At 34.8% G+C, this 125,071-nt stretch overlaps 2 protein-coding genes across 2 annotated transcripts; one reads left to right on the top strand and one right to left on the bottom strand.

Annotated features, from left to right (window-relative positions):
- Window positions 1-31,393: 31,393 nt before the first annotated feature.
- LOC132551004 (phospholipid-transporting ATPase IF-like) lies at window positions 31,394-97,028 on the top strand. The gene is made up of 29 exons (XM_060215108.1): window positions 31,394-31,475; window positions 38,768-38,893; window positions 45,057-45,146; window positions 45,565-45,645; window positions 47,590-47,697; window positions 51,857-51,985; window positions 58,119-58,225; window positions 65,555-65,705; window positions 67,337-67,418; window positions 68,039-68,154; window positions 68,807-68,965; window positions 70,177-70,352; window positions 71,413-71,555; window positions 71,777-71,880; window positions 72,726-72,839; window positions 73,766-73,888; window positions 74,554-74,702; window positions 75,102-75,258; window positions 75,582-75,684; window positions 76,361-76,506; window positions 76,689-76,748; window positions 77,181-77,308; window positions 81,334-81,392; window positions 83,728-83,807; window positions 84,323-84,388; window positions 85,129-85,235; window positions 85,981-86,146; window positions 91,966-92,063; window positions 96,051-97,028. Exons 1-29 carry the CDS (start codon window positions 31,440-31,442, stop codon window positions 96,076-96,078), a joined length of 3,192 nt encoding a protein of 1,063 aa, XP_060071091.1. The 5' UTR covers window positions 31,394-31,439; the 3' UTR covers window positions 96,079-97,028.
- A 2,027-nt stretch (window positions 97,029-99,055) lies between these two features.
- On the bottom strand, window positions 99,056-111,934 carry LOC132551003 (stimulated by retinoic acid gene 6 protein-like). Its single transcript, XM_060215107.1, has 18 exons — window positions 111,852-111,934; window positions 111,374-111,431; window positions 110,141-110,226; window positions 108,711-108,844; window positions 107,310-107,479; window positions 105,849-106,084; window positions 105,427-105,509; window positions 104,722-104,783; window positions 104,400-104,541; window positions 103,682-103,757; window positions 102,956-103,034; window positions 102,412-102,460; window positions 102,030-102,144; window positions 101,380-101,481; window positions 100,420-100,583; window positions 99,850-100,002; window positions 99,350-99,558; window positions 99,056-99,112 (listed from the first exon to the last, which is right to left on the bottom strand). Exons 1-18 carry the CDS (start codon window positions 111,932-111,934, stop codon window positions 99,056-99,058), a joined length of 2,058 nt encoding a protein of 685 aa, XP_060071090.1.
- Window positions 111,935-125,071: the final 13,137 nt, after the last annotated feature.

The following is a 125,071-nucleotide window of genomic DNA, read 5'->3' as shown; positions in this document are numbered from 1 at the left end:
ATATACAAGGGGATTATGTACAAGAAAATTATATGTAGCTCTTTCCGCAATGTATGGAACTGTTGTATGATGATCATGAAATTGAATTAATGGTTTGGCTGATACTGTATCTACACAATGTAATACCTTGTCTAGGTGAAATGGTATTTATCACATGTGTGTCTTTTGTACGATTCTCTGAGCACTAATTGTACTTCAAACATTGATAAAGAATTAAGATACGAATGTAACTGTAGGACAGCCATGTCGTCAGTGACGCATGAAGCCACGATATCTAATGATCGTGATTGAGATTGTACTGGTAACGGGCAACTCGTACAATAACACTGATTGTTCAACACAGGTATTGATATGATCTGAAAAGACTGCTAAATTTAGATCAAGTGGCAGAACCCAAAACCTTCCTCACTAAAGGCCAAAAGCAAGGTAGGGTGAAGGGAGACATTTGTGTTTTGGATGTCAGATCGATTTTCAGAGGGAAACATGCGTGGTACCATTGAAAAATTGAGATCCTGGCCCCAGTGTCATAAAAATATATTTGTCAATCAGTTTGTTATTTACTCTATGATTAAAACCAATAAGAATGGTCTGACACTTTATCGCAAACTGTTAAAAAACGACACTTCCACAAACCTACAAAGTTATGTGACCGGTTTAAATACATTTCCACAAGAGATCCATTTTGAGAACAATTATTCTTGGCTGACTTTAACACAGATGACCTATAAATTTGTTTCGATATTTTGAGACGTATTATGTCATCAAATGTTTAAAATCACCAACGTGTGACTGCTTAGCGTTTGCAGATCAGAATACGTACATGTGCTCTTTTTCAATGATTATTTTCAACAATTTATACCCATAGCTTCACAAGGACGAAACTTATGAAATTTATAGAAATATGAGGCTAGTATACCCTTTAGCTAGAACTTGAAATTTTGATTTTCGGTATTCATCTCTAGGGTTTCTGTCCTTAGCATCACTGACATTCCTACAAGGACGAAATAGATGTATGATGTAGCATCACTGACATTCCTACAAGGACGAAATAGCTGTATGATGTAGCATCACTGACATTCCTACAAGGACGAAATAGCTGTATGATGTAGCATCACTGACATTCCTACAAGGACGAAATAGATGTATGATGTAGCATCACTGACATTCCTACAAGGACGAAATAGATGTATGATGTAGCATCACTGACATTCCTACAAGGACGAAATAGATGTATGATGTAGTTTATTATTTGACTATGCGTTATATCATATTATATTTCTATCATAAGGGGCAGTGATGTTGTGTAGGTTGTACAACCAGCATTAAGACAACAGAAATTGCTAAACTAACAGATGCATTAAATATTATATTTCAATTCTCAAAACAATTATCTAGTCTCCAAGAGCAAGCTGAACAACATCCCGATCACCTAGATCGTGTTATGATTCTTACGATTCCTTATCCTCAATGATAAAAATGGAAGTTAATCTACATCTGGAATCTGGTAACAAAGTCTTAATTCAGAGTCAAAATCTTTGAAACAATATGTGAACAAAAAGATAGAAAACAAGAGTATTCACTGTGTTTAGCAGTTCTTGACTTAAACTTTCCATCTTGGTTATTCCAACTGTTCAGGAAACGGTTACTGTTCTGCTGTGTTTCGCTATTTATAAATGTTCTATATATAAATCTTTCTTTTTTAGGCATCTACACCAATGATGACGGCCTCTACATGTAGAAAGATGTCGTTTCATTTTGAAACTTCGCAGATTTGGAACAATTCGGGTTAGCTTTTTCACGCGATGTGTACGACTCTTTAAACGAATTATTTTCACAAGAATTGTAGTTTCTGTTACTGTACCTGACGCCATTGTCTGCGTTTTAAGTTTCTTCTTGTAAAACCAGTAAGATAAACAAGCGTAAATTTTAAAGGACATTTTCAAGGTTTTCTAATTTATAGACTGTAACTATGTGATAAACAGGGAAATGGGTATTTAAAAGTACTGTTATTGAATGATACAATTGTTTGTCAAAGCTCTTTACCCCAGTGTTATTAAGTGTTAGGTCAATTAACAAATCTTTTGGATCTTGAGTAAGAAGCAGATCATGTGAAAAGATTACCCTCAGTGGACAATACAAACAGACACCGACAAAAATAATTGACGAGTTAATGGTAGAATGATACCTCATAATTATGGACTGAAATGTGTCCGCACGGAATGCTTTGTCTACTGTCGGCCTTTTGTTATCAATAATTGTGTATGTGTGGTGTTTACACTCATTTTGCGTCAAGAGATAAATGGTCAGTAAGATTTCTTCAGAGGGGGATTTGACGTGATCTTGAGTTGGTATAGTTAGGGGAAGTCTTTTTAATCTATCTCTGGTTGTTTATATTCACTTCACGGATCACTGACAGTTTGTTTCCTCTACGTTGAGAAAGCCTAATATTTCCATTATACCGATCTCTCTCATGAAAATTCACTCTAAAGGTACATCTTGTTACACTTAATTAAGCAATTTTCGTGCTAAGAGCGTTTAACTAAGATTGCTTATAAGTAGTAAATGTATTCTGTAAACTAGCTAAAGAATTCACCCAGGTTAGTATCAGACGGTAACAAGTCAATAATGTCGAAACGAATATTATAATAACTCTCTTGTCGTATTATGTACAACATAATGGTGATGGAGTGTGACAAAATCCTTGACAATTTAAGAAATTCCTGTTTTTACCGTAGTGAATCATAGTTAGATGTACACTATAGATGAAATAGGTGAATAAGAGAGCAAACATCCGTGAAATACCGCGAAATAGGGGGAAGAGAATTGGGATGAGGTTAAGTAATGCCATTTAACAATTATTAGTACAAGGGAAACAACTTAAGTTAAATTGATAGGAAACTATAACGTATATGAATGTGGTTGTGCAATTCTGATCAGCAAGTTACACACGAAGATATATATTCAGATAGATATATAACATAAACAACAATAGAAGGGTTACGATTTCCCGTCCTAATGTTTAATTTCTCGTATCAGGAATGGTTCGATTAACATAACTGAGTCTCAGGTAAACATATGATAAAATCTTGTAAAGCAAGTGCGACACTTCTACAATCATCGAGTCAGTTGATAGTGTTTATAACTTTAGTTTATCTCTTGTGCCGTCATAGCTATGACGTACAAATGTATAGAATTGGTGACGCAGGTATGTAGATGAATGAAGATTTGTTTGTATAAAGCATATAGTGACGTCACAACTGCTATAGTAGGAGTCACATGTAACGAAAGTAGGTTCCTGCCCTCTTTTTATGGGAGTCTTCATGCGTATCAGGAAAAAACAAACAATAAAATGCCAACATGTAAACATAGATATAATTCCGATTCAAAGTCAGTACAACAAGTGGAAAACATGAGCAAGAGAAGGATTTACGCGAAGACTCCTGAAATAGTACAAGGATAATAAGACCAAATGTTTCTGACCAGCAAGCGTCTTATGCATCATCGACGACAACCGCCATGTCAACACATAACTAGAAAAAATATATTCTCTCGTATATATTTATTAATAACTTCTGAATTCAACGAACGAAATTAATTTCCATTGTTACTCATCGTTTGGTTATTCGGGACAATTATTTCCCTTCATTGGCATTTTGTTCATGTACGCGTCGTGTATCCAGATACTGTTTAATAGTATATTGCTGAAGTTACTGAAGTTGCCGATACTTTTCCTTGTAAAGTTGTCTAACCGCTGTCTGCTTCTTTACCTGTGTGTAAAAATGCTTACTTTTGTGTGATTTTGGTGTCATCTAGTGTTGGCGGCATTCTTCAGAGGTAACGTACAGCTGCAGTCGAGTCGTCTAATTAAGTCTCCCCGATGAAGTCAAGTGCTCAATAGGGGAAATGTCGGGGCTGTATCAAGGCCAGTCCAGTGGGTGGATATTGTTGTTAGTGAGAAAGTCACGCCGTCCTCGTTACATGTGCCGCCACCCAAGCCATACGGCGCTGACGAGAAACAGCGGTAAAGGCAGACATACAAAAGGTTGACGTGCCCGCATGCCAACTTCCCGCAATCATTTCCTTACAGTTTTTATATGGATAGAGACGGTTATGGGTACCTATAGTATGAAGGGCAGATTCAGTGGCAGTAAAGTGCCGATTGCTCAAATGTTCTGACGTTGTGACGTTGTGTGGTATGACGAGCAATGTAACTCAGTGTCACAACACTGCTGTATACGAGATTTTTCCGTTTCGTGCTTTCACCGGAAGACATCGTCACGCAATAAAATAATGCAACATATGATACAGGACCACGTACACTGTAACCTAGAGAGTTGCTTGACCGATTTGCATTGTATTTGAATATTTTGCAAAGATTTTGCAAATAATGTCACCCTCCGCTTCTTTATCTCTTGAGTATATGTCATACATTTTTGACACATTAACTACAGTCCTACACAAATAATGTACTTACAATTTTAATAATATGTATACAAATGCAGGGATAGATTATTCGCACAAAGGGACATAACTCTCAAATATCAACTCCCTTTATACACTCTCAGTAATCTAGAAAAATATACATTAGTGGCACGGTAGAAAATTGTATTTACTTTAGCGTGGATTCCGGGTTGAAAGCACACGGAAGTACACGTTTTAAATCTTCGCTATGGTAAGATCTCAGAACAACACGTGTGTGTTTACATGTCATTGTTGTTCTGTCTGATGCGATGTTACATCGATCCTGTCACGATCGCATGTAATTATGCTTGTCCTCCATTACACATCCGATAACTCCCTCTATATAATCACACACTTGATTTTTTTTACATCATCAATAAGTCACTTACACATGCAGTCATACAGACAATAGAACGCCTATACAACAGACACATTCAATCATCCAGAGACACCTATACTACACACACATTCAATCATCCAGAGACACCTACATTACAGACACATTCAATCATCCAGAGACACCTATACTACACACACATTCAATCATCCAGAGACACCTGTACTACACACACATTCAATCATCCAGAGACACCTATACTACACACACATTCACTCCTCCAGAGACCTATACTACACACACATTCACCTATACTACACACACATTCAATCATCCAGAGACACCTATACTACACACACATTCAATCATCCAGAGACACCTATACTACACACACATTCAATCATCCAGAGACACCTATACTACACACACATTCAATCATCCAGAGACACCTATACTACACACACATTCAATCATCCAGAGACACCTATACTATACACACATTCAATCATCCAGAGACACCTATACTACACACACATTCAATCATCCAGAGACACCTATACTACACACACATTCAATCATCCAGAGACACCTATACTACACACACATTCAATCATCCAGAGACACCTATATTACAGACACATTCATATTACACACACATTCAATCATCCAGAGACACCTATACTACACACACATTCAATCATCCAGAGACACCTATACTACACACACATTCAATCATCCAGAGACACCTATACTACACACACATTCAATCATCCAGAGACACCTATACTACACACACATTCAATCATCCAGCATCCAGAGACACCTATACTACACACACATTCAATCATCCAGAGACACCTATACTACACACACATTCAATCATCCAGAGACACCTATACACACACACACATTCACACACATCATCCAGAGACACCTATACTACACACACATTCAATCATCCAGAGACACACACACATATACTACACACACATTCTATCATACATAGACACCTATACTACACACACATTCAATCATCCAGAGACACCTATACTACACACACATTCAATCATCCAGAGACACCTATACTACACACACATTCAATCATCCAGAGACACCTATACTACACACACATTCAATCATCACACACATACTACACACACATTCAATCATCCAGAGACACCTATACTACACACACATTCAATCATCCAGAGACACCTATACACACAGAGACACACATTCACACACATTCACACATAATCATCCAGAGACACCTATACTACACACACATTCAATCATCCAGAGACACCTATATTACAGACACATTCAATCATCCAGAGACACCTATACTACACACACATTCAATCATCCAGAGACACCTATACTACACACACATTCAATCATCCAGAGACACCTATACTACATACACATTCAATCATCCAGCATCCAGAGACACCTATACTACACACACATTCAATCATCCAGAGACACCTATACTACACACACATTCAATCATCCAGAGACACCTATACTACACACACATTCAATCATCCAGAGACACCTATACTACACACACATTCAATCATCCAGAGACACCTATACTACACACACACATCATCACACACACCTATACTACACACACATTCAATCATCCAGAGACACCTATACTACACACACATTCAATCATCCAGAGACACCTATACTACACACACACATTCAATCATCCAGAGACACCTATACTACACACACATTCAATCACACACATTCAACACACATCCAATCAGACACCTATACTACACACACATTCACTCATCCAGAGACTCCTATAGTACACACACATTCATTCATCCAGAGACACCTATACTACACACACATTCAATCATCCAGACTACACACAACATTCAATCATCCAGAGACACCTATACTACACACACATTCAATCATCCAGAGACACCTATACTACACACACATTCAATCATCCAGACACCTATACTACACACATTCAATCATCCACACACACACACATTCAATCATCCAGAGACACCTATACTACACACACATTCAATCATCAAGAGACACCTATACTACACACACATTCAATCATCCAGAGACACCTATACTACACACACATTCAATCATCCAGAGACACCTATACTACACACACATTCAATCATCCAGAGACACCTATACTACACACACATTCAATCATCCAGAGACACCTATACTACACACACATTCAATCATCCAGCATCCAGAGACACCTATACTACACACACATTCTATACTACACACACATTCAATCATCCACAGAGACACCTATACTACACACACATTCAATCATCCAGAGACACCTATACTACACACACATACAATCATCAAGACACCTCATCCACAAATTCAATCATCCAGAGACACCTATACTACACACACATTCAATCATCCAGAGACACCTATACTACACACACATTCAATCATCCAGCATCCAGAGACACCTATACTACACACACATTCAATCATCCAGAGACACCTATACTACACACACATTCAATCATCCAGAGACACCTATACTACACACACATTCAATCATCCAGAGACACCTATACTACACACACATTCAATCATCCAGAGACACCTATACTACACACACATTCAATCATCCAGAGACACCTATACTACACACACATTCAATCATCCAGTGACACCTATACTACACACACATTCAATCATCCAGAGACACCTATACTACACACACATTCAATCATCCAGAGACACCTATACTACACACACATTCAATCATCCAGAGACACCTATACTACACACACATTCAATCATCTAGAGACACATACAATTGAGAAATGAGTCATTCTACACAGTCCCAAGAGTTATCTATAAACTTGTTAGCGATTTAAAAACCCGTTTTGCCATTACGTCAATTTTATATCAAGAGGTCATGAGCGAGCATTTGAAATAGTATCTGAACACAGAAGTTTTTTTTATTCTTGCCGAAAGTGGAAGAAAGGAATGAAATAATTTCTAAAATGGAGAGAGTGGAATGACTGTTATATTTGAAACAGATGAAATATCTTCATAACAATGAAGTCCTTTGTGTTTCTACATCGCTGATGTCAGCACCGTTATTCCATTGATAAGCTGATTCCCTGTGTCCTTTATACATTACGTACCTATATCATCAACGTTTTTCGAGGACTACTGGGTAGTTATCTACACATTTAACCTCGATAGTCTAGTGAGAATATTGATAAAACTAAATACTTTGTTTTGTGATGGCGGCGACGTGTAAGAAACATGGAGGACAACCTTATGTAATGGTGTGTTACTCGTGAGATAAAAGTTACCAATTAATATGTTGTGAGTTCATCGCCAAGAACCACAAAGGACACAAACTAGTGACATTCGAAACTGGTGCAAACAATGTCTTAGAAAGACATCTTGTAAAAGAATTAGTTTCACAAACATCCCTCAATCTGTCAGGAGACATACGCTGAGGCGTAAGGAAATGCTTGATCGGCGGCTGGTTAGAGAGATGAATTAAACTTCATCATACAGCTGTTTCTTTCTTCTAGGATTCGGCATCGGTCATAAGTGATCGAATGAAAAATCAAAATCTAGACGAAGCGATGCAGCAGTCCCATTATTTTGGACCGTGCCACTATTCGAATGAATTAAAACGTGGCATGTAGGTTACGGCAAATTTCGGGGACTAAACGTCTACCACCTGAAGTCTCAAAAAATCTTTTATATCGATTAATGTGAATATTTCCCGACTGCTCAACTACATAAATATAAAACTACGGATTTATGAAGTAAGGTATCAAATGTGTATTTTCAAGAATTTTATAACAGGTTTCAGGAATATCATATGTTACTAAAACGAAGTAGTGGATACTTTAGACTAGGTAGCAATATAAAACATATATATTTGGAATTATCCATCCTAATGCTAACACTGTAGATAACGAAATTTTAATTCTCATTAAACACTATGTTTATATGTCAAGATGTCTACAAAAATCTCTTAATTTAAATGCTCTTATAAATAAGATTAATAATCATTTCCATGTTCAAAAGTACAACATTTCCAGCAAAAACACTATTATGAAAACAAATTTTGAGAATAATTGGAAAAAATGGATGCCCATTTTGGAACTATAGTATGTATGCTAACAAGTCTGTTCCCAATGGCCATGGTCTTGACTTTACTAAACTGACTTTAAATTTATCGAATTTCCACAAAATTAGTGCTATTTTTATTTAATAATGATTATAACCCTCCCATTTTTCACTCTCTCTCCCTCTCTCTTTTTTATTTAGGATGTATGTTTTTTTTTGTTTTATAGATATATATATATGTAAATGTATTCATGAGTGAGTATGTGTGTGGGAGAAAATATCTTTGATAAGTGTAAGTGATATAATATTGTGTGTGTGTGTGTGTGTGTGTGTGTGTGTGTGTGTTGTGTGTGTGTGTGTGTGTGTGTGTGTGTGTGTGTGTGTGTGTGTGTGTGTGTGGTGTGGTGTGGGTGTGTGTGTGTGTGTGGTGTGGGTGTGGGTGTGTGTGTGTGTGTGTGTGTGTGTGTGTGTGTGTGTGTGTGTGTGTGTGTGTGTGTGTGTGTGTGTGTGAGTATTTTGTTAAGTACATGTAAGTTTGCTATGTGAGTTGAAGTGGGTGTGAATGTTGATGAGTGAGTTTGGGTGCAGTAAGTAGTAGATACATGTGCATGGTGATAAAGATGATGATGATGATGATGATGATGATGATGTGTAAGACATATTCAAGTAAGAGCACACAAGTGTGAGAGTGTGGGTGTATGTTTTTGTGTGGTTTCTCTTGTATATTGTGTATTGTGTAATATGTAAAAAAAAAAAAAAAAGTAGCAATATAAATTATATAAAGAAAAGCATTTGAGTTTTGCATTTCAAAATAGTAGATATGAAAGCAGGAATCAGAATGAAGAAATGATGTCTAAATCAGATACTGTATTTGCTTTCTATTATATCATTTGTCTTCTAGGTTCTTTATTGACAAAACAATCAAAAACAATATGTCCTGTTGACATTCTAATGTCATTATTGTTACGATAGAAAACTGCAGCCAATCATAACTGCTGTTTTTGTCTTCATCAGGAAACTGCACCCAATCATAATTTCTGTCTGTGTCTTCATCAGGAAACTGCACCCGGTCATAATAGTATGTAGCTGCAAAATCATCATCATCATCATCTCTAGTATCGCCGTATCAAACAAAACCAGAAAACTCACTTCCTCCATCACCTGTATTCCCGCGACAATACTCCGAAGCTATGGGAATGTGTTATATACAATAACTCGTCTACATCTAAACTGTATCAATACAACTCTCTGTATTTTAATTATATATGGAATTTCTCTTGGTACACGAGTTTTGTTATGAAATAATTTTATCAACTCTGTTTTCCAGTTCTGTATAACGCAACACACTCATAGTATACGGATGAATGTTATGAAACAGCATAATAGTGTATGTACATTTCTAAAGATACCCTAGAGAAACACAGAAGTCCTTGAAGATTTCTGAAACATGAGCAGCCAAGTGTGTAATAACGAAATAGTTGAAAAAAAAATTCACAACAAGGAAGTATTTCGCGTTCAAATATCAATTACGTCGATAACTTACGTTTTCGTGTGACAGCATGGAACAAAACCTACATCGTCTGCCTTCCGGTCCAGATCTGAATATTTATCTACACAAATTTGGATTATGTTTTAGAACAAAGAAATAGTTCAATTTTATGTGATCTGTATTCTGAAAGAGAATATTGATAAAACTAAATATTTTGTTCTGTGATGGCGGCGACGTGTAAGAAACATGGAGGACAACCTTATGTAATGGTGTGTTACTCGTGTGATAAAACGTACCAATTAATATGTTGTGAGTGCATCGCCAAGAACCACAAAGGACACGAACTAGTGACATTCGAAACTGCGGCAAACAAAGTCTTAGAAAGGTTAAGGAAAGAGAAAGCTAATATTTCACCCAATCTGAAAGAGTTACATGTCGAATTGAAGAATTTCGCTACACTTCAAGAAAATGAAAGGAAAATATCGGCAAACACAAAGCAATATATACAGAGAAGACGCGATCTATTAAAACTAGCGATTGATGAAGCTGCTGAAATATTGACAGAAGAACAAGAAACTTCCGAGAAGAAAATTATGGAAGTACTTCTCAGTGGGAAACAACATGCAGAAAAACAGGTGAGAAACATTCTTGAATTTCAAAGCAATTTGGCAGTTCTAGAGAATTCAACTGACCAACAGCATGTTATTCAATCTTGTAAAAGAATTAGTTTCACAAACATCCCTCAATTTTCAATACCATCTGTCAGGAGACATACGTTGAGGCGTAAGGAAACGCTTGATCGGCGGCTGGTTAGAGAGATGTTTGGAGAAGTGCTGGAGGAAGATATCAGGGGATCTTATATACTGTTTACATTCGATGGAAAGGAAGAAGATGACACTGACAGTGTTCATACTACAGATTTATTTGGAGAATCGACAGATCGTTATAAAGAGGATATCGTAAGTGAAGATGAAGAATCTGACGGAAACGTGGGTTCATTAAGGAACCATCGCCAGCGTAACACGTCAAATCTTCAGAAACAAGAAAACTTCCACAATCGTCCTTCTTTGACATGGTCGTCTAAGCAAACACCAGGTTTCAGTTCATCGCCTTATTCTAGGTCAGGTCCGGTAGTTTCAGCATCACAAAACGAATCACAAGTCGTTGCTGATAGAAAATATGGAATTTCGTGTCCAACTCTTTCACAGGAGGATACAACTGTTTTCACTGTGCCTGTTGACCAAACGTCGGAATTACGTGCTTCGGCGAACCATAGATTGAACTTTCCAACTTTGGATAGACGTCAATCTGAAGAGTTCACACAAATCTATGTTTAGTTATTCATCCCTGATATTGTTTGCACGGCATCACGATATGAGCTTAATACATGTAATCTACTGCAGTTTGTAACCTATATAGCTTCAAACGCTGCTTTAATAACTAAATATCATTTACCAGGTATAGAGTAATTGACCGTAATAACCCCGCTCTGTTTGGTATGGTGTGGGCATGATGGGTATTTCATGGAAGTGATGTGTAGAGATCGCATCTCTAGTTTCGGCGATCGGGATTCTTTTCTAATGGAACGGTAGAGCGTCGGGCTAGAGACCAAAAGGGTCCCTAGTTCAAACCCCGGTGGGGCAGGCGTAGATGGCAAAAAGGTGATATCTAGACAGGTTGACAGTATACAAAGGTTATATGTAGACATTACAGAAATGAATTATGAAAAGTACTTATTATATTTTATAAAAACAAATTTCTCCTAACAATTGTGTGTATTTAACTCACCAGGTTTCATGAATATGAAAGATTTGTTTAAAAAACAACAACGGTTATTTGACTCACCCATTCAATACTTGTGGCCTCAGTTTTAAAGTTAAAGACTTGGGAAGTATGAATAGAACATGATGTCATTATTGTATTGGGTAATCCTGTACCTATATATACAGTTTATAACACCGATAATGTGGCACATAGCCCAGTAGACTATATAGCACCCTTACTTATGTGTCATCAGTAAATTGAAAGTAGAAAAATAACATTTCATTTTTTAGATAGTTTGAATTGATTTATTTCCTTTCATCATGTATATATAAGCCGACCACAGCTATCATATATAACACAAGGATAATCCTAGTGTACCTGGCCATTTTGCCTGACAACACAATATATCTGAAGTATTTCACTACTGATACCTTATCTTACAACCTTGATGTGCTCCTCTCTCGAATATACTGAATTACTTTTTAAATACATATTACAATACATATCTCCGAGCTCCGACATTCTAATCAGTAACTCAAGGAATGGATATATCTAAATACAAAAATTAGAACAAGTCAAATTAGCTGTCAACATTATAAATCTATATATAGTACTGAAACGTGACAGTAAGAAACAGCTTTAGAATTATTATTTGTCCTAGTAAATTTGTTTAAATGTGACAACAATAATGAAAAAAGCACTTATAACCAGAGGCAAGGAGCAAAAGACTGGTCAATGAATTTCTCCGATAATGCGAATGAATGTACCAGATTGTGTATAGATTATAGATCAATTTAGAATACTCATCACTTTGTATAGATTATAGATCAATTTAGAATACTCATCACTTTGTATAGATTATAGATCAATTTAGAATACTCATCACTTTGTATAGATTATAGATCAATTTAGAATACTCATCACTTTGTATAGATTATAGATCAATTTAGAATACTCATCACTTTGTATAGATTATAGATCAATTTAGAATACTCATCACTTTGTATAGATTATAGATCAATTTAGAATACTCATCACTTTGTATAGATTATAGATCAATTTAGAATACTCATCACTTTGTATAGATTATAGATCAATTTAGAATACTCATCACTTTGTATAGATTATAGATCAATTTAGAATACTCATCACTTTGTATAGATTATAGATCAATTTAGAATACTCATCACTTTGTATAGATTATAGATCAATTTAGAATACTCATCACTTTGTATAGATTATAGATCAATTTAGAATACTCATCACTTTGTATAGATTATAGATCAATTTAGAATACTCATCACTTTGTATAGATTATAGATCAATTTAGAATACTCATCACTTTGTATAGATTATAGATCAATTTAGAATACTCATCACTTTGTATAGATTATAGATCAATTTAGAATACTCATCACTTTGTATAGATTATAGATCAATTTAGAATACTCATCACTTTGTATAGATTATAGATCAATTTAGAATACTCATCACTTTGTATAGATTATAGATCAATTTAGAATACTCATCACTTTGTATAGATTATAGATCAATTTAGAATACTCATCACTTTGTATAGATTATAGATCAATTTAGAATACTCATCACTTTGTATAGATTATAGATCAATTTAGAATACTCATCACTTTGTATAGATTATAGATCAATTTAGAATACTCATCACTTTGTATAGATTATAGATCAATTTAGAATACTCATCACTTTGTATAGATTATAGATCAATTTAGAATACTCATCACTTTGTATAGATTATAGATCAATTTAGAATACTCATCACTTTGTATAGATTATAGATCAATTTAGAATACTCATCACTTTGTATAGATTATAGATCAATTTAGAATACTCATCACTTTGTATAGATTATAGATCAATTTAGAATACTCATCAATAATAACTATATATTGGTTTTCTTTATAGTTATATTGCGCCTTTGTGATAACTAATATTGTACAAAAGACCCACAAAAAAATTTTGATACTTAAAATTAATTAAGATTTATAAGATACGGTGAAATAAAATAATGAATTTAACATTAGTGTACAGATGATTTCTCCTTATAGAACCTGGCAGTAATCATTCTGATTCCTCTTAGGCGAATGACAAAATTCAGAATTGATCGCAAGAAATGACAAAATATGGATGGGGAGTTGCACTTGCGCCATAATGCAAAAACGTACGTAACCCGTCACGTGACAATTTTCCACATTTGCTGATATAGCAATTAGTTAGTATGTGCTAATTTGTCAAAGGGTCAAAATGCGTCAAAATTTCAATCCAGTAAATTCAGCATGTTTGTAGCAAACAAACGTTACTGTTTCGGCTGTAAGTGCACAAAACACACATTCACAGCGAAATATTTCAAGTCTATCATGAACGTCCTCTCACGGGAATCATTAGTGAATAGGAATCAACTGGTTCACATAGTTCTAATTTGACGTAGTGCTAGCACGGCCCTTATTAGAAAAGAACAATGATTTTATATATCATTGGACAATTGCAATTTCACTCTGCGTTATAAATTCTCTGTAGTTGAACAGATTCTATTACATTGTACTTCACTACTGGGATGAACCTTTCGAAAAACGGCGGCGTCTAAAATTTGATTAAGCTTTGATTCTCTTTTTGCGAAGCAACATTTAGGAGATGACACGGCTATAAAACTATACAGAAAACGCTCATTGATTCTTAGGGTGTAAACTCCATCCATCTTTTTACTAAGATGTGATATACATTGCCGTACTGTTTGAAGCTTCCGATGTGGGTTTCGTGTACGCATCGTGTAATGACTAACCTATCTATTTTCCCTAAACATGATAAATGTACCACCAATTAATGTTTTCAATTAAAGCCTTTTTGATGTCACTCACTATATATTTATTTGTTATGTTTTGGTTAAATCCGCAGTGTACCATGATACGCAGGACTAGGATCTTTAAAATGTTCCAACTACGTTAAATGTTTTTTTAGTAATTAATTCCTTATTCATACTGACTTAATTTTGTCAGAGAGATTCAGATAAATTTCCCGACTTTTATAATTGGTCCAGAATCCTAATTATTCACCAACATTTCTGCGATAAATGAAAGATACAATGGGAGAGGACTCCAAATAAATTAAGTGACGGCATGGAACCCTAAAAGATAGGATTTTTTTCAGATATATGATTATTATTAGTGTATCACTCTGATGTGGCGAAATATTGTTTGTATGATGGATGATATTTGTCGCAATGAAATAACGATAACTATCATTTTGCCACTATTCGAAGATGAATGCAAACTCTTTTCGGGTCAAAGAAGTGTCTCGTTTTGATACTAAAATACCTAAGTGACATATGTTTATTTAGCAGCCAGCGCCAATTTCTCACATTAAGATTTCTTTGTGAAAATTGAGATGGCAAATTTTCATCGAGAAAATATTACATTATACATTTATAGCTTGGCCAAAGAACGTACAAATGACACACAAGTCAATACTCAATACCACAGAGCCAAAAAGTACAGATAATGACATAACCTGAACATAGTTCTACTTTTGAGATATGTGGATTGATTTGAAATATGTTGGGCACAGCTTCGCCATGATATCGACATCTCCTGTCAGTTAGATACCCGACTTGCTGCAATAAAAGCGCTGACTGCATTCAACTGGGTGCTGAATATTGGCGATCTCAGTTGCTGCTTTTATATCCTTAAATGTTTGGAAGATGGTTAACGTGTCAGTGCATCACATTGTCTGTGGTGGGGATCCCGCAGTGTCATGCTAGAACCGAATGACCTGGACACTATTTATCAACTTGTAACAACATAGTCTGCTAATCCTGTTTCTCTAATGGTTGTTGTTTCTCTAATGGTTCCTGTTTCTCTACTGGTTGCTCTAATGGTTTGTCTAATGGTTGATGTTTCTCTAATGGTTGTTGTTTCACAATGGTTCTGTTTCTCTAATGGTTGGTTTCTCTAATGATTGTTAAGTTTCTCTAATGGTTAGTTGTCTGTTTCTATAATGGTTGTTGTTTCTCTAATAGTTGTTTTTATGCACTTTAACAGCCATACAGTTTCTCTAATGGTTGACAAAACGAAAGTGTTTCTCTAATGGTTTATCTAAAAACAATGGTTAAAGCTGTTTCTCTAATGGTTGTTTCTCTAATGGTGGTTGCTGTTTTGAATTTGCAAAACGAAAGTGTTTCACTGGTTGCTGTTTCTCTAATGGTTGCTGTTTCTCTAATGGTTGCTGTTTCTCTAATGGTTGTTGTTTCTCTAATGGTTCCTGTTTCTCTACTGGTTGTTGTTTCTCTAATGGTTGTTGTTTCTCTAATTTGTTGTTTCTAAATGGTTGTTGTTTCTCTAATGGTTGTGTTTCTCTAATGGTTGCTGTTTCTCTAATGGTTGTTGTTTCTCTAATGGTTGTTGTTTCTCTAATGGTTGTTGTTTCTCTAATGGTTGTTGTTTCTCTAATGGTTGTTGTTTCTCTAATGGTTCCTGTTTATCTAATGGTTCCTGTTTCTCTAATGGTTCCTGTTTCTCTAATGGTTGTTGTTTCTCTAATGGTTGCTGTTTCTCTAATGGTTGTTGTTTCTCTAATGGTTGCTGTTTCTCTAATGGTTGTTGTTTCTCTAATGGTTGTTGTTTCTCTAATGGTTGTTGTTTCTCTAATGGTTCCTGTTTCTCTAATGGTTGTTGTTTCTCTAATGGTTGTTGTTTCTCTAATGGTTGTTGTTTCTCTAATGGTTGTCTCTCTAATGGTTGTTGTTTCTCTAATGGTTGTGTTTCTCTAATGGTTGTGTGTTTCTCTAATGGTTGTTGTTTCTCTAATGGTTGTTGTTTCTCTAATGGTTGTTGTTTCTCTAATGGTTCCTGTTTCTCTAATGGTTCCTGTTTCTCTAATGGTTGTTGTTTCTCTAATGGTTCCTGTTTCTCTAATGGTTCCTGTTTCTCTACTGGTTGTTGTTTATCTAATGGTTGTTGTTTCTCTACTGGTTGTTGTTTCTCTAATGGTTGCTGTTTATCTAATAGTTGTTGTTTCTCTAATGGTTGCTGTTTCTCTAATGGTTCCTGTTTCTCTAATGGTTGCTGTTTATCTAATGATTGCTGTTTCTCTAATGGTTGCTGTTTCTCTAATGGTTGCTGTTTCTCTAATGGTTGTTGTTTCTCTAATGGTTCCTGTTTCTCTAATGTTTATCTAATAGTTGTTGTTTATCGAATAGTTGTTGTTTCTCTAATGGTTGTTGTTTCTCTAATGGTTCCTGTTTCTCTAATGGTTGTTGTTTCTCTAATGGTTCCTGTTTATCTAATAGTTGTTGTTTCTCTAATGGTTGCTGTTTCTCTAATGGTTCCTGTTTCTCTAATGGTTCCTGTTTCTCTAATGGTTGTTGTTTCTCTAATGGTTGCTGTTTCTCTAATGGTTGTTGTTTCTCTAATGGTTCCTGTTTCTCTAATGGTTCCTGTTTCTCTAATGGTTGTTGTTTCTCTAATGGTTGTTGTTTCTCTAATGGTTGTTGTTTCTCTAATGGTTCCTGTTTCTCTAATGGTTGTTGTTTCTCTAATGGTTCCTGTTTCTCTAATGGTTGCTGTTTCTCTAATGGTTGTTGTTTCTCTAATGGTTGTTGTTTCTCTAATGGTTCCTGTTTCTCTAATGGTTGTTGTTTCTCTAATGGTTGCTGTTTCTCTAATGGTTCCTGTTTCTCTAATGGTTGTTGTTTCTCTAATGGTTGCTGTTTCTCTAATGGTTGTTGTTTCTCTAATGGTTGTTGTTTCTCTAATGATTGCTGTTTCTCTAATGGTTCCTGTTTCTCTAATGGTTGCTGTTTCTCTAATGGTTCCTGTTTCTCTAATGGTTGCTGTTTCTCTAATGGTTGTTGTTTCTCTAATGGTTCCTGTTTCTCTACTGGTTGCTGTTTATCTAATGATTGCTGTTTCTCTAATGGTTCCTGTTTCTCTACTGGTTGTTGTTTATCTAATGGTTCCTGTTTATCTAATAGTTGTTGTTTATCGAATAGTTGTTGTTTCTCTAATGGTTGTTGTTTCTCTAATGGTTGCTGTTTCTCTAATGGTTGTTGTTTCTCTAATGGTTCCTGTTTCTCTAATGGTTGTTGTTTCTCTAATGGTTCCTGTTTCTCTAATGGTTGTTGTTTCTCTAATGCTTGCTGTTTCTCTAATGGTTGTTGTTTCTCTAATGGTTGTTGTTTCTCTAATGGTTGTTGTTTCTCTAATGGTTGTTGTTTCTCTAATGGTTCCTGTTTCTCTAATGGTTGCTGTTTCTCTAATGGTTGTTGTTTCTCTAATGGTTGTTGTTTCTCTAATGGTTGCTGTTTATCTAATAGTTGTTGTTTATCTAATAGTTGTTGTTTCTCTAATGGTTGCTGTTTCTCTAATGGTTGCTGTTTCTCTAATGGTTCCTGTTTATCTAATGGTTGTTGTTTCTCTAATGGTTGTTGTTTCTCTAATGGTTCCTGTTTATCTAATGGTTCCTGTTTCTCTAATGGTTGTTGTTTCTCTAATGGTTGTTGTTTCTCTAATGGTTGTTGTTTCTCTAATGGTTGTTGTTTCTCTAATGGTTGTCTAATGGTTGTTGTTTCTCTAATGGTTGTTGTTTCTCTAATGGTTGTTGTTTCTCTAATGGTTGTTGTTTCTCTAATGGTTGTTGTTTCTCTAATGGTTCCTGTTTCTCTAATGGTTGTTGTTTCTCTAATGGTTCCTGTTTCTCTAATGGTTGTTGTTTCTCTAATGGTTCCTGTTTCTCTAATGGTTGTTGTTTCTCTAGTGGTTCCTGTTTATCTAATAGTTGTTGTTTCTCTACTGGTTCCTGTTTATCTAATGGTTGCTGTTTCTCTAATGGTTGCTGTTTCTCTAATGGTTCCTGTTTATCTAATGGTTGTTGTTTCTCTAATGGTTGTTGTTTCTCTAATGGTTGTTGTTTCTCTAATGGTTCCTGTTTCTCTAATGGTTGTTGTTTCTCTAATGGTTGTTGTTTCTCTAATGGTTGTGTTTCTCTAATGGTTGTTGTCTTTTCTGTAATGGTTGTTGTTTCTCTAATGGTTCCTATTTCTCTAATGGTTGTTGTTTCTCTAATGGTTGTTGTTTCTCTAATGGTTGTTGTTTCTCTAATGGTTGTTGTTTCTCTAATGGTTGTTGTTTCTCTAATGGTTGTTGTTTCTAATGGTTGTTGTTTCTCTAATGGTTGTTGTTTCTCTAATGGTTGTTTTTCTCTAATGGTTGTGTTTCTCTAATGGTTGTTGTTTGTTTCTCTAATGGTTGTTGTTTCTCTAATGGTTGTTGTTTCTCTAATGGTTGTTGTTTCTCTAATGGTTGTTGTTTCTCTGTTTCTCTAATGGTTGTTGTTTCTCTAATGGTTGCTGTTTCTCTAATGGTTGTTGTTTCTCTAATGGTTGCTGTTTATCTAATAGTTGTTGTTTCTCTAATGGTTGCTGTTTCTCTAATGGTTCCTGTTGATCTAATGGTTCCTGTTTCTCTACTGGTTGCTGTTTCTCTAATGGTTGCTGTTTCTCTAATGGTTGTTGTTTCTCTAATGGTTCCTGTTTCTCTAATGGTTGTTGTTTCTCTAATGGTTGTTGTTTCTCTAATGGTTCCTGTTTCTCTAATGGTTGTTGTTTCTCTAATGGTTGTTGTTTCTCTAATGGTTGTGTTTCTCTAATGGTTGTTGTTTCTCTGTTTTGTTTCTCTAATGGTTGTTGTTTCTCTAATGGTTGTGTTTCTCTGTTTCTCTAATGGTTGTTGTTTCTCTAATGGTTGTTGTTTCTCTAATGGTTGTGTTTCTCTAATGGTTGTTGTTTCTCTAATGGTTGTTGTTTCTCTAATGGTTGTTGTTTATCTAATGGTTCCTGTTTCTCTAATGGTTCCTGTTTATCTAATGGTTGTTGTTTCTCTAATGGTTCCTGTTTCTCTAATGGTTGCTGTTTCTTTAATGGTTGTTCTTTCTCTAATGGTTCCTGTTTCTCTAATGGTTGTTGTTTCTCTAATGGTTCCTGTTTCTCTAATGGTTGTTGTTTCTCTAATGGTTGTTGTTTCTCTAATGGTTCCTGTTTCTCTAATGGTTGCTGTTTCTCTAATGGTTGCTGTTTCTCTAATGGTTGCTGTTTCTCTAATGGTTGTTGTTTCTCTAATGGTTCCTGTTTCTCTAATGGTTGTTGTTTCTCTAATGGTTCCTGTTTCTCTAATGGTTGTTGTTTCTCTAATGGTTGCTGTTTCTCTAATGGTTGTTGTTTCTCTAATGGTTCCTGTTTCTCTAATGGTTCCTGTTTCTCTAATGTATCATCATCTTTGCTTAATTTCTTATCGCCATATATGAGTAAATCTAATTAAATTCTCAACGAGAGGCTGTAACTTTCTTATTAAAAGATTTCGATTATGAATGCATAGGGGACAAATATCAAAGTAGTATTATAAGTCTTCACATGAGTTGCTGCATCTACATTCAGCTGTATTACCAAAAAAATGAGTAATAAAGAGATATGGCAGGATTTCTCAAACGGAAATGAAGTATGTTTAAATTACGTAAATCCCAAACTAAAAAAGCATTTGTCATGTATTATTTCTGTCTTACTGATAATTGATTTACATGTATTGAGAGAATCAGAGTTCCCTATAGAAATATCTATGTCATACCACTTTTTTGTTGTAGATGAGAAAAAGAATTTCGCACGATTAAGAGATAACCTGAAGTTCTAGTGATTGGAAACCATTTGAGAATTAAAAGATTGATGTTAAGATTAAATTTCACATCTCAAACAATCAACGATTTAATTGTTTCATTATTTATTTCATAATCTCACCATATTTCAGTTTTTTCGCGAAAATATTGCTACGTAGTTGGTTATTTTAAACATGAATACTTCCTAACATTTTGATTTTATTCGTTGCATTGAATTTTAAGTGAAACGGCACCATGTATGCAAATGAATCTAAACCCACATAGACGACGTCATGACACCAATATAAGAAATGCACCAAAGGGAGATGGTGGGCGTTTCTTTGCTTTTAAAAAGGGGGTCTTTTAAACGTAACTATGCCCAAATTTGACAACATATTTAAATGAGTTGTTTAAATATGCAAATTGGATTTTCCCGATATTTTCGATTTACGCTTGATCAGGATATACTTAATATGTAAGTAATCAACACGGACTAGATAAATTCGATTTTGATTTGCTGGTGATTGGAATATCGAGAAAAGCGGACTTAACTATTACCTTTTCACTTTTGTAAAGGTTTTATCATCACAAAGTAATAAAATGTTACAATGAACTTGATTTGTTTTCATTGAATGATATATGACTAACCAGTAATCATTGTTTGATTCTGAGATGAGCTTATGTATTATACATTAATCATAGACAATCTGAAACATATACTGCTGGCGTCATCTTATAGTGTAAAACAGGTTATCTGTCGTACGACATTAAACGTACACTTACAGAAAAAAACTAGCGAATAGATATTTTGTTTCCTCAATAAAAGATCAGACTTTTGGATTGTATATTATTTGGGTGATTTTTAGTGTAAGGGTAGGGTTGCAGTGCTTGTTGATAAGGAGATATTTGATTATTTGGCATTTTAGCATAATCAGTCATTAATGTACTGACCATATCATTGTCATCTTTGTTTTTCTTGACACGTGTTTTACACATTTCACACAAACATAAAATATGTTTAATAGATGGAGTAAACTACATACTTAATAAGATTCCTAAATTTTCACTTTGTCATGTGTAACGTAATGATAGCACAGTGGTAAGCTCTCCGCTCTCGACTCCAAAGGTGCTTGGATCGAAACATCAGTTGACATCTCTTTTTTTTTCAACTGACAAGGGAAATTACATGATATCGAAACAATCACGACATTGTTTCTATTTTGTTTCGTTAATCATTAAAAATAATGAAACAATTAAATCGTTGATTGTTTGAGATGTGAAATTTAATCTTAACATCAATCTTTTAATTCTCAAATGGTTTCCAATCACTAGAACTTCAGGTTATCTCTTAATCGTGCGAAATTCTTTTTCTTATCAACAACAAAAAAGTGGTATGACATAGATATTTCTATAGGGAACTCTGATTCTCTCAATACATGTAAATCAATTATCAGTAAGACAGAAATAATACATGACAAATGCTTTTAAGTTTGGGATTTACGTAATTTAAACATAGTTCATTTCCGTTTGAGAAATCCTGCCATATCTCTTGATTACGCATTTTAAGGTAACACAGCTGAATGTAGATGCAGCAACCCATGTGAAGACTTATATTACTATTTTGATATTTGTCCCCTATGCATTCATAATCGAAATCTTTTAATAAGAAAGTTACAGCCTCTCGTTGAGAATTTAATTAGATTTACTCATATATGGCGATCAGAAATTAAGCAAAGATGATTATATCTCTTAATTGCAAAAAAGTAAAATAGGGATTTGATTGAATGTGACTCTCTCTCTTCCTCTCTTTCCTTCTCTACATATAAAATATCATTTGATGTAAATTGCATTATTACATTTTGTTTGAAACTGGATACATACCGATTTCCTTCACTCTCCGAGAAGTCTATTTGTATTAGCTGAAAACAAGTACCTGTCATAATCACCTATTTCTCGAGGTTATATCAAACATGTCTATACAGATCAATCTGAATTATATAACCTTGACATTCATACTAAGGGGCCCTAGATCATACATTATATCGACAGGATGCAATTTACAACAATTGATAAAGAGTTAAATAAACGAATTAAAGACTGAACCTTTTGTAATCACACACCTTCAAATATATAAACTTTTTGCATAGACAATAACGGAAATTCATTCATAAATACCATGAAATAAAGACACGGTTAACGTGTACTCACAATAAAACGGATCAGTGTACAAAACCTCAGTATACCGTACCGCATATGGCACGACCGCATTTATAGAAGTGATTAGGAAGGGACACATGCGGAGCACTCTTTTAGGGAGCTTTGTTCATGTGACAACCCATGCTTGACAGGAAAATCACACTTGACTTCTTCTTGAAGACTTGTTCCACACGCTCTTGTATTCTGTATATATACAACAGGACAAAGCTTAATCGCGGTGTTCAAATCTATTCATTACAAATGCACTCATTTCAGAATACCAATGAAAGCAGACAGTGAACTAATGTCGGGCATTGCATTTTGTAAATTGTGGTGATGAATTTCGATCTTCACCTCCGTTTAACTGATTTTATTTCATTGTTTTTACATGCTATCGTTAGGTATCACGGGATAGGTAACGTATACAGAACGTATGTGAAAGAGATCAGCAACACCAGAGAATAATAGCTTCAAAATCTCACCATATTTCAGTTTTTTCGCGAAAATATTGCTACGTAGTTGGTTATTTTAAACATGAATACTTCCTAACATTTTGATTTTATTCGTTGCATTGAATTTTAAGTGAAACGGCACCATGTATGCAAATGAATCTAAACCCACATAGACGACGTCATGACACCAATATAAGAAATGCACCAAAGGGAGTATGGTGGGCGTTTCTTTGCTTTTAAAAAGGGGGTCTTTTAAACGTAACTATGCCCAAATTTGACAACATATTTAAATGAGTTATTTAAATATGCAAATTGGATTTTCCCGATATTTTCGATTTACGCTTGATCAGGATATACTTAATATGTAAGTAATCAACACGGACTAGATAAATTCGATTTTGATTTGCTGGTGATTGGAATATCGAGAAAAGCGGACTTAACTATTACCTTTTCACTTTTGTAAAGGTTTTATCATCACAAAGTAATAAAATGTTACAATGAACTTGATTTGTTTTCATTGAATGATATATGACTAACCAGTAATCATTGTTTGATTCTGAGATGAGCTTATGTATTATACATTAATCATAGACAATCTGAAACATATACTGCTGGCGTCATCTTATAGTGTAAAACAGGTTATCTGTCGTACGACATTAAATGTACACTTACAGAAAAAAAACTAGCGAATAGATATTTTGTTTCCTCAATAAAAGATCAGACTTTTGGATTGTATATTATTTGGGTGATTTTTAGTGTAAGGATAGGGGTGCAGTGCTTGTTGATAAGGAGATATTTGATTATTTGGCATTTTAGCATAATCAGTCATTAATGTACTGACCATATCATTGTCATCTTTGTTTTTCTTGACACGTGTTTTACACATTTCACACAAACATAAAATATGTTTAATAGATGGAGTAAACTACATACTTAATAAGATTCCTAAATTTTCACTTTGTCATGTGTAACGTAATGATAGCACAGTGGTAAGCTCTCCGCTCTCGACTCCAAAGGGAAATTATATGATATCGAAACAATCACGACATTGTTTCTATTAAGAGAGAATGTTTTGACTGTACAATCTAGTAAAGAGAGGGTGTTTTACTGTACAATCTAGTTAAGAGAGGGTGTTTTACTGTACATTCTAGTTAAGAGAGGATGTTTTACTGCACAATCTAGTTAAGAGATGATGTTTTTACTGTACAATCTAGTTAAGAGAGGGTGTTTTACTGTACAATCTAGTTAAGAGAGGGTGTTTTACTGTACATTATAGTTAAGAGAGGGTGTTTTACTGTACAATCTAGTTAAGAGAGGGTGTTTTACTGTACATTCTAGTTAAGAGAGGATGTTTTACTGCACAATCTAGTTAAGAGATGATGTTTTTACTGTACAATCTAGTTAAGAGAGGGTGTTTTACTGTACAATCTAGTTAAGAGAGGATGTTTTTACTGTACAATCTAGTTAAGAGAGGGTGTTTTACTGTACAATCTAGTTAAGAGATGATGTTTTTATTGCACAATCTAGTTAAGAGATGATGTTTTTATTGCACAATCTAGTTAAGAGAGGGTGTTTTACTGTACAATCTAGTTAAGAGATGATATTTTTACTTTACATTCTAGTTAAGAGAGGGTGTTTTTAATGTAAAATCTAGTTAAGAGATGATGTTTTTATTGCACAATCTAGTTAAGAGATGATGTTTTTACTGTACAATCTAGTTAAGAGAGGGTGTTTTACTGTACAATCTAGTTAAGAGATGATGTTTTTACTGTACAATCTAGTAATGAGCGGATTCTTTTACTGTACATTCTAGTTAAGAGAGAGTGTTTATCTTGTCAAATACATCTAGAAGTGCATTTCAAGTCTCACGTCAACAACATTACTTAAAAAACGAAATAATACTAATATGTTAAAAGCATCTGAGATGTCATTACACAATAATGAATATCTAAGTCTGCCAACTCAAAGAAATATAACAATCAGAGCGAGATTGCCAACTCTTGGATTAATGACAAATGAGGACATTCCAAAAAAAGGTTTCTAATTATCAGGAGTTGGTTGAAAACAATTGCCACCGATAACTTTGCTTGCCAAGAAATAATGAAACATCCTGTTTACTTTCAATAATCACTCTCTAATTTCCTATTAATTAACTGTCAACCTCACGAATCAAGTCACGTGACTTTCTAAATAATCACCATACTAATCTTTAAAACAATAAACATCCACCTCACATCACTGGACACTCTCTGATTTACACAGTTGACACTGCTCTCCTGTCAGCCAATTAGATTGATACATCTGACACTCCAGCCGTCCCTCTGCCTAAACGTATTTCCCCCTACTCTCAAAGACTTCGCTCTTTCAAAATTGATATAAATACAAACAATGTGAATTGACTATATCTGTTCAATCTGCAATTTATGATACTGTAAACATCAGCGGTTAACTTAATTTAGCGTTTTCCACTCCCGCAGTATTGCGCCAAAACATGAATTCGTTGATTGTAGTTTCTACATGTTGTTGATATAATACTGAGAATGCACAGATTTAATATATCATTTACATTTGTTAAGGTAAATAACGCGCTAAAATTTGATTTCACCAAATTACTACTTTTACAGTACATGTATATTTTTCAAATATTGGATGGACTTTGAAGAAGTGATTGAGTGATTTTAAAACAAATCTTTAAAAGTATTGTTTGATAGAAATACGTTGTATCTATAACATGTCAGTAATGTATGTCAGTAATTGAGTATATTTGTTTAAGAAAGGCTTTGATTAACTCCATGAACAGTCAAGTATCAATTTCAATTGTTTTAACTATGACAGGTAAATTGGACAAGACGTAAAGATTTTATATAAATGAACCGATTACAAGGCTTCGCTCAGTTAGAATAAAGATGACAGTGCTTTCAATAATTTTGTCCAAGTTATTGTTATCTCTGTTTTAACAAATGGACGGGAAACAAAGAATGCATACACACAAACGAACGTGTCCAATTACAGTCCTAATTGGTTTAATGAATAGAATTCAGATTGTCTATCTACCCCAAACCTGATACAGTAAACGTAGACACCTTGGCCTAAAACTCGTTTAATTGAATGAATGTTTACTCCAGCATGGCACACTCAACATTCCATTATCACCGATACAGTCGCATTAAATTTCCCACATATGGATAAGCCCCATTTCTATATATAGCCGTATTTAAAACAGGCAACCCTGTCGCTACGACTGGTGAGCGAACTTTTAAAAACATAACACGGAAGAAGATAAAAGCAAAATGGCTGACAAACACAGATCGTGATCTCGTCTCCTGTCACATTCAAAAGAAGATGGAAACATGTGATGCTCATTCAGGTTTGGCCTATGCTATGGTATGTTCCTCGTGTAGTGATTTGAAATTCGTGTGTCCACAATGCATTGAAAATGAGCATAAGGAACACACAGTTGAAACATTTGAGTCTGTAGCTCAAAGTGTATTGGAGCAATTGAGGAAAGAAAAGGCAAACAATCTTCCACATTTTAAAGAGGTAAAACTGGATTTGAAAACGTGTTCAACACTGAGAGAAAAGGAACGGATTAAATCAGGGGAGACTCGAAGAAGTATTGAAAGGAGACGAGATCATCTCAAACAAGCTGTCGATGAAATTGCAGACGACCTGTTAGGCAGACATGAGGCGAGTACAAACGACATTTCAAAAGTATTTGATAAGTTTGAAAAGCAAGTGGAAGAAAAGGTTAAGAACATTCTTAAATTTCAAAATGATCTTGCACACTTGGAGAATTCTTCTGACTATAAACGTGTGATTGAAATTGGTAAAGGGTTGACTGCACCATCTCTTTCCTGTTTAAAGGTTCCTTCTATTAACCGGATGACGCTAACACAAGGTATCATAGATCGCAATTGCATCAAACAGATGTTTGGCGAGGAAGTCCATGAGGACATACGGAAGTCGTTCGTAACAGAATCACTGGAGCATCAAGAGAATCAACAACATGGCAATGGCGTGGAAATAGACGCAAACAATTCGAAATATCATCCTGGAGGTAATAGACATAATCTTAGTGAAGAACGTGACGACAACACAGAACAGTCGGCAGACCCGACAGATTTAGACGACCATCTGAGTTGTGATGAATGTGTTCCTCACTCACAGTCACAAAATCTACTAACTGAAACAGCTGAATCAAAGGCAACAGGTGTTACACATAACGTGGACACGGAGATCTCTCCTCCGTTGACAAGCAATCCCGCAGTAGTAAACACGAAACAAACGCCTTCATTAAAGATATCAGATCCTTCCAACCTAAGAAAAAGATATGCCACCTCCAAGAGAGGTTTCAAGGATTACTCTGTAGGAGAGGCTAAGATAATATCAGATTGTTGGAGTCCTGGTGAAGGCAGTCTTCCAGTAGGTTTTCATCCCATCAGAGATAGACCTGTACAGAGTCATATGGATTCATGTTTGCGTCCCATTGAGGATGACAGTTTTCATGCACCTGAACTTTTATCTTCAATGACACAAGAATTTACTCCAACAGCTCGTAAGAGCGGCGGGTTAAAGGTCATGTCCCATGATAAAAATGGTGGGATAGAATTTACATCACAAAGGACAATTCCTGTGAGAAGGAAAAGTTCAAAGGTTACCACACAGGATGAAGCTGGTGTGATACTGTCCACGTTTCAACATGCTACGTGCACTCCAACCGCTATCTGTCCATCTGACAGCAACCATTGCTGGATAGTTCACAATAATACCAACGAAATCAAGCATATCAACAATTCAGGCGTGGTAAAAAGGACGGTCGTAATATCTGGATCAAAACACTTGTTGGGAATGGTGACTTTAGCCGATGGGTCCTTACTTATGTGTAGCCCACACACAAAGTCTGTCAAACAAGTACATCATCCGAGCTGTCATGTGTTCGAAGTTTTTCACACGGCCCCATTGATCACTGTTGGAATATGTGTTTCCGTTACCGGAGACATTCTGATGACGTTAATTGACAAATGGAGTTACGACAAGTCACGAAACAGCCATCGTGTCTTGATGAAAAGCAACTCGAAGTGGAAGATGACGGCAGAAGCTAAATATTCAAAACACGGCGGGAATCTCTTCGTTTTACCGTACAAAGTAGCAGTAAGTAATACCGGTAAGCTTGTTGCTGTCATCAACCAAACCAGCGATATGACGTCACATCTCATGTTATTCGATATTCACTTTACCTTGTTGCTACGTTGTATAGGTCATGAAAACGTCATTCTCGGTGATCGGCCTGACGTCACAATGACCGAGAGATTCAACGTCATGGACGTGAAGTTTGACGTGACTGACAATCTAGTGATCATCGAAGGCTACACAGGGACAGTTCAAGTCCTTGATCCCGTCACAGGTGGGCCTCTTAGGATCCTGGTTAAGGAGCAAGGAAGTCCCTGGACCCTAGCTGTGTATGATAAAAACATGTGGGTTGGATTTCAAGATGGTCGGATCAAGTGCTTAACATACTGACTGACATAGGTGATAAATGGTCTGAAAGTATGTTTTTTCTAGTTTTTCAGCAACCAATCAATTAATTGTGACATGTGTCTAAGATTATATCAGAGTGTATATTGTACTGTCATATTGTGTTTATACTGTACAATCTGCATAAATGTGATGAAACATTCCACAAATATAATTTATGTTATCAAATCCAAAAGTATTTTATAGCATATATGGGATTATGTTACAACGTTACTTTGAAAGATCCCATTTGTAGCTATTTCAAATTATTGTTTTGGAGTGAACTCAGTGTTAAATGCACACAAAGTTGTGGATTATCGTCTTTACTTAGAGTTAGCTCCCTTGCGATAGAAAAGTGATTAGGCCTAGAGATAGATGCAGATGAGTTTTTATTTACGAAATAAAATATAGTTTATTAAGTTTGTTATCGTATTCTATGTTTTTCCAACTTAAAAAGGTATAGGATGTTACATGTGTTTTCATTTCATATGTGATTTATGGAACGAACTGAAGAAATTTTCAAGATAGTAAGAAATTGTGACGAATTTCATAATAAAATCGCTTGCCAAATGGAAACAAACTTGCGTTTTGTTATAGCATGGTCGATTATTGCAGAAAACGTCCAGGTCAGATCGTCACACTATGTAATAAGTGAGTAGGTGACGTCATTTCATCGTCTAAACATGAAGTCACGGTAGTATTCCATCATTAAACAAGGTATAATAACAGTCAAGACAATCATGTGATTTACGTGGTACACACTCACATGTATCCAGGCCTAACGATCTACGGCACCAAATCGCCCAGCCGAGAAATCCTAAAACAGCCTGTAAAAAAAAGTTTGGAAGTTGAAGAGAATAGACACATAACAATTGCCGACATTATCTCTGTGACAAATAGTATAGGAAGTGATATGGTACAAAAACGTATTGACTAAAGGCCTCACCTGTACACACATCGTTATAATTTCTATACAGTGTAAACATCGTGGTCAATATTCATTCCTATAAACCAGGTGTCCGTCGTAATTATCTGTGCTATTTCTAGTTAACATTTCCGTACAGTGTGAACATCGTGGTCAATATTCATTCCTATAAACCAGGTGGCCGTCGTAATTATCTGTGCTATTTCTATTTAACATTTCCGTACAGTGTGAACATCGTGGTCAATATTCAATTGTACGAGTGTGATATTTTTCTGAGTGTTGACCACTGTATATATACAATTAGTATATCAGATAAGTTTACAATATAAACTTGTAGATAACACAGCGATATGAATTTATTTATCAGTTGGTCACAATTTACCAGGGAAATGACGCGTAAGGCAAATATACGTACAAACATATACACATACAATGTACTTCATGTGATTCATTTCAGTGTGTCGAGGAATGACGATTTAATCTCAATATTTCAATGACGATGTAGTATGGGAAAATGAAGCTCATGGTAAAGTGAAACGCGGTTCATTTCATCATTATGGCGAATAAGAAATAGTAAAAGTAGTTTTATTATGTATTGAAGAACATAAGTAAGTAAACTGATAAAAAAATTAAGTGAAAACAGCAATTTTAAACAAAATATAAAGTGGCTTCACTTAACCATGGTGGGGTGGGGGTTCATTTCACCATTATGGTATTTTGACCCCGTTTCATTTCCTCATGCTTCACAATATCATGTTACAACGGTAATAAGGAATTCAAAGGAGTCTCTATACGTATTTTTATTTTATCCAAATCCGTGGTCTTTGTTAGAATTTATTCATTTCTCTTAAAGGTCGTTTTCTTTATAAAGAAGCTAGGCAGTTACAATAACGAATTAATATCTAATTATATATAATTAATTGTACTAATCTCACATACAGTACGCGTACAGTGAAGAATCATTGCTAACTATCAAATCATAAAAAGGTTTTCTAGTGTAAGAGAGAGAGAGTAACGAGGAAGAATGTTAAACTTCCTGGGTAAAAACTACACTTGTCTTTTTTAATCATTATGCACATGGTCTACCTGTCTGAAGTGACTCGCCTGAATCGATAACATAGTTAGTATTTGTTGTGTCCGAATCCTATTCCGCGCCCTGTTTTAGATTTATTCGACATGTATTTAGTGCCCTAACGAGTCCTGCTTAAATTGTATGCTACTTTTTACAACCAGGTACAGAGCAATTCGTCTGGATTAATGTAGGTGAGATTAGTTGTGTCCGAATCCTTTTCCGCGCCATATTTTAGATTGTGTATTCGACGTGGATTGAAGCGTCCTGACGACACCGATTAAGGCAGGTGAATGAACAACATTCCCATGAAGCAAGAAGACGGAACTGACAGGAAAGAGATAGATCCAAACAGGACGTACAACGTCATATTCCTGATACAGATGTGAATACAATATGAAATTGGATATTGAATTTAAAGTTTGACGGGGAGAATGACTGACTGCTGTGCGAAACTGGGACAGAAATTGGTAAAACACGTTACTTTTTAAACATTTTCTGTTTGTTTATCTCGCCCCACACCCTGCCGCACATCAAATCAATAATTCTGTTTAATTCCGACAGACACTGTCAGATAGGAGTCTAATTGGATATGGCTGGTTTATTGCTTACATAATAGCTTGATTAAGCGGTAGAGACGAGTTTGCTCTCATTATTTTAGTAAATGGATATAAACTCCAATGGGATCGATTCAATAATATTGTGTAATGTGTTCGATTTTGGAATACTTAGAAGAGAAGGAAAGTTTATGAAAAAAACTGAATAGGTATTTCGTTATTGTGAAAATGTCAAACTAAGCACATGAGGATTTCTGGAGTCTTTATTAATTCATGAAACTATAAATAGTTTTTAGCAAGACTGAGATGCTTCCTTGGATAGCTTAGGAGTTGTTAATTGTAAGCATAATGTGACCAGGTTAAGTGCCATACTAATGAAAATACTGTGTCCAGGCTATTCAGTGTGATGACACTATAAAACTGCTCTTTAATGGCATTATTTCCGAATGATTTCATGAGATTTTTGAGGACTTCAAACCACAGAGAAAAAAAAAGTTAAAAAAGAGATAAGAAATTTGTTTGATTTTGCTTTGTTAACCTTCCTTCCTATATACATGTATGATGGCTCTGTAATGTTGATGTTTTGTCATCTTTTCTGTTACTACTGCTGTTATTTGCAATATTTCATGAATTTGATGTTTCTTTATGAAGTTAATTAATGCAAAGTTTGGTAAAATATATTTATTAAACATTATAAAAAAAGACTTTCGACTACATTCACATGAAGATAATTGTCATAATATACAATGTATACAATGGTACCATGTAACAACATTTGTGGTACAAGTTGACAATGGAAACAGCACTTTGATTTCTCAAAGTATCATTTATCTGTTAAAGCATTTAAGCATTTTCAAAATTACCATTTTTTCAAAGTCTAATGATAATGCTGATGTACAGACATGAACCTCTATAGGGACTTGAGATGAATTTTATACAGCAGTCAATAGAATTTGTCCCTTTGACATGTGTTAATACCTTATAAATCTCAACAAAACATTGTTCAATTCTTTAATGTATGACATGAACTTTGGGGCATGATTGTACATAAAATATTTTATATTTAATCACCTGAAGCAGTGTATCTAAGCCTTAACTAGGTGTATATCAGGGAGATAAGTTAAAATGTCTGTTTCATGAAAACTATAGTTTTCAGTTGAATCTCAAAAGTCATGGATCACATAATTACATTCTAAGTTATAAGTTTTCAAACCTGGTCAGCGATATAGCTTGCAAGTATGGATGCTTCAATAGGCCCGTTTTTGGATGTGAAATTCTGAATGTCTCTGTATGGTACATTTTCTACTGTATCTGAAGCTCTGCTCACACATGAGAGATCCTCATATCCCTGTGTTGTAACTTCTTACACTTTTGAAGTAAGTGTGTTTGATGATAATAGAAATTCTGAAATGATTTTTCTTGTTCCTGTAATATTTATTGCCTCTATGGTAGATCTTTTTGAAAATTATGATAAGAGATAGATTTTTATACATGTATACACACATTGAATTCTTGTAATAGTTATTTATTAGGAAAATTTACATTCTTGTAATTATTAATATTTTGATCTGAAATGCTGAAAGATTTTTTCATCTATGAATTATGTCCTTAGTTTTTTGAGAGTTGTGATCTCAGTATGCCTGGTCTGTACAATGTAAGTAAATAACCATAATTTGGTTTGAATTTTAATTACAATTTTTATGAAAGGATTTGTCATATTATCACCCTGATCATCTTTAATTAATGCACAAGGCTCCAATGTTTACAAGAATGTGAAGTTTTCCCAATAAATAGTTATTACAAGAATGTGAAGTTTTCCTAATAAACAATAATATATGATCAATTTAAATCAGTCCTCGACTGTATAATGTATTAGTATCTGTGTTTTATTGTGTTTGTTATCAGCCAATGTGTGTACATGATAAATTATATAGATAGATAAATGACATGACTCAACAAGACAAAAGTTCTACTTCTTACATTTTGGTATGGTGGGGTACTTAATATATCTAAAGTCTATTTCAAGGACTTTTTTCCTGTTTTCTGAAATATGAAATACAAGAATGTTTTTTAACATATGTTTGGACTTTCATATAATTTCTTGAGAATCAATGTGAGATATTCATGTGATGGGTAAACCCCAATGTTTATGTAAAAATCTTATAAAATTAATCTAGAATACAAACTATTTCCATAGCCTTTAATTCTAAAGCTTTAAAGGACCCTAGTTATTTTCAGGAAGTCCATTCAAACTATACAGAAGGATCCCATTTAATCTGAAAAATACCTTGCTGATATATTCCTGTGGTGTTACATAATATCCTAGAGTAAGTTCATTCATCCTTAGGCATCTGTGTGCTACATTTTGACCTCATAGCTCAGATGTTGTGATGCAGTTATCAAACTGAAGCTCTTGGCAAAAGTTTCTGCTGATATCCTGGACTGGCCAGGATAGACAATTGGAATTACCAGCAAGTCTATTAAAGATGTGTTACATTTTAGTTTAAAAGGAGTCAATTTAATGAGTCATTTTCAATAATTTGTTTCATTTTATAAATTAATGTCATATCTGGAGGACATGAATATCAATTCAAGATGTCATGTTCAAGTGGAACAGGCTGAATTCTGTTGATTAAAGTGTGCTTGAGTTGCTGGCTCCAGTAAGGTATTTGCTTTGAAGCTGGGAAAGCTTGACGATAATGGATCACAGGATTTGACATGAAGATGTTAGCTTGTGGATGTAACTACTAATTGTGATATCAGATTAAAATCGTAAATGACTGTTCACTAACATGCAGAAGAGAGAGAGCAGAATTACAAGTATACAGATAGTGAAAAGTATTAAGTATTTCCTTTGTTGGGAATCCAACTTACGGCCACACAGCCTTTGAAGAACTAGTCATGTGCTCTACCATAGATCTAAAGAGAAGATTTTTCCAATTAAAGATGAAGATGACTCTGATGTCTTTTACAAATAAGTTTCCCTGTAATCTGTTTTTTTTCCTTCAAATTTTCAACATTACAGACAACATTGACCCAGGCCCTGGCTTCTTATAACTAAACTTAATTTAGACTTCAATTTTGTCAATAATATTCATTGTTTTTTATATATGAAACTAATCAATTACATTACAGAACTTCCTGAAGTTAAGGAAACTTTACTGAAACTAGTTCAATGGTTTCTCCACACTACCCTAAAATTATGTGCCTTTGCTTTCAACTGTTGTCAGTTAACATGGAAGTGCCCTCCAGCTATAAGAGCATGTAATTATACATAAATTTGATACTTTACCTACTGGTAATCTGCATTTAAATGTAGATATTTTAAATCAATTAATGACATATTAGACAACAGAAATGTTCGCCTTCTTTTACAGCTGAATATAGTTTCCTCCAAAAAGCTAGAGTATTTTACCAAACTAAGGAAAAACCAGGAATCTGAGCTGCATCTTTAGGAATATACAGTTCTACTGCCTTCCAATATTCATATCCAGTGTTGTCTCGAGGGCTTGTGGGGCCAAGGAAATGGGACCTATTCTCAGTTGAAATTATTTCATATTTAAGCCAAATTCCTGGTCTTTGCAACTTACTCCTGAAAACTTCCTTAAAAATTCACAAATTTTCTTTCTGAAATAATGCGAGCATGCCTCATTCCCTACCAGTGAAGAAACACTGAAATGAATCTTGACATATTTTCTATATGAAGTGATATTTTTTAAAAAAAAATTACAAAAAAATTTTTTTGCTACCTGGATATGAACAGCTGTTGATTGTTTCATCAATTCTGACAGGATCAACAAAAACATTGTCCAGTCAGATTGCTTACCTTCTTAACAAGCATCCTCAGTCATCAGAGGTACAAGACAAATGTCTAGTAGCACTGATATGACGAATGTGTTTACTGAAGTACTGCCCCAAGTATAATTAAGTCGACAACATATGTCTGTATGTTTACCATGTTTAATTTTTTATGATAATCTCAAACCGTTGCAAAGTTTCGAGTTCAAACCCTTCATTAATTTACAGGTTATTTCCAGCCATTTTTCCAATTGGAATAAGGTTGAAATTATATTCTCTAGGTTACGTTACGCCAATAGGTGGTGTGATGGTCTGAGATTTGTATGTGCAAATTCATACTCCATGTTATCTGTACGTTTCATTCAAGCAACACAGGTAGCAACAGACAGATGTAAAAAAATTAATTTGACGTATGACAACATATGTGTAATACTTCTGTTACATAAATTAACATATCTGACAACATATGTGTACATACTTCTGTTACATAAATTAACATATCTGACAACATATAGATAAATACCTCTGTTACATAAATTAACATATGTGACAACATATAGATACATACCTCTGTTACATAAATTAACATATGTGACAACATATAGATACATACCTCTGTTACATAAATTAACATATGTGACAACATATAGATACATACCTCTGTTACATAAATTAACATTTGTGACAACATATAGATACATACCTCTGTTACATAAATTAACATATGTGACAACATATAGATACATATCTGACAACATATGTATAATATCTCTGATACATTAATTAACATATCAGACAACATATAGATACATACTTCTGTTACATAAATTAACATATCTGACAACATATAGATAAATACCTCTGTTACATAAACTAACATATCTGACAACATATGTATAATATCTCTGATACATTAATTAACATATCAGACAACATATAGATACATACCTCAGTTACATAAATTAACATATGTGACAACATATAGATACATACTTCTGTTACATAAATTAACATATCTGACAACATATAGATACATACCTCAGTTACATAAATTAACATATCAGACAACATATAGATACATACCTCTGTTACATATATTAACATATCAGACAACATATAGATACATACCTCATACAATTAAACATTTACATCAAAGAAACTTTGAAAAGAATGTATTAATATTTATTTATTCTAATCTTTTGTGTTCATTCTCCTGGGGTAGTATTACAACAAAGATATACTGTACTTGTGTTATCCTATATACTTTATATATGCAAGTTCTAATCCTTATAATTGCTCTATTCCTGTCTGTGTATTGTATTTTTTTTTAATCTATTCCACTTAACATTAAACCCAAAATCCATCTTGTATCAGGACTTGTCACATTTGTTTTTTAAGATAACAAGATTTAAACAGACTAAGTACTCAGACAAGGCCCATTCAGCTCAGGATTTAATGATGAGTTAAGTACAGAAAATAAGAGGTTTACTTACAGTGTACTGTAATGAGGCCCTAATTAATATAGTATAAATGAGAAGTGAAAGTTGATGGGACAGGGATGTACTCCACACAGAAGTGGGCACATTGTTTTGTGACGTTTTTACTTCTAGTACATTCAATTTGAATCTATTTAATTTCCCATTGTATTTTTCTAACAATTTAACCCAGAGGGCTTGAATTCACAAAATATTCTCTGCTGACTGTCAAGCCACGACTTCAGTGTCAAGTTAAAAGCATTTGTCGATGAAATTTTCACTGAAACAATAGCAGGATACATAGGAAAGTCTGTTTACAGCAATAAATAGGACTGAGTTTACAGTGGCTGATTAGTAAAGAGAAATATGCTTTCCTTATGTGTATACCTCGCTGGTTTGAATGGATTACCAAACTGCAGCAATGGTAACCATGGTTACATTACTGTATCTGTATATAATATTATATTTCTTTGATGATGTGTTGTTTACAACAGCTTTGTATTATAGTTGTTTACAAAACTTGAGTGTTGATGTGATGTCAGTTATAGTTATATAACTGTCAATACTTTAATGTAATCCCTTATATGAACTTTGTGACTCTTTTGCAATGGTTCAGATTTCACGTAATTCCATAGATCATTCTACTGACTTTTTTCATGTAACACTGATATTTTCTGTGACATTGATATTTCTGGTGATCTAATGCGATTTTAATACCTTTTGTGTATATGATGGTTTTGGATGACTATTGTTTCTGTGATTGATATGTTTCCTGTGACTACAATCTTTCTAGTGACATTGCTGTTTCCTGTGACTACAATCTTTCTAGTGACCTTGCTGTTTCCTGTGACTACAATCTTTCTAGTGACCTTGCTGTTTCCTGTGACTACAATCTTTCTAGTGACCTTGCTGTTTCCTGTGACTACAATCTTTCTAGTGACATTGCTGTTTCCTGTGACTACAATGTTTCTAGTGACCTTGCTGTTTCCTGTGACTACAATCTTTCTAGTGACCTTGCTGTTTCCTGTGACTACAATCTTTCTAGTGACCTTGCTGTTTCCTGTGACTACAATCTTTCTAGTGACATTGCTGTTTCCTGTGACTACAATCTTTCTAGTGACATTGCTGTTTCCTGTGACTACAATGTTTCTAGTGACCTTGCTGTTTCCTGTGACTACAATGTTTCTAGTGACCTTTCTGTTTCCTGTGACTACAATGTTTCTAGTGACCTTTCTGTTTCCTGTGACTACAATGTTTCTAGTGACCTTGCTGTTTCATGTGACTACAATGTTTCTAGTGACCTTTCTGTTTCCTGTGACTACAATGTTTCTAGTGACCTTGCTGTTTCCTGTGACTACAATCTTTCTAGTGACCTTTCTGTTTCCTGTGACTACAATGTTTCTAGTGACCTTGCTGTTTCCTGTGACTACAATGTTTCTAGTGACCTTTCTGTTTCCTGTGACTACAATGTTTCTAGTGACCTTGCTGTTTCCTGTGACTACAATGTTTCTAGTGACCTTGCTGTTTCCTGTGACTACAATCTTTCTAGTGACCTTTCTGTTTCCTGTGACTACAATCTTTCTGGTGACTGTGATTGATTTTTTTCTGTGGCTTTCATGTATATTGTGACTGGTGTTTTTTATGTCTATAATCAATGTTTCCTGTGATTATGATGTTTTTTGTGACTGGTGTTTTTGATGGGATAATCTTTTGATAACCTTTCATCATTTCACAGCTGTAGATTTGTTGTGACAGGTCGGATTTGTATATTTTGAATATTAATTTTGCTTTGAGAGTTTTATTTTTCACAAACAGCAGTTTAACACCTAACACCTACATCTTTAACCTTTGAACAATCAGGACCTTGAGATTATCAACAGTATTTCTTATTACTGGTGTTTCTTAATTGTGAGTATGATGTTTCTGTGACAGGGATGTGTGAGGAAGCCTACTCTATCAGACCGAAAGGTATATGTGGGTAACAAACCATTACCTGGCGAGGATGTTGCTGTGCTCCATACACAGAGGTTTCCCAACAACAGGGTGATATCCTCTAAGGTAAGCTTATTCACTATAGACATGCTCCTACTTATATACCACTGACTTTCAGTCCTCATTCTCCTTATCTATTGCCAGTCATATCAACTACTTCCTCAGAAGTGTACATGTCATTTCATCTGAGCCATCATACGTGTTGACTTTAGCTTCCAATATTTATTAGATTTAGTAATTAACTGTAGTTATATAAATGTAGTAATTAACTGTAGTTATATAAATGTAGTAATTAACTGTAGTTATATAAATGTAGTAATTAACTGTAGTTATATAAATGTAGTAATTAACTGTAGTTATATCAATGTAGTAATTAACTGTAGTTATATAAATGTAGTAATTAACTGTAGTTATATAAATTTATATAAATGTAGTAATTAACTGTAGTTATATAAATGTAGTAATTAACTGTAGTTATATAGATTTATATAAATGTAGTTATTAACTGTAGTTATATAAATGTAGTAATTAACTGTAGTTATATAGATTTATATAAATGTAGTAATTAACTGTAGTTATATAAATGTAGTAATTAACTGTAGTTATATAAATGTAGTAATTAACTGTAGTTATATAAATGTAGTAATTAACTGTAGTTATATAAATGTAGTAATTAACTGTAGTTATATAGATTTATATAAATGTAGTAATTAACTGTAGTTATATAAATGTAGTAATTAACTGTAGTTATATAAATGTAGTAATTAACTGTAGTTATATAAATGTAGTAATTAACTGTAGTTATATAGATTTATATAAATGTAGTAATTAACTGTAGTTATATAAATGTAGTAATTAACTGTAGTTATATAGATTTATATAAATGTAGTAATTAACTGTAGTTATATAAATGTAGTAATTAACTGTAGTTATATAAATGTAGTAATTAACTGTAGTTATATAAATGTAGTAATTAACTGTAGTTATATAAATGTAGTAATTAACTGTAGTTATATAAATCTATATAAATGTAGTAATTAACTGTAGTTATATAAATGTAGTAATTAACTGTAGTTATATAGATTTATATAAATGTAGTAATTAACTGTAGTTATATAAATGTAGTAATTAACTGTAGTTATATAAATGTAGTAATTAACTGTAGTTATATAAATGTAGTAATTAACTGTAGTTATATAGATTTATATAAATGTAGTAATTAACTGTAGTTATATAAATGTAGTAATTAACTGTAGTTATATAAATGTAGTAATTAACTGTAGTTATATAAATGTAGTAATTAACTGTAGTTATATAAATGTAGTAATTAACTGTAGTTATATAAATTTATATAAATGTAGTAATTAACTGTAGTTATATAAATGTAGTAATTAACTGTAGTTATATAGATTTATATAAATGTAGTAATTAACTGTAGTTATATAAATGTAGTAATTAACTGTAGTTATATAGATTTATATAAATGTAGTAATTAACTGTAGTTATATAAATGTAGTAATTAACTGTAGTTATATAAATGTAGTAATTAACTGTAGTTATATAAATGTAGTAATTAACTGTAGTTATATAAATGTAGTAATTAACTGTAGTTATATAAATCTATATAAATGTAGTAATTAACTGTAGTTATATAAATGTAGTAATTAACTGTAGTTATATAGATTTATATAAATGTAGTAATTAACTGTAGTTATATAAATGTAGTAATTAACTGTAGTTATATAAATGTAGTAATTAACTGTAGTTATATAAATGTAGTAATTAACTGTAGTTATATAAATGTAGTAATTAACTGTAGTTATATAAATGTAGTAATTAACTGTAGTTATATAAATGTAGTAATTAACTGTAGTTATATAAATGTAGTAATTAACTGTAGTTATATAGATTTATATAAATGTAGTAATTAACTGTAGTTATATAAATGTAGTAATTAACTGTAGTTATATAGATTTATATAAATGTAGTAATTAACTGTAGTTATATAAATTTAGTAATTAACTGTAGTTATATAAATCTATATAAATGTAGTAATTAACTGTAGTTATATAAATTTAGTAATTAACTGTAGTTATATAAATGTAGTAATTGACTTATAGTAACTGTAGAACTCATTTAATATTATAAAGATTTCATAGATTAATAGTTTAAATGTGAAGTTTTCACAGTGTAATGGTTTACACTAGACCAGTTTAATTACCCATTGATGGAACATCATGGGACGTCATGGAACTGATGAGTTACTACATGAACTCTCTACAGATGACGTGGGACAGGTGTTAGATAAACTCTCTACAGACGACGTGGGACAGGTGTTAGATAAGTTCTCTACAGACGGCGTGGGACAGGTGTTAGATAAGCTCTCTACAGACGACGTGGGACAGGTGTTAGATAAGTTCTCTATAGACGGCATGGGACAGGTGTTAGATAAGCTCTCTACAGATGACGTGGGACAGTTGTTACTTAATTTCTCTACAGATGATGTGGGACAGGTGTTAGATAAGCTCTCTACAGACGACGTGGGACAGGTGTTAGATAAGCTCTCTACAGATGATGTGGGACAGGTGTTAGATAAGCTCTCTACAGACGACGTGGGACAGGTGTTAGATAAGCTCTCTACAGATGATGTGGGACAGGTGTTAGATAAGCTCTCTACAGATGATGTGGGACAGGTGTTAGATAAGTTCTCTACAGATGATGTGGGACAGGTGTTAGATAAGCTCTCTACAGACGACGTGGGACAGGTGTTAGATAAGCTCTCTACAGATGACGTGGGACAGGTGTTAGATAAGCTCTCTACAGATGACGTGGGACAGGTGTTAGATAAGCTCTCTACAGATGATGTGGGACAGTTGTTATTTAATTTCTCTTCAGATGACGTGGGACAGTTGTTAGATAAGCTCTCTACAGATGATGTGGGACAGTTGTTATTTAATTTCTCTTCAGATGACGTGGGACAGTTGTTCGATTAGCTCTCTACAGATGACGTGGGACAGTTGTTACTTAATTTCTCTACAGATGACGTGGGACAGGTGTTAGATAAGCTCTCTACAGATGATGTGGGACAGTTGTTATTTAATTTCTCTTCAGATGACGTGGGACAGTTGTTCGATTAGCTCTCTACAGATGACGTGGGACAGTTGTTACTTAATTTCTCTACAGATGACGTGGGACAGGTGTTAGATAAGCTCTCTACAGATGACGTGGGACAGTTGTTACTTAATTTCTCTACAGATGACATGGGACAGGCGTTACATAAGTTTTCTACAGATGATGTGTGACAGGCATTACATAGCTCTCTACAGATGACGTGGGACAGGTGTTACGTAAGTTCTCTACAGATGATGTGGGACAGGCATTACATAGCTCTCTACAGATGACGTGGGACAGGTGTTACGTAAGTTCTCTACAGATGATGTGGGACAGGCGTTACATAAGTTTTCTACAGATGACGTGTGACAGGCATTACATAGCTCTCTACAGATGACGTGGGACAGGTGTTACATAAGTTCTCTACAGATGATGTGAGACAGGCATTACATAGCTCTCTTCAGATGACGTGGGACAGTTGTTCGATTAGCTCTCTACAGATGACGTGGGACAGTTGTTACTTAATTTCTCTACAGATGACGTGGGACAGGTGTTAGATAAGCTCTCTACAGATGACGTGGGACAGTTGTTACTTAATTTCTCTACAGATGACATGGGACAGGCGTTACATAAGTTTTCTACAGATGACGTGTGACAGGCATTACATAGCTCTCTACAGATGACGTGGGACAGGTGTTACGTAAGTTCTCTACAGATGATGTGGGACAGGCATTACATAGCTCTCTACAGATGACGTGGGACAGGTGTTACGTAAGTTCTCTACAGATGATGTGGGACAGGCGTTACATAAGTTTTCTACAGATGACGTGTGACAGGCATTACATAGCTCTCTACAGATGACGTGGGACAGGTGTTACATAAGTTCTCTACAGATGATGTGAGACAGGCATTACATAGCTCTCTACAGATGACGTGGGACAGGTGTTACGTAAGTTCTCTACAGATGACGTGTGACAGGCGTTACATAAGCTCTCTACAGATGATGTTGGACAGGCATTACATAGCTCTCTACAGATGACGTGGGACAGGTGTTACATAAGTTCTCTACAGATGATGTGGGACAGGCATTACATAGCTCTCTACAGATGACGTGGGACAGGTGTTACATAAGTTCTCTACAGATGATGTGGGACAGGTGTTACATAAGTTCTCTACAGATGACGTGGGACAGGTGTTACGTAAGTTCTCTACAGATGACGTGGGACAGGCGTTACATAAGCTCTCTACAGATGATGTTGGACAGATGTTACATAAGTTCTCTACAGATGATGTTGGACAGGCATTACATAGCTTTCTACAGATGACGTGGGACAGGTGTTAGATAAGCTCTCTACAGATGACGTGGGACAGGCGTTACATAAGATGATGTGGGACAGGTGTTACATAAGTTCTCTACAGATGATGTGGGACAGGTGTTACATAAGTTCTCTACAGATGATGTGGGACAGATGTTACATAAGTTCTCTACAGATGACGTGGGACAGGTGTGAGATAAGCTCTCTACAGATGACGTGGGACAGTTGTTACTTAATTTCTCTACAGATGACATGGGGCAGGCGTTACATAAGTTTTCTACAGATGACATGTGACAGGCATTACATAGCTCTCTACAGATGACATGGGACAGGCATTAAGTAAGTTCTCTACAGATGACGTGGGACAGATTTTACATAAGTTCTCTACAGATGATGTGGGACAGTTGTTACATAGCTCTCTACAGATGACGTGGGACAGGCGTTACGTAAGTTCTCTACAGATGACATGGGACAGGCGTTACATAAGTTCTCTACAGATGACGTGGGACAGATGTTACATAGCTCTCTACAGATGACGTGGGACAGGCATTAAGTAAGTTCTCTACAGATGACATGGGACAGGCGTTACATAAGTTCTCTACAGATGACATGGGACAGGCGTTACATAAGTTCTCTACAGATGACGTGGGACAGATATTACATAAGTTCTCTACAGATGATGTGGGACAGTTGTTACATAGCTCTCTACAGATAACATGAGACAGGGGTTACACAAGTTCTCTACAGATAACATGAGACAGGGGTTACATAAGTTCTCTACAGATGACGTGGGACAGATGTTACATAAGTTCTCTACAGATGATGTGGGACAGATGTTACATAAGTTCTCTACAGATGACGTGGGACAGATGTTACATAAGTTCTCTACAGATGACGTGGGACAGATGTTACATAAGTTCTCTACAGATGACGTGGGACAGATGTTACATAAGTTCTCTACAGATGACGTTAGACAGGTGTTATTGATTAGTGTAATAAATGTGGGCTGATTCACAGGGATGGAAGCACATTAATATTTCATTGATAAATGTCAAAGGAGATATCGTATAGGTTAATCAGCTCACCAGGTACATGTAGTATAGCCCTGCTGAAGGTCAATACATTTTGTTTGTCTGGTCTGTAGATAAGCATTGTTATATCAATCTTGTTAATTAGCAAAAACAAAACAGAACTTAACATCTTTGCTGAATGAAAAAATCCAGATTTATTAAAATTAGATTTTAGAGTTTCAGTCAGCATTATATTAGAGTTTCAGTCAGCATTATATCACAATTACTGTAAAATCTATTATTTTCATGTCACTTTATTTTAGTGGTTGATAATAAAACATCGACATTTTCCTGGACACTTGATTTCGTGCGTGAAGATTTAGCTCAATAAAGCTGCTTATACAAATTCTTTACAGTTTATGGAATAGAATTTGGTTGATTCAGTGAATGCACCAGAAATAACAAAAATATTAACTCCCCGAAAATTTAATATTTCTCAGTATATCATAACCTTTTTTAATGATACTGCTCTTTAATTAGAGAGAACTTTGATTCTCTTTAGCTTGATCAGTAGATCATGAGACTAAACTAGGTCAGAGGTCAAAGGTTTTCACATAATCCCTGCATGAGGTATTGAACTTTTATATTTTTAAAAAAATGTTTTTAAATGTATATATATAAATATTTAGCTGTTTCTAGTGAAGTATCAGTTAAGACATTTTTCTATTTTTAGATCTTTAATTGATAAACAATGTAATTTATAGATCTTGATATATTTTTTTTTTATTTCAGTATACATTACTTAACTTCCTACCAAAGAATTTGTTCGAACAGTTCAGGAGGATAGCTAACTTCTACTTCTTATGTGTAGGAATAGTACAGGTATGTCAGAAAACATAGATACTTTAATGATAAGAATAAAAAAGGAAGAAAAACCAGTACATATTTTGACCTGCTACATTTGTTTTATCTGCTCCAATCGATAAACTCCATACATTTATGAACATCTGATTTGTGTTTACAAGATATTAATTTTTCATCCTGTTCTGTCACCTGTATAAAAATGTGTCACTCATTTTACGTAACTATATATACTGAATGTGTGCAAGGAATAGGAATTTCTTGTTTTGATGTACCTTTTTGACATGATAAGATATATCTCGTGGAATGTGTAAATAAAGCAAATATCTGAGGAATTTTGCCATTTACAATATAATTAAGTAACTCAACTTATAGATGACTTGTGCCTTATTTAACTTTTCTGGTCAAAGTATTTTTTACTTTTTTGTTTTTATTTCAGTTGATCATTGATACTCCAGTCACCCCCATCACAAGCATAGCTCCTCTAGTGTTTGTTGTCTCAGTAACAGCTATAAAACAGGTGAGAATTGTCTGATGTTGACTCACCCCCATCAAAAGCATAGCTCCTCTAGTGTTTGTTGTCTCGGTAACAGCTATAAAACAGGTGAGAATTGTCTGATGTTGACTCACCCCCATCACCTGTACACAACCCTGTAGTGTTTGTTGTCTCAGTAACAGCTATAAAACAGGTGAGAATTGTCTGATGTTGACTCACCCCCATCACCTGTACAGAACCCTGTAGTGTTTGTTGTCTCAGTAACAGCTATAAAACAGGTGAGAATTGTCTGATGTTGACTCACCCCCATCACCTGTACACAACCCTGTAGTGTTTGTTGTCTCAGTAACAGCTATAAAACAGGTGAGAATTGTCTGATGTTGACTCACCCCCATCACCTGTACACAACCCTGTAGTGTTTGTTGTCTCAGTAACAGCTATAAAACAGGTGAGAATTGTCTGATGTTGACTCACCCCCATCACCTGTACACAAGCCTGTAGTGTTTGTTGTCTCAGTAACAGCTATAAAACAGGTGAGAATTGTCTGATGTTGACTCACCCCCATCACCTGTACACAACCCTGTAGTGTTTGTTGTCTCAGTAACAGCTATAAAACAGGTGAGAATTGTCTGATGTTGACTCACCCCCATCACCTGTACACAAGCCTGTAGTGTTTGTTGTCTCAGTAACAGCTATAAAACAGGTGAGAATTGTCTGATGTTGACTCACCCCCATCACCTGTACACAACCCTGTAGTGTTTGTTGTCTCAGTAACAGCTATAAAACAGGTGAGAATTGTCTGATGTTGACTCACCCCCATCACCTGTACACAACCCTGTAGTGTTTGTTGTCTCAGTAACAGCTATAAAACAGGTGAGAATTGTCTGATGTTGACTCACCCCCATCACCTGTACACAACCCTGTAGTGTTTGTTGTCTCAGTAACAGCTATAAAACAGGTGAGAATTGTCTGATGTTGACTCACCCCCATCACCTGTACACAACCCTGTAGTGTTTGTTGTCTCAGTAACAGCTATAAAACAGGTGAGAATTGTCTGATGTTGACTCACCCCCATCACCTGTACACAACCCTGTAGTGTTTGTTGTCTCAGTAACAGCTATAAAACAGGTGAGAATTGTCACACACCTTGGATCTTCACCCAAGAGACAAAGATCTGTCCTGGGTAGGGATCGAATCAGAGGTATAGATCTGTCTTGGGTAGGGAGCAAGTCAGAGGTATAGATCTGTCTTGGGTAGGGAGCAAGTCAGAGGTATAGATCTGTCTTGGGTAGGGAGCAAGTCAGAGGTATAGATCTGTCTTGGGTAGGGAGCAAGTCAGAGGTATAGATCTGTCTTGGGTAGGGAGCAAGTCAGAGGTATAGATCTGTCTTGGGTAGGGAGCAAGTCAGAGGTATAGATCTGTCTTGGGTAGGGAGCAAGTCAGAGGTATAGATCTGTCTTGGGTAGGGAGCAAGTCAGAGGTATAGATCTGTCTTGGGTAGGGAGCAAGTCAGAGGTATAGATCTGTCTTGGGTAGGGATCAAATCAGAGGTATAGATCTGTCTTGGGTAGGGATCAAATCAGAGGTATAGATCTGTCTTGGGTAGGGAGCAAGTCAGAGGTATAGATCTGTCTTGGGTAGGGAGCAAGTCAGAGGTATAGATCTGTCTTGGGTAGGGATCAAATCAGAGGTATAGATCTGTCTTGGGTAGGGATCAAATCAGAGGTATAGATCTGTCTTGGGTAGGGATCAAATCAGAGGCATAGATTTGTCTTGGGTAGGGATCAAATCAGAGGTATAGATCTGTCTTGGGTAGGGATCAAATCAGAGGCATAGATTTGTCTTGGGTAGGGAGCAAGTCACACACCTTGAATGTTCCCCTGAGGTAGCAGCAGTTAGATGCTAAGGACTAGCAGAACAATAATCAGAGCTGTGTATCTGATGGTGTTGATTTGTTGGTGTTTCAGGGGTATGAAGACTATCTTCGACACAGAGCAGACAATGAAGTCAACAACAGGACGACTCAAGTCATCAGAGATGGTGAAATCATGGAGATCAGATCCAAAAAAATCAAGGTTTGTCACAAACTGTAGTTCTAGCTGTTTTATAAATCTGGATAGCTGATGTAAATGCCTTTGACAGAATGGAAGTCACTTAAACAATTAACAATTCTCCCATGAGATTGACATTATAAGCACTTAGATGTTGGGAATGTTTTAAATTTCGGTTAAAACAGAGGATATATATTCCCGTTCACTGGAGTTATGTTTCAAGTGCTGCTTCATATAGTATACATGTGTAAATATGCATTTACCAGCAACAAGGTCATCACATTTGAGTACTTTCAGTACTTTGATTCTTAAAACTACTATAAATCATTCTTGTTACTCTTTGGCAAAGAAATGAAAAATAAATGAGAAATCTTTGTTTTGACAACAAATTGAGAAATCTGTGTGTCAAGAAAAAACTTTTTGTTTATTGTAGTAAAATAGTCTCCCACAATGCTGTGCACGGTAAACATTTACTGTAGTAAAATAGTCTCCCACAATGCCATGTATGGTGAACGTTTACTGTAGTAAAATAGTCTCCCACAATGCTGTGCACGGTAAACATTTACTGTAGTAAAATAGTCTCCCACAATGCCGTGTATGGTGAACGTTTACTGTAGTAAAATAGTCTCCCACAATGCCATGTACGGTGAACGTTTACTGTAGTAAAATAGTCTCCCACAATGCCGTGTACGGTGAACGTTTATTGTAGTAAAATAGTCTCCCACAATGCCGTGTACGGTGAACGTTTATTGTAGTAAAATAGTCTCCCACAATGCCGTGTACGGTGAACGTTTATTGTAGTAAAATAGTCTCCCACAATGCCGTGTACAGTGAACATTTATTGACAGTTTTACAGAGAAATTTATTTTTAAACAAGCTAATGCAATGATGAATAATGGAGTAGTGATCAGATATATGGAGTGGTTTTCTAGAACAACATTGTAGTGTGATATTGACCGGTCTGATAACATTATATTATGGAGGAAGTCGGGAAATAAAACAGAACCAGTTCTATACATGTATAAGGAAATTACAGCAGGGAAATTTACATATTCCTGTTGATTTCCTGGTGAATTAGGACAGGAAATCAGTGTAGGATTTGTAATGTAGTTTTAATATAGGACTCTCCTTTATAAGTCAACATTCAGAAATATAAAAAAATAACTTCAGAAAAGAAATAAGTATGTGTTTGTCTTATTTCAAAATTATAACTCCTTTTCCAAAAGAGTTCCAACCTCAGAAATGAATCAAACTTCAACTGCTTTCAAATATTCAGACTGACAATGCATAGCTGTGTAATGAAGCTTTGAGGATGCTGTGAAAACATTGAGGAAATAAAGGGAGGATCATTTGTGTTACAACATAGCAACTGCCTAGGTGTTAAATCTAGGAAATATATGTAACTCTGGTAGAATCCTTCACACGAAACATTGCTCGGCTAGAGAGGGGTCTTCATCAGCTCAATCATTTGAGCACTAGTAAGCCAGAGGTCCCTGATTTGATTCAGAGTGAAGATGATAAAGTAAATTACTGACCATTGTTTATTTTGTATCTTTATTTAATCAGAACAACTGAAGTATAGATTAAACACGAATAAAAAGGGAATAATGTATGTATGTGTATATCAAATTTAGAATTTTTTTTAACACAGATTAGAGATCTTTGTGGTGTTAAATAAAAGATTGAAAGGAACACTAAGGGTTTCCATGCTTTTCCAATAGTATAAACCTTCGAATTCCAAGGATACTTCGGAAAATCCAGGTAGAGAGAATGTTACTGCATAACCTGTATTTAGAATAGTTTTTTTTAGTAGGATATAGAATTTTTATTACCCTGCTGGTAACTTTAATTAAAATACAGATTTATTCTAAAGTGTGTATTTTGTTACACTACTTAACTTATCAGGTATCTAGTTCACATTTCTTTAAAATTTGATAGAAGAAAAACTATATCCCTGTTTCCCTTGATATTTTGAAATTGTCAGTACAATGGACCACTTATAATATTTTTCTATAGAAAAGTACTGGAAAATTAAGGTGTTTTTTACCCTCAGACATAATGAGAACTACTGATATATGTAGTATCATGTATCTGCTGTCTAATGGAACATGTATAGACATAGACAGTTGATGAGGTAGCATCTGTCTGTTCATGTTTATTTAAGATAACCTGGTTTGTCTGTTGGTATCAGTGTTATGCATGGGTATATAACTATAAGTCAATATAGGATTGCTAGGTTACTGTCACACAGTTGTACCATCAAAATAATGAGATACCTTACTCCTGTAATTGAGATCTATTTAAATAGGCAGGAAGGAACAAAGATATTACCTCACATTTAATAAGTAAAGCAACAAGGGTATATTCTCCTAAAAGTCAACTATATTAATAGCTGAAATCGTAAGATGTAAATGTGCCACCATATCTAATGAGTTTTTTTTCAGAAATTCATAACAATCTTTAATAATCCTATCACCAACTGTTTGTCAATTTGTGAATTAATATGATATACAATAATGGGTCCATGTCTGATATCTATAGCCATTTTATTGGATTTTATTTTGAACTTTTATGTTGTTAGTTTCTACAATAAATGATATGTGTATGTAACCTTGGTATAATACTAGCTGCTTCCTATCAACTCGGCTATAGAAAATTCTCATCAGTTCAGTGCTAACATCAGTTAAAGTGATGCAGAGGTCCAGGGTTCAATTCCTAACATAGAATTTGGAAAAAAATGATGACCTGCCACAAATGTTGAGTGACCTTTTAAATCATGTTAAATTTGATTTATGTATAAATCTTAACTATCTTTAATTTACAACATATGAAGAATAAGCTTGTAGCTTATAGTAAAACTCTTGTTTATACCTTGATCAAAGCAGGTGATTTGTCTAGTGGAAGGAAACCGACAGTAAAATAGGGTAGGTGATAGGGACCCACTCTTTTTAAGGTTTGATCAGATAATCAGTTTTCTCTTTCCCTTGACCTTTTTACGAATATGTGATTTCCTTGTCTCACCCTACGGGATTACCCTTTCCTTGTCTCACCCTAGGGGATTCCTGCCTTGTCCCACCCTAGGGGATTCCCCTGTCCTTGTGTCACCCTAGGGGATTCCCCTGTCCTTGTCTCACCGTAGGGGATTCCCGTCCTTGTCTCACCCTACGGGATTCCCCTGTCCTTGTGTCACCCTAGGGGATTCCCTATCCTTGTCTCACCCTAGGGGATCCCCCTTTCCTTGTCTCACCCTAGGGGATTCCCCTTTCCTTGTCTTACCCTAGGGGTTCCTTAGTCCTTGTCTCACCCTAGTGGATTCACTGTCCTTGTCTCACCCTAGGGGATTCCCCTTTCCTTGTCTTACCCTAGGGGTTCCTTAGTCCTTGTCTCACCCCAGTGGATTCCCTGTCCTTGTCTCACCTTAGGGGATTCCCCCTTTTCTTGTCTCACCCTAGGGATTCCCCTGTCCTTGTCTCACCCTAGGGGTTCCCCTGTGCTTGTCTCACCCTAGGGGATTCCCCTGTCCTTGTCTCACCCTAGGGGGTCCCCTGTCCTTGTCTCACCCTAGGGATTCCCCTGTCCCTGTCTCACCCTAGGAGTTCCCCTGTCCTTGCCTCACCCTAGGGGATTCCCCTGTCACAACAACAACATGATGTTACACTTATAATTCTCTGACATCACATCAACAATTCAGTCATATCAACAATGCAAATCACAGGTTGGTAATGTCAATAGAATAGAAGTTCTGAAGAAACAATCAGTCGAAGATTTAATTCAGTGTTTCAGTGATTATAAACTCTAGTTCATCAGACAGATTATTAGTGTGAAGTGTACTTACCATTTTGTACGCTATGTATGTCAGTGCTAGTACACTCCACACTGGTCATTTGTCTGATGAAGGTGGCCGTGTAGATCTCGTACACTATGTATGTCAGTGCTAGTACACTCCACACTGGTCATTTGTCTGATGAAGGTGGCCGTGACTAGTACACTCCACACTGGTCATTTGTCTGATGAAGGTGGCCGTGTAATCATTGAAACATCACACTTTATCAAATCTTCTGTGTTATAAGAACTTTTATTCTACTGGGTACCTAACTTAAAAGTCAAGTTTGTTTTTACAGCACCACCATTTTAGATGTTTTATGTGTATATCCGTTTAATCATGTCTTGTTTCACATTAAAGGTCGGTGATATTGTGATGGTAGAAAAAAATCAGGAGTTCCCATGTGATCTGGTTATGTTATCGTCGTGTGATGAAGAGGGTCAATGTTACATCACTACAGCCAATCTGGACGGCGAGACGAACCTCAAGGTACAAATGGCTGCAATCAAACATTACTAGCCAACACTGTATAATGGGAAATGTTCTTTGTGTGAAAAATGTCTTTGTGTTCATCGTTTAAGACAAATTACAAGATGAAATGACTTTTCAGTGGAAAGAATTACATGTATGATAATGTTACCCAAAGACACTTTTTTTTACCTTACTAGTAATTGAAATTACAGAAGAAAATTCCTACAAACATTTAACGATATTTAGTAATTGATTCATAGGTTTGTCAGGATTTTATTTCCTTTGCTTAAGATAGTTTCAATTTCTGTTTTGCCAAGCTTGGAATTTTTTTAATTGTATGCATGCCTAGGCATAGAAGAGGAGTGGGGGGAACATTTTATATAACCCAGGGGATGGTCTTATTACAGGACAATGAAATAGTGAACAACAATAAGTGAGCAGCAACAGACATGGGTGGGCTTATTACCAGACATGGACTTAATGATGGACAAAATTTATTTATAATTCTAATAAAAAGCAACAGACATGGATGGGCTTATTACCAGACATGGACTTAATGATGGACAAAATTTATTTATAATTCTAATAAAAAGCAACAGACATGGATGGGCTTATTACCAGACATGGACTTAATGATGGACAAAATTTATTTATAATGCTAATAAAAAGCAACAGACATGGATGGGCTTATTAACTAACATAGTCTTATTGATTAACATACTAATTTGTTCTTCTAATAAAAAGCAATTGCTATTGCTGGGCTTATTGTCAGGCCTGGGTATTAACATGTATCCTAGGTTGGTATGGTACCTGTTTATCTATTATGATAAATAATAAACAGGTGAACATTGGACTTAAGCTGATTAGAGTCGCAGATGTTGTAAAACTTTACGATAAGTCTGACTTACACAAGCTTTCCATCTTTACAGGCTAGATATAGCAATAAAATTTCAAATGTTTCTCATACAGGTATTGATACAACTATAAAACTCCATATTACACAAATCTCATTCCCTATATATATACCTCTATGTAACATACACAAATCTCATTCCCTATATACCTCTATGTAACATACACAAATCTCATTCCCTATATATATACCTCTATGTAACATACACAAATCTCATTCCCTATATATCTCTATGTAACATACACAAATCTCATTCCCTATATATATACCTCTATGTAACATACACAAATCTCATTCCCTATATATATACCTCTATGTAACATACACAAATCTCATTCCCTATATATATACCTCTATGTAACATACACAAATCTCATTCCCTATATATATACCTCTATGTAACATACACAAATCTCATTCCCTATATATATACCTCTATGTAACATACACAAATCTCATTCCCTATATATATACCTCTATGTAACATACACAAATCTCATTCCCTATATATATACCTCTATGTAACATACACAAATCTCATTCCCTATATATATACCTCTATGTAACATACACAAATCTCATTCCCTATATATATACCTCTATGTAACATACACAAATCTCATTCCCTATATATATACCTCTATGTAACATACACAAATCTCATTCCCTATATATATACCTCTATGTAACATACACAAATATATATACTCATTCCCTATATATATATATACCTCTATGTAACATACACAAATCTCATTCCCCTCTATATATATATATATATATATACCTCTATGTAACATACACAAATCTCATTCCCTATATATATATACCTCTATGTAACATACACAAATCTCATTCCCTATATATATACCTCTATGTAACATACACAAATCTCATTCCCTATATATATAACTCTATGTAACATACACAAATCTCATTCCCTATATATATACCTCTATGTAACATACACAAATATATATACCATTCACAAATATATATATATATACCTATGTAACATACACAAATCTCATTCCCTATATATATACCTCTATGTAACACACAAATCTCATTCCCTATATATATATACCTCTATGTAACATACACAAATCTCATTCCCTATATATATACCTCTATGTAACATACACAAATCTCATTCCCTATATATATACCTCTATGTAACATACACAAATCTCATTCCCTATATATATATTCCCTCTATGTAACATACACAAATCTCATTCCCTATATATATACCTCTATGTAACATACACAAATCTCATTCCCTATATATATACCTCTATGTAACATACACAAATCTCATTCCCTATATATATACCTCTATGTAACATACACAAATCTCATTCCCTATATATATACCTCTATGTAACATACACAAATCTCATTCCCTATATATATATACCTCTATGTAACATACACAAATCTCATTCCCTATATATATACCTCTATGTAACATACACAAATCTCATTCCCTATATATATACCTCTATGTAACATACACAAATATCATTCCCTATATATATATATACCTCTATGTAACATACACAAATCTCATTCCCTATATATATACCTCTATGTAACATACACAAATCTCATTCCCTATATATATACCTCTATGTAACATACACAAATCTCATCTCATTCCTATGTAACATATATATATATATCTATGTAACATACACAAATCTCATTCCCTATATATATACTCTATGTAACATACACAAATCTCATTCCCTATATATATACCTCTATGTAACATACACAAATCTCATTCCCTATATATATATACCTCTATGTAACATACACAAATCTCATTCCCTATATATATACCTCTATGTAACATACACAAATCTCATTCCCTATATATATATATATCTATGTAACATACACAAATCTCATATATATACCCTATATATATACCTCTATGTAACATACACAAATCTCATTCCCTATATATATACCTCTATGTAACATACACAAATCTCATTCCCTATATATATACCTCTATGTAACATACACAAATCTCATTCCCTATATATATACCTCTATGTAACATACACAAATCTCATTCCCTATATATATACCTCTATGTAACATACACAAATCTCATTCCCTATATATATACCTCTATGTAACATACACAAATCTATGTAACATACACAAATCTCATTCCCTATATATATACCTCTATGTAACATACACAAATCTCATTCCCTATATATATACCTCTATGTAACATACACAAATCTCATTCCCTATATATATACCTCTATGTAACATACACAAATCTCATTCCCTATATATATATCTCACAAATCTCATTCCCTATATATATATATATATACCTCTATGTAACATATATATATATATATCTATGTAACATACACAAATCTCATTCCCTATATATATACCTCTATGTAACATACACAAATCTCATTCCCTATATATATACCTCTATGTAACATACACAAATCTCATTCCCTATATATATACCTCTATGTAACATACACAAATCTCATTCCCTATATATATATATATATACTCTATGTAACATACACAAATCTCATTCCCTATATATATATATACCTCTATGTAACATACACAAATCTCATTCCCTATATATATACCTCTATGTAACATACACAAATCTCATTCCCTATATATATACCTCTATGTAACATACACAAATCTCATTCCCTATATACCTCTATGTAACATACACAAATCTCATTCCCTATATATATACCTCTATGTAACATACACAAATCTCATTCCCTATATATATACCTCTATGTAACATACACAAATCTCATTCCCTATATATATACCTCTATGTAACATACACAAATCTCATTCCCTATATATATACCTCTATGTAACATACTCAAATCTCATTCCCTATATATATACCTCTATGTAACATACACAAATCTCATTCCCTATATATATACCTCTATGTAACATACACAAATCTCATTCCCTATATATATACCTCTATGTAACATACACAAATCTCATTCCCTATATATATACCTCTATGTAACATACACAAATCTCATTCCCTATATATATACCTCTATGTAACATACACAAATCTCATTCCCTATATATCTCTATGTAACATACACAAATCTCATTCCCTATATATCTCTATGTAACATACACAAATCTCATTCCCTATATATATATACCTCTATGTAACATACACAAATCTCATTCCCTATATATATACCTCTATGTAACATACACAAATCTCATTCCCTATATATATACACCTCTATGTAACATACACAAATCTCATTCCCTATATATATACCTCTATGTAACATACACAAATCTCATTCCCTATATATATACCTCTATGTAACATACACAAATCTCATTCCCTATATATATACCTCTATGTAACATACACAAATCTCATTCCCTATATATATACCTCTATGTAACATACACAAATCTCATTCCCTATATATATACCTCTATGTAACATACACAAATCTCATTCCCTATATATCTCTATGTAACATACACAAATCTCATTCCCTATATATATATACACAAATCTCATTCCCTATATATATACTCTATGTAACATACACAAATCTCATTCCCTATATATATACCTCTATATATCTATGTAACATACACAAATCTCATTCCCTATATATATATATATATACCTCTATGTAACATACACAAATCTCATTCCCTATATATATACCTCTATGTAACATACACAAATCTCATTCCCTATATATATACCTCTATGTAACATACACAAATCTCATTCCCTATATATATACCTCTATGTAACATACACAAATCTCATTCCCTATATATATACCTCTATGTAACATACACAAATCTCATTCCCTATATATATACTCTATGTAACATACACAATATCTCATTCCCTATATATATATACCTATATATCTCATTCCCTATGTATATTCCCTATATATATACCTCTATAACATACACAAATCTCATTCCCTATATACCTCTATGTAACATACACAAATCTCATTCCCTATATATATACCTCTATGTAACATACACAAATCTCATTCCCTATATATATACCTCTATGTAACATACACAAATCTCATTCCCTATATATATACCTCTATGTAACATACACAAATCTCATTCCCTATATACATCTATGTAACATACACAAATCTCATTCCCTATATATATATATATATATACCTCTATGTAACATACACAAATCTCATTCCCTATATATCTCTATGTAACATACACAAATCTCATTCCCTATATATATATATATATATACCTCTATGTAACATACACAAATTCCCTATATATATACATTAACATACACAAATCTATATATATACCTCTATGTAACATACACAAATCTCATTCCCTATATATATACCTCTATGTAACATACACAAATCTCATTCCCTATATATATACCTCTATGTAACATACACAAATCTCATTCCCTATATATATACCTCTATGTAACATACACAAATCTCATTCCCTATATATCTCTATGTAACATACACAAATCTCATTCCCTATATATATATACCTCTATGTAACATACACAAATCTCATTCCCTATATATATACCTCTATGTAACATACACAAATCTCATTCCCTATATATATACATCTATGTAACATACACAAATCTCATTCCCTATATACCTCTATGTAACATACACAAATCTCATTCCCTATATATCTCTATGTAACATACACAAATCTCATTCCCTATATATCTTTATGTAACATAAAAACACAAATCTCATTCCCTATATACATCTATGTAACATACACAAATCTCATTCCCTATATACATAAAGTATAAAGTTTGTAACCTTTATCATTCCATTAGAAGTCATGGGGAAATACAGGCACTAATAAGCTTGTGAAAATGAATTCTAAAAAAATCACTATAGGACATGATATAATTTTAGCCTCTGTTTTAACTGCTGACATACTTCAAATATATGGTTCTACAGGAAATCTATCATTAATTAGTACATATTCCAGTTATTTCACAAAATAATTAATTTTAATGTCTATAATCAAATAAAGTCCGTTTTTTTTACAAAATGAAATCTAGTTGTCCTGAAAGGCTGAATTCTCTACTTTTTTCTGGTTAATTTACTGATCCTGATTAATCCTTTACAACCTGTTAATGAACCACAGGATTTAGGTTTACAATTGCAGCTTAACTCTTCATTCATTTTCATAGGTTGTGCAATATATACAGGACCAGAAACTAAAATGGCACTGAATTCCAAAAATAAAGTTACAAAGTTTTCTCAAGTTGAGAGGTAAATACTAAACCCGACTATTGTTATGTATGAAGGTTTGTTCAGTGTTTACCTGTTGTTATGTATGAAGGTTTGTTCAGTGTTTACCTGTCTGTTGTTATGTATGAAGGTTTGTTCAGTGTTTACCTGTCTGTTGTTATGTATGAAGGTTTGTTCAGTGTTTACCTGTTGTTATGTATGAAGGTTTGTTCAGTGTTTACCTGTCTGTTGTTATGTATGAAGGTTTGTTCAGTGTTTACCTGTCTGTTGTTATGTATGAAGGTTTGTTCAGTGTTTACCTGTCTGTTGTTATGTATGAAGGTTTGTTCAGTGTTTACCTGTCTGTTGTTATGTATGAAGGTTTGTTCAGTGTTTACCTGTCTGTTGTTATGTATGAAGGTTTGTTCAGTGTTTACCTGTCTGTTGTTATGTATGAAGGTTTGTTCAGTGTTTACCTGTCTGTTGTTATGTATGAAGGTTTGTTCAGTGTTTACCTGTCTGATATGTATGAAGGTTTGTTCAGTGTTTACCTGTCTGTTGTTATGTATGAAGGTTTGTTCTGTGTTTTCCTGTCTGTTGTTATGTATGAAGGTTTGTTCAGTGTTTACCTGTCTGTTGTTATGTATGAAGGTTTGTTCAGTGTTTACCTGTCTGTTGTTATGTATGAAGGTTTGTTCAGTGTTTACCTGTCTGTTGTTATGTATGAAGGTTTGTTCAGTGTTTACCTGTCTGTTGTTATGTATGAAGGTTTGTTCAGTGTTTACCTGTCTGTTGTTATGTATGAAGGTTTGTTCAGTGTTTACCTGTCTGTTGTTATGTATGAAGGTTTGTTCAGTGTTTACCTGTCTGTTGTTATGTATGAAGGTTTGTTCAGTGTTTACCTGTCTGTTGTTATGTATGAAGGTTTGTTCAGTGTTTACCTGTCTGTTGTTATGTATGAAGGTTTGTTCAGTGTTTACCTGTCTGTTGTTATGTATGAAGGTTTGTTCAGTGTTTACCTGTCTGTTGTTATGTATGAAGGTTTGTTAAGTGTTTACCTGTCTGTTGTTATGTATGAAGGTTTGTTCAGTGTTTACCTGTCTGTTGTTATGTATGAAGGTTTGTTCAGTGTTTACCTGTCTGTTGTTATGTATGAAGGTTTGTTCAGTGTTTACCTGTCTGTTGTTATGTATGAAGGTTTGTTCAGTGTTTACCTGTCTGTTGTTATGTATGAAGGTTTGTTCAGTGTTTACCTGTCTGTTGTTATGTATGAAGGTTTGTTCAGTGTTTACCTGTCTGTTGTTATGTATGAAGGTTTGTTCAGTGTTTACCTGTCTGTTGTTATGTATGAAGGTTTGTTCAGTGTTTACCTGTCTGTTGTTATGTATGAAGGTTTGTTCAGTGTTTACCTGTCTGTTGTTATGTATGAAGGTTTGTTCAGTGTTTACCTGTCTGTTGTTATGTATGAAGGTTTGTTCAGTGTTTACCTGTCTGTTGTTATGTATGAAGGTTTGTTCAGTGTTTACCTGTCTGTTGTTATGTATGAAGGTTTGTTCAGTGTTTACCTGTCTGTTGTTATGTATGAAGGTTTGTTCAGTGTTTACCTGTCTGTTGTTATGTATGAAGGTTTGTTCAGTGTTTACCTGTCTGTTGTTATGTATGAAGGTTTGTTCAGTGTTTACCTGTCTGTTGTTATGTATGAAGGTTTGTTCAGTGTTTACCTGTCTGTTGTTATGTATGAAGGTTTGTTCAGTGTTTACCTGTCTGTTGTTATGTATGAAGGTTTGTTCAGTGTTTACCTGTCTGTTGTTATGTATGAAGGTTTGTTCAGTGTTTACCTGTCTGTTGTTATGTATGAAGGTTTGTTCAGTGTTTACCTGTCTGTTGTTATGTATGAAGGTTTGTTCAGTGTTTACCTGTCTGTTGTTATGTATGAAGGTTTGTTCAGTGTTTACCTGTTGTTATGTATGAAGGTTTGTTCAGTGTTTACCTGTTGTTATGTATGAAGGTTTGTTCAGTGTTTACCTGTCTGTTGTTATGTATGAAGGTTTGTTCAGTGTTTACCTGTTGTTATGTATGAAGGTTTGTTCAGTGTTTACCTGTCTGTTGTTATGTATGAAGGTTTGTTCAGTGTTTACCTGTCTGTTGTTATGTATGAAGGTTTGTTCAGTGTTTACCTGTCTGTTGTTATGTATGAAGGTTTGTTCAGTTTTACTTGTTGTTATGTATGAAGGTTTGTTCAGTGTTTACCTGTCTGTTGTTATGTATGAAGGTTTGTTCAGTGTTTACCTGTCTGTTGTTATGTATGAAGGTTTGTTCAGTGTTTACCTGTCTGTTGTTATGTATGAAGGTTTGTTCAGTGTTTACCTGTCTGTTGTTATGTATGAAGGTTTGTTCAGTGTTTACCTGTCTGTTGTTATGTATGAAGGTTTGTTCAGTGTTTACCTGTTGTTATGTATGAAGGTTTGTTCAGTGTTTACCTGTCTGTTGTTATGTATGAAGGTTTGTTCAGTGTTTACCTGTCTGTTGTTATGTATGAAGGTTTGTTCAGTGTTTACCTGTCTGTTGTTATGTATGAAGTTTTGTTCAGTGTTTACCTGTCTGTTGTTATGTATGAAGGTTTGTTCAGTGTTTACCTGTCTGTTGTTATGTATGAAGGTTTGTTCAGTGTTTACCTGTCTGTTGTTATGTATGAAGGTTTGTTCAGTGTTTACCTGTTGTTATGTATGAAGGTTTGTTCAGTGTTTACCTGTCTGTTGTTATGTATGAAGGTTTGTTCAGTGTTTACCTGTCTGTTGTTATGTATGAAGGTTTGTTCAGTGTTTACCTGTCTGTTGTTATGTATGAAGGTTTGTTCAGTGTTTACCTGTCTGTTGTTATGTATGAAGGTTTGTTCAGTGTTTACCTGTCTGTTGTTATGTATAAAGGTTTGTTCAGTGTTTACCTGTCTGTTGTTATGTATGAAGGTTTGTTCAGTGTTTACCTGTCTGTTGTTATGTATGAAGGTTTGTTCAGTTTTACTTGTTGTTATGTATGAAGGTTTGTTCAGTGTTTACCTGTCTGTTGTTATGTATGAAGGTTTGTTCAGTGTTTACCTGTCTGTTGTTATGTATGAAGGTTTGTTCAGTGTTTACCTGTCTGTTGTTATGTATGAAGGTTTGTTCAGTGTTTACCTGTCTGTTGTTATGTATGAAGGTTTGTTCAGTGTTTACCTGTCTGTTGTTATGTATGAAGGTTTGTTCAGTGTTTACCTGTCTGTTGTTATGTATGAAGGTTTGTTCAGTGTTTACCTGTCTGTTGTTATGTATGAAGGTTTGTTCAGTGTTTACCTGTCTGTTGTTATGTATGAAGGTTTGTTCAGTGTTTACCTGTCTGTTGTTATGTATGAAGGTTTGTTCAGTGTTTACCTGTCTGTTGTTATGTATGAAGGTTTGTTCAGTGTTTACCTGTTGTTATGTATGAAGGTTTGTTCAGTGTTTACCTGTCTGTTGTTATGTATGAAGGTTTGTTCAGTGTTTACCTGTCTGTTGTTATGTATGAAGGTTTGTTCAGTGTTTACCTGTCTGTTGTTATGTATGAAGGTTTGTTCAGTGTTTACCTGTCTGTTGTTATGTATGAAGGTTTGTTCAGTGTTTACCTGTCTGTTGTTATGTATGAAGGTTTGTTCAGTGTTTACCTGTTGTTATGTATGAAGGTTTGTTCAGTGTTTACCTGTCTGTTGTTATGTATGAAGGTTTGTTCAGTGTTTACCTGTCTGTTGTTATGTATGAAGGTTTGTTCAGTGTTTACCTGTCTGTTGTTATGTATGAAGGTTTGTTCAGTGTTTACCTGTCTTACCTGTCTGTTGTTATGTATGAAGGTTTGTTCAGTGTTTACCTGTCTGTTGTTATGTATGAAGGTTTGTTCAGTGTTTACCTGTCTGTTGTTATGTATGAAGGTTTGTTCAGTGTTTACCTGTCTGTTGTTATGTATGAAGGTTTGTTCAGTGTTTACCTGTCTGTTGTTATGTATGAAGGTTTGTTCAGTGTTTACCTGTCTGTTGTTATGTATGAAGGTTTGTTCAGTGTTTACCTGTCTGTTGTTATGTATGAAGGTTTGTTCAGTGTTTACCTGTCTGTTGTTATGTATGAAGGTTTGTTCAGTGTTTACCTGTCTGTTGTTATGTATGAAGGTTTGTTCAGTGTTTACCTGTCTGTTGTTATGTATGAAGGTTTGTTCAGTGTTTACCTGTCTGTTGTTATGTATGAAGGTTTGTTCAGTGTTTACCTGTCTGTTGTTATGTATGAAGGTTTGTTCAGTGTTTACCTGTCTGTTGTTATGTATGAAGGTTTGTTCAGTGTTTACCTGTCTGTTGTTATGTATGAAGGTTTGTTCAGTGTTTACCTGACTGTTGTTATGTATGAAGGTTTGTTCAGTGTTTACCTGACTTGTTATGTATGAAGGTTTGTTCAGTTTTACTTGTTGTTATGTATGAAGGTTTGTTCAGTGTTTACCTGTCTGTTGTTATGTATGAAGGTTTGTTCAGTGTTTACCTGTCTGTTGTTATGTATGAAGGTTTGTTCAGTGTTTACCTGTCTGTTGTTATGTATGAAGGTTTGTTCAGTGTTTACCTGTCTGTTGTTATGTATGAAGGTTTGTTCAGTGTTTACCTGTCTGTTGTTATGTATGAAGGTTTGTTCAGTGTTTACCTGTCTGTTGTTATGTATGAAGGTTTGTTCAGTGTTTACCTGTCAGTGTTGTTATGTATGAAGGTTTGTTCAGTGTTTACCTGTCTGTTGTTATGTATGAAGGTTTGTTCAGTGTTTACCTGTCTGTTGTTATGTATGAAGGTTTGTTCAGTGTTTACCTGTCTGTTGTTATGTATGAAGGTTTGTTCAGTGTTTACCTGTTTACTGTTGTTATGTATGAAGGTTTGTTCAGTGTTTACCTGTCTGTTGTTATGTATGAAGGTTTGTTCAGTGTTTACCTGTCTGTTGTTATGTATGAAGGTTTGTTCAGTGTTTACCTGTCTGTTGTTATGTATGAAGGTTTGTTCAGTGTTTACCTGTCTGTTGTTATGTATGAAGGTTTGTTCAGTGTTTACCTGTCTGTTGTTATGTATGAAGGTTTGTTCAGTGTTTACCTGTCTGTTGTTATGTATGAAGGTTTGTTCAGTGTTTACCTGTCTGTTGTTATGTATGAAGGTTTGTTCAGTGTTTACCTGTTGTTATGTATGAAGGTTTGTTCAGTGTTTACCTGTCTGTTGTTATGTATGAAGGTTTGTTCAGTGTTTACCTGTCTGTTGTTATGTATGAAGGTTTGTTCAGTGTTTACCTGTCTGTTGTTATGTATGAAGGTTTGTTCAGTGTTTACCTGTCTGTTGTTATGTATGAAGGTTTGTTCAGTGTTTACCTGTCTGTTGTTATGTATGAAGGTTTGTTCAGTTTTACTTGTTGTTATGTATGAAGGTTTGTTCAGTGTTTACCTGTCTGTTGTTATGTATGAAGGTTTGTTCAGTGTTTACCTGTCTGTTGTTATGTATGAAGGTTTGTTCAGTGTTTACCTGTCTGTTGTTATGTATGAAGGTTTGTTCAGTGTTTACCTGTCTGTTGTTATGTATGAAGGTTTGTTCAGTGTTTACCTGTCTGTTGTTATGTATGAAGGTTTGTTCAGTGTTTACCTGTCTGTTGTTATGTATGAAGGTTTGTTCAGTGTTTACCTGTCTGTTGTTATGTATGAAGGTTTGTTCAGTGTTTACCTGTCTGTTGTTATGTATGAAGGTTTGTTCAGTGTTTACCTGTCTGTTGTTATGTATGAAGGTTTGTTCAGTGTTTACCTGTCTGTTGTTATGTATGAAGGTTTGTTCAGTGTTTATGTATGAAGGTTTGTTCCTGTTGTTGTTATGTATGAAGGTTTGTTCAGTGTTTACCTGTCTGTTGTTATGTATGAAGGTTTGTTCAGTGTTTACCTGTCTGTTGTTATGTATGAAGGTTTGTTCAGTGTTTACCTGTCTGTTGTTATGTATGAAGGTTTGTTCAGTGTTTACCTGTCTGTTGTTATGTATGAAGGTTTGTTCAGTGTTTACCTGTCTGTTGTTATGTATGAAGGTTTGTTCAGTTTTACTTGTTGTTATGTATGAAGGTTTGTTCAGTGTTTACCTGACTGTTGTTATGTATGAAGGTTTGTTCAGTGTTTACCTGTCTGTTGTTATGTATGAAGGTTTGTTCAGTGTTTACCTGTCTGTTGTTATGTATGAAGGTTTGTTCAGTGTTTACCTGTCTGTTGTTATGTATGAAGGTTTGTTCAGTGTTTACCTGTCTGTTGTTATGTATAAAGGTTTGTTCAGTGATTACGTGTTGTAAGGGATCTGGGTTTGTTCAGTGTTTACCTGTCTGTTGTTATGTATGAAGGTTTGTTCAGTGTTTACCTGTCTGTTGTTATGTATGAAGGTTTGTTCAGTGTTTACCTGTCTGTTGTTATGTATGAAGGTTTGTTCAGTGTTTACCTGTCTGTTGTTATGTATGAAGGTTTGTTCAGTGTTTACCTGTCTGTTGTTATGTATGAAGGTTTGTTCAGTGTTTACCTGTCTGTTGTTATGTATGAAGGTTTGTTCAGTGTTTACCTGTCTGTTGTTATGTATGAAGGTTTGTTCAGTGTTTACCTGTCTGTTGTTATGTATGAAGGTTTGTTCAGTTTTACTTGTTGTTATGTATGAAGGTTTGTTCAGTGTTTACCTGTCTGTTGTTATGTATGAAGGTTTGTTCAGTGTTTACCTGTCTGTTGTTATGTATGAAGGTTTGTTCAGTGTTTACCTGTTGTTATGTATGAAGGTTTGTTCTGTGTTTACCTGTTTGTTATGTATGAAGGTTTGTTCAGTGTTTACCTGTCTGTTGTTATGTATGAAGGTTTGTTCAGTGTTTACCTGTCTGTTGTTATGTATGAAGGTTTGTTCAGTGTTTACCTGTCTGTTGTTATGTATGAAGGTTTGTTCAGTGTTTACCTGTCTGTTGTTATGTATGAAGGTTTGTTCAGTGTTTACCTGTCTGTTGTTATGTATGAAGGTTTGTTCAGTGTTTACCTGTCTGTTGTTATGTATGAAGGTTTGTTCATAACATTCATCTTATAGAATATTCCTCATTTTGATAAAAATAATTGAAGCCAATTTATTTACATGTACATACATAAACATCATGTTTACCTGTTAATCCAGGTTTCAAATTTTCTAGGTAATTATGAATTAGAAGGGTTGTTAATTTCAACTTTTTAAAATGAATTCAAATGAATATGACTGTAATTATGAAGCTAACGTGTTATATGACCTACAAAATGTCTCACCAGCTTAGGACAAATACAGCAATATCAGCTAATATCCTACTATGTTTCTGTTTTCAGAGCAATGAATACATTTTTGATCATATTTCTTGTGGTACTCTTAATAGAATCACTGACATGTACTATCCTAAAGTATGTGTTTGTGAATCGGTCGTCTGTTAAAGACAAACTCTGGTACCTACCAGACATGGACAAAGAATCAGAACTAACAGTAAGTATATCTAGTAGTAGATTCAGGGTCCTGGATACTGTATATCAGGGAGGGGGTTCAGGGTCCTGGATACTGTATATCAGGGAGGGGATTAAGGGTCCTGGATACTGTTTATCAGGGAGGGGATTCAGGGTCCTGGATACTGTATATCAGGGAGGGGATTCAGGGTCCTGGATACTGTATATCAGGGAGGGGATTCAGGGTCCTGGATACTGTATATCAGGGAGGGGATTCAGGGTCCTGGATACTGTATATCAGGGAGGGGATTCAGGGTCCTGGATACTGTATATCAGGGAGGGGATTCAGGGTCCTGGATACTGTATATCAGGGAGGGGATTCAGGGTCCTGGATACTGTATATCAGGGAGGGGATTCAGGGTCCTGGATACTGTATATCAGGGAGGGGATTCAGGGTCCTGGATACTGTATATCAGGGAGGGGATTCAGGGTCCTGGATACTGTATATCAGGGAGGGGATTCAGGGTCCTGGATACTGTATATCAGGGAGGGGATTCAGGGTCCTGGATACTGTATATCAGGGAGGGGATTCAGGGTCCTGGATACTGTATATCAGGGAGGGGATTCAGGGTCCTGGATACTGTATATCAGGGAGGGGATTCAGGGTCCTGGATACTGTATATCAGGGAGGGGATTCAGGGTCCTGGATACTGTATATCAGGGAGGGGATTCAGGGTCCTGGATACTGTATATCAGGGAGGGGATTCAGGGTCCTGGATACTGTATATCAGGGAGGGGATTCAGGGTCCTGGATACTGTATATCAGGGAGGGGATTCAGGGTCCTACTGGATACTGTATATCAGGGAGGGGATTCAGGGTCCTGGATACTGTATATCAGGGAGGGGATTCAGGGTCCTGGATACTGTATATCAGGGAGGGGATTCAGGGTCCTGGATACTGTATATCAGGGAGGGGATTCAGGGTCCTGGATACTGTATATCAGGGAGGGGATTCAGGGTCCTGGATACTGTATATCAGGGAGGGGATTCAGGGTCCTGGATACTGTATATCAGGGGGGGATTCAGGGTCCTGGATACTGTATATCAGGGAGGGGATTCTGGGTCCTGGATACTGTATATCAGGGGGGGATTCAGGGTCCTGGATACTGTATATCAGGGAGGGGATTAAGGGTCCTGGATACTGTTTATCAGGGAGGGGATTCAGGGTCCTGGATACTGTATATCAGGGAGGGGATTCAGGGTCCTGGATACTGTATATCAGGGAGGGGATTCTAGGTTTTTCTGTCAATTTGAGGATTATGTGGAATCCCTGAAATTGGAATATTTTGTTTCACAGTAAAAAGTTAGAATATAGAGGCTGTATTTTGTCCTCTCAAAATAATGATATGATTTATTGACACAGAAATTTGTATCTATGTTAATTTTGTTGCCCTAGTTCAATTTAAGTTATGTTTAAGTTTGACATATATTGGTACATAGTGATCATATGATCTAGATTTTCATCCATAGTCATGATATTAGAAGATTTGGTCAACCCTATATCAAGTGACATAAAATACACAGGATTGACCACATCAGCGGTCACTACATAACCAACTGTGTAGCAGAGATTATCAGTGTTCTTGATAACTTTGTTCTGTTTTTGCTTTGCAGGCTTTACGAGCAATAGAGACGTTTTTGTCTTTCATGGTCCTATTTAATTATTTCATCCCGATATCTATGTATGTAACTGTAGGTAAGTATATTGTTGATCTTAATATTTACATATATTTACTATTTTTTACATATGTTTACATTTTATTTATTGTAGTAAAAGAAATTTTATTTGAGAAGTGTCAAAGATAACTTTTTTGTTGTTTTGTCTGTTAGGTTGAATGGTTTTCAATTTAGAGTGAATGAGAAATTTTTGTCTCTTTATGATTTCTTCCCAAATGAATAAAGTCTTTAGGTTGAAAGCTTTTTAAAAAGAGAAAATATTTGAAAGAAATAACAGATTGTACAAAAAGCACAAGTTAATATCAACTTTTCATTCAAATTTAGAGCTAGTTTAGAGCAATGACTTTAACTCCATCATACAGCTGTCAGTGACTCGTCATTGATACGAAGCTGAGGTGGTGAATGAGGAAAAGAAAAAGTGATTGAAAGAAAAGTCAAAATCTAGCTGGGGAGGTTCGATAGTCCCATAACTAAATTAATTTCATATATCAGATAATTTTAGAACATACATCTTAGCTAAAACTAAATTGATCATCAATGAAATGATAAAACAAAATTTGGTATATATTAGTAGATCTATCAATTTTAAAAGTGGTTCCATATTTTTTGAGTTGTTGATTGATGAGATTTTTTTTTCAGAAATACAGAAATTTATAGGCTCATTATATTTTAACTGGGATATTGATATGTATGATGAAAAAATGGACCAGCCAGCCAAAGCTAATACATCTGATCTCAACGAGGAACTGGGTCAGGTCTGTAATTAATATTTTGTAAACCAAAACACCTCTTCATTAAGTCCCCTGACTTGTGCAAGATTTCACTGATTCTGTTTAATATTGCAATACTTATATCACATTCTGTTTATTGTTGTTAAATATATATCACATTTTGTTTATTGTTGTTAAATATATATCACATTTTGTTCTGCCACTTGAGAATGCTTGTCTTTCTGTCAAACTTTAATTTAAAAAATATTGCTTTTGAAATTATCTTTCTTTTACTGTTAAATGATGCCATAAAACTTTTCTTGCTTTTTAATATTATTAACCAAGAGAAATTTGGCAATGTAAGAGTTATGTCCCTTCTTTCTGCATTTTTTTTGTTTTTTTTTTGTAATTCTGGATTTTTCTACTGTGGAGACATTGGTTGTTTGTGAGAGTAATGCCTTAAGGAAACAATGGTATTTTCTCTTGCAGACTAATAACAATATGATCAATGCCTGCACACAAGAACAGATAACTCTATATTACTAAAAGTTTGAATAGAAAAAAGTCAGTTTCCTATTTATAGTCACAAATTGATGATGACAGATATATCTTATTGTGGTGTCCTGTCGAGGCTTTTTGCTGTAATTCATGATCCTTGGTGCTTTATTTATAAAAACTCTGACATCTCTTTGTGTAGGTAGAGTACCTGTTCACAGACAAGACAGGAACACTGACGGAGAACGAAATGCAGTTCCGTGAGTGTTCTATCAGTGGTGACCAGTATATGGAAGTGGACAACATCTTGGTGGAAAAAAGGCCCGGTCAGATACATGGCAAACCTGTCACTAGTATGACCGTAAGTAAAATAAAAAAAAATTATGTAAATTGGAGAAAAATTATTTCACAAATAAACAAATTTGTTTGTCAGAAAATGAATGAGCAATTTCCTTCTTTAGGAATAGGAAAAATCCTCAAAAATCAATCATGGTTCCATGCAGTTATGATAGAAATATGCAGTTCTAGTACAATTCATGTTTTTTGTATTAATTATGTTCTATTTTAATATCTGCTTTATTTTATGGTAAAGATCTAAGTAAATACAAAGTTTTTGCAGTATTTTGATAGTTAGTGAGTATGAGTTCCTGCGAACTGCCATTTTTCGTTGAAAACTACAATAAAGAATTACAGATAGAAAACGTCTTACTACATAAAGTATTATTAGGGTAATTGTCTATGTAGGGAGGTTTTGTTTTCTAAAGGTAGTTGTAATTGTAAACTGTGATTGTCTACATAAAGAGGTTCTCTTCAATCTCAGCCCTTTAAACATTCACTTTCAATATGCTCTCCATAATCTGACCTTCAAAAAGCCTTAAATTATCTGACCAATGCAGTCAAATGGCTCTGGGAATGACCCTTTTCTGTTAAACAGCTGGCTAGCCTATGTATGACTTGCTATATGCCTCGGATATTTTACAGGGGAAGGATGGGGATGTTTTTGTATTGTGTTTATAATACATGTCTGTCTGTCTATCTGTCTGCCCGTCCATCCGTCCATCATGTGTCCTGTCTTGAAAATCGCTGAACAGATTTGTTCATATTTACCCCATATTATTATAATGTCAGTCTGAACACCTTAAAATACTTGATGTTTTGACACTATAAAGTCAATATATCCCTTATAGGGGCTGATGTGGCTGTGACCTTAAAGCATGTTTATCACTAGCCTTCCATCTCTGGGACGCAGGTTTTAGGCCTATGTGGGGCAGTCATTAGGGTGAGGATTTTTCTTCAGGAACTGGAGTTGTTCCCCACCACCCAAACCTGTTACATCCTTAAATGACCCTAGCTGTCAATAGGATGTAAAACAACATTTTAGTAAATCTACACTGTAAGATATCTTTCTCATTCTTAAATCCTAGCATACTGATATGAAAGTGACTTTTTGAATTGAGATATGTAAGGTAAATTTTTTACTCTATTATAAGTATTGAAATTTGTAATGATGGACAAATGTAAATAACTGCTATAGGGAGCATACTACTAAAAAGTGACTTATTTTTTCATCAGAAAAAAATGGAGGATTTTTTTACTGTTCTTGCACTGTGTCACACTGTACGTGTGGACCATCCTCGATCACACTTAAGTGAGAAGGCTTCCGACAGAGTTTATGATCATTCTGGTATGGACTATGAATACCAGTCCTCTTCACCAGATGAAAAAGCATTCCTCGAGGCCTGTCGGAGGTAAGAATAAAAAATCTTTCCAGGAATGATACAGGCTCCAAACATATTGATGTTTAGTCAAAGTCAACTTAAACTATTCAGATCTGTTGTTCTGTAAAAGCCCCTCTGGCTCTGAGTAAAAATAAGATGTGGACCTCTCTGGGCTTTACTACAGGAAAGACGAGGCGACCTAAGGGTGTTTCTGCTTTACCATTTGAAACGATTTGACCAGTTAAATTTGCAAGAAGAACGCCAGGTACAGATCGGGACCAAGGGTGGTCTGTGGAATATTTGGCACATACAGTTTAAGTGGTCCAGCCGTACCTGTCCGAAACTGTCTGGCTGAATAGCATTAGTTTTTAGAATTTCAGCACAAAAAGTAGTTTCGGGCTACTCACATATATCAAGGAGCATTGTGCTATGGAGTGAAATGGAGGGTATCTTAATGTAAGTTAATTGATTTATGCTTGACAGGAAATTCCAAAACTTTACATTTTGAACTTTACATAAATAAGGTCCAACTTCCAGTACAACTGCATTCGTGTATAGTGGAATAATGCTAAACTACCTGAACCATTTCAACTTGGTTGCAGGAACGCAGCCCTGATTTATTTGAATGAAAAGTCAATACCAAACAGAGCTGTAATATAAATTTAACAGAATTATGGATAATAAGAGTAAATAAAGATTAGAAAAAATAATAAAAAACACAAAAAAAATGGAGATCAAATAATTCTTTTGTTTGTTGGACCTTCTTTTATTTTCTTCCATTTTAGAGAAAAAACTAGGATACATTGGTTGTATGTATTATAGCTGCTGGTGTGGACAAGTATTTGTTTTTGTTGTTGTATGAGTTAGAGTCACTGATATGTTTGCAGCCAAGGCCTATTCCAGTTAAACATCCTCTTGACTCAAGAACTCAAAATAAACACTTCTTTATAAGTTTAACTCTATGGGTGGTGCCACAAAACAAAACCTGGTGTCCTGAGCAGGGAAAGATGTTTCACTGGATAATCATGGCCATTATATGTTCTGACCTTGATATACAAAATCATTATATAAATTTCAATAATCCTTTTAGGTACGGCATTGTTCTCCATGGTATCCATGACGACCGTTTGGAAGTGACCTTCATGGGTGAAATGAGACGTTACAAACTGTTACATGTACTTGAGTTTGACCCTACCAGGAAAAGAATGAGTGTCATCATACAGAATGAACAAGGTCAGTGTCATTCAGTACAAGGTCAAATGAATGGACCAGGTCAAGGACAAGATAATTAATAGTTCATGGATGGGTCATTCAGTACAAGGTCAGGATCATAATTATGAAATTTATGAAATGTGGTTCTTTCATTACAAAGTTAAGGTCATGTAGAAAATTTCAGGCATTTTGAGAGATCCTAGATATGTGTAATAGTTCGGTAATTTTTCTTTTTAATTCAGATGAGATTTACCTGCTATGTAAGGGTGCAGAGTCAGCCATTTTGGACCGTGTGACCCCTAGACTTAAGGAAGCTACGTTACAGCATGTCACTGATTATGCACTGGTAAATATCTGCAGCCTGTTACAGAATTCCCACAACTTTCTCAGTGAAATCCTTTAAGCAATGAGCTTTAAAGCTTCTAGTAAAAAAATTCTCTTATTTGAAATACAACACAAATACAAATAAAAACTGTCGGGATTCATTGAAAATTTATTGTAATTATGGAAATTAACCTACAGCTACATTATTTAGATCACTTACTGGAGAGGTCGTGCCTTTTTCAGATGTCAACAGCCTGAAGCTTTCTGATGATACTATTATATAGTAATTAAAAAGAGAAGAAAAAAAATATATTTTTCTTTACATTTCTGTGGAAATTAAACAAGATATTTGGATAAGTTCACTCTTTACAGTATTCGAAAGACTTTAATTTGTTGAACCAAAAATATCTGTTATGAATTTGAAATTTTAAGTTATTCAGGGGAGGCTTAAATTTGTAACAAAAACTGTTTGAAGGTAAAGCTCCTTTGCTGAACACTGACTATTCTGGCTGTGGGAGTGCCACCATAACACATGGTTATACTGAACACATAAGTTTTTGGTTGTTTGGAAAATTTACTACAAGGTTGATTGATTGATATAACAGAATGATTCCTTGTTTTATGCAGTCGATGAAGTGATGTGTTCATAACAAGAGAAATTCTAACTGCTTCAAATTGAAATTTGAAAAAAAAAGATAAATTTTTGTCACTTAATTACACATTTAAAGAAATTTTCTGTCAAAATTGATATCATTTACAGTAAATTTTAAACTTCCTACTTGTTGTTAGTGAAGGGAAAAGTGATCTTTCACGATGTTTGATATTATTGTTGAGTGTATGATGAATTTTAATTGTTATCCATAACAGCTTGGCCTGAGGACTCTGGTCTTGGCGAGGCGACTTCTCACGTCAGACCAATACAGTGAAATTGATAGGCGTCTCCATCAAGCCAGAAACTCTCTGGACAGTCGAGAGGTCATGGTAAGTTTTGGTACATGATGTACATGTAGACTTATTACTAAACTACCAATATAAGTCTACCAATATATGGGGTCGTGGTGGTCTACGACACGATCACCCTACCAATATAAGGGGTCGTGGTGGTCTACGACACGATCAGTCTACCAGTATAAGGGGTCGTGGTGGTCTACGACACGATCAGTCTACCAGTATAAGGGGTCGTGGTGGTCTACGACACGTTCACCCTACCAGTATAAGGGGTCGTGGTGGTCTACCACACAATCAGTCTACCAATATAAGGGGTCGTGGTGGTCTACCACACGATCAGTCTACCAATATAAGGGGTCGTGGTGGTCTACGACACGATCAGCCTACCAATATAAGGGGTCGTGGTGGTCTACCACAGGATCAGTCTACCAATATAAGGGGTCGTGGTGGTCTACGACACGATCAGCCTACCAATATAAGGGGTCGTGGTGGTCTACCAATATAAGCGGTTGTGGTGGTCTACGACACAATCAGTCTACCAATATAAGGGGTCTTTATCTTACTGGTTTCGTACAATTGTAAACATTTTGACTAATAACAAATTAGCTATAAAATTTATCAATTTTACAACAATTTGGAAATTAATTACATGAACATAAATTTAGGTTTACTCAGAGGATAAGGCTGTCCGAAGCACTTGCAATGGGGAAAACTTGCTTTGTCAGGCATATTACCACATACCTTTAACATACTGGAAATATTTAATCTAATTTTGATACCTTGGTCAATTAAAAGAATGGGAGAGAGATAATTAATCTGGAATGTCTGTTTCAATTAATGTAGTACATTTAGATAAGATATTTATCAGCCCAGTAGATCTTTATCCATTGTCTCACCTATTTATCAGCCCAATAGATCTTTATCAATTGTCTCACCTATTCTTTCATTTCTTTTTTAAGTTGGAGGAAGTTTTTGAGTTTATAGAGCGTGACCTTGACCTTCTTGGGGCTACAGCTGTTGAAGATAAACTTCAAGATGATGTCCCAGATACGATTCAGTCTTTACAGAAATCTGGCATCAAGGTAAACTGATCAGCTTTACTTAGAGAATTTTTGTTTTATCTTTCTAGTTTTAACTTTAAATGAAGGGGGAAGGGGGGGGGGGAATCAAAAATACTAATTACCTCCCCTGATGAATTATTTTGTACCAATATTTGTTTCTGCTATGGTTACATCTGAGGTTGATCTTTTCTTATCACGCTAAGCTTGTACTTAATAAATCTAGTTTACACCTTTATCACTAATTGTATTACATACTACACAGACTTTTTTTCTCAGCTAAAAGTTGCACAGTTTTCATTTAATAAAGAGAAATTTTTTAACAATTTGGCTTTAAGAGGTTTTTATATTTTTGTGAGTATTGCTCATGATGTCAACAACAAACTCATCAAAACAGGATTGTTTACTCCATGTTATTATAGTTTCAAATGATAATCAACTTTTTTATTGCTTACAGTATTTATAATTTCACAGATCAAATTTTCCCCACAAAAAAACAAAGAAAGAATGCGTGTGAAAATAACAAGCTATACGACAAAAGTTGTGATGGAGTGCTCTGATGATGTTAATTTTGTAGTTAAGAATCAAAAATGAAAGCTTGATATTAAGAATCCTCTTATGGTATTGAAAAGCTATCCCTGGACCCAAAGGTATTGGTATCTAAAACAGCCAGGTATTGTTTGATACAGGTATGGGTGTTAACAGGGGACAAGGAAGAAACAGCTGTCAATATAAGTTACTCAGCTGGTCACTTCAAACAAGGCTTTGCTGAATTACGTGTTACACAGATGGCTTCCTCTCTACAGTGTTCAGAGGTAATGGCCAGACTCAAAAGCATGTAAGTAACACATCACATTTTCTGTTAGAACACGAATTTTATCATTACCAGAAAATTTTGATGATTAGGCTAGGCAGATAATGATTCTTTAATTATTTCTTGGCAAGTTCTTGCACACAAAAATTAAAATTTCATTTCTGTGGGACAACTTAAGACATAATTTATATGTCCAAAGATGAGTTCCATATGTTTTTATAGAAAATTAAATCGTCTTCAGAAATGTCATAATCAGCTCATGGTTGGACAAGTTTTAAAGAGAAAAAAAGAAGGTAAATTGCATTTTAAGATTGAAAAACTAGATCTTGATAGAGATAAATACATAGAAGGTGCTTTAACCTTTTTACAAATACTCTCCAGATTTCTGTCAAACGTGTTACACTCGACAAATTTATGTTGTAGAAAAGATCATGCCCCTACTGATCAGCCGTTTGTCCTAATTGTTGATGGTGCTAGTCTGAGGTTCGCTGTGAAGGACCACGCTGATTTGTTGCGGAGTCTGTGCCAATCTTGTGTGGCTGTTTTATGTTGTCGTATGTCTCCACTACAGAAAGCTGAGGCAAGTACTGACAATGTAATCTCTGTCTGCCTTGTGTGACACTTTTATGTTGTGTTGTCACAGAAAGCTGAGGCAAGTACTGACAATGTAATCTCTGTCTGCCTTGTGTGACACTTTTATGTTGTGTTGTCACAGAAAGCTGACGCAAGTATTATTCCATGTTTCTTCCGTCATTGTGTGCCAGGCGTCATGCGTAAACTTTTTCTTTAAAACCCTACTCCTTTTTCATACCTGGATGGATTTCAACCCGCTTGCCTCTTTTTACACCAATGTTTTAACATATAAAATATATCAGACTTGACTTGACTGTTTGACCATTATAGGTTGTGAAATTGATAAAGAATTCCAAAGACTGTCCTGTCACTGCAGCCATAGGAGATGGTGCAAACGATGTGAGCATGATACAAGAGGCCCATGTTGGATTAGGTGAGATACTGTGATGTTGTATCTATCCTACAGTAAGTCCAAGGAGTCGACACACACATATTAACTCCAAGTCAGCACATAGGCACAGGACATTGACATAGCATTTTCTTCTTAAATATGAACAAGGTTCACTAAACAACAATGGATATGGGTTGGCTCATTAGATATGTAAGAAAGGAAAAAAGAATGTTTTCTGTGGATACAAGAGGCCACATTTACCTAAATGAAGTCATAAAGCATTCAGTTTGTAAAAGACAAAAACATTGGTCTAGATATTTGATAAAATTTAACTGTCCTGCTGGTTGGATGTAAGAATTGTTGATATTGTATAATTTGTGAGAAGGGACTAAATTTCGGAAACAGACATTTCTCTTCTGACTAAACTAATTTTCATCTCAAACATCTTTGATGCTTCCTCACATTTGGCCTTTAGTTAAAAGAGTTTTTGCTCCTATGTGGAAGGCATTGGGTTTGACTAGCCAACACATACCAGTGTCACCCTGCTTAATGCCAAATATTGTTGTTTTGGTAGAACTCTAGAATGTGTGGAAATATGGGAAACAGTTGATCAAGGTCCTACAAACAACATACGGCAAAAAGTTTGGTCTGAGATTTAGTCACAATATACTGTGATTGTATTTGTTAATATCTGTTTAAAACATACTTTCTCTTGTAGGGATCATGGGCAAGGAAGGTCGCCAAGCAGTCCGTAACAGTGATTATGCATTTGCCAAATTTCGCTTTTTAAAACGTGCCATACTGGTTCACGGCAACTTTTACTACACTAGACTGGCTAATCTAGTGCAATACTTCTTCTATAAGGTGAGTACTTATGGTTGTCAAAAAATCACACTAGGTTTGGAATAAGCTTCATAGTCTTAAAAATACATATTTAAGAATTATTTACACACATCCTGTTTTGTACTTTGACAGAAATTGTTCCTTATCAGCAATTTAAGTAACTTTTTGATGACTGTTTAAAACTTTGTATTTTTCTCTTTCAGAATGTGGCTTTTATCACTGCTCAATTGTTCTACACATTTTTCTCAGGTTTCTCACAACAGGTGAGTTGCTATATTTTAAAACACACATTTTAAATTGCTTTTTTAATATATTTACAGAATAGAATAAATCTACAACATAAGCAGTTACAGTCCACTTTTTCAGAGTAACCTTTGTCTGTGTTCTGGAATGTGTAAACAATATATAAACATATTACCTGTCTGTTGTAATTGTAGTTCAAACCTCTGTCTGTGTTCTGGAATGTGTAAACAATATATAAACATATTGCCTGTCTGTTGTAATTGTAGTTCAAACCTCTGTCTGTGTTCTGGAATGTGTAAACAATATATAAACATATTGCCTGTCTATTGTAATTGTAGTTCAAACCTCTGTCTGTGTTCTGGAATGTGTAAACAATATATAAACATACAGTCCATCTGTTTCCATGCCTCACATTTTTACCAGACTGTTAAATATCTTCTTTTATATTACAGACAATATATGATGTTATGTTCTTGGCGATGTACAACATCACTTTTACCTCACTGCCAATCTTCATCTACAGTCTGTTTGAGCAGACTTTATCACAGAAAGAACTTCTACAGAATCCACGCCTCTACAAGTAGGTCATATAAACTTCTACACGATCCTCGCCTCTACAAGTAGGTCATATAAACTTCTACAGAATCCTCGCCTCTACAAGTAGGTCACATAAACTTCTACAGAATCCTCCCCTCTACAAGTAGGTCACATAAACTTCTACAGAATCCTTGCCTCTACAAGTAGGTCATATAAACTTCTACAGAATCCTCGCCTCTACAAATAGGTCATATAAACTTCTACAGAATCCTCGCCTCTACAAGCAAGTCACATAAACTTCTACAGAATCCTCGCCTCTACAAGCAAGTCACATAAACTTCTACAGAATCCTCGCCTCTACAAGTAAGTCACCTAAACTTCTACAGAATCCTCGCCTCTACAAGTAGGTCACCTAAACTTCTACAGAATCCTCGCCTCTACAAGTAAGTCACCTAAACTTCTACAGAATCCACGACTCTACAAGTAAGTCACATAAACTTCTACAGAATCCTCGCCTCTACAAGTAAGTCACCTAAACTTCTACAGAATCCACGACTCTACAAGTAAGTCACCTAAACTTCTACAGAATCCACGACTCTACAAGTAAGTCACATAAACTTCTACAGAATCCTCGCCTCTACAAGTAAGTCACCTAAACTTCTACAGAATCCTCGCCTCTACAAGTAAGTCACCTAAACTTCTACAGAATCCTTGCCTCTACAAGTAGGTTATATAAACTTCTACAGAATCCTCGCCTCTACAAATAGGTCATATAAACTTCTACAGAATCCTCGCCTCTACAAGTAAGTCACCTAAACTTCTACAGAATCCACGACTCTACAAGTAAGTCACATAAACTTCTACAGAATCCTCGCCTCTACAAGTAAGTCACCTAAACTTCTACAGAATCCTCGCCTCTACAAGTAAGTCACCTAAACTTCTACAGAATCCTCGCCTCTACAAGTAAGTCACATAAACTTCTACAGAATCCACGACTCTACAAGTAAGTCATATAAACTTCTACAGAATCCTCGCCTCTACAAGTAAGTCACCTAAACTTCTACAGAATCCTCGCCTCTACAAGTAGGTTATATAAACTTCTACAGAATCCTCGCCTCTACAAATAGGTCATATAAACTTCTACAGAATCCTCGCCTCTACAAGTAAGTCACCTAAACTTCTACAGAATCCACGACTCTACAAGTAGGTCACCTAAACTTCTACAGAATCCACGACTCTACAAGTAAGTCACCTAAACTTCTACAGAATCCACGACTCTACAAGTAAGTCACCTAAACTTCTACAGAATCCACGACTCTACAAGTAAGTCATATAAACTTCTACAGAATCCTCGCCTCTACAAGTAAGTCACCTAAACTTCTACAGAATCCACGACTCTACAAGTAAGTCATATGGAGAAGGGTGCAGCAAGATCTTGAAAGTGTTAGCCGCAATATACCACTCCGCTATAGAGAGCCTCTCTTTAGCTCAATCAGCGTCAGACTAGTTAGCTGGGGGCCATGGGTTCAAATCGTAGTGGGGGCATTGAAATAAATACTGACCTGTGTTTCATTGTGGCTGGTATAGGGACTCAATAGGAGCAATACTTTCATTAACATTACTGTAAACTTTAGAAACTCCAGAAGGAGTCTTTTCCTGGAGGAGGAGTATGTAATCCTGGTAAAATATAGACATGATATGACATGCTTGGCCAAAGATATCTCTTAATCTTGTTGAGTCAGAAGTCCTGGGTTTGAATCTTAGTTTTATACTTGCCTGAAGATATGGAGACAAGTTGTATAATTATTTCCCCATTAATAAGATTTAGATTTTATTTGCTAATTTTTAAGTTTACAAAGAGAAATGCCACTATTTGAAAATATTGACATTTTTCTTTTCTGATCAGATCATCAGATGGTGGACTATTCAAATCGCCCTGCGTCCGTGGTCCGTCATCTGTCTCACCATCCGTCCGTCAGTCTGTCTGTAAACAATTCTTGTTACCGCTATTTCTGAGAAAGTACTGGATGGATCTTTCTCAAATTTCATATGCAGGTTCCCCTTGGTCCCTAGTTGTGCATTATACCTTTTTGGACTGATTCGAATTCAAGATGGCCCACAGACGGCCATCTTGGATTTTGAAAGTAAAAGTTTGTTATCGCAATTTCTGGAAAAATACCTGATGGATCTTTCTCATATTTCATATGCACGTTCCCATTGGTCCCTTACTGTGCATTTTACCTTTTTTAGACTGATCCAAAATCTAGATGGCTGACAGGCAGCCATCTTGGATTTTGGGAGTAAAATCTTGTTGCCGCTATTGCTGAGGAAGTACTGGATGATCCTTCTGATATTTCATAGGTATTGGTTTCCCGTGGTCCCTAGTTGTGCATTGTACCTTTTTTGGACTGATTTGAAATCAAGGTGGCCCACAGGGAGCCATCTTGGATGTCGACAGTAATACAGTAGTTTGTTATGGCTGTGACAGGATCCTTCTCAAATTTCATACTTAGCTTCCTCTTGGTACCTAGTTAAGCATTGTCCCATATTTAAAATGATCTGAAAAACAAAATGGCCTATAGCTCTCCATCTTGGATTTGAACAGCGAGTAATTGTTTTATGGCTATTTCTTACCTACATGATCAGTCATTCTCAAGTATCAGATTTTCTAAATTAAGTAAACATTGATAAATACACTGTTTAGGGTATGTATACTAAACCATGCAAGGAATTGAGTTAATGGAGTATGGGTTGACACATGAGAAGTAACAGAAGAATTGATTTATTAAAAATGTCAATAATTCCTAATATTTAAGTGTTGGTGTTTCAAAAACATTAATGAAATAAAAACAAAAACAAACAAAAATAAACAAATCTTCAAGAACTGAAAACAGATCCTCAAATGGTGGGTGCCAAGATCCCACTGGGATCTCTTGTTTTGTATTAAAAATGGATCAAGACTGCTGCTGGCATTTTCTATGAAACTGTTGATGAATGTTGCTTGATTTTTGTTTGTAACTAGCATGATTTCCTTGACTGTGTCTTAACTCTTTTATTTTAAATCATTGAACAAATTTTATCAGCACTAGTAGTTTCATTAAAGTATGTTAATTACTTGCTTTAATTAAATGACCTTCACCTATCATGGTTCCATAGTTTGAAGCTGAAATGGGGCTTCAATGGGACATGGAACAAGCTGACATGGGGCTTCAATGGGACATGGAACAAGCTGACATGGGGCTTCAATGGGACATGGAACAAGCTGACATGGGGCTTCAATGGGACATGGAACAAGCTGACATGGGCTTTCAATATGACTGTTGTTAGGGCAGTCCTGATTCACTGAAGCTGACATGGGCCTTCAATATGACTGTTGTTAGGGCAGTCCTGATTCACTGAAGCTGACATGGGCCTTCAATATGACTGTTGTTAGGGCAGTCCTGATTCACTGAAGCTGACATGGGCCTTCAATATGACTGTTGTTGGGGCAGTCCTGATTCACTGAAGCTGACATGGGGCTTCAATGGCACATGGAACAAGCTGACATGGGCCTTCAATATGGCTGTTGTTAGGGCAGTCCTGATTCACTGAAGCTGACATGGGCCTTCAATATGACTGTTGTTACTGATTTCCTTAAGAAAACACCCTGAAAATTAGGGGAAGAGTTGAAGTTTACTTAAGTTTTTATAGGAAAATTCAATTTTTGGGAATAAAGCTGATTATTTTCTGGTGGAAATAACTTGGTAAACCTTATTATCATAGAATAACAATTTTGATGGTATGCATATATTGACACTGACTCAGACCCCCAAAGGCTCAGACCCCCAAAGGCTTATAACATATCACTTAAGTCTTTAATCATCAATGTTAAAATTTCTTTTTCATGACACTTGAAATCTACTTACCCTGTAACCTTTATATTTAGTATTATCTCAGATGACCTGAAGGTCGCTAGGCATCTTGTAGATAAATGTTGTGTAGTTACTAGGGCGTTAATACCCCTATAATGTTTATTTTTGTCTTTTAGTTGTAGTTTTACCCGCTGCATGTGCCTCTTTTGTTTTGCAGAAAAAATGCCCGGAATGCTGCCCTGTCGTTTAAATCTTTTGTTAAATGGAATTTCTTAGGTAAGATACTAAACCACATTACATGGTGTTACACTCTTCTGTTTCTCAAATTGTATTTCTTTTGTTTGTATAGACTTGTTAACCCCCTATGTTAGGTAAGGGTTTTTTTTTGTTTTTATATCTCACATGGTTTTAAGGGCCTCTGAGCTTATGCCATACTGCAGACGTTCATCATTCATTTGTTGTCTGTCCATTCATCCATCAGCTATTTTTTTTTTCAATGGTGGGTCTCAGCCCCCAGGGGCCTTAGGGGCAGGGCTCAATATGAGAAATAGAACAATTCTTTAAAATCCTACTCCTTCTTTAGGAATGATTGGATTTTGGCCAAATTTTGTCTTGAGCATTGCCAGGAGGAGGTGAATAAATTTTGTATAAACAGGAGATCTCAGCCCCCTAGGGCCGAAGTCCAGGGCCCAATAGGGCAAATAGACAACATTCTTTAAAATTCTACTCCTCCCACAAGAATGATTTGATTTTATCCAAATTTGATTTGAAGCATTCTTAGGTAAAGGGAAATCAATTGTTTACAAATGGTGGGTCTCACCACCCTGAAACAAGTGGGGTAGGGCACAATAGGGCAAATTGAGGAAGTTCTATAAAATCTTCCCCTTCTTGTACAAATGATTGCAATTTGTCCAATTTTGTCTGAACCATTCATAGGTAGAGGGGAATATATTTTTTCTGTGGGTCTTGGCCCTCTGAGACGGGAACAATTTGGCCCAGTAGAGAAAATTCTTTAAAACCTACTCCTCCAGTAGGAATCATTGGATTATTACCAAGTTTGGTGTGGAGCATCCTGGTATGGTCTCGGGGCCCCTTAGAGCTATTGTGTAGTGCCCAATATGGTAAATAAAGCAAATCTGTTAAAAACTAAACCTGTTGAAAGTTACAGGCCCTATGGACCTCTAGCCATTTTATTTCATCTCCCCTAATCAAGATTGACTTTTTCTATTTTTGGATTTTGTTTTTCTGTCCTCTTTTATTCTTCTTTTTTATGTACTAATCAAAATGATTGACATTACTGCATTAGAATTTATTCAAAATTTTAAAACAATTTTTATTGAGCCACTAGTTTTAAGCAATTCAGCAATGAAAAGAAAAAATTAAAAAGCTGATACTTTGGACTTACATATTTAAATCTTGGACTCATTTTTTTTCCTGGGGGACTCACTCAACTTTTGAAAACCCACTATTTTGCCTATTATTGGATTTCATAAAAAATTTAGAATTAGTGTTCTTGACTGGTCTGAAAAAAAATTCTACTAATATTACTGTCACAAAGTCGATGATTATCTAGTACCTGTTTAGAACATTACACATTTATATAACTAAACATTATCTTTAGATCTTTTAAAAAACAGAACAAGATCATATGTGTGCCTTGGTTATCCATTAATAAGCCCAGACGTATTAATACATTTATTTAAGATTCTTCTGAACATTATAAATATGGTGAGGTTATTACTGACATGGAGTTATTGCTAAATAAATGTGTTACAAGACAAATATTTTAATTATCCTTAGTATTTGAACTAGATGTACTATTTGTTATGTACATACAACGTACTAATTATTAATTGTAATCGAGTTAATTATACCGTAAATGAAACAAATATGGAGATGAATGTTGGTCTTTAATGCATGCCATTATTTCTGTATTGTATTGCCTGAATTTATATATGTATTGTACATTGTAGGTTTCCATAAGTTATCTTAATTTTAGTATTGGTGTAAAGTATGATTATAGGTGCTACAGCAATTAAATGAAAATAAAAATATTTTATGTTTTGGTTTTGAAACTTTACATTTATTAAAATGATTTATTCAACTAGATCTTGTTTATTTCACTAAGATTGGATCAGACTTGATACACATTAACTGATTTCTGTTTTTGAGTTTCATTACATTACAAATACAGGTAGTTATTTTTAGCTCACCACTCATGAAGGGCCTAGTTAGTTACAGGGATATGGTGGCATCTGTCTTCTGTTCATCTTCCATCCGTCTGTCCTCTGTCAAATTTTCTATAATTAGCTACTAGTCATGAACGACTGAGCAGATTTTAACCTGATTCGGTCTGAAGCATCTTTGGGTGAAGGTTTTGTAAAAACATCTTAACCCCTTTACTAGGAGGGGCAAGGCAAAATTGGGGAAGTATATACTTCAGTGTTTTTAATTTTTTTTCCTTTAGTTTATATTATATCAATTTCAGTAAATTCAACCAGGTGAGCAATACTGGCCCTTTGGGCCTCTTGTTCTTTGTAAAAATGATTTTATAAACAGTCCTATATATCCACTATCAACAGGTATGTAGAGCTCCTACTTTACATTGCAGGTTTATGGCATTCAGCTGTTTTCTTCTTTGGCGTGTACTTCCTGGTTGGAAACGATATTTCTATATTCTCTGATGGAAAGGTACACTATATACTTATTTTAGATTTTCTTTTCGGTAAGGTTCAACACAATTAAACATTCTATCATACACTGCCAAATATCCATGGAAATGTTTATGTTGTAATCTGTATCTTGCAGGGGGTGAAATGTGATGATTTTTTTTAATGTTTTTTTTTTTAATCTATAAAACTATGAGATTGCACCTTTGGTTTTATCCTGATATTCAGTAGAAAATATACATGTTTCAAATTTATGAAAGACAGTTACTTTTAAAGACAAATATATGAAACTCAGTAGAAATAAACACATATTTTTCAACAACCAAGAGACTTTGTATTGATTCTTATTCTGCTCAGTTATTTGCTTGGAAAGTTCTATCATTATTGTTCCAGTTAAGTAGTTTTCAAAAATCATTTATTTAGCAACCACATCAGGTTTTAGTCCCCAAGGTGAGGTCGTATGGTAAATGATACGTGTCAAAAATATCTTGATATCATTGAAAAGAAAACCTTTGAATATAAATTTCATTTCTGCAGTCATCTGGTGGCTGGGCATTTGGGACAGTACTTTTTACTACTGTTGTGGCTGGTGTCAACTTTAAGGTATGTTGTGAGTGTATTACATGTTGGCATCTATCACACTGAAACATCACACTGAAACATCACACTCTAATTACTGTATATCATTGTTAGATACAGTCATATCTCCAGCCATGAGATAAAACATCTCCCTGAGATGTTGTTATATTATTTGTTGGATTGAATACTTCCACCAATCTTCTTTCACAGCTGCCTTCTTTCACAGCTGCCTACTGTCACAGTTTCCACATGGCACATCAAATTTGTGACAAGTAATTTTCAAGGGACCCACTAGTCTATGCAGTGTGTGGGAATTCACACATATTAAACTTGTATTTTAAGACACTTGCCATGTATTCTATTTATCCTGCAAAACTTACTAAAAATTTAGACAATTGAAACCTCAGCAACTTATTTGGCTTATTCAATCTTTGTTAAGTTAACGTTAACGTTATACACAATGGTAAGTGATGATGATTGTTGCTCCACTGAGAAATATAGTTCCACATTTCAATGGATATCAAAAGCAGTTTTATGAATTTTTGTAAAATAAATCTTGTTTGATACAGCAAATAAAATTGTTTATTTAAAATATTATTTATATTTTGAAGTGAAATGTTGAAGTAAATCCGAAAGTTATTGTGTAGAATAAATACACCTGCTAAAATACAACTGTTTTCCATTGCTGCCCAATAAGTGTATACAGCACTGGTTCAGGTAAAAAGTAACATGTTATTGAAGTAGTTTCTCTGTGTTGTTTACAGTTGGTTATAATGACTTACACCTGGAACCTACCCATGTTCCTAGCCTATCTGATAGCCATCCTGGGAAACCTGGCAATGACACTATTTTACTCCGGAATCAGAATGCCGTAAGTACTACAGATCACACAGCAATGTGTAGTCTCCTTGTCAAGTTGGATTGTTTATATTTTGTACAAAGTTTTTAATTCTGTGTCTTTTCCCTGTGTTGAATTTGTCCCTAAACAATACAAAATAAAAATATATACATTTGTATTTCATTTTAAACTTTAAGTTTCAAACTGCAATGCGTGTTTATTATATATGAGCATATTGTTGTCAGTATGATATCTTGGTAGCGCTTCAGGCTGACAAAAGACGTTGAGAATTCAATTTTACTAGGGATAATTAACAGGATACAGTAATCCTTATCTACTTTCTTCATTCTACATAATAAAAAGAAATCAGTTTCCGAGATGATTTATGGAGAGTGTTTTTGTCTCGGTTAAAAAGTTTGTGACAGGGTCACTCTTTATACCACCAATTTTTAGACATGGTGCAGCGTCCATTTTCATTATCTGTATCAACATTTTTCTTAAAACAAGTTTTCAATAATCAATGGACTATATGTTTAGATATATGGCAGGTTTATCCCTATGATGAATCCTGACAAAGTTTGGCAAAAGATATGACCTTAACCAATATTCAAGGTCACAGGGGTGCATCAGTTAAAACTACTTTTCACAAACTATAAGGCCTAGAAGCATGATATTTTGCTGATATATATACATGTTGAGCAATGCAGGCCTATTGGACCTCTTGTTTATTACATATTTTGAAACTGAAATCTAATAATGATACATATACTTGATACAGTTTAATACTAGATCTTCAGAACTACTACTACGTGTTCTACGAGACAATGAGCAGTGTGCTGGTTTGGCTGGGTATTATACTGCTGGTAGTCCTAGCCCTGCTGCCCGATCTCATCATCAGAGTTTTCAACGATATCAGCAAGACCTTGGAGGATAGCAACTTAAGGGTAAATTTTAATATTCCGTTTTTGTGTGTTTTAATTATGAGGAATAGTTGCGATATTTTTATTTGTACCAATGTCCAGGCTTTACCATGAGATTTTCCTTGTGGTTATAATTTTCATCGTAATAAAGATATTTCTTATCTATAACAAAACTTTACTGTGATACTTAAGAGGTTAACTTAAAAAAAAACAAAACATTGAAAATTATTTGTTCTAAAGTATGAAAATTTTAACCAGCGGAAAAAGTTGCTTATTACAGTACACGTACCTGTACAGTGTATAAATGTGCTGATGTATCATATGCGGGGCATGATTCAGGTTTTATTACAAATTATGGTTACAAGTAATAGTTTCTTGTGAAATTTAATGATGAGGTACAGTGTATATGCTGCAGAAACAACTAGTCAACATTTTGGATTTCATTTTTGTCAATTAAGCCACTAAAATGATTGTTTGAAATGAAATAAACTTTCAAAATTTTAAATATTTTTGAAAATGATTGAGGCAGTAATGTTACACTTTCAGACTTTTTTTACTTTGAATTGTTTGTGAACATAATTTATGGATTGACTGAAAAACACATGTTTCATCTTAAAATGATATAAATAACACTATGATTAAACAAATAAATTGTTTCTAGATGAAAAGTGATAAATAATCTATAGTCTTTGATGAAAAAATCCTTGGTGTCATTGCGAGTAAATAAACCAATTATCCTTTTTACGTGTTTACGTAAACAATGGTATATTTCGGTGACAGTGGTGTAAGGAGTTATAGATAACTATACATAAAATTACATGTATATGTACGAAAGGATGCCAATTATTGGTACAAAAACAACGAAATCTATGGTTTTAAAAATAAAGATTTATTTTTCAGCTGTTGGCCACGTATTTAGCACTAACATCTTACTGAAAAACTATGAAGTAACATTGTATTGTAACACATTTAAAAGAATTACATGTTAGTGTTGTTGTCTTTGGTTTACAGTGTCTTGTCTCTCTGACCTCTCGTTATCATGGATGTGGGACCATGATAGTGTTGTTGTCTTTAGTTTACAGTGTCTTGTCTCTCAGATGTAGACCTCTCCTTATCATGGATGTGGGACCATGTTAGTGTTGTTGTCTTTAGTTTGCAGTGTCTTGTCTCTCAGACCTCTCGTTATCATGGATGTGGGACCATGTTAGTGTGTTGTTGTCTTTAGTTTACAGTGTTTTGTCTCTCAGACCTCTCGTTATCATGGATGTGGGACCATGTTAGTGTTGTTGTCTTTAGTTTGCAGTGTCTTGTCTCTCAGACCTCTCCTTATCATGGATGTGGGACCATGTTAGTGTTGTTGTCTTTAGTTTGCAGTGTCTTGTCTCTCAGACCTCTCCTTATCATGGATGTGGGACCATGTTAGTGTTGTTGTCTTTAGTTTACAGTGTTTTGTCTCTCAGACCTCTCCTTATCATGGATGTGGGACCATGTTAGTGTTGTTGTCTTTAGTTTACAGTGTCTTGTCTCTCAGACCTCTCGTTATCATGGATGTGGGACCATGTTAGTGTTGTTGTCTTTTGTTCAGAGTGTCTTGTCTCTCAGATGTCTTGTTATCATTGATGTGGCACCATGTTGGAAGAATGTTCCTGTTAGATGGTCATTTATATCAATTTTCAAAATGTTTGACTTTTTTAATATTTTATGCTGACAGAGAAGAATGATATTAAATTGTTTATTATTGTAAAGAATTTGAAATTCTAATGAAAACAGTTAGAATCTTGGGTAAATCCAAAAACAATGAATATTCCATTGATATTAGTGTAATGGTGAATAATTCACTCGTCTGATAAAGGACTTGTGGAAGTTTCTTTCGAATATTTCTGATTATGTCTACCAGATGGTACCACAGTTTTCCATGTTGTCAGGTAGAATGTCTGGTTTCTTGTTGTGCCACTTTGTAAAGACGACACTCTGAAATGTCATTTAGTTGTGCCACTTTGTAGAGACAACACTCTGAAATGTCATTTAGTTGTGCCACTTTGTAGAGACGACACTCTGAAATGTCATTTAGTTGTGCCACTTTGTAGAGACGACACTCTGAAATGTCATTTAGTTGTGCCACTTTGTAGAGACGACACTCTGAAATGTCATTTAGTTGTGCCACTTTGTAGAGACGACACTCTGAAATGTCATTTAGTTGTGCCACTTTGTAGAGACGACACTCTGAAATGTCATTTAGTTGTGCCACTTTGTAGAGACGACACTCTGAAATGTCATTTAGTTGTGCCACTTTGTAGAGACGACACTCTAAAATGTCATTTAGTTGTGCCACTTTGTAGAGACGACACTCTGAAATGTCATTTAGTTGTGCCACTTTGTAGAGATGACACTCTGAAATGTCATTTAGTTGTGCCACTTTGTAGAGATGACACTCTGAAATGTCATTTAGTTGTGCCACTTTGTAGAGATGACACTCTGAAATGTCATTTAGTTGTGCCACTTTGTAGAGACGACACTCTGAAATGTCATTTAGTTGTGCCACTTTGTAGAGATGACACTCTGAAATGTCATTTAGTTGTGCCACTTTGTAGAGACGACACTCTGAAATGTCATTTAGTTGTGCCACTTTGTAGAGATGACACTCTGAAATGTCATTTAGTTGTGCCACTTTGTAGAGACGACACTCTGAAATGTCATTTAGTTGTGCCACTTTGTAGAGATGACACTCTGAAATGTCATTTAGTTGTGCCACTTTGTAGAGACGACACTCTGAAATGTCATTTAGTTGTGCCACTTTGTAGAGATGACACTCTGAAATGTCATTTAGTTGTGCCACTTTGTAGAGACGACACTCTGAAATGTCATTTAGTTGTGCCACTTTGTAGAGACGACACTCTGAAATGTCATTTAGTTGTGCCACTTTAGATGACATGTTTTTATGAAGATTTAATGTCGTTTACAGATAGTGACATCTACACACCTTGGAGTGAGATATAGGGTTATATATCTAATCAGAATTTCTGCTCATTATCTATACAACAAAAAATCAGATTTTTGCACAACATTTTCAGAGCTTTTCCAAAATATACCGCTGAGATATGTGTTGAGAGTATGAAACCTATTAGTTCCATATTTGTTACTTTGAAACATACATATGCTATCTACACTGTACTTCAGAAATTATATCAAAGAAAGAAACTAGAGTTCAAAATAGAGCGCTACGCTTGTTTGGAAATCTGTGTGTTATGTTTGGGTTATTTCACAGCAAAGGGTGGCAAAGCTATATTTGATTATCACTTAATTATTGGACATTATGAAATATCCTGTGCACATTTTTAATGTACCATAAACAAGCACTTTGTTTATTGTTATGTAAATACACATTAACTTACTAACAATATTTCAACGACTCTTTTCCTCACAATATTTCTGTTTAATTTTTCACGGTAGCTATCCCTGTTGCCCTGTCATCAAGACACAACAAGAGTATGGCCCAAGGATGATTATAAGGACCATTCAAACACTTAGTGCTGTGTGCAACCATCTTCAGTACTCTGTACTACAAAACTATGTATTAGAAAGGAGAATAGCTTTCATTGTAAAGTGATATAGTTTTCAAAACAATTTACGCCTACATTTACCCAAGTTAATCGTTTGAAGAATTTCCAATCAGTTTTTAATTTAAGATACTGTGGAAACAATATGATATCCTTTTGATAAGTTTTTTTTCTTTCATTAGACATGTCTGTATAGATAAACAATGCAACTTGCATAAGAATGAGTTCTTGAACAGACGTGATATTTAAAAAAGGCTTTGAGGGTGACATGGTTACTTTGTGATGAATCAGTTCATTTAAGGAACATTATGATTATGTAACAAGTGTATATATAAGTTTTATTTAAACAAACTGTTTACATGTTAATGCAAGTTAAGTCAGAGTTTTATAAGAGATGCCAAGAAGAAATCATCCTCAAAGTGCTGGAAATTATGGAAGTAGCATAATGAATGTTCCTATCAAGAAAGGGAAAGTTAAAAACTTGACTAGAGCATATGTATAGTGAAGACATTACTAGGGACTGGAAACTTGATCAGAAGAGATGTTTGATCTTGGAGATAGAAGATTGTTTACTGGGAAAGAAGGATTTTGTGTACGGTCTGGACTTAAAGAAATCAACACCAAACTACAACTTGTAAAGTTTTTCCTGTAAGCATAACTGTTCTCATTCTTAAAGAAAGAAATCTGGATATGATTAACACTGGGCACACACCTTGTAGAAATACACAAAATTATTCCTTTTTATGAAAATATGATGAAAATTATTATCAATTCAACATGGCCTTGCAGTATGTTGAAAATATGATGCACAGTGTTAATACAGTACCATTCGAAAACTAACCGAGGTATAAATATCCTGTTATATGGAGTGTGATACCTACCTCTAGTGTTTGCTCCAGAATCCCTAAACAGTAATAACTGGAATACACAAACATTATTTTTCTTTTCACCATTTTTGTATTTGGTGCATGGCATGGAATTTGTTATTAATGTTTGAAATCTTAAACACTATTATGGTAAAGTGCATGAACAAACAAAATTGTCACTGAAACGTTTTACAAGTAATAGACTCTCACATGAACTACTAACATGTTTCGAATGTAATCAATTAAATATACAATTTTGTGAAATGTAATATTTCATTTTTTGATGCAAATTTTATGGGTTTTTTGGCTGTTCCCGTACTTTGTCACAGAAAATAAGCCTATCAATCTTTTCTATAACAATTTTGTGCGGTGTAATGACCTAGGCCTTCAATCTTAATTTAATCAAGTTTCTGCCACTATTCAATGACTACAACTTCAGACTGTATACTGGGCACTATTGATTATACTGTGATAAAACAGAAATTTTTAAAAGATGAATGGAATTCTTCAAATATCTGCATTTTAGGATAATTACTAACATATTTTGCTTGAGCAGACTTTGTTACATTGTGGAAGTGGCAGCATTGGAGACCAGATTTTATTCAAATACTTGTGATCGTCCCATATGGTAGAAATCCTCTCCTTAGATTACAACAGAAAAATTATGAATATTGTAAATAGTAATAATCCCCTTTTTGTGTGTATTCTGTATATACACTGTTTGCATGCAGCTATTCCTATATCCATATTAAGTATGTACATATATTACACAAAAAACTATATTTTTCATTGAACCCTATAAACCACCTTTTATGTCTCGTTTCAAAATTTTATGATAATGTTCTATGTATTAGGTGCTAGATGCTGTCCAGTTTTCGTATAATTATGTCTCAATACCATACTTAATGGCTTGTGTTGGCACATTCTGCTTGTTATTAGGATCGGTACACATAGACACAATACCATGAGGGTTTTATATTGCATGCTCTTAGAGGGACGATTTAATGCTTTCTTCATAGCTGTGCTTTTACTAAGATTTTTGACACTAAAGATACATGCTTCAGTATAAAGACCATCAAATTATCAAAAAAGTGATTGAAACAAACAAATTACTGTTTTAATCTTGTTTGATCACACACAGCAATAGTGATGACAATCTACCAGTTTGTTGCAGTCTTGGCATATATATATACCTCTAATATATGTTCTTTGAAATGACTAATAGAACTTGACTTATTTATGTAAATGTGTGTACTATTACTAAAATGATATATACATTGTACATTCAAAATGCGAGTTTATATTTTGATATTACTTGTGTATTTAATGCTTAGAGAATACTATTATCTTAACCCCGCTTCTTCATGTATTTTTGGTCCACAGCACATTGTTTGATGAATGCGACTTGTTTGTATTATAGGGACCTACACTGGACAGACTGACAATGTCGGTCACTAAACGGTCTGGGAAGCTCACGCTTTCACAGATTGATATACTGAGTGACCAGGAAGATTCTGTGTAGGTAACATAGTGTGTTGTGATACTTCCTCTCCAATAATCCTCATGCTTCTGTCTTTAGTACTCTGTATATTTGTACTAATGTGTGATAACTTATTGTGTCAATTTGAGCATTCGTCTCTCACGTGCTTTTCTGGTGTGTAATATTTTAGAGAGTGGGAATAAAAGAAAGAGAGAAAACAAACTATATTTATTCAGCTTCGACACAATATGTTCTTAGTTTTGTGATGTGCATGCAAGCTTTACTCTATTTCCAATTGTCAGATTTCTAAAAAACTAATTCTGTGTGGCCTTTTCTTGGTGTGTTAAACATTCTTTGTCAGTAGATCATGTAATCTTCATTTAACTGTAAAGGTCACGACATTAACAGAAATAGAAGAAAAATTAAAGAGATTGGAATATTGATTTCAGCCATTATACATGTAGGAACTACTTATGGATCTCGAAAGTAGAAAGTGGACTTTGTAATATTTTCAAGGTAATATGTTTTTAGTGGTAAGACAGAATTACAGATTTGATGTGACAACGAGGATATTTAATGGTTAAAGTAAGTCCAGAGATGTAATATTTAACATTAACATGAAAAGTAGAATTTGTACCGTTAAGAAAAGTAGAATTTGTACCGTTAAGAAAAGTAGAATTTGTACCGTTATGAAAAGTTGAATTTGTACCGTTAAGAAAAGTAGAATTTGCACCGTTAAGAAACGTAGAATTTGTACCGTTATGAAAAGTTGAATTTGTACCGTTATGAAAAGTTGAATTTGTACCGTTAAGAAAAGTAGAATTTGCACCGTTATGAAAAGTTGAATTTGTACCGTTATGAAAAGTAGAATTTGTACCGTTATGAAAAGTAGAATTTGTGCCGTTATGAAAAGTTGAATAGTCACCTTTCCATCTTTATTATGTTTTAGAATATATAAGATGAAGATTGTCAAGTTAAACTTCATAAGCATTTAAGATATATGTTAAGCTTGCTGTTTATTTGATCCCACCATGATTAGAGACTTGTCCACTTGGTGCATTACATACTTAACCTTAATAGTGTCAGAGATAACACGGAGTAGACACTTTCTCATTGTTTAACCGTGCCCTATTGTTTCTAATGGTTCTTAGGTATTCACACTAAGAAAGAAGATCCAGATCACAAATTTTGCATTTCTAGAATGCAGGATATTATAGAGACAATATTTGTCAGTTTCATGAAGGATGTAGGAATTAGATATTTGTACTTGGTAAGAGGAATGGACTGGTAAATTAATGTCTTGTCCTTTATGGCCTCATGTTTAGAAGATGATCTCAGATTATGTATTGATAGTAAGTTAATGAGATTGAAATGATCCAGCAAAGTAAGACTTGTGAGTTAAAGTATCAGTATATATATTTTATTTATTGTCTACAGAACATCAAAAGTAATACAGCCATGACACACTGTTTCCTATGTAAACTTTCAAGGGATTCATGAAAAAAAGATGCTGGGTTTTTTTTAATCAAGACGTTTTGTGTTAAATTTTTAACGAATTTTTGCAAAGATCTAAAATCGAGTCGTTTTGAATGTTGTATTTTTAACAATGGTCTATGACTTTTTTTCTGCATATTTACTGTAATGATAGTCAGTGTCTTTAAACAGTGATGCATGTGTAGTTAGTTCTAAGTGTCACAGGCCTTTTATTATTTGCTCTTCACTACTCACACACTTTTTGCATGTAGTAGATTTTTTTCTATATCCTTTTCTTCGTAGACCACGTGCAATGAATGATGGGCTTTTTTATTCTGGAACATAGATTCACTCTCATTTTTGTTTATGTCACTTTACACTCAACTGATGTTTCTTCCCAAGTGTTAAACTTTTGCAAAGTGTTTAATCAAGCCATGTAGATTTTACACTTGACATGTATATGATAGAAGATCAGTTCAACGCTTTCTGTCACACTGCTGATACAAGGCTCCAAACATTAATGTCCGCGGTGTTAAGTTGGTAATTGTAGGTGAAATACTAAAGATAAGATAAAATGGCAAGCGTCAATCCATGACGTTATTGTTAACAAAAATAAATGTCTTTGTACAATGTATAAGGTTTAGTGAGTGACGAAACTATCAACAGAAATAGGAATGTTTAATGTTGTTGATGAGTGACGAACGGGAATTAAGTTAGTAATATGTCATTCATTTCTGACGATATGCTTTATTCAGTTATTATATTTTGATATCTGGAATTATAAGACAGATTTGTATGGACTATTTGGCTGATATTCCTCTTACATAAAAGAGCCAATCTATAAAAAGTTGTAAAAATTTTAGCTAAAATGAAATCTACGCTATATAGATTTGAAATCATTTTAAGTATAGAATGTTTTACTGATTAAAATAAATCATATTTATGTTTTAAAAACATGTCTTAAATTATACAACACATGTGTCATTAATACATCCACCCTAAGCAGTTTTAAATGTACCTTGATTTAATACATGAAACATATCTTTTGTATTTGCCAACGAAGACCAAACCGGAATAGTCAAGGGTAAGTCTTAGCTAGACTGACGGCAAATTATATGTCACTGTGATAGGAAACTTTTTTTTAATTTGCTGTACATTTGCTTTACATAAGTGTTGCAAATTCTGTGTTTAGATAGTTATGTTTTAGTGCTTTTATTGTGTAACTTTTGTAGAGTAGTTTTTGACCAATAGTCCTTGTTTTTCTTGTCAGTGTTGGACAATGTCATTGCCTGTCATCGTTCATTATCTGGCTCTAGTAACACATATAGGAAATTAATTATATCAATTTTGCATTAGTTTCAGCTTCCAAAGTAGCTACGAATGCCTTCTATAAATAAACAATGACCAGTCGTTCATCACAGCAGCTGTGTATGCAGTTTTTGATCTGTTTTATGACACTAGCTTAGTTGTCAGATATACTGTTTCTAATATACTATCATTTTAAGTGATATGTTTCAGTTTTAGAACAAATATCTTGAAAGATTGCGTGCTTGTACTTTTAGCATGGCAGGTTGTTAGCTTAAAGCTTTATTCTTTATCATTTATCTATTGCTGCCGTAGCAGTTTTTATTATTTTCTTTTTCAACAGACATGCTGTCAAGAGTCTATCAGTTCGATGTCGTTCACTAGAATGTACTGCTCAACCCTCATGCAAAGTCTCGTATTATATCAACAGGTTTAATAAGTCTAGACAGATGTTTCATGTGCGATAAACAGACATTTCCATGCTTAATATCTTTTTTCATTATCAAGGGGTCAGATCTCTAAGCTGTATGAAGTGTATGTGATATTTTTGACTAACCTTAATGAAAACCCAGGTGAAGGTCCACCACCCCTATATGTGTTTCTGAATAAGATGACAAGATCCCTGTTTAGTCCAACAAGTAGAAAATCAATGATACATCACATTGCCTAGTTCAATGATATCGGTATAATTCACTACCGTCAAAGTAAATGATTTAACTTTTAGAAAATTTATTTTATATAGCAAATTAGTAAATCACAATCTCTCATTATAACACACAAAAAAAAAATAATAAAAATTGTTGGAAAAGCATGCAGTTGATACCTTTTAATACAATCTATATATTTTGACCCAGCATAGAGAAAATAATACAGTTCTTATGGTCCTTCAGTCTAAAGACCTAAAGAAATGTGCACAGGCCCAAGCTTTCGATATGTTTGAAAATTCTGAAATCTTGAATGATTTAACATCACTCATGAGTCCTATATGGACAAAACTGCTTTACTATGCAGTTTAATTCATTATTTTTCTGTATTTTCCTCAATTTGTAGTAAATGTTGAATGTCACTTTTCCTTTTTATACAATCTTCAAAGAGCATCGAGTACATAGGGATATTCTTAACCATTTCACTATCCTGATGAAGAAATAATCCCAGAGAAATGAAAGTCGACAAGGATTGATAGGATGTAGAATAAATCTGATATAGAATCAAACATCTGTTACAGTGTAGCTTTGTTTTTGTTACAGGGAAATTCCAAATCTAACGTACCTTTAAGCGACATTCCTCACAGAAAGGCAGCCAGCTATAAGACGAGTCTCCCTGATTCCTCGCCAGACTGTGAACCATTATCATACACCTCTCTAAGACATTCCTAAACAAAAATAAGTCTACACGATGTGAATCAGAGTGCATTCTTGTCGGTTGTAGCTAGAATGTTCCATATTTGGGTATATTTTCTTCCGATACAAATGCTTTACTACACAAATATTCCTTAATGTGATATACTGACCATGCAGCAATCAAATTAAAACTAATGAACAGATTTAGGCAGAACTACTACATCAGAATCAAAGCTGAATGTTGTTGATGTCTTAATTAAACAAATGGTGTTATATCCGACTCACAAAATATTCCATAAATGATCGTGATGACCAAAAACCTACATGTCTCACATTCGGCTTTTACTTAGTGGTGAATTGATGTTCCGAGTTGATTCTTGGGTATAACGGATGCAATAATTCATCGACGGCTCAACTGATTTGTAACTTGGTAAGAAAAAGTTTGTCCTATTGATTCCAGTTAATCATCAAACCATGAAGGCGTTACATATGGAATTCTTTAAAACTGCTGTTTATTCACATAAAGTTTGATCTTGTTCAGCTGTGTTAGATTGGAGGTTTGTGATTAACTGAAAGTCTCCATTTTATAGATGAAAAGTATTTGACGTAGTGCTAATTCTTGTGATAAAAACAAATACTTTTACTTGTGATAACGTGACTGTAGGATATATAGATATGCCAAGATATTTTACCTCTTCATCACCTACAAAACATTAAACCAGGATGTATATAAGTTTGTATATATATATTGAATTATGCAATTTGTGTTTTAAAGAAATTAAGAGTTTTGTATCTAATATATAAGTATATAAATGATGTTGATTGTACATACTATTTTATATATACTACAAATATAGTGAACTTACGGTCTCGCAAGATGTTTTATAAACCAAGATTTTACATGTAAATTTTATTTTTATATTAATTGAAAAATTGATTTCATTGATTGAATATATGCACGTGCTAATGTTGAATCCTGTAAATTATGAGAAATCCTGTTTTACATTTATGCTACACTATAATTGTGCTAATAGTTATCATACATGTTCACTATATTTTCACCTTCATCAAATTAGCAATTGTTGACGTATGTTTGATATACATGAATAATGTTTGAAAAAAAATGTTTTGTGATTTGACCGGTAGTCCCGATATGTATCCTTGATTTTTTCTTTTATTTCTGGAAATACTGCTCTTTACAAAAGTTATCCTTTTTGTGTTTATCTTTCCTATGTGGTTTTCTTGAAATACTACATTAGCTAAGCAGTTGTATCGTTTTTTATATGACCCATAGAATGCTGCTTCATAATTCGTTTTGTATGTGTTTTAATGAATCATTGAAGTAACCTTAAAGAATGGATGAGTGCACTTCTGTAAATTGCTCATTGTAAATCTCATGGAAGAGACCAATATTGACACAATGCTTTTGTATAGATTGAAAGGGGCTTTTGTTTTTTGTTTTTGTTTTCTTTTTTTTGGGGGGGGGGGATTTTTTTTTAAGACAAACAAATCGGTTTATGCCAAATTGAGTTACCACCCTTGATGACGACCAATTCATATCTTTATAGTTTGGATAATGTTGACATGTTGGATGGGTTTTTTGTCAATAATCCTGATTACAGTGTCACGTCTTTTGATGTTGGGAAACAAAGTTTTTTATGTTTTAAATATACCTTTACATAAGTCCACGATAAATCCATTGTTCTTTTTTGACATTTAATTATTTTATCTGGTAACTCACCTTTGTTGATACAAGACTACCCCGTACATCACCACCAGATGAAGTCTGTTTTAGAAACCAGCATTCCTTATACGTTATGGGAGCAATGATGTCTTCATTCATTGATCAGATCCGATGTAATAACGAGTATAGATAAGTGACTACTACTGAACGGGGGACATCTCTACCTTGCAATAACAGTAAAGGTTTTTACGTTTATTTTAGAAATAATTCCCTTTTCAGACGTCAACTGTTGTTTGGTTAGTGGAAGTGATATTATGATTTCTCTTTATGCTGATATTTTAATAAACAAAGAGTTTGACGAGATTGAATTTACATAATAATGATGTACAGTATCGTGTTCTAATAATACATATCAATTTTAATTATTCATATGGTGAACCATAATATCAGTAATACCTCCGATCGGTCAAGTAGGCCATTTGTGATAATTTTGGAAAAATAATTATATTTTAAGGTTTTAATGATTTGTAAATTTATGCAAAATTATTTCTTCGTTAATAGGGAAAATAAAAAATAATAGTACACTTTAATTGTAATTTTTGTTATTTTTCTTGGAGAATTCAAATTCAAGAGTGAAACTGAAATGTTCATGTAAGTAAGAAAATATGTCCCAAAAAAGACAGGTAAGGAACACTTTGGAAACTACGAAGGGAACACTAGGGGACACGCATGCGCTAGTATTTTCCTTAAAAACAGAACCTAAGACGAAGTGTGCATTAAAGAACCCAAAAATGTTTATAAGGGATGAATACCCCCGTCATATATAAACCAGGATTTTATCAGGTTTATAGGAATAACCAGTATACAATGTACAACATTTCGTTTACATATTCAACAAAAACTTAATACAAAGTGTGCTTATCACAGTTTTAACCACAGAAAATCAGAAATCATAAGTTTGATGACACTAGTCATAATATTTAAAGTATTATATATCATCGTGAATATTCTGAAACAATATCATCCAATGTAATTTTGCATTACATTTGTATCTATCAGGTTGTCTTGAAAGCATATGGACATGTTTAATGGAGTCCAAAAGTAAGCAATGCGATTGACCATTGTAATATCAGTGATATTTTACCAACATTCTAAAATATTATTAAATGTGCGAGGTCATTCCTGGCAGGAATAACAAGTAGTTGAGGATGGTCAGATGTATTGCTAGCTACGTTGAAATCTGGATTTCGCTATAGAGGGTTTTTTCCTTTTCTGGCAAGTGGATCTGAAATTTAAAACAAATATGTGAAACAGAAAGGTCTTTTCTTTGAATTCGTCTTGAAAAAAAGGTCTCTAATTTACAGATAATTAGACAAAATTATTTGGAATCCAAAATAGATATTTCAAGGTGGTTGTCAAAACATGCCCTCCAAATATGGTTCTAATTATCTTGTATTAACTAATATGTCTTGGATATTGATAGATAACAAACAGATTTCCACATGTTAACAAAGAAAGCTACCTGGACAACTTCTGGTTCACCATAAATCGCTAGGTTATCTCTCCTCTTCCTAGCTTTTCTCAACTCTTCCTCTGCCTGGAGTTTTTCTTCGAATGCTTTTAAAGTCCGTTTCCGGAGTGTCCTCAGGTTGGGGTTGTTATGCAATGTGTAGAAAAGATGCCAACGATGATGTACCTTTCGTTTTCTCCTGCTATCTTTTCCCATTAAATCTGAGATGAAAATATACATTACTTAAATAAATATTAATATACATAAACACTAGTTGGATTACTAAAATGATATACACCGTATACAACAGAAAATGAAGTGCGATGTTTCATTAATGGAGAAACAACGACTAACAAGTGATGACACCCAAACCTCACCTTTTAAATGGTTTTTTTTTTCATAAGTTTATTTATAGATTCGGGTCAGTACACAACAGATGTCAACTAATCCCGTGCTTGTCCTTGTACAGTTATCTTATTTGAACGTTTACTTAAATTTACATTGATAACTACCTATTGCTGAACCGGATGACGTGGTTATTTCTGGAGATGACGTACAAATATCCTTATGTGGAACATAGACTTGTAAGATAGAAATGAAGGCCAGTACAACAGGATGTCGGTGGGCATTTTCCATATGTAAGAACCCAACAAAAGCGTCAAAACCTGAAAAAAAGTAAATAATAGAACAATAACGGCATTTCATTTTTTTTAACTTTTATTATAATTATTAATTATTACAATTTGAGATCGGACAAAACTGGTGGCAATGGTAGAAAATGTGGTCAGAATCCTGTTATAATAATTATGTTAAACACATCCACAGAAATGTGAAATGAAAGATTCCTGCAGAGTTTAATGACATCACGATGTCACGGGCACCATTTATATATATATTATAAATGTAACCATGGTATATACTGGTCGCAATATTAGCTCGATTGGTTAAGCGTCACACTAGTAAGTCAGATGTCTTGGGCTCGAAACCTAGCGGAGGCATTGAAATGAATAATAACCTCTTTTACAAACATATTGATATGCTATGTATAGATGATGGTCTGTTCATTAAGCAGTTGCTGTTACCTGGGTCCAACAACTGAAACCTCCTGGGTAGTGTGGAGTGGTCAAGTCGCCCAAGGAATAGGGCTCCCAGTATGATCGATTTTATAATCCTCAACAAACAAGACACCAGCCCCAGAAAAATGTTGTAATAAAACATGAAATAAGTAAAGATGAAGAAACCTCGTCTGAAATAAACATGGAAGTGTTATATTTCAAAACCGTTTGTTTCGTCGCAGCATATTCATAATTCTCCCTTTGTTGCCAAATTCCAAAACCTTCCAATATCTAAAGAGTATGGTAGTGATGAGTTATATCATTATCGATTCATTTTATGATCAAAATTATCGTGTTCGAATTATTTAGTTTTTTTTTTATATAAAATTCAATTTTAAGAACACATTATTTACAAAATATGCAAAATTTGAATTACACTGACAACCATGAAAAAGGAGAATAAAACCAGGTGACTTGGAAGGGAAAACATTTTCTGCTTCATTGACGACACCTGCCATGGAAAATCTATCTAGTAAGTATCATGATATAAAATATTCATAGCGATCGTAAAATTTCCACAGTTCTTCATCAACCTATTTCTCTCAAAACTGTGTTTTGGGTTTAGCCGTCAGTTGCCGAAATCTTTCAGGAAAAATGCAATAATGAGAGCATGCCTTTGAATATCGAAACAACTGCAATATCTAAACATTATACATTGGAGAGGAAGGAAGTCGCTATTCAGAAATGGAAAATTCACAAATGTGAAATTGAATCATCACGCTTATAATACAGCGTGAAGGAAGGTTGTCCCTATCGGTTTCCTTGTTAGAAAAGATCAAGGTAAGAGACCGATGTACAAGATTAAGACAAAGACTTCAATTCGTATTCCATAGATAGTCCAAGTTTATACATTAGTGACATCGGAAATTGACAATTTATCGACAAATATAATAATTATAGTTTCAGATTTGTACGTAAGGTTTTTACCTGTTATCAAGGGCTAGTACTTCATCTTTTTCCTGAAGAAATACGAACTTTGATATCTGAGTCTGCGCGATGTTGATTATTAGCGTTGTAACCGGGATTGACCTGGAATAGAAACAATGACAATTGTTCTTTTCCCATTTGAAATATTTAACAAAACTCAGTATAGAAACATTCTATGTTACTTCCAAATAATGTCATTCTTGGTCATGAGTTATTATGAGCCGAGTATTACATGAAAACAAGAAATTATTAACACACAATTTTCTCTTCAATATGAAACGGGTTTCGCAAATATGAATTAAAAAGTGAACATGAACATCTTGCTTCAAGAGTTTTAGTTTGTTTCTTTCTGCCATAAGAGCGAGGAAGTTGCAAAACGTACATTAGAAAGGTTGTAATCTGACATGAAAATATTCGCTAAAATGTGTGACATATTTAGCTGAAAGACGTTGAAACGTACCATCAGTTCAAATTTGTAACAGGCATGTTTGTTATTTGTATACCAGTACAAAAGACGTTCATATTTTATTGCCAGATATCAATTTGATTTTTAGAAAAATACTGAACGTGAACAAGTGATGATATTGTTTGCTGGATTCTACATACGATTGATACATATATGTGAATAAGTGACCTTTAAATTCACTCACCAGACGGAAACGATTATGTTTGTTATCAAATATCCGTAACCTTGTTGATAAAGAATAATGACAGTGGCGACGACCATGCAGAATATTAACAGGAGACACCATTGTATAAAATAGGCTGCAAAATAATGATGAGCTCCATTATCAAATTGTCCCATTAAGTTTTAAGTATTTCATGTCAACATCAATAAAAACATGCGGAGTTTTACTGTATCATCTGGGAATTATCAGCCAGGTCACATTCATTGGAGATTTCAGTGACTATGTCAATAGATGCTTATCTTTCAATCGGTTCGTTGCAGAATCAATACAAACAGTAGGTCATTACAAAATCATGTTAAGCAAATGCAATACAGAGATAAGGTGTTTGACGAACGTGACTTACACCACGTTGTGTATCCAACTTGATAGCCACTGTACCTCATTGTTCCAACCTGTAAGGAAACATATATAAAAGACTGAACTTTCTGAATTATATGTTAAGTACATTATATTATGTATGACGTAAAGGAGATATATGTATAGTAACTAAGTCTTATGTATGACGTATATATCATATAATAATGTTCATTATTATGTTTGAATTTTAGAGAAAACAATTATTTTTAAAATTAATCTTAAATATAAAAAAAACCAGTTAAAACGAATTCACATATTAAGCAACGTAGTTATATATATTTAATTAAATTGGTTTATTGTAACCATGTAATACATACAACGAAATTATTACAATTTTTTGCTGTAAGCAACAGCTCAGATCATATATATTGTATCTCCGCAAATAACAAGAGAATTAACGTCTATAAAAGATGAATATAAGTCAAAAAGAAAACTTCACTCGGATGAAGTTACGAACAATAACATTAAGTTAATGATTTAGTTTATAAAGTTAGCTTTTAATATCTGTAAGGAAGTTATTCATATATTACCACAAGCCGAGCGTTAGCCCCGTCCTCGCGAGCTGGGATGTGATGAGTTATGCCCTTATGTAAAGCCAGGAGATATTTCCTATAAATGGAATTCGTCCAAAACAACAGACGCACAAATATTGTGAAAAAACATACGTGTTTATACATGTATACTATCGTTTCAAAACAGAAACAAGGCCAAAGCTTCAGGAACAAATGTGAAAAAAAAAATATATTCATGCGGACAGAATATTTCAGTCATCATTTAGTTTCTTTTTCTGTATCTCAATCGATTTTTAGTGTCTTGTTCAAATCTGTATTGAAATATCTCGATTTTCGATATTGAAGAAATGTGTCCTTTTGTGAACTTTTTGTGAGCTGATTTTAACATACGAAATTCCGTTTACATGAAAATCGAATACAGGATTGTACTTGTTTTTTTCTTCATCGTGCATTTCAACAACAAAAGCAAATGGCCAACTGAAGAGGCATACATTATGCTTTGATTTGATGTGCAATTGGCGGAAGCGTTGATGAAGGAATAGAAATATCCACATACACAACAAATATTGATATATAAAGAAAAAATAACCGTCAATGATCACACAGCCAGCAAGGTTGAGTTTCGATTATGATACAATATGGTACCTGTCGTAGACTTCGGATGATAGTAAACAATAGAAGGATTTTGGGAAAACGTCGCCTCCGAATTGCGGTTTTTCATTTTCTCGCTCATTTGAAACGTACCTGTATGATGATATGATGTGTAAGAGAATCAACATAGCTAGGACACACTCCACAACAGTTGCTGCTATGATGCAGGCTGTCAAACGAGAAAATCACACTAGATATAAGTTTGTAGTGTTTAACGGAAGTCAATCTTGAAACAATACTTCAGCAACATTGTGAATTCACAATACAATATTAAATAACAGAGCAGCAACATTGAAAATACAAATTCTAATTCTACTCATATCATTTTATAATAATTCTGTATGACCTGGGGTTTGTTGAATATAATCAATACAAATATCATGGATAGGTAGTAGCACTGGAAGAAGATGAGTTGATTGGTTGACAGGTTTTGAGTCTCAGCGACTCCTCCCGTGTCCGGGAAGTGTCTCAACGACGAACGTCAGTGAGACGATACCCGAACACGAGAGGAGTCACGGAGACTAAAGTCTCTCTTGGAAGAAGAAAATGTGGCATAAGTATATCATGAAATAGATGAGTGACATTACATTCAAAAGCGTCAGTGAATCATTCCAACGTTGTATAAACATACATGCAAAAATTGTGTATTATACCACATGTGGCATAACAATTAAGCATATTTTAATTGGCTGGAAGGATGCAATTTGACACTCACAAAAATAAAATAACCGCTTGAATTCGAATACAAATAGAATCACAAAAATAAGATAACCGCTTAAATTCGAAGGTTACAGTATATAGAGACACTTACACCTGTAAGCTTCGACCAAATAGTAGGTCATGTAGATGGTATCCTGGAGGGAAACTGACGGATTGGTCTCTAGCAAATCCACCAGATATTGTAGGAATACGTCTATCGTAGGAATGATAATTATCAATATCTCCACAGTCAACTGTAAACAAAAGTACTCTTTTACGGGTATTAAGTTCTTTTCAAACCATTAAATATTGACATTGATATTTCCTTTGTGTGATATGTGTGATATTGATTATTGTACAATATTGTAAGAGAACAATGTAAGGAACAGATGAGCTCTTTTCTGTAATTAAATATTAAAAGAACGGTAACTTACCTTGTAGACTATGATAAAGCTGACCCCGACTGTAGAAAGGAATCTAGACGAATATTTAAACTCTGAAATGATATCGTAAATAAAAAATGCATTTATCAGAGAGGAAAATTTCAAAGTAAACCGTGGTTGTTTATCTGTGGTATAGATATGACATCAGTGTCTTTTTTGTTTACCTTTTCCAACAGTTCCACAAATATCAATGAAGTAATAGCGACAGTACGACAATGGTCAAATTTTCGAAACAACCTGCCCCTTTATCAAGGCACAAATATTACATAAATTACATCACATACATAAAACATAAAACAAATTCAAAGATGCAAAGCAAAATCGAGAACGGTGGTCTCGATAATCCCTTCGGCCGATGGACGCCGGAGGTCCTTTACAAGGGATAAAGTATCAACCTGAGTTGTTGTATGGAAGATGTTGATTAAAATACCACAATTGTTTTATTTAAATCTCAGTATGTTTTGCAGTGTAGACATACAGCGTATATGTAAGACAACTAAAACAATATAAATATCACTTTTTTATTACATCTTGGATTGTAGCAATATTTGTTTTATTTTTCTGTTTTTTTTTTTTTTTTAATACACTTGGATCACAAACGGCTTGAGAAATATTGTTACAAAATTCTGAAAAGATATTGGAAGCTTGCTATAGTTCTTTGAATTAATAAAGATAAACACATCAAATGAGTCATACCTGGATTATTTTTATATATCCAAGATTTCAGGATAGGTTTTATAATCGCCCTAAGTTTTCCCTTTATCCCTGGTTCAACAACACTGTTAACGACAAAAAGCAAGATAGTTCAGTATATTCTTAGAAGTTTGAAAGATATACATGAATTATTTCATTAAACTTAGTCCAAGTTGAAATGTTTATACTGTGATGGTTAACAGGGCAAAGGATTAAAAATCGATACTCTAAATACCTTGATATCAATCATTTAAATTCAATTGAGTGTAAACCATTATGTAAATGCATGTTATGCAGTTTCATTACGGGTATTCACAAGTCATTCATTCTGTTATTTAATTTCACGAATACAAAGTATGGTAACGTATTGGAACTCGAGTCAATCAACAGTTAATTAAAGCTAGCTGAAAATCGTTGTTTCATACATTTTCTTTGGTCGAGGTAACATAAAGTTTTTCTGAATATGCCTTCCAATTATCGATTTCCTTATACGTCTTATTTTGTCCTCGTGGCTCGTGGTGTCGTTCACGTCCTGCACAGCTCTTGGTTTCGATATAACTTCTTGCAGTGTCTTAACGAAACGTACAGGTAACACCACAGACAAGTAGGTGAGACACACAAGCTTTGGCATGATCCGGAGAACTAACAAGGTAGTTGTTATCTGCAAATACGAAATGATCAAAGTTGTTGTTCAAATTGAAAATATTATTATAGTATTAATATCACATTATTAATTAACTTAAGTTATTCACACATCCCAGAGAACGAAGATCGGGGGAATATTATTTTTGGTCTGCCTGCCTGCCTGCCTGCCTGCCTGATTGTCTCTCGGTCTCTCTCTGTCTGTCTGTCTGTCTGTGTATAAGGGTTTCTGTCAGACATATTGATTTTTGTTTCATCAGATTTAAAGTAAATTTGGTGTAATGCTCGGATAAGTTAGATACTCGAAAAAATCAACATTAGCCAGAGTGACACCAAATTTAGTGTATTGCTTTATATTATCTAAAGAGCTCAATATTGGTCAAACTCAGTCAACATTAGATTTGTATGTGTTACAGGATTTCCTCGTTTCTATCCAATAACATTTTTACTGTGAGATAAGAAGTTTGCTTTCCTATGACAATCCCTCAATATTCGCCAGAGCTACGGCATTTTAATAGTGCAAAAATAATAGTAAAAATCTGAGTAAAAACAAGGTCCCAATTTCGTTTGGCGGACTTAAAGATATGTTTTAGGTGTATTTCATTTCATTCATTTGTATAGTATGTCCCATAATCTCCGTTCAGTATCTTATACCCTTTTTAAAATGCTTTCTTATTTAGCATGTGCATTCCTAATGACTTTCCACTCGATTGTACCTCATTTGTACACTTACACATGCGATATATCTAAAACATATGTCTTTCTTTTGAATGTATTAGCCCTCATGTCGGCTACTCCTTCAGGAATCGCTCCCTCGACGGCATGATGTTTATCAGACATGTCTTGTGTGTGGTATATAAAAGTTTACATATTAATTCATCATAACTGACATCAGAACCGACACATCTTTTCTTTTTCGTTTCCATTATCGTTTGATACCATATGACAGTTTGCTGAAATATAATATTTAAAGTAAAGAAATTTGATTTTGCGGACCCAAGAAGTAGTTTTCGTGACAACAAGAAAAGTTGTCATGGAACCACAAAATGAAGCACCTGTGATGTAAATTTATATGCATGTCAGCTACTAATGCGCCTGCTCGCTTGATATGATGTACTTATGTTAGTAAAATTTGCTCAACATATTCAGAAGTTTTCAAGACAAACCTTGAGGACGATTATTGAATCAACTGCGTGACATTTATAACAACTATGAGTACTTTAACCCGAGTGTAAGTGGCTTACCGCTCCATAATCGTTGCTACAGGCAAATGTTTCGTAATACGCTATCACCGTGAATCCCCAGACGTGAAGTGTTCCGAAACCATAACTAAATACGGATCGGAGAGAAAGAGCGACGAACAAAGGGAAACATGCTATCCCGTACACTATCACGGAGAGGATAATTACGAACACTGAAACAAAGAAACACATGTTATCAATCAATCAATATTTTCAAAAGAACTAAAATGGAATACAAAGCTGTATCTGAGAATATCGTAAGTAATACAAGAGGGTATCAAGTAGAAATGACAAGATATTTGAATTCATACTGTTTTATTATCCAGCATAGTCCCTTTTTAACTCTACACTCATCTTGTTTACCAGTCAGTGATGACCGATTGATGAAACTCAGTATCTTTGTCCCCGAACCAGCCCTCTACAGCCATTACTAATCTCGTCCATGTCCTTAAATCTCCGGTACTTCTAAGAAAGAGATGGGGATCCCTGTGTGCTTAGTCTGGATAACAGGATGGATGAGGAGTTCCTTGCCACCGCTGCCATCTCACCTCGACCGATATGGACTGATGCGTTGTCCTGTTCAGTAGACCAACGCAATACTTGTGGTTTTATGGACAGTTCGTTCATGTGTATCACTCCTTGACATGGCCGCCCTAAGCTTCTGCTGTACCTGGTGGCTTTGAACTTGTCATTGGATATGTGGCGTGCTTCCATTTCATCGAATTGTTCTCCGGATAATAATGAAAATGCCATGTTGTATCACTGGTTACAAACCCTATATTGTATCAAGTTAGACGTACTTAAGACAGAAATAGGTTATCATGAAGTATTCCGTGTATGGATCTTCCATGAAGGCTCGTTGCTTCTACTAACTAATAAAGAGTAAATACTATGGCGCTTTTTTCCATTACTGATTTGCATGCAGTGTCAATATCTTGTACTGACTGATCACTGTCTTGAATAGGACGGGGCCATCTTCTAACTCTCTTTACCACTAATTCACCCAGCATTTGATTGTTGCAGAAGAAGGAGGGAGAAGACTCCAAATAAACGCGAGTCACTCGCTCGCCATCCGGAATACTAGAAACGTTGTCACTACTCTGCGATCCGACAAGAAATCAGTGGTTAAAACAAGGATGTACTGTATCTAACATGAAAAAACATATTAAGCTCAAAAACATCTTAATATCTGTTCGTGATCGCGTTCGTGATCATGCTAAGTTGGGGGTTGATGATTGCTGATTTTGGACTCGACACTACGATACACCTAAATACTCGTTATCTCAGACTCCTGATACTGTCCTCACTGAAAGAACTTCATACAAATACCCTACATTAACGTAAAACAGTGGTTTTGAGAAAATGAGGACAACATACAATAGGTTAATTTCTATCAAAACCAACCTCTATAACCTCCTGGGCCGTTGTATGTTATGACGTATTTCGATTCCAGTATGACTTCACTACAGAGGAAGGCTATCGACCCAAACGCTGCTGTGTAAGATATGCGGTGTTCCATTTCAAAGATATCCATTGGACTGGAATATTAAACAAGAAAAATAAGGCATTTTTGTGTTAAGTATGATGAATTCAGTGTGTTAAATAGTCAGGAAATCATCATAACGTACACATAGCGTCCTTATTTAGGCCCAGAAAGACGAAACAGCTGTATAATGCCTACGTTTAATTCCTTATTTGGCTCTACACCATCTTACCTATCATTTGTATTTCTTTTCGGTCTCCTCTAATAAATAGAATGGATCATGTTACCGAACATAACCTGGTACAACTATAAGTATATACTACAAACAACAGGATATTATTTCAAGATGTTGGACATTGATGAATATTTCTTCAGATAAAATGTGCACTGTTATTATGAGGTTTACAAATGAGTTGTTAGCCTTATTGAAATAATGAAAATGATAACAGTTTAAGACAGTTTAAGTATAGGTTACCCTAGAGGTCAATGGTGAATCAAACTACATCTTACAGCTTTAAAACTAGTATTCTCACTAAATAGGCCGTCATGTGTTCGCATTATGGCGAGTGAAACAATGTTCGCGTCATTCAATTAAAAAACGTAGCTTTCAAAATAGAATATCGTTTGACAATAAGTAACGCGTGTGCCCCAATGAATAATCACATACATCCACCCACCAATGTGCGCAATTTTGTCATAAGAATGAAGCAAGTTAAGAATCTATCAGGATGTGCATTCTTGACACACCTCTGCATGCTACAATTAAGATTAAATTTGAAATAAGCACCTTACTGAAACTCATTTTGATTTACATATTCACTCGGAACAAAGTTGTACAGTACATACGGTATCTCTGCCGCCTTTTTGAGAATTGCTTTTGGATGGTCCGGTTAATACAAGGTTCTGTTGATATGAGAGAGGGTACACTGCCAGGCATGCCATTTATGTTAGCAACAAAACGAACATTGTTGTTGTTAAATTTGAGAGCGATGATCGTTGCATTATTTCTGAGATAAGAAACATTAGTGTTCTACTACGAACCTCAAAGATGTATCTTTGATGAAAAATGGTTGTCGATAAATCAAGCATGGCAAGATATTGCCAAACGCATTACGAGCGCTGAGAAAACGTTGTATGTCATTTTAGTGACAATAAGTCTCGCACTAGATAGCACTACATGCGTATGCTTGCATCATGGCCATCGCAGAAGACATGGTGATGTAACTTTATGAGAAGGGGTAAGTAATACGTTAGTTCGCCTCAGCAAGACAATTGGCAGACTACAGAAATGTTTTCATTTTTAATGGCAGATAATACGGTTTTCAAAGTGAAAGTCATGTTATTCACATACCTTACTAAACCGGGTTTGCCGCCACAACATTCTAATTTTCTGTGAGTCCTCTTGATTGTAAAAGCAAGAAAAAGTATTTCTAACACCTAGAGAAAAATAAAAGAACATTATACACATTACATATTTGGATTCAGCATGAAGTTAAAAGGCAAAATATAATCTTACGTAAATTTTTCATGTGAAATCCATGAAACGAGCCTGTGTACTTTTGATTCCAGTGATACATATATATGTAACAGAGGTCGTTATATATCAATGCCTCCTCTAGTATTCGAACCAGGAACATCTACCTTACTGTTCTGACGATCAACCGATCGATCTAAAGAAAAATGATCTCCAGTTGAGTGGTATATTGCGGGTAGTCTTTCACCATGGTTACATAACTTTGATAATGATGCGTTGTTGATTTATTTAGTTGGATAATTGTTCCACTTTGAAAGATGTTTTCTCTATTTCACGTTTCGCCTGTTTTATCTACCGTGCTTTTCAACAACAGAAATATACATACCTCAGATATTATACCATCCACACAATTAAGTGATATTAATTCTGATACAAATACTAGTTTCATTGAATTTGGGTGGTAATTGTGTTGGCATGTTGATATATGCATATTTGTAATCCGTCATTTTGATCTGTTTTGCAGTTTTTGACTGATATAATCTTGCGTGGGGCTGTTTCTTGAACAGGAATATCATAACCAGAGCGTAAGATTTTGGATGGTCTAGTCTCGTGCTGGCTAGCGAAACTCTTACACGGGGATTGAGATATCCCTCTCCACGGAACAGTTTTTCATTATTTCTTTTCATATACTTAGAAAAGACAAGTTATATCTTGTAAAACCTTGTGAAATCTTTTCGTTGTGCCATCATGTATGTTCTATAAAATGTGCGTCGAAATTGATGACGTTATCAATTTGCGACAAGGTTGAGCTACATTAAATGATGACGTTATCAATTTGCGACAAGGTTGAGCACATTAAATGATGACGTTATCAATTTGCGATATGGTTGAGGTACTAAAATGATGACACTGCACCACTGTGTGTGTCGTCATGGCGCATGTCAGGTTCTCGTCCTGACCTGTCAGATATAAAGTTACGCCATCCCTTCTGTCCTTAGCAACCATGGGATAACGTTGTAAAGTCGGTGAGAATATCACGTAGATATGCATGTATTTTTCCTTTGGGTTAACTAACCTCAATATCTTAAGCTACCCAAAAATGAAACTTACAGCCGGAACAATGAATATGTTGTAAGCATTACCGTCTGCCACCTCACTGTTACATTCCCTACAAAATAATAAATCCATTACATAGACCATTGCAATAATAGACGTGGTATCTGTGAATTATTCACGGCCTTCAACGATCAGTGGTGTTTCTCTTGAAGAAAAGTCCTGGTTTTAAGATTATTTTTTTTCTGTATTTTTCTGGTATTTTGAACCTTACTATATTAACTAATACGAAGATTGACTTTTTAGATCACCATTTAAATCTCTCTAACTGGTAAACTATGAATCAAAGGCAAACAAAAGCAATAATGTAGCAGACATGACATTAAACATCATATGACATGCTGGAGTAAAATGGTAAGCTTCACTACGATCATTTTGCGGTTGTCAATATAAACCTTTTAAATAACGAACAAATCAATTGTATTTCATAGAAGGAATAACGAGGATGAAATGAAAATGATATATTTGTACTTACTCCGTCGTAGTAGGTGAATCAGTGGTATTCACGGTTCCAAACGTTCCAGCCAGGTCAAGCAAAAAGGATGTTAGGAAAGACATCTGTTATTAGATAATAGCAATAGTACTTTATTGTCGACGACACAATTTAGTGATGAATGGTATGTTTCAATAAGGTTACTATATTGGATATATGAATAAAGTTTTAAAATACCATAAATTTGCATAGGTGTTAGAAAATTCTAATATCTATTTATAGTATCTGTGATTGAAATGCATGAACCTTTGCCCTTTGTTGTCAGGGGGAAAGTGGGCATGGTTCAGCTGTCTGTCGACGGTGTTTGTAAATTTCTGTTGAACATGAATTGGCATGATTTTCCGAATAGTCTGGAACGCACATTTAGATTATTAAAGGTAAATATTTGTTCCTGGTGTTTTAAATGTATCTACTGTGATATTGTTTACATGTAACAATTGATTCGACATTCAAATACTGTTTCACAATATTGCGATTTTCGTGCTTGATGTCGACATTGGACAGACAGTTTCGAGAGATGAAGGTTGCACATTACTGAGAAATATTCTCACACTGAACTTATTGAAAAGTATTAGATTTCCTTGTGTGATAAAACGACGAGTACGTATATCCGGTGGTTACCTTGATGTTTTGCCTGTTCACGTGACATTTACTTTCTTGGGATGATTACGCCGATGAAGCAGAAAAGACATTCCTTGCTGGAACATCTGGTCTTATTCTCCATGCATTTTGCCACGAGACTCATGAAAATCATTCTTTCGTTCATATTCCGCCGTTATTTCCTTGAATATCAGTTTAAATCGGACTGATATAACACGATTTGTACATAACATCTAACCTTGAATTTAAGTTGTAATCCATGTCTCGAGATTTTATTGTTCTCTATTCCATATTTTGTACTTGTTTACAGGTCGTCATTGTTGTGTACACTGCTGTTTTTATAGCGGGGATAACAGTTTCCACGGTCCTCTATTGTTTCTATTTTCGCGAATACCCTGCATTCACGTACATTTTCATATAACCGTATCTCAAAATTTCGTTGCCAATGCTAAATGTTTATGCATATTCATGAATCACACATTTACAGGGTTTCATAACCTGTAAATCATTGTTTTTTATTTAGTTTCACAATGATATAAATAACTACAATTATGGTGAAAGGAATTCCTTCACCAAGAATATTGTAAACAAAGCCTCTCCCACTCACTTCTTTAACCAATACCAACAACTGTGAAATAGCACATTTCAAAACAGAGGATAAACACGTACGTAATATCAACAACTTGATTGTAGGCAATATTTAAAATATGACAATTTTAACTGATGAAATCATTTATCAATATTTGTACCGGTTGACATTTTCTTTCTAACAAATTATAATTAACACCACTTCTAGACAAGAAACAGTTGTATGTAAACATACCACTTCTAGACAAGAAACAGTTGTATGTAAAAAAAACACTTCTAGACAAGAAACAGTTGTATGTAAACATACCACTTCTAGACAAGAAACAGTTGTATGTAAACATACCACTTCTCGACAAGAAACAGTTGTATGTAAAAAAAACACTTCTAGACAAGAAACAGTTGTATGTAAACATACCACTTCTAGACAGGAAACAGTTGTATGTAAAAACACCACTTCTCGAAATACCACTTCTAGACAAGAAACAGTTGTATGTAAAAAAACACTTCTAGACAAGAAACAGTTGTATGTAAAAATACCACTTCTAGACAAGAAACAGTTGTATGTAAACATACCACTTCTAGACAAGAAACAGTTGTATGTAAACATACCACTTCTAGACAAGAAACAGTTGTATGTAAAAACACCACTTCTAGACAAGAAACAGTTGTATGTATAAATACCACTTCTAGACAAGAAACAGTTGTATGTAAAAATACAACTTCTAGACAAGAAACAGTTGTATGTAAAAAAAACACTTCTAGACAAGAAACAGTTGTATGTAAAAAAAAAAACACGTCTAGACAAAAAACAGTTGTATGTAAAAATACCACTTCTAGACAAGAAACAGTTGTATGTAAAAATACCACTTCTAGACAAGAAACAGTTGTATGTAAAAAAAAACACGTCTAGACAAGAAACAGTTGTATGTAAACATACCACTTCTAGACAAGATATAGTTGTATGTAAACATACCACTTCTAGACAAGATATAGTTGCATGTAAAAATACCATTTTTTGACAAGATATAGTTGTATGCAAAATACCACCTCTAGACAAGAAACAGTTGTATGTAAAAATACCACTTCTAGACAAGATAGAGTTGTATGTATAAATACCACTTCTAGACAAGAAACAGTTGCATGTAAAAACACCACTTCTAGACAAGAAACAGTTGTATGTATCAATACCACTTCTAGACAAGAAACAGTTGTATGTAAAAACACCACTTCTAGACAAGAAACAGTTGTATGTATAAATACCACTTCTAGACAAGAAACAGTTGCATGTAAAAATACCACTTCTAGACAAGTTGCATGTAAAAATACCACGTCTAGACAAGAAACAGTTGTATGTAAAAAATACCACTTCTAGACAAGAAACAGTTGTATGTAAAAAAAAACACTTCTAGGCAAGAAACAGTTGTATGTAAAAATACCACTACTAGACAAGAAACAGTTGTATGTATAAATACCACTTCTAGACAAGATAAAGTTGTATGCAAAATACCACTTCTAGACAAGAAACAGTTGTAGGTAATAACACCACTTCTAGACAAGAAACAGTTGTATGTAAAAATACCACTTCTAGACAAGAAACAGTTGTATGTAAACATACCACTTCTAGACAAGAAACATTTGTATGTAAAAATACCACTTCTAGACAAGAAACAGTTGTATGTAAAAAAAACACGTCTAGACAAGAAACAGTTGTATGTAAACATACCACTTCTAGACAAGATATAGTTGTATGTAAACATACCACTTCTAGACAAGATATAGTTGCATGTAAAAATACCATTTTTTGACAAGATATAGTTGTATGCAAAATACCACCTCTAGACAAGAAACAGTTGTATGTAAAAATACCACTTCTAGACAAGATAGAGTTGTATGTATAAATACCACTTCTAGACAAGAAACAGTTGCATGTAAAAACACCACTTCTAGACAAGAAACAGTTGTATGTATCAATACCACTTCTAGACAAGAAACAGTTGTATGTAAAAACACCACTTCTAGACAAGAAACAGTTGTATGTAAAAACACCACTTCTAGACAAGAAACAGTTGTATGTATAAATACCACTTCTAGACAAGAAACAGTTGCATGTAAAAACACCACTTCTAGACAAGAAACAGTTGTATGTATAAATACCACTTCTAGACAAGAAACAGTTGCATGTAAAAATACCACTTCTAGACAAGAAACAGTTGCATGTAAAAATACCACGTCTAGACAAGAAACAGTTGTATGTAAAAAATACCACTTCTAGACAAGAAACAGTTGTATGTAAAAAAAACCACTTCTAGGCAAGAAACAGTTGTATGTAAAAAATACCACTTCTAGACAAGAAACAGTTGTATGTATAAATACCACTTCTAGACAAGATATAGTTGTATGCAAAATACCACTTCTAGACAAGAAACAGTTGTAGGTAATAACACCACTTCTAGACAAGAAACATTTGTATGTAAAAATACCACTTCTAGACAAGAAACAGTTGTATGTAAAAAAAAAACACTTCTAGACAAGAAACAGTTGTATGTATAAATACCACTTCTAGACAAGAAACAGTTGTATGTAAAAATACAACTTCTACACAAGAAGCAGTTATATGTAAAAACCACTTCTAGACAAGAAACAGTTGTATGTAAAGTACCACCTCTAGATAAGAAACAGTTGTATGTAAAAAAAAAAAACAAAACACTTCTAGGCAAGAAGCAGTTGTATGTAAAAATACCACTTCTAGACAAGAAACAGTTGTATGTAAAAACACCACTTCTAGACAAGAAACAGTTGTATGTATAAATACCACTTCTAGACAAGAAACAGTTGCATGTAAAAACACCACTGTATAAATACCACTTCTAGACAAGAAACAGTTGCATGTAAAAATACCAATCCTAGACAAGAAACAGTTGTATGTAAAAAATACCACTTCTAGACAAGAAACAGTTGCATGTAAAAATACCACTTCTAGACAAGAAACAGTTGTATGTAAAAATACCACTTCTAGACAAGAAACAGTTGTATGTAAAGTACCACCTCTAGATAAGAAACAGTTGTATGTAAAAAAAAAAAAAAAACAAATCTAGACAAGAAGCAGTTATATGTAAAAACCACTTCTAGACAAGAAACAGTTGTATGTAAAAAAACCACCTCTAGATAAGAAACAGTTGTATGTAAAAAAAAAAAAAAAAAAAAAACACTTCTAGACAAGAAGCAGTTATATGTAAAAACCACTTCTAGACAAGAAACAGTTGTATGTAAAGTACCACCTCTAGATAAGAAACAGTTGTATGTAAAAACCACTTCTAGATAAGAAACAGTTGTATGTAAAAAAAAAAAAAACACTTCTAGACAAGAAGCAGTTATATGTAAAAACCACTTCTAGACAAGAAACAGTTGTATGTAAAAAAAAAAAAACACACTTCTAGACAAGAAACAGTTGTATGTAAAGTACCACCTCTAGATAAGAAACAGTTGTATGTAAAAAAAAAAAAACACTTCTAGGCAAGAAGCAGTTGTATGTAAAAATACCACTTCTAGATAAGAAACGGTTGTATGTAAACATAACACTTCGATATAAAGATTCCAGCCCAAACACAAAAGGCTTGAAAACGACAAAAAAATGTATCCATAACAGATTTAGCACCTCTCAATGCAAGTTTAGAGTTAGCCGAAAAATAAACTGAAATAGAAAATACTTTTGCTTCTGGGTGCATATACGAAATCACGAATTACATCAATAAGAAAATTGCACGTAAGTCATCTTACTTGTTCAATGTGTATGGGTTTTATGGAGTTTTTTTTAGGGAGGGGGGTCCGTATAAATATGCTTTCAAGAAAAGTCCTGAATTACCTTATTTATTCTTGTGTGAAGTCAGTTCCAGGTATCAGAAACATTGGCTGAAGTTCACGAGCAGAAAGTTATGTAGCTTGTTCTCTTCAACATTCAACATAAACGAAATCCCACGATAAATATCGGCCTATACGTCCTTCAGTGAATCCATTCGTGTTGAAACGCTCCAGTGTCAACAATAAACGTATCTCTAAGTAAACATCTGGCTCACGTTCATGCATTACTTATAGAATGTTCCGTTGTCAATATTTTGTCAATATATTGACACATTTTGTGTGTAAACATTGAATAAAATTACGATTAAGTATTATATTCTATGGTTTTTGTATTTTTACATATCTATGTAGCACTCATTGCTGACTAGAATATAATTGTTTACTACACCGTACCTAAACACTATGTAAATGTTAACAAATATTTGCCTTCATCGATTTTTCCTGACCTTAGAGCTTGTGTACTTCAGGGTTCGACGTTACTGGGAATTTAAGTTACTTAACCCTTAGAATGATGTACAAGTATAAGCCTTTGTGATCGATGTATCTAACTAGTCTTCGGTCATAGTAGATACGAAAATATAACTTTTCCTAACCTGAATGATTCCGACACTTTTTAAGAGTATTACTATCAGAAAAACAACCAAATTGGGTGTGTCTCGTTTAGCTTGATTTAAGAGATTCCAGAAATTATTAATGATTATTAAAGATTCTTGCTACTTGTACCTGAATGTGATTGTGTCTAATTTCCCAGAACGGTTCTTATTAAGAAATCAATTAAATTGCGATTTGTGACAAAATGCATGACACAGTTGTAAAAAACGGTATTTATTTATCAAACTAATAAAGCTTATAATATCAAATGCTTTATAACAACAACGTCTGTGAAAGTTTCCTATTCTATTTATAGACATATTTAGTAATTGATATGCCTTTCTATGTGTTTATTTTGTATTGAATAAGGAGCCAGTCAACGCTTTCTTTCTGTGATTTTTTGGAGGTTAATAACAACAAACAAACACACAACTGACACGTCAACAAAATCACAATTTAAACTCACATACAAACTCACTGCAGATATGATACAAGTAATTTGTCCCAAATTGATCAATTTCAATATTTCACTAGAAGAATGTTATAAATATGATATAGAAATAATAAAATGTCACTACCAACCAGCAAAATTTTGTTGTCGCTACAATTACTAAAACAAAAAAAGGGTCTTTAGGTAAAGTATGCCCTTCCGACTCGCTGGTACATATCATGGTATATACTGGTTTCTGATAAGAACCACTTGCAGAGGTGTAGTCACCTGGTTTTCATTCAACAGCAAAGTATTGCAGAAGCTTTGTAGTGAAAATATCGCTATAATCAGAAGAAATGGCCATTTTCAGAAATGTTTTCCTAAAATACAGGGAAGTTTTTTTAAACGCCTACTATGTAACACATTAAGAATGTCTTGTACATCTAATGTAACTTAAATGTAAATCTTAATGATTATCATCAGTTTTTATAAATTCAATTTTATAAATAAGGACTTCATGAAGTAATGCTACATCATTTGTTATTTACAGTAATATTGCAACTACAGTTCAGATCAAAAACAAGCATTGTAAGGACTTGGAGTTGTTATTATGCTTTAATTCAAACACCCAGCAGATTCTGAATTCCTGGCATCCTTTCTGTTGACACAAGTACGAGAAATTGTTCGATAATACCAAAGCAAACAATAAAAGCAGTTCCTTTTTTGTAAATCATAAACACACTTTGTGTGCGTTGTAATTTATTTTATAGAGTTAGTCTAAGAGAGTTTAACATTGTCGGTACTACAGCCAATTATTATTTTTATCAATACTATCGAATTAATTAATTCTCATTGTCTCCCCTGCTTTTGAAAACAACTGACTTTATATATACAACAATACAGTTTATTCATTCTTCCCTGTCTTAAGCACCTGCCATTATAAACTTACCTGTTCAAACACTTATTTTATATCAAAAGTAATGTTACTGTTTATTTCACAATGGCGAAAAAAAAACCACAAGAAATATAAACATATGCACAGAATCATAATCCGAAATTCAGTGCAATAAAACTGGAACAAAAAAGAATAAACAGAGATTTACGCGGAGACTCCTGAAAAAGAACAAGGAGATTAAGACCAGGCGTTCCAGAAGAGCAAGCGTCTTCTGTCCCATCGACGACGCCCGCCATTTTAATCCGTATCAATACAAGTAAATAATGTCCGAAGAGAAAACAAGAGCAACGGAGGCAATCGGCAAACCAATCAGCATGAAACCCGTCCAGCGCCATATCACACAAACAAATATTATCATCAATCAGACGTTTTGCCAAAACTTCGTTGTTAAATGAGATCCTATAGGACATCCAGAGGATTAGTATATGCCATATACCAGAACGACATAGTCAATGTATTTGTCTTTTCTCGTCACAGGAAGTTAGTATCAGCACAAAACAGTAAATAAAAGCACGGACTTGTGTACATTTTGGCAATAACGGACTTTTAATACATATCTTTAAAACATATATTCATACAGCATTAAAACTACCACTTGTCTATAGCAGTCAGTATAAAAGGTTCAAAATGCTACAGCTCGACTTGTGACTAGAACAATGAGACCACATTACACCGGTGCCTGTGTCACATCATTAATTGCCTGTAGAGTTCCGATGCCAATATAATCTTCTAGTACATGTGTACAATGCCCTACATGGACCCTTTCCTGACTACTTGAAAGAGCTGATTGTTCCATATGTTCCAGCAAGGACAGTGAGATGCTGACTGTTCCTAAAACAAGAACTGCTACATACGGAGTCCACTGTCTTGACCACTCGGCAGCACTGTTGCGTAAATGTGACTCACTCACAGTTTTCAAATCCAAAATGAAAACGCATCTCTTCAAACGTGCATTTGATTGTGTAAACAGTGTTTTAATTAGTTTGCGCTAATATTTGACTCTTCCGAAATTTACCCAATAATTATTTGTATTATCATAGATGTATATGTAATGTATTTTGTATAATTTTATAATAGAGATTAGTTTTAAAACATGGCGTGTGAAGCGCTTTAGAGCTGCCCTTTTTAACAATATAGAGCGCTATATACATTAATATTATTATCATTATTTCTATAACTTTGTATCCCATTCAAAACATGTTCCAACATCATAACTGTATCATCCCGTTATTGTGCCGATGACAAAGCCTTCAAATGTATACATTATACTGGTAAGACACCTCAGTTTATGGTAATTTACTAAGATACACTGTAGAAAAAAAAATAGAAACAAAATTTGCTTATGCAGCACCATAATGAATTTAGAGTTGTTTCCCTTTATTCGTAGCTTGAAACCATCCTACAATAACCCGGTAATGAGCGAGGTGAAAACTCACGACATTTATTTGAAACCTATGGTTGCGTAGTTTCCATATTTAAAACAGGGAGTTTGTATTTCTTTTGAAAAACAAAAACCCATGCACGATTTTAAAATTTCGTAGAATTTAAAAAAGAAGAAAAAGCTGATAAGGAAACTGTTACTTCCTTATGTAATTAGAACCGTTTGTTCTAATCTTAGAGAATAAAGTGTGACCATGAGTTATAAACATTCCGGGAAAGCTTTACCCAATCAAAACACAAACATTCAACGAGTCTCAACCATGAGATTCTAGATTTTATCTTTCAGTTAAAAAAAACACCACAAAAACAAACAAAAAAACACTGGTTCGAAAACCTGTAGATGTGGTTTCCTGAATTTTCAGCATTTTTCATGATATATATGTGTTCAAATAAATGTCAGAATCATTATGATACAAAAAAAACATTAGACGGTAGCATCGTATTCAGTGTCCCAAAAACTGATCACAAAGTCTATCAGAGTTCAGTGTCCCACTAACTGGTCACCAATTCTGCCAGAGTTCAGTGTCCCACAAACTGGTCATCAATTCTACCAGAGTTCAGTGTCCCACAAACTGGTCACCAATTCTACCAGAGTTCAGTGTCCTAAAAACTGGTCACCAATTCTACCAGAGCTCAGGGTCCCACTAACTTGTCACAAAGTCTATCAGAGTTCAGGGTCCCACTAACTGGTCACAAAGTCTATCGGAGTTCAGTGTCCCCCAACTGGTCGCCAATTCTACCAGAGTTCAGTGTCCCACTAACTGGTCACAAAGTCTATCAGAGTTCAGTGTCCCACTAACTGGTCACCAATTCTACCAGAGTTCAGTGTCCTACAAACTGGTCACCAATTCTACCAGAGTTCAGGGTCCCCCAAACTGGTCACCAATTTTACCAGAGTTCAGTGTCCCATTAACTGGACACAAAGTCTATCAGAGTTCAGGGTCCCACTAACTGGTCACAAAGTCTATCAGAGTTCAGTGTCCCACTTACTGGTCACAAAGTCTATCAGAATTCAGGGTCCCACTAACTGGTCACAAAGTCTATAAAAGTTCAGTGAACCCCCAAACTGGTCAAAAAGTCTACCAGAGTTCAGTGTCCTACAAACTGGTCACCAATTCTACCAGAGTTCAGTGTCCTATCAACTGATCACAAATTCTACCAGAGTTCAGGGTCCCCCAAACTGGTCATCAATTCTACCAGAGTTCAGTGTCCCACTAACTGTTCACAAAGTCTACTAGATTTCAGTGACCCACAAACTGGTCACAAAGTCTACCAGAGTTCAGTGTCCCCCAAACTGGTCACAAAGTCTACCGGAGTTCAGTGTCCCACAAACTGATCACCAATTCTATCAGAGTTCAGTGTCCCTCAAACTGGTCACCAATTCTTCCAGAGTTCAGTGTCCCACTAACTGGTCACAAAGTCTATCAGAGTTCAGGGTTCTACTAACTGGTCACAAAGTCTATCAGAGTTCAGGGTCCCACTAACTGGTCACCAATTCTACCAGAGTTCAGGGTCCCACTAACTGGTCACCAATTCTACCAGAGTTCAGTGTCCCACAAACTCATCACCAATTCTGCCAGAGTTCAGTGTCCCACAAACTGGTCATCAATTCTACCAGAGTTCAGTGTCCCACAAACTGGTCACCAATTCTACCAGAGTTCAGTGTCCCACTAACTGGTCACCAATTCTACCAGAGTTCAGTGTCCCACTAACTGGTCACCAATTCTACCAGAGTTCAGTGTCCCACAAACTGGTCACCAATTCTACCAGAGTTCAGTGTCCCACAAACTGGTCACCAATTCTACCAGAGTTCAGTGTCCCACAAACTGGTCACCAATTCTACCAGAGTTCAGTGTCCCACAAACTGGTCACCAATTCTACCAGAGTTCAGTGTCCTACAAACTGGTCACCAATTCTACCAGAGTTCAGTGTCCCACTAACTTGTCACAAAGTCTATCAGAGTTCAGGGTCCCACTAACTGGTCACAAAGTCTATCGGAGTTCAGTGTCCCCCAACTGGTCGCCAATTCTACCAGAGTTCAGTGTCCTACTAACTGGTCATAAAGTCTATCAGAGTTCAGTGTCCCACTAACTGGTCACCAATTCTACCAGAGTTCAGTGTCCTACAAACTGGTCACCAATTCTACCAGAGTTCAGTGTCCCATTAACTGGACACAAAGTCTATCAGAGTTCAGGGTCCCACTAACTGGTCACAAAGTCTATCAGAGTTCAGTGTCCCACTTACTGGTCACAAAGTCTATCAGAATTCAGGGTCCCACTAACTGGTCACAAAGTCTATAAAAGTTCAGTGAACCCCCAAACTGGTCACAAAGTCTACCAGAGTTCAGTGTCCTACAAACTGGTCACCAATTCTACCAGAGTTCAGTGTCCTATCAACTGATCACAAATTCTACCAGAGTTCAGGGTCCCCCAAACTGGTCATCAATTCTACCAGAGTTCAGTGTCCCACTAACTGTTCACAAAGTCTACTAGATTTCAGTGACCCACAAACTGGTCACAAAGTCTACCAGAGTTCAGTGTCCCCCAAACTGGTCACAAAGTCTACCGGAGTTCAGTGTCCCACAAACTGATCACCAATTCTATCAGAGTTCAGTGTCCCTCAAACTGGTCACCAATTCTACCAGAGTTCAGTGTCCCACTAACTGGTCACAAAGTCTATCAGAGTTCAGGGTTCTACTAACTGGTCACAAAGTCTATCAGAGTTCAGGGTCCCACTAACTGGTCACAAAGTCTACTGGAGTTCAGTGTCCCACAAACTCATCACCAATTCTGCCAGAGTTTAGTGTCCCACAAACTGGTCACCAATTCTACCAGAGTTCAGTGTCCCACAAACTGGTCACCAATTCTACCAGAGTTCAGTGTCCTACAAACTGATCACCAATTCTACCAGAGTTCAGTGTCCCACTAACTGGTCACCAATTCTACCAGAGTTCAGTGTCCCATTAACTGGACACAAAGTCTATCAGAGTTCAGTGTCCCACAAACTCATCACCAATTCTGCCAGAGTTCAGTGTCCCACTAACTGGTCACAAAGTCTATCAGAGTTCAGGGTTCTACTAACTGGTCACCAATTCTACCAGAGTTCAGTGTCCCACAAACTGGTCACCAATTCTACCAGAGTTCAATGTCCTACAAACTGGTCACCAATTCTACCAGAGTTCAGTGTCCCACTAACTGGTCACCAATTCTACCAGAGTTCAGTGTCCCACTAACTGGTCACAAAGTCTATCAGATTTCAGGGTCCCACTAACTGGTCACAAAGTCTATCAGAGTTCAGGGTCCCACTAACTGGTCACAAAGTCTATCAGAATTCAGGGTCCCACTAACTGGTCACAAAGTCTATCAGAATTCAGGGTCCCACTAACTGGTCAAAAGTCTATCAAAGTTCATTGTCCCCCAAACTGGTGAAAAAGTCTACCAGAGTTCAGTGTCCTACAAACTGATCACCAATTCTACCAGAGTTCAGTGTCCCACAAACTGGTCACCAATTCTACCAGAGTTCAGTGTCCCACTAACTGGTCACCAATTCTACCAGAGTTCAGTGTCCCACAAACTGGTCACCAATTCTATCAGAGTTCAGTGTCCCACAAACTGGTCACCAATTCTACCAGAGTTCAGTGTCCTACTAACTGGTCATAAAGTCTATCAGAGTTCAGTGTCCCACTAACTGGTCACAAAGTCTATCAGAATTCAGGGTCCCACTAACTGGTCACAAAGTCTATCAGAATTCAGGGTCCCACTAACTGGTCACAAAGTCTATCAGAGTTCAGTGTCCCACTAACTGGTCACCAATTCTACCAGAGTTCAGTGTCCCACTAACTGGTCACCAATTCTACCAGAGTTCAGTGTCCCACAAACTGGTCACCAATTCTACCAGAGTTCAGTGTCCCACTAACTGGTCACAAAGTCTATCAGAGTTCAGTGTCCCACTAACTGGTCACAAAGTCTATCAGAGTTCAGGGTCCCACTAACTGGTCACCAATTCTACCAGAGTTCAGTGTCCCACTAACTGGTCATCAATTCTACCAGAGTTCAGTGTCCCACAAACTGGTCACCAATTCTACCAGAGTTCAGTGTCCTAAAAACTGGTCACCAATTCTACCAGAGCTCAGGGTCCCACTAACTGGTCACCAATTCTACCAGAGTTCAGTGTCCCACAAACTGGTCACCAATTCTACCAGAGTTCAATGTCCCAATTCTACCAGAGTTCAATGTCCTGGTCACCAATTCTACCAGAGTTCAGGGTCCCACCAACTGGTCACAAAGTCTATCAGAATTCAGGGTCCCACTAACTGGTCACAAAGTCTATCAGAATTCAGGGTCCCACTAACTGGTCACAAAGTCTATCAGAGTTCAGTGTCCCACTAACTTGTCACAAAGTCTATCGGAGTTCAGTGTTCTACTAACAGATCACAAAGTCTATCAGAGTTCAGGGTCCCACTAACTGGTCACCAATTCTACCAGAGTTCAGTGTCCCCCAAACTGATCACCAATTCTACCAGAGTTCAGTGTCCCACAAACTGGTCACCAATTCTACCAGAGTTCAGTGTCCCACTACCTGGTCACAAAGTCTATCAGAGTTCAGTGTCCCACTAACTGGTCACCAATTCTACCAGAGTTCAGGGTCCCACTAACTGGTCACCAATTCTATCAGAGTTCAGTGTCCCACAAACTGGTCACCAATTCTACCAGAGTTCAGTCCCACAAACTGGTCACCAAC

The sequence above is a fragment of the Ylistrum balloti genome, unplaced genomic scaffold (assembly GCF_031769215.1).
Source record: "Ylistrum balloti isolate Yb309-2 unplaced genomic scaffold, AGI_CSIRO_Ybal_v1 Utg370164, whole genome shotgun sequence".
Classification (NCBI taxonomy): Eukaryota; Metazoa; Mollusca; class Bivalvia; order Pectinida; family Pectinidae; genus Ylistrum; species Ylistrum balloti.
The sequence above is the reverse complement of the archived record's forward strand: the minus strand, read 5'-3'. Positions and strand labels throughout refer to the sequence as shown.

What these genes read in the sequence shown, in the direction of transcription:
- LOC132551004 (XM_060215108.1), top strand. Translation starts at nt 31,440, where the DNA reads ATGACTGACTGCTGTGCGAAACTGGGACAGAAATTG. An exon ending in ATCTATGTATGTAACTGTAG is followed by an intron (nt 67,419 to 68,038) that starts GTAAGTATATTG and finishes TTTTTTTTTCAG; the next exon opens with AAATACAGAAATTTATAGGC. An exon ending in TGGAGGATAGCAACTTAAGG is followed by an intron (nt 86,147 to 91,965) that starts GTAAATTTTAAT and finishes TTTGTATTATAG; the next exon opens with GGACCTACACTGGACAGACT.
- LOC132551003 (XM_060215107.1), bottom strand. Translation starts at nt 111,934, where the DNA reads ATGTCTTTCCTAACATCCTTTTTGCTTGACCTGGCTGGAACGTTTGGA. An exon ending in GGGCTAACGCTCGGCTTGTG is followed by an intron (nt 102,461 to 102,955) that starts GTAATATATGAA and finishes GTTTCCTTACAG; the next exon opens with GTTGGAACAATGAGGTACAG. An exon ending in AACATAATCGTTTCCGTCTG is followed by an intron (nt 101,482 to 102,029) that starts GTGAGTGAATTT and finishes TTTCTATTCCAG; the next exon opens with GTCAATCCCGGTTACAACGC.